General features: G+C 34.5%; 5 protein-coding genes and 1 long non-coding RNA gene across 10 annotated transcripts; 3 read left to right on the top strand and 3 right to left on the bottom strand.

Annotated features, from left to right (window-relative positions):
- Nucleotides 1-852: 852 nt before the first annotated feature.
- Nucleotides 853-2,593, bottom strand: LOC138334231 (uncharacterized). The gene has a single exon (XM_069282842.1). The coding sequence runs from the start codon at nt 2,517-2,519 to the stop codon at nt 1,830-1,832; it is 690 nt and encodes a 229-aa protein (XP_069138943.1). The 5' UTR covers nt 2,520-2,593; the 3' UTR covers nt 853-1,829.
- Nucleotides 2,594-13,494: 10,901 nt separating this feature from the next.
- On the top strand, nt 13,495-22,711 carry LOC138335521 (uncharacterized). The gene is made up of 5 exons (XM_069284653.1): nt 13,495-13,798; nt 18,325-18,519; nt 18,882-18,952; nt 20,793-20,944; nt 21,435-22,711. The coding sequence occupies exons 1-5, from the start codon at nt 13,533-13,535 to the stop codon at nt 22,380-22,382; spliced, it is 1,632 nt and encodes a 543-aa protein (XP_069140754.1). The 5' UTR covers nt 13,495-13,532; the 3' UTR covers nt 22,383-22,711.
- A 4,224-nt stretch (nt 22,712-26,935) lies between these two features.
- Nucleotides 26,936-38,124, top strand: LOC138335520 (PC-esterase domain-containing protein 1A-like). Its single transcript, XM_069284652.1, has 5 exons — nt 26,936-27,034; nt 29,218-29,391; nt 32,170-32,249; nt 32,714-32,946; nt 33,538-38,124. The coding sequence occupies exons 2-5, from the start codon at nt 29,307-29,309 to the stop codon at nt 34,385-34,387; spliced, it is 1,248 nt and encodes a 415-aa protein (XP_069140753.1). The 5' UTR covers nt 26,936-27,034; nt 29,218-29,306; the 3' UTR covers nt 34,388-38,124.
- A 9,076-nt stretch (nt 38,125-47,200) lies between these two features.
- LOC138335519 (hexokinase type 2-like) lies at nt 47,201-73,191 on the top strand. The gene is made up of 11 exons (XM_069284651.1): nt 47,201-47,359; nt 50,988-51,150; nt 51,501-51,640; nt 52,199-52,414; nt 60,762-60,861; nt 63,289-63,368; nt 63,980-64,092; nt 64,649-64,807; nt 65,325-65,464; nt 65,791-65,927; nt 66,285-73,191. The coding sequence occupies exons 1-11, from the start codon at nt 47,321-47,323 to the stop codon at nt 66,402-66,404; spliced, it is 1,407 nt and encodes a 468-aa protein (XP_069140752.1). The 5' UTR covers nt 47,201-47,320; the 3' UTR covers nt 66,405-73,191.
- Nucleotides 73,192-83,236: 10,045 nt separating this feature from the next.
- Nucleotides 83,237-87,569, bottom strand: LOC138335518 (uncharacterized). Its single transcript, XR_011210296.1, has 2 exons — nt 87,332-87,569; nt 83,237-84,925 (listed from the first exon to the last, which is right to left on the bottom strand). It is a non-coding gene; the product is annotated as an uncharacterized lncRNA (long non-coding RNA).
- A 4,519-nt stretch (nt 87,570-92,088) lies between these two features.
- On the bottom strand, nt 92,089-119,248 carry LOC138335517 (condensin complex subunit 3-like). 5 transcript variants are annotated; one of them, XM_069284650.1, is made up of 22 exons: nt 111,827-111,876; nt 109,039-109,181; nt 108,274-108,492; nt 107,227-107,455; nt 105,984-106,214; nt 105,224-105,416; nt 104,247-104,396; nt 103,536-103,652; nt 102,527-102,740; nt 101,867-102,043; nt 101,044-101,151; nt 100,631-100,750; nt 99,721-99,903; nt 99,062-99,243; nt 97,884-98,052; nt 95,985-96,155; nt 94,542-94,656; nt 94,131-94,226; nt 93,600-93,720; nt 92,963-93,190; nt 92,652-92,708; nt 92,089-92,599 (listed from the first exon to the last, which is right to left on the bottom strand). In XM_069284650.1, exons 2-21 carry the CDS (start codon nt 109,156-109,158, stop codon nt 92,660-92,662), a joined length of 3,192 nt encoding a protein of 1,063 aa, XP_069140751.1. In that variant the 5' UTR covers nt 109,159-109,181; nt 111,827-111,876; the 3' UTR covers nt 92,089-92,599; nt 92,652-92,659. The 5 variants fall into 5 exon arrangements, with proteins under 5 accessions (XP_069140751.1, XP_069140750.1, XP_069140747.1 ...); XM_069284649.1 differs by lacking the exon at nt 111,827-111,876 and adding an exon at nt 119,229-119,248 and having other exon boundaries at nt 92,089-92,708; XM_069284646.1 differs by having other exon boundaries at nt 92,089-92,708.
- Nucleotides 119,249-121,896: the final 2,648 nt, after the last annotated feature.

Below are 121,896 nucleotides of genomic sequence, written 5' to 3'. Positions count from 1 at the left end.
AACTGTACCATTTTATTTCATCCTAATTGAAAGGTGTCAAATAGTCCGTCCATCTATCATTTAGAACCAGTCTATCAAACCCGTGTAATAATGTATGCGTCTGTATTACAAAGTCAATAATAGGTGTTTTATATAATCAAAAGCTTGTGCTAGGACTAATTAATCTAAATATTGAATTATTCAAATTCGTTGACAGGGAATCCAGTAGACCCCAGATAGAGTATATTTTGGTTGGATAAATCCTTGGCAATATATACTATACACGTTAAAAATATTTTAGTCACCGCGGTTGCTTTTTCGCTACATGTTATAATACTCTTTTTTTTTTTTTTTTAAATTCAACGAATCTTCTTCCAAGACTTGTTACTTCAATTATATTTCAAATTCTTTTACATTTCATCAGAATATATTTCAAATCTTTCGCATTTCATCAGAACTTGTCCGCATCACCTTTTTTTAAAGTCCGGGGGTAATACTTATTTCTTCTTTAATATATTTAGAATTACTGGAAGTAAAAGCGACGAGTATAGAAGTCGATGGGAACAATATTATTGGTCATAAATACTTCTCAACGGGCTAGTTTGAAGCAGTTCTGGGCTTCGTCGGAGGCATACTTTGGTAACGAATGAAAAATAAACGGTTACGCACCATGGAATCGTTTTTAAGTATTACTGTGAAAGACCCGACCATTTCAAATTGACTATATCATATATTTAACGTTTATTCTTACAACACTTGTCTTGTACGTCAAGGGCAACCGTGATTTGAAAGGTCTTTCCACATTTGTACTAAAAATCAATTCCATGTTCCGTATACCATAGCCAGAAAAATAAATGAAGCACAAAGACAAAATTGAAAGTCTAAATGGTTTTATTTTGTGAACCAATTCCAATATAATGAATTCAGCACTAGATTCCTTATTTGTAATAATACAAAATTTTCTACACACTACTAAAAAATTCTACTCTATGTGCAAAAATTGTGTATGTACAGATTTTTGTTTCTAAACTGCCGAACTAGATAAATTTCATGAAATTTGCAAAAGCAATAAATACCGATGTTAAATTTCAAAACATTTCAATACTGATGTTAATTTCAAAATAATCAAATTGCATTTCATACAAAAATATGTTTCGGTCAACAAAAATTCATTTCGGACACTTAATAATATAAATAGTAGATCTATTCCTAATTGAGATTTCAAAGATCTTAATATAAATAAATTACGATGGTTTAAATTTCCTAATAAAATTGATGCTTTTTTCTCAAACAATCAAGCTGGTGAATCGTTAGTAATTAAACAGTTGAAACAATTAGTCAACTAAATATTTACATTTTATCATCTCTAGTATAGCACATAAAATTTCATATTACTAAAATACAATTAATATAAATACTATCTTTGATAAATTACAAAATCTACATAATTGAAAATCAAAATCTCTTTGTAAAATCAAACATTTTTTTAAAATAAAAATATTATAATACAAAAACAGGTAAACATGCGACAATTAATTTAAATATATAAAACCGTTGTTTGCCGCAAAGTTGTTGTTGCCTAAAACAAAGTCATGGAATTGCACCGGAGTAAGTTGCATGGTGTAGAAAGGTTCACTTTTTCGTTATATCACATAGGAATTCCATGGTTTTAAAGTCACTAGACTAGTCCACAAGATTTCTCCTGAACGTCAATTCACAATGATGATAATGTGGTACATTATATCCAATAGTATTGTTTATATTGTATCCAATAATATTGTTTGTAATCATAATTGCGCAATTAAAGTCACATTTTCACTCTGTGCACATTGTCCGATTGCAAATGATAATTAAGAGCTCATTCCAGACTGCATACGTCGACGTTTATAAGTGGTGGTGCGTGCTGTTGACAGAAGACATGCTGTCGATGTTTCAGAGTCCTCGTTCTTCGGACAATATTTGATGGTGTGTGCCGCATCGCCGTTGACCCCACAAAGCGGACAGGTGTATTTCCGCAAGATGGGGCAGCTAACCTTACCCTCATTGTCCTTCAAAACATGGCTTGTGTACACGGAAGATGTTTCACCATTGTTCTTGCAGAAAACGCACACTTTCTTTGCTCTGGCTCGGCGAGCGGCTTTCTTTTTTTCTTTAAACGCCAGAACTTGTAGCACAATCGGGTTGCTTTCCCTTTGGATGGCCATCTTTTCTTTTGCGGACTGATGACGTAATTGAACTTGATAACTGTCTAAATCGTCCAAATCCAACTCCCGACCGTTGTGACGAAATTCATCCATGGAATCGATCCTGATGTTGTCAAGATGTTCCATTGAACTAGCACCGACATCTCGACTAATGAATGACAGGCCGAAGTTCCAACAGTTCACATTGCTGAGGGTACCGTCACTATCGCTGCTATCATCCTGATAAGTAATTGGAGTCATCAGGTTGTTTAGATTTGTTAACAAGTCCTTGTTCCATGTAATGTCACTTAGGCCTAGGTAGTCCTGGAAAGGTACATATTGGTTGGTATTCTCCATGTTTAGAAGGAAATGTTAAAACCAAGAGCAAGTTGACGTGACGGTGTATGAAATTGAGCGTGCTTATCGTGACGAAAAAAGTTCAATATATTTACAAGTGGGCGGAGTTACGGAGTATTAGTGCTCCAGTCACTCGGCCAATCGGCGCGTGGCCGGAGTGTTAATTGGTACTGATTGACTGTACTCGGTATCTGATTGGCCGCCATTGAGTAGTGGACACGCCTCCAAGCCACCTCGGGCACGTGGGTGAACGACATGCCGAGCCTTATCATGCACGAGAGACAAAACAACAACAACAAAAAGATACATTTTAGTAATGTTACCTACAAAGAATTACATAAAATAAACATAACTATATATGTCCGGTAGGCCAATATTTCCTCCAACTCAAAATGTTAGGCCACATACCAACAATTATCGCAAAAGGAATTTGGTACATATTTTTATCGATTTTCTGTCATCCGTACTTATTTAAAAAAAAAGATTTGACTGACAAAATAAATCAAATGTATTAAAAGCACAAATACTTTGTGCCAGATTCTTACAGATTCAGGTAAAAACAGTTACGGCGTACGCATATTTTTGCTACATATTTAATGCATATTTTGACAATTCTCAATTTGCTACTTTGTTTCTTTTTTAAATCATTTAAAGTGAATAGTCGGGCAAAGAAAACCAGTCTAAATGCGTTCATTAGCCTTCCAAAAGTCCTCACATATTAATACGACGGTCAAGTTCTGCTTAGTTTCCCAGTTCTGACCATTAAAGTAAAGAAAAGTTGAAAGCACTGAAAGCGAGGCTGTGTGGAACTGTAACCACGGCCATAGTGAGCCGGGAGGACGTTTTAGAATTCCCATACTTTAAATTAATTTTTTCGTACGCAGACAGATTTTGACGAGAGATTTTATTTTTCCATTTCATAAGAAATTATACTGGATACATTCACACCATTTTTACCGACTATAGTCATCCTTGCCCGCGGTTGTAAAGAATAATTTGCTCTACTTTGACAAAGGTTTTATATTTCTATACATTTCTAATCTACAAATATGACTACAAAATGTAATTCTTAATCCAGACACAGTTTACTACGATTTAATTTATATTAATTTCTGACCAAACACAAAAAGTGTGTAAATACATAGATTTAGGTAGTAAATGAAATAATACATATGCTCTGCTAATGCATCACTAAAAAGAAAGCCGTTATTTACTGTTAAAATTTCAATATACATGAGAAGAACTTTTAAATAAATTTACATCCTTGGAAAAGAATATATATTGCATGTTATTCAATCCATAAAAATTACTGTTTTTTGAGAAATAAAATAACGTAATTTCATCATCAGTTTACGTATTTCCTGAAGTAATGCGTTTATCTTATTATTTTTTCACACTAAAATATTTCTTAATAGACATGCACGTATACTGCACAGGGATCTGCGAATTAGTTACAGTTTATATAATTATGGACCCACCAGAGTGCCCATAGACCAATTTTAGATATTTTACGAGTCTAGATCAATATCAGTAAAAAATCATGCTCTCTACTTTGTACTATACACATGTGTATACGTAGAGATATACTGTGGTATATGATATTTACCGATTTTTTTTATCTTGACCACTAAAACATCTTTATGTAAACTGTTACTAATTCTCAGATCCCTGTGGTATACTGAGGTTGATTTTAATCAACAGCTTATGTAACCTCTGTCGTCAGCATCGGAAGTTTTTTTTTTTTATTATTATTGTTTTTATTTTTTATCTGTGAGTATGCATCTCAGAAAACAATTTTAATCGCAGAGACATGTTTTATTTCAGACGAGCTGAATTTCAATTTAAATTTACATGTTGCTCTAGAACTTAACATTCTGTAATGCAAAATACAATTGTTTTAAATACTGTTCATAGATCTATACATCCTCGATATTCCAGGGATTCCGATCACTTACGAAGTGTAGAGATCTTAAGTGATCGGAACCCCTGCAATATCGAGGATGAGGTCTATAAAGTTTAGTAGTATATTTTGATCTTTGGACACTGTCCACAATGTACGTAATTTATATTGTAAACGCAAGAAATTACACACACTTTGTCTATCCCTCTCTTGTGTTCTCTCTCTCTTCTCTTTAAAAATCATGTGATGTGTGTATGCTACATTATTTGCATCATTAAGATAAGAACTAGATAAATTGATGTAACTGTATCCAATCCTTTAGTTATTTGACATTAAAATGCTCCACCGCTAACGAATGGTATTTTTCCCTGTCGAATACATAAGCAAACGAATGCGTATTTTTCTTCATTTACAGATGTTACTTACTTTACACCATTACCACCATTGAATCGTTTGAGCTTCTAATTTTACTTAAAGATAAAAAAAATATATCAAAAAATAATTAATTGCGTCCCGAAAAAAAATCTTTGCAAACATATATGTTCAACATTACATTAAGGTTTTGAGAAATCAATTGATGTATCGTATATGTTTACCCTATATTACTTGAATCTTAAATTAAAGCCATGGCAATCAAATGACACACAAACTTGGTCGGATTCAGGAAACATGTTTTCAGATTAAACATGGTTAAAAGATTTTATTTTCACAATCAATGTATAATGATGAAAATTGCTTTATATTCATTTTATTTTTCATTGCAAAGACAATTATGCTTTTTAACGAATTGTTTGTTTGTTGTTTTTTAATATAGCATAGATATAGGTTTGCCCTTTGAATAAAATCTTCATACACTTTTGCAATATAGTGCTTTAAAACCTTAACTTTTACATGATGATCTGATCACAAATAAATATTTCCATCTTTTTCGTACATTTGTGAAAACAATGGGTCCCATTTATAGATGTAAAAATGGGTCAAAGTCCAGGATTCGATTTGTAAAATTTAAATAAATATTTCCATCTTGTAATCAACTATTTAATTACAAAATGCAAATGAAGATTTAAAACTTAATAATAAAACTTTATTTACTCCAAACTGTAAATACAATATAAATAATAATGATTACGAAAACATAATGACAAAATACGCAAAATTGAAATTATGAGAAAAATCACCATTTTACTATGTTGTAATTATTTTTTAATATTAATTTATGTGCAGATGATGTGATTATGAAGAAGATCCCATCTTCTATTTCAAATAACCCCCCCCCCCCCCCGTCCCTAACCCCCCACTCCGTACATATTGGTAAGTACTGATGATATGTAATTACAATTAACAAGTGTTAGTTGGCTTTTGACCTCTCCCCTCTGACCCCTGATGATCAGACCAACACTTAAGAGACTGACCCGACCACAAAGCCGAGCTACAGGTTGGGCCGCTCTTTGATTTCGCTAGGTTGTCAATTGCCGCTGAGATGTTGCGCCATAAATCACAATTTAGTCTCTCTGACTACCCCCTCCCACCTTACGTCGGGGGAACATCTCAAAATTGAAATTGGTATAACCCCTCATTTTCATATAAAAACTTTTTTCAGTGACAATATTTTTAATATTTTTTTTTATAATATTAAATCAGGCACATAAGCTAAATTTAAAAAAATCATTGTCCCTGATAAATCTGACTTATAATCGCTATAAAAATTTGTAAACTTTATTAAAATTTATATTATTTAACCAACAGTCTGTATAAGTTACGTAATATCCCCTACGTGACCTCCGCTCCTAACCCTCCCTCCATCCTCCTCCCCTGTTCTCCGCTCCCAACCCTCCCTCCATCCTCCTCCCCTATTCTCCGCTCCCAACCCTCCCTTCCATCCTCCTCCCCTATTCTCAGCTCCCAACCCTCCCTCCATCCTCCTCCCCTATTCTCTGCTCCCGAACCCTCCCTCCATCCTCCTCCCCTATTCTCTGCTCCCAACCCTCCCTCCATCCTCCTCCCCTATTCTTCCCTCCCACCCTCCCTCCCTCCTCCCCCTATTTTCTCCGCTCCCAACCCTCCTCCATTCCTCCTCCTCCCCTATTCTCCGCTCCCAAACCCTCCATCCTCCTCCCCTATCTCGCTCCAACCCTCCTCCATCCTCCCCCTATTTTCTGCTCCCAACCCTCCCTCCATCCATCCTCCCCTATTCTCTGCTCCCAACCCTCCCTCCATCCTCCTCCCGTATTCTCTGCTCCCAACCCTCCCTCCATCCTCCTCCCCTATTCTCTGCTCCCAACCCTCCCTCCATCCTCCTCCCCTATTCTCTGCTCCCAACCCTCCCTCCATCCTCCTCCCCTATTCTCTGCTCCCAACCCTCCCTCCATCCTCCTCCCCTATTCTCCGCTCCAACCCTCCCTCCATCCCCTCCCCTATTCTCAGCTCCCAACCCTCCCTCCATCCTCCTCCCCTATTCTCCGCTCCCAACCCTCCTTCCATCCTCCTCCCCTATTCTCCGCTCCCAACCCTCCCTCCATCCTCCTCCCCTATTTTCTGCTCCCAACCCTCCCTCCATCCTCCTCCCCAGTTCTCCGCTCCCAACCCTCCCTCCATCCTCCTCCCGTATTCTCCGCTCCCAACCCTCTTTCCATCCTCCTCCCCTATTCTCCGCTCCCAACCCTCCCTCCATCCTCCTCCCCTATTCTCCGCTCCCAACCCTCCCTCCATCCTCCTCCCCTATTCTCCGCTCCCAACCCTCCCTCCATCCTCCTCCCCTATTCTCCGCTCCCAACCCTCCCTCCATCCTCCTCCCCTATACTCACCTCCATCAAATCCCCTTCCCTCAGCCCTTGATTCTAAATCCATCCAATCCCCTCTCCCATCTTTTCCTTCCCCACCCCTTCCCCTCCACTCTCCACTGCCCCATATCACGCCCCGTAACTGAGATCGACAGACCGTGATAAAATATCGTCACACATAAAACCATCGTTTCAACAACAATCAAACGTTTAATGTTGTTTATTTGTATTCGAGTAAGACCTGAACCTTTGGATACGGAAGAGGGGAGAAACCGAGTTGGGGGTGAGGAGGGGAAGGGAGGGGGTTAGTTACAAAATATGTCAATATCTCAGATTTCGCTTCTGATTAGAAGAATAAATACCGGATCAGTCATAAAATACATATACATGTAATTGTGTGTGTATTAATATGATCAAAAATATCTCTTTATAGTACAGTAAGATATTTATCCGTAAACAAAAATAAAACAAACCTTTTCCTCCAAAAATTAAGTTTTTACCGATGTAGTCTTTGTAGATGGACCAAACCAGATTTGAGTTTTGCTCAGAACCAAATTTATCAAGAAACAATATGACGTAGATGAAATCCTTGTGTAACAGGAATTAAAATTATCGAAATATGGATATCGTTCAAAAAATTATTTGAACCCTAATCAGAAATACGTATACTCTTAATATGAATTTGGTCTTAATACAAACTCATGACAGATACAATTGAAATATGTTTGGACAAACGAAAAATTGAGTATAAATACGCTGATTAATTCGTAAAAGTTATCAAAATATGTATATCATTATATTATTTTAATTCCATCTGAAATACAATATAAATATGTAGTTAAAGTTGATAATTAATTACGCATTTCACGGATTTTGTAATTTTAAATACAGAGAAAACAAATGTTTGGGGAGAACGGAAATGGAGTATAAATACGTCAAATAATTTACAGATATTCAAAAAGTATCTATATCTCCATCTAAATCTCTGATATTTCTTTATCATTTCCACTGTTTTTTGAAATTTAAGAAACAGTAATATGCCTACATGTTTTAGGTTAAAGTTGGCTTAATTTAACAACTTATCAAAAATAAAGGATCAAATTACAAGATTACCGTTTCTTAGATGTATTTCACTGTACAATTTTAATTAATGTGTTCCATTAATTTAGGTTTCAATTTGAAAAGTCATCATAAACTGTTTATAAACTTCCCCTTGATAAAAGGGGGAAACCATTTCCAGTGTTTTGAGAACTTTTACTCAAATACTTGCGGGTGTTTGGATAGACGGACAAATTCACTCATACTCCAGGTATAGACCTGTATAAACATCCTCAAATTACATCGCCCGTCGCGTGAGCACGCGCCACAAACCCTTTGTTTTTGGGATGGGACAGGCGTTACGTTTAATTAACTTATGTAAACAATTACTCAATTCCTTCCGTTAACGAAACATCACGTGATCAGCGACCCGCCAAAGTGTCTGATAGTTGAAGCAAAAATTTATAATTCTCTAATATTATTCAAACGTTGCAAATTACTGTAAAAACTTACATCAAACTAAAAATATATAGTTCTTCTTTTTTATTAGAAACATACATGTTTCTGGCTTAATCTATTGAACAAATTTAATATCGATATAATTCAGAAAAAATATGTTATTATTGTTTATAATCATTTCAATGGCATCTAGTACAATGTCTATTCTGAAGAAGAAAATGAAATATTACTGAATATTTTTTTCAGCCTTTCCTGATTGGGAAGCATGATTTATGCATAGACGTAAATCATTCAACTGCATAATAAGGGGAAATGTTTGTTACTTACATTTACACATATAATTTAAAAATTAGCCTTTAACTATTAAGCCAAATCGCTTAAAGCAGAGACATAGATATTTAATTACCTAAAATCTGTGCTGAAAGTTATAAAGGCCGTATATAACTTATACAATTATGTTCAAAGGATACAGTACAGCGTATACATACGAGAGGTCAGATTCAGAAACAAATACAATGTATTTATGTTAATCCGAGAATTGCTTTGCTTAAGAAAAAATAATATAAAATCTGTAGTATAGACGGATGTATAAGAAAAAACCATTTTATTTATAATGTAAATGATAATAGATCAAAGGAAAAAAAAAAAGCAGTTTCCACACCAAGACTATTGAATTAATACTCCGGGAAAACATCCGGGATTTCCAGAGTATTATTACGAGTTGTTAATTAATAGCCTAATTAATAGTCTTAAGTAAGCACCTGTACGAACATAGGTGTAATTATTACACTTGTAAAGATTTACAACAGGTGCACCCTGTCGACTAGACTCATCGGCGGGAATTACATCAATATCATAATTCATGTTGATTTAGGAATTTACACTGCTGGTTATCGGCCTGTGGGAGGGGGTTAATGACTGATTTCCCGAGGGGTGGGGATATATATAGTCATGAAAACATTGCATAACATTTAATAGCCCTACAAGGGCACTGAAACAGATTGGGATCAATATTTTATTATCGGATTATTATTTTTTTATTATTTTGATGAGAAAATATGAACTGTATTTATTTCATGTTACCCTGTTTGAGTACATTTCTAGAGACCAACATATGAAATCAGAAACACATGTACAATGCTCAGTTTCAGAACAGTATTATCCTACAGAAGATCTCATTTGTAGAAGAAAGGAAAAAAACAACACACACAAAAAACCAAGATTATCCAACATTTCTCAAGACATGAATAAACCACATTTAAAAATATTTAAATCTCTCGATTTCTCCGGGATTTTCATCAGAAGTTTTTGTCTGAAAAATAATATATTTATTGGATTATATATTATATGATCAGCATGAAATAATACAAAGTCTATTATATTATGTAATATAGGAGGTGTCTTATTAAATCATATTCAAATTTATTAACTTAATTGTAATATTTTCATTCAAAATAACGGAATAATACTGCAAATATACATTCGGATAACATCAAATAGGCCTAATATTTCGGTGTACAGGAAGCGTAAATGCAGAAATCACGCCAAAAATTGCAGTTTTAAAGACAGGCGTACTTCATTATAAGCCCGACACCTGTGTACCATGGTGAAAATATACATAGGCTTCATTTCAAATCGATAAGGAAAAAGAGCCTGTGAAATGAACATTGTTTCAACATCATACGGTTATATGTGATCAAAGGGAAGTAGTAGCTGTATTTTGTCTGAGAACATTTAAACTAAACTTTAGCAACAATGTACAATGGTGATTTTCAATTCTGAAATACATGTCAAGATTTTATCTTAAAATTTTGTATTTCTTCTAAATATTTATCTGATATTTGACAAGTTTTAAAGGCCCACTACCTTATCATAATTATGTCTTATCAAAGATTGTCTGTTGCAATTAGTTTTTGGGGCCGATATGGCCAAATGTTTTGTAGATTTCCACACCATCCACATCTGGGTTGCTAGTTCTAACTAGTCTAACTGATACTGAACACTGGTCAGTGGGGTTTCTTCAAGTGTTCCGGCTTTGTAGGCGGGACGGCCGCTTTCTAAATTAAACCTAACAGAGTTACTTCCCTTCGTTTCACTTCGTTAGTACTGGCCCACTACCTTTCCGAAACGGCTTTTCATTTTTAAAATGGGAATGTAAAACGAGATCGATAATTTTGTAGAGTCGCAAAAGTTATTGACTTACTGTTAATACTACATATATCATCACCTTCTGAACAGTTTAATCAAAATAAATAAAATGTTAATTTTCATAACGCGGGTCGTCTTATGTTTCCCGCCGTCGTCCTAAATACGGCGCGGTAGTTGAATATCACTATGCCAGACGGTAAAACTCCATTGTTTTCATATATTACGCGGTAAATCTTACATATGTTTGGTGTTGAAACCTCTTCTTAGGCCATCGGTATATATTCTCTGATGTAATTAATGTTTTTAAGAAATCTTTATATTTTGCTCCGGAAAGGTAGTGGGCCTTTAAAGATGCTCCACCGCCGACAGAGCATAAATGATATTCATCATTTGAACAATAATTGGTGTTTAATCGTGTATATATGTCTAATTAACACAAAAAATAATATAAAATAATATATTTCGCCATTGGTACATGCGCAATTAGTACTTCATTCCATATAGAATATAGTGACACGGATTTTTTCGGGATGCAATTAATCAAACTTTTCAATGGTGGTAATGACGCAAAGTAAGTAACTTTTGTAACTGAAGAAAAATACTTAATCGTCTGCTCCTGTTTTTGATAGTAAAAAAATACCATTTGTCACCGGTTGAGCGTCTTTAAGGAGGAACATTGGTATGAATCCTAAGTAAAAAAAAACTTGGTGATTCAGCGCTTGATTAAACAAATAATTATCGTTTTACAGATTATTTTCCTCACGAGCCGCTTTTTTGTAATACACTTGAGCTTTGACGGTTAGTGTCTGGAATTGAACGATAGATTACAACCAAATATGAACAATATATTCACATAAAACCTTCATTCGGGAAACATTCGCCAAGAAAGAACATTCCATATGGACGATGTGACATGGGTCATTTGATATTAAAAAAAGGCGTTTGTATACACCACTTGGCCGGTCAATCGGTCAGATACTATTATGAAATTAAAGAGTACCTATCAATATCATAACAAATCGTGTTGACTCAACGTATTCTGAATCAGGCAAACAAATATGAGGGTCCGACAGGGTGGAATCCTGTCTGCTTCGTTTTTCATCTCGCAATAAATAGCGAAACTTAAAAGTCTCATTAATTCTAGATAAGTGTCCGTATTTGTGGATGATTTTAAATGTCTAATTGATCAAACAAGTATTAGCTTCCCAAAAAGCTAAGAAGGCTACCATACAGCATTATTTATTAGGAAGCAATGATAGGAAAGCTTGACGAATTGTTCTGTTCACAGTTAGCTGCCATAGTTCTTATGACAATTCATTTTTGAAGAATGATAATTTAAATGCTTTCGCATTCAATGTAAAAAAATAATCAACTTCATTATATTGCTAACAGGGCCACTAGGCTACCTTTCTGAAACAAAAAATAAAAGTTTCTTTAAAACAATTATAACATAATATGTCCAAAGATGAGGTTACAACACCAAACAAGTTGAAGTTTTGCCGTCTGGCGCAGAAATAGTCAACTAACGCGTTGTAATTATGACGACGTCGGGAACCATAATATGACCTGCGTTATGAAAATGAACGTTTTGTTTATTTTAATAAAGTTGTTCAGAAGGTGCAGTGGGCCTTTTCCTAATGCTTAGCAACAAGTTTTCCGTTTTATATACACTGTACTGATATACATGTTCTTGGACAAGTTGGTGTAATACATGTACGCATAGAAACAAGCATAGCATTTCGGTTAAAACTGTACTTTATTTAAGCGCATACAGTTGCACAAATTGAAATATTCCCTAAGTAAAGCCTAACGTTGTTTCAACATATCCCATGTACGGACAGTTTTTACAAGTAGGTCATGATCATCTAGCCAACAGCATTAGTTAGGCTATATATAGATGTTCCACGCGCTCCCGACAATGTAAACAAAACTCGGCAAATCACCGAACTGATACAATCGCGAGTAATTTAAGGACATTTTATTTAAATCCGATGTACCGATGTACCAGTTATAGACTGGTAACTATATCCGGTGTACCAATGATAGACCGTGTTTGCTATATCCGGTGTACCTGTATCTAAATGTACCAATAATAGACTGTGTTAGCTATATTTAATGTACCAATGATGCTAGACCGTGTTAGCTATATCCGGTGTAACGTTGATAAATCGTGTGATCTGAACACTTTGTACCAATGACAGATACTTTAGGCTTTATCTGGTGCATCGATGATGGACAGTGTTAGCTATATACTCACTGTACCCTTTGGAAGCTATAATAGCTATATCCGGTGTACCAATAATTGTCCTATGTAGCGATGATAGATTGTGATAGCTATATCCGATATACAGTAGTATTCATAGATCGTAGAACTTTTACCGAAGTTGAATGTTTGAGCATCAATGCATTTCATTCTTGGTAATTATGTAGTATATGTGGATTGATTTCGTCATATTTTTGCTAAATAGTATTGACAAAATGTGAAACTCCTGCATTATATCCGATATACAAATAATAGAAGTAGCTATATCCGTTGTACCAACGATAACGCTATCATGCATGTCATATACATCTTATCAAATATTTAGTATATATTTAAATATAGATAAAAGATATATTTAAATATAGATAAAAGATCACTATTATCTTAGCCAGTTTGATAACTCTGTACCCGATTTTGACCTGAAGATGGCGGACAATATCTTCTATATCTTCGCCGCAGTGCTCTTTTGCGCCGTTTTCCAAACATGCAATGCGCAGGCGGTGAATGCATGTCCGAGCTACGCCTGCAACCCACGTGGGTCTTTCTCCTACACGTTGACGTACCCAAACTCGTCACAGAGTGCGTACATCGCCTGGAAAAGTAACTTTTCGATTGGTCCCCTGCCCAATACTCTTGGCTGTGTTGGAAATCCAAACAACATTGTCTGTCAATCAAACGGACTTAAGGATGTGTACGTATACGTTACGGAAATCATTTAATTTTGTTTTTATCATTTCTATTATTTTATTTTCGTCTAATCTGGTAAAATGTTACCTTCACTGGTGGAAATCCGAATGTATGAGCGGCATGAAGAACGATCCGGTCTTCGCCATCGTTGTTTTATCCTAATTGCTTGAAGTAGCGTTTGATCCCAAGAGTATCCGAACGTTTTCAGACTCGCAAATTTGTCATTTGCAAGAAAAAAGAAAGACTTAAAGACTTTTGACAGTTTTAAGACATTTTGTATTCTGAAGCTGAATTTGGTATTTCGAATGTTTGTCGAGTATCATACTTTTTTCCAAACTAAAAAGAAACTAAAATAGCAACAATGGTATAGTGGTAACGAATTATCAAAAAAAAAAAAAAAAAACAGTATGCAAATTAAGTCAAGTATATTTGAAAATTACAGTATATCATTTATGTCCTGGATTTGGTATGTATATCACAAATATACGTCCTTGATTAGATACGTATTTGTGTATAGTGCGTTCCTGGATACGATAACGACTCGGTAGTTCTCAGGATTAATATTTATATTATCTATATCTGATATTATCAGAGTTACCCCAATTCGTTTTACTCCGTCAGTAGATATCAGAGTTACTTCCCTTCGTTTCATTCTGTCATTAATGACGTAATGAAACGAAGGGAAGTAACTCTTATATCTGCTGACAGAGTGAAACGAAGCTTCCAATCTTTAATTCACCCAACACTTACATAATAAATTGCTGAGAATGACGCTAACAAAGTTTCTGATGTACTGCCTTGGTTAATTGAAATAAAAGGATATCATGGTATCTGCACATGACATGAGATTTTCACTAATCTTTCATCGCTAGATCCTAAAAGGTATAAAACGATCCATCGACATTATGTTTTTACAAATATATATTTTAATTTTTCATATCCCTGTGATTCACAAAATAAACATATAGCTAAATGGGTACATCAAATCAAGGACGTATATGAAACTCACTTATAAATCCATGATCAAATACATCTATATACTCCCATACAACTAGAACGAATAAACAGGTACGTACCCGGCCTACTATACCTTTCATCCGGGTACGAAATGGTGCTTATGTTTCCTAATGGAGCACTGTCTCATCAAATCACTCGGGCATATTTTTCTATACTTATTTGTGGTTTCAAAATTATAAATGCATTTATAAATCATTTTTGTCCAAAACAAATATATCGACCACTCTTAATATTTACGTTCACAAGACGTAATGTACGTAACTTGTATGCCTGCAGTATCGTTTTCCTTCGAAAAGACCTTTCTATTTATATGTGAAAAAATAATGTATCACTTTGAATTTGATTTTGCATACGGTTCAGTTTTATTTGCTAGTATGTAAGCAATACAAAACAAGTAAGATACAATGCATACAAACGTTTTGGTAATGTTTTGCATTACTTTGTTCCATTAGCAGTAATAGCAGATATATATTTAAATCTCTGAGTAATAGGCATCACAAGCTATAACGACGACACAATTATTTGTCAGCAAAAAAATGATAGGTGGTTATACAGGACATTTTATTTATATCCGATGTAGCGATATACCAGTTATAGACTGGTTAACTATATCCGGTGTACCAATGATAGATCGTGTTTGCTATATCCGGTGTAACTGTATCTAAATGTACCAATAATAGACTGTGTATCCAATGTACAAATGATGCTAGACGTTGTTAAACCACTTTTCAACAAGGACAGACTATTTAAGCTATATCTGGTGCATCGATGATGGACAGTGTTAGCTATATACTCAATGTAACCTTTGTAAGCCATTATAGCTATATCTGGTGTACCGATGATTATCCTATGTATCGATGATAGATTGTGATAGCTATATCCGATATACAGTAGTATTCATAGATCGTAGAACTTTTACCGAAGCTGGGGAATGTTTGAGCATCAATGCATTTCATTCTTGGTAATTATGTAGTATATGTGGATTGATTTCGTCATATTTTTGCTACATATTATTGACAAAATGTCAAACTCCTGCGTTATATCCGATATACAAATAATAGAAGTAGCTATATCCGTTGTACCCATGCATGTCATATACATCTTATCAAAGATATAGTATAAATGAACCCGAGAAATATAGAATATTTAAATATAGATAAAAAATCACTATTATCTTAGCCAGTTTGATAACTCTGTACCCGATTTTGACCTGAAGATGGCGACAACATCTTCTATATCATCGCCGCAGTGCTCTTTTGCGCCGTTTTCCAAACATGCAATGCGCAGGCGGTGAATGCATGTCCGAGCTACGCCTGCAACCCACGTGGTTCTTTCTCCTACACGTTGACGTACCCAAACTCGTCACAGAGTGCGTACATCGCCTGGAAAAGTAACTTTTTTATCGGTCCTCTACCAAATACTCTTGGCTGTGTTGGAAATCCGAATAACATTGTCTGTCAATCAAACGGACCCAAAGATGTGTACGTATACTTACAGAAAATCGGTTAGATTACTATTAAGTTATTTTCAGCTAGTGGTAAAAGAATTTTTACCAAAATTGTTACCATCATTGGTGCATATCCGACTGCACAAGTCGGCTTGAAAAGCGGTCCGGTCTTGCCATCTTGGTTATAAAGGACATGTGCTTATCTTTGTTGATCGTAATAGTAGCTTTTGATCTTAAAAGTACATGTGCGTTTTTTTCTAACCAAGTTTTGTTTAATAAGTTGTTTGAAAAAACGATCTTATGTTTTGTAACAGTTAGTCATTTTGTATTCTGAAGCGGACATTGTCTATTATAAAGATGTATATTCTATCATGATTGTGAGGACGGGACAACAAATGCCGTGCGACACTTGAAAAACATTGTCCATAGATCGATGTTTTTTCTCTGGGTTATCTGACTTTGTTTAAATACGAGACAAAGACGTGCACTGTGGTTGTCAAACATCAACCATTAAACATTTTTTTACATGCATTTTTTCTACAATCCAAAACGAGAAAAAATCCAGCAAAAATATACATATTCTCAAAACAAAAGCAGGAAATAAATTGAGTCATGTACACATGTATATTTGATCAACTTAACACAGGTCATCTACGCAGCCTACATAACAAACATACCTCTTTGATTTATATAAATGTATAACAAATATATAATACGTCCTGGATTTGATATATAACAAATATGCATCCTGGATTAGATATGTGCCTGTGTACAGTGCGTCAATGTCCGATAACGACTCGGCGATTGATTCCTTTCGTTTCAATCCGTCAGTAGACATCTCAGAGTTACTTCCCTTCGTTTCATTCCTTCAGTATCGACGAAGGGAAGTAACTCTCATATATCAGACTGTCGGAGTGAAACGAAGGAAGGTACCTCTACTGTGTCAGACTGACAGGAACTCCTATGACATTCTTGAAAGAATTAAAGTATTTTCTCGTTTACCGATTAGTCAGACTGACGGAGTGAAAGAAAGGGAAGTATGATAGATCAGAAAAAGGGTTTACATATACTGGTTTTACAAAACTAAAGTATACTCTCCGGATAATCAACCACGTGTGAATTATAGTTATAAAATGTCAGAGTAAATGTATAAATGTTTTCAAACACATTGGGTACATCTTGTAATCTGTGTAATGTATAAGGAAGTGACATACACAGTGCACGTTAATGATAAATTAAACAATACTTTATATCAATTATGAATATATATCAAAATTAATGTGGCATGCACGAATAATTGCCTCGATCAATTCTTATCAAATTACTAACAAGTTCAGAAAGCTGAATAAGACAATTCGTCGCAACACTTACTATCATATGTAGCTCTGTTCTGCACTATGGGCGAAATGACTACATGAACAAAAATGATTATGCAAGCTTGCAATTTTTCGTCCTTTGAAGTTTACGTTCTTATCTAGACAGATCTCCAATGGGAGGTTGTCAGATAATCTATAAAACTAAGTGAGTAATCTGTTTCAGACTGTGGTTTGTCAATGAAATATTTTTTTGTGACAAAGGAGACGCTCGTTCTCCTGAAACCCCACGCCTTCTTATATTCTAGTCATATTGATTTTGAAATTCGTGTCAAGTGCTGCTTGGTGTCTTCGGCGGCATGCTTCAGTGTTGTAGCACTATAAAGGGCAATAGTTCCACTATACAAGAGGACACAACATGAATATACCGCAGTCTCCCAAAACACGCACCTCGCACAACATACACGCAACACATCGCATACATGGGAGGCCGTCCTTACATGACCATAGCTGTTAATAGGACGTTAATAAATCAAACAAACAAACAAACAAACAAAAGTGTCAAGTGCATGTGGTTCTAGTGGCTATGACTTTAACAGCTCTTTTCTTGATTTTCTCTTAATATTGTATCAACTCATAGAACAGGGACCTTGCACGAATTTCCAACTATCGATACTATAAGTACTGGATATTCGTGTCAGGTCCCTGTGAATCATATTTCATATCTGATTATTTTTTTCTGATATGTTGCAGTGGCTACATTAGTCTGGACGTCGGAACCGGGTCCCTTGTATGGGCCAGTAGTCTCCTTCGCTTCCCGGTCCTTCCGATCATGGACATCTTCGGTGACGTCATCGGTACCGACGGACATTATCTTGTCATGATTGAGGACAGCGGGAAAATGTTGGCGCCAATCAAAATTGCCGACGTTCTCTTTCCTATGTATAGGTAATAGCCAATCAAATCCATTCATTTTTTTAAGTAGAATTTTGAAGCATTTAAGATTGAATATTTTTTTAGAAAATTCGAAATTAGGGGCACATTTGTCTTAAGTAAATCAAAAGCGTTTGGCTCTAAAAAACAATATTACATATATATATATAGAGAGAGAGAAAAATGTCTAGAGCCAAACGCATGTGAGTAAATTAAGCCATCTAAAACTAGAAGTTGGATCGAAGTATTGAAAAGGCTTTTAAATTTAAATGTATTTTGTGAGTTAATGTTTGGTTATATCGAACAAATGTCAACGTCATTAATCAACTTTTTAAGGAATTCGAGTTTAGGAGAACACTCTCTTTTAATTTTGCCAGCCTCCTCATCTCGGCTAACAACTTGGTACTATTAGTGTCGAAGAGTGGTGCTGTTATCGTGTATGAAGCAGGTAAGTTACATCACTTGAGGTGCCAAATCCCTGTGTTACATCATAACCATCCTCGATACTCCAGGGGTTCCGATCACTTACGATCTCTACACCCCTGGACTATCTCATGCAACAGAACAGAACAGGTAATAATAGTCCTTTGATGCACATCAAAAGAACCGTATAACGGTACACTGTGGTAGGCTGTGTGGCTTTGAAAACAGGGGTCTGACAATAAGTTACAGTTTATATAATTATGGTAATTATGGACCCACCAGAGTGTCCTAAGACCATTTCAGACGTTTTAGAGGTCTAGATCAAAAATCGGTCTATGTATGTAGAGGATGATTTTTCCCGCTATATACCTTTCTCAACACGGGCATGGGACCAGCTACGGCAGGGTAAGTTAAAATTAATTACTCCCTCCCATCCCTTCCCTTCAGGCCCAAAGATCGATGATCTCTCCCTCGCCCCGTTTCACGTACATCCATATAACAATACTCTCCCACCTCCGGCGCCCCCCTCCCTTCACTCACCATGTAACACGTACTATAAACATTCCAGTGCTGACCTGTGGCTTGTAACTTAATTTACGGGAAATCCCAATTCAACAGAAGGGAGGGAGGATGATACGCCTTTGCCTCTGACCGGAAGTACCGTTTACCGGGTATAAGATGGCACCCTGGATAACACTGCCGGTAGAGTATCAAGTGTAAACAGAGAGATAGCACTTGCCGCGCAATTTACACCATCCCCTCCGCCGGATATCGACTATCCCAACACCCCCGGGCCATTTAGCGTTCTAAAGAACTGTATCCTAAGAAAATAAGGTCTTAACTAGTATAAACAAATACTTTTGTTTGATCTGTGCGCCATCAGAGAATTCGATACGTTTATAGTCGCGTGGGAAATAAGGAAAAACCCATTCTTATAATTATTGTCATAAATATATATACAGTATATAATAATAATTGTAAAATACGCTGAAGTTAAAGACACACTACCGTTCCGAAAATAAGAAGTTTCTTAAAAATAAAAATAACATAAGAATGAAATCAACGGCACAAGATGTTACAACTCGTAACAATCGATTTGTTTCGCTGTTTTGCCGTCTGGCGCAATGATAGTAAATTTACACGCGGGAAACATAAGACGACCCGCATTATAAAAATCAATACAGATCAAGGATTTATATATCATAGATTACGCATGGAATGGTGCATTTGTTTGGTGTTGCAACTATCGATATACATGATTTTTTCTGATGTTATTATCGTTTTAATTTCTGTTTCGGAAAGGTCCTTAAATAAGAGAATCTTTTCAGACTTTTTTAGTTTATATTCGGCGCGAAATTCATTAGATTTTTTCTGTTTTATAAAATCATTTTTTCAAATAGGTTGTCAATTCAAATCTATCAGGGTTACTTCCCTTACTGAAACAAGGGGAAGTAACTCTGGTAGATAAAACTGACGGAGGGAAATGAAGGAGAGTAACATTGAACACGTCACCAGTGTTATCTTTAGAATGTTAAATTATTTCCGAGGATTGCCGCAAATTTCTCCGAGACGTTGGAATTGGATTATTTTTGTCTTCAGACATATCTAATGATAAGCAAGTTTCAAATTAGGGAAGATGATCAATCTAGTATTAATATAATGTTCACAATAAATAATAGGGTCTGTTGGTCGTTTAACTGCAAGTATTTACGTCCTTGCTTCCCTGTCACCGATCAGTTTTTATCAGAAAGAAAATACACAAGATAGTAAAGAATTTCAATTTCTAAACATATAGTGTATTGTAACCTATGCCAGGCTCATGATGCTTTTTGTTTGTATATGTTTTTCGTTTCATTTTGTTTAAGAGGGTATCCCTGAAGCCTCGATCTGGTTGACAGGAACAGTAGAACAGACGAATGGGACTTTCCTCCCGGTAGCTCCACCAATCTTACATGAAAACAGGTGCTATATCCTGACAGAGTTCAAACCGGACAGCGACAGTCCAGGCGCTAATGACGTAAGCAAATACGTAAAACCCGCCTTAGTAACCACACTATAACCACATGCTAATGAGACCACGGTCTTCTTTTTGAGGTCTGAAATTGTAAACTAATAATAACTTTTGTATACTCTATGGAAATATTTCTCTCTGATCCTCGTGGTCTTTTACACAAAGTATCATATGGAAGAGCAAGGACGTAATCCTTGGGAACTTTCCTTCGTTTCACTCCGTCAGTACTCGTTTCACTCCGTCAGTACTGATGGAGTGAAACAAAGGGAAGTAACTGTGATACATCAGTAGTATATATGAAAAACAGTAGTATATATGAAAAACACATTTATAGTGTATATACATTATGCTTATTTCAGCTTTGTATCATAAACATCAGTGTATTTTATCTCTTCATCTAACCATGTTCTCATGTATTTCTCTTACAAATAAAAAAAAACAAACAAACCAAAGAAAATAAAAATAAAACAGAAATTTATTTGTTTGTTTTTAACAGCCCAAAGTCCTAGGTTTGCAGCGACTGTACGCAATAGACATGTTCCAGCGAATGGTCGACCGTCTTCATATCACGTGGTACTTTAACTTTGAACGTGAAACCGGAAGTCAAAAACTGTTTCGGGATAGAACCGAAAATAGTGATTACGTGGTGGAAATGGACATGGATTCTAGTATGGATTCGGCAGGGGACGACTCGGACGTGCAACCATCTTTGATGTTTAATGTTGAAACAAACACTGTGATGGTCAACCTCCCACCCCCGGAGAATTCAAACGCGGGCCCGACACTCTGGGGAATAAAAGACGGTGGAGATGATCCTACTCAACTCTTTAGAGTCACGGCAGGGTTGAAACAAATGGCCATGTTTGACACAAGCACTTCCGTTAGTACTTTACCGGAAGTAACGAAACATAGACCAGACGGAACTGCTTCCGGTGCGTTTGGTCCTTTTCCCCACAGAAGTCGAACGTCCAATCAAGATGGAACACATGTTTGGGCAGTCCAGACAAATGAAGACACCATTGTCCAGATTTCGGCTTCAACTGGAGAGGTTGTAAATACAATCAATGTTCCCTCAATTCTTAAAGCTCAGAAAGCTCAAATCACATCAAATCTCATGGTAGCGAGATCATCGAATTCAGTTGAAGACGTTTTAATTTTCGGAGTTGAAGTTACTGCTTCTCAAAATATGGAAGAAATGCAAGGGTTTATTCTTCTTTGTAAAGAGCACGGACTTCCGGTTGACGACCTTACCTTTGTGGTCGGGGTTTCTGGTTCTAACGGTCAGTTAAAATGGATGGTACCTTTGCCGGACGGTTTGAAGGCTATGGGACAGATCGCCGGAATCCCATTGACTGGACCAGAAAATGAAGATCTTAAAGACATTCTTGTCGTTTTTGCTGGCGATGACGAATCTTCCAAAATTATTGCAATAAGCAGTCGATAACTCATCTACCCCTGAATTTGTAATGGACTGTTCCACCTTTTGAATCATCCTCGAGGATGCATCCAAATTTTCTTCAGGGGTGCGTGGTGTTATAACGCAATGCAACAAGTAAATCGTAATATATCCGAATGGACTTTATCGCGGTCGCATTTTATGTAGCATATGTTTATAAGATGCATGCCAATATACTTATGATAGCTATAAATACTATTTATACAGCATACATACTTAGCATTTAGACATTACTCTAACAGTGGTGTCACTCGGACAAGATGGTGGACTTAAATATATCTCAAAAAGGAATTGAATAAATGAAACACATCAAATATTTTTATCCTCTTACTATGCGTTGAAATAGAGTCGAGGCGAGTTGGAAAATATTGACAATGTCTGGACTTATTCCAATCAGATTGATACTTGATTGGTACACAATATACATACACAGGGGTTTGACACGATCCATAAAATACCATGAAAAATAATGAAAATATAAGTCATAATGATAATATATCTATTTAGTCGTTTTTAATCTGTTACATTTTAGAGTATACAAATGCCTATTATGGGTAGCTGAATTTTGGATGCAGTAAGGTATTATTTGCGTTACATATATCATAAATATGGTGATCTTTTCAAAGGAAAATGTATTTCTTACTTTGGTTTTATGGAAAATGATACACACTCATCTATATTTGGAAACTTTTAAAACGCACAGAAAATTTTGCCCGGGTGATTCACTTCAGCAGTGTCCTATTAGTACACACGGGGATAATTTCGTACACGAAACGTATAGTATTAAGGTGGTTCATTCTGAGTTACGTCCCTTTGTTTTACTGCCAGTACTGACGAAGAGAAAGAATGGAAGTAACTATGGTAGATCCGAATGAGCATTCCGAAGCATCCGATCAGGAATTCAGAAAATATTTATATCTAAATGTTAAATAATTTCCTTCGAGCGGGAAAGCTGAGTTAAAGTAGTTATCCACTAAAATATCTAATCGAGTGAAACGAAGGGAGTTTAAGTTATATGTGCCGTAACTGAGCGATAATTTTTACATGCTATGTTTTCAACATTAATTCATTAAAAACCATAAGGTTTGATGAATAAAGCTGTAAAAACCATTCAAATGGCTTCAGATGACTTATAAACATTAGTTATAACACAGAAATTTTGTACTGAAAAATTATTGTTTTTATGCCTTAAATATGTTTAAATGAAAACATACCTGCAGAAGTCACTTTATAATTACTAAAAACATAGTAAAAATGTGTACTGAAATTGTAGACCATAATTTGGCTTCATGGTCTCACCGTATGTACTCATTTCACTTCACTATTGATGTAAATAAATGATTTTTGGCAGTACTGCCAAAAACCATTTTCAGCTCTTATTTGTACATGTAAAATTAAAACCTATGCATTGAAAGCACTGTAATTTTCAAAAAGTTGTTAATTTTTGGTGATGAATAACATATTAAAAGCTCATCTTGATTCGTGAGTATGAAAAATACGGCACATATAACTTTAATTCTGATAGATCAGAATGGGGTGAATTTTAACATTTTCGATGTTTTCATATGAAGCTATCCCTTGAGAATAAGCTGCGCATTTCATCATTCTGCATCTAAAACAGAAAACTACACGATCGTACACGTCTGGCGCGGTCGTCTTGGATTTTGACATTTAAATTTTGTTCCCAATATTTCTAAAAGAATACTTCCTTCTGTCCATATATGGTGTGTCTATTTTTAAACAAATCCGATAACAAAACGGACAAATTAAAGCCGGGCGGTAACGTTGCCTTGTATCACACCACTCAGAGAGTTCTAATCTGTAATGATAATATCTCTTTACTTTGTATTACCCGCAATTATAAAACATTGCCTAGTAAAAGTCTAATTTTGTTCACATGAAGGATCTGTATATGATTTGGGCCCTTTTAGCCCCCAAAATCTGTCAAATTTTCAAAAGTGTTATTTAGTATTAAAAATGTTGGATTTGACATATTTCGTACATCCCTAATTTGATTGTAAAGATAGGTCTCTAATTTTATAGCTTCAGATGCCATGCTAACCAATCGAAATATCAATAAATTATGAAAATGCGACAAATTTGACAATTTTGGCCAGTTTTGCAAAGTTTTTGTTTAAGAAACATAGAGCGCATCCTTGAACAAACTTTATATTTCCCCAAAAGACGTAATTGGAAGTGCATACATATTCTTCCAAGGAATATACGTACTCGACCTACTATTCCTTTCTAAAGACGACACCATTTGCTGTATTTTGAGCTACAATATTGCAGCTAACATATTCTCAGTAAATATTAAGTTTGTTAATGATGCGCTCTACACTTTCAAAGACAGAGCCTTAGCAAAAAAATGGTCAAAAATTGTCAAATTTCCACATTTTCATAATTTATGCATATTTTGGATGGTTACCACGGCAACTACAACTGCAAAATTATAAACATTGTCCTTGAATAAGAGATATACTAAATATTTAAAATACAACAAATTAATCACTAAATAACCGTTTTGAAAATTTCTCGGAATTGGGTGCCAAAAAGGACCCAAACCATATACACGTATAGTCCTTCTACATTAATTTCGTATCTCTGTCTCTAGGTTGTGTAAAAACGGACAATTTAAAAGAAACGTTTTTCAAAGACTGCCTTACTCGATATATAGATGTTATTATTTACAACCGAAAATGTTTTAAACTGATTAATGAAAATAAAGGTCAATATTAATTTGCATATTTTAATTACTGATAATAAATGACATAATAATTTGGCATAGTAACATCTAATAATCTAATTTATTCCCGGTGGCATTTTGCCCACCATTTCACATTGAGTGCCATTTTTTGTAGTTTTAAAATATAAGCACAGAATGCAGTCCTTTACAGTAGATGGTACAAGTACCAAATATTTGAGCATCCTCAATACTGTCGTATATCTAGCAAAACTGAAGGGTCTGTGTGCGACAACATATGGGCGTGTATTTTGGTCCTTTGATGCACATCAAAAGAATCGAATAACGATGCATTGTATGGCTTTGAAGTTGACCCTGGCACAATGGAAGGCTCTGCAGCCCCTTGATTAGTCAGGTTTTTTTCCCTGAACTACCTTCAGTTTTACCGTGAGAAAATCCAGAGGTGGATTTATAACGATGTTGAAAATAATCCCTGAAGTATCGAGGATGCTATCAGAGCCATACAAGAAAAGCTAGTCTGATGAAGTTTTGACGGAATAAACATTAAAATTTGGTAGACTTTGATTTTTTTCTTTTACCTGTTCGTTATAGATCTTTATATAAATCTTTTCATAATGGACCTCCTTGCTTCACACCAAGTAACATTAACCACATGTAAAAGTGGTGTATCTACATTAATAAATGATGTATCGTTAGGAAATGATAACCAAAGAATTTTATGGATACAGAGATTCGTTTAAAGGGACAATTCATTCTAAGAGAACATTAAAATTTGTACATATATCGGAAAAAACCCAGTTCTAATGGAATTTAGACCAGTCGGTTTTACTGTGATGTGCCTGAAAAGCCCATGGTGGTGACATGTGTGTGAAATTTTCAAACTCGCTCGCTGTCCGCCATTACACATTGTGGTCGAACTTCTTGTATGCCGAACCCTGTCCCTTGCTCGTAGAGTAATGCAACTTTTGTCTAGAACTGCTCAAATCGCTCTGACTATAGTTTGTTTACCTTATTAGGTGAATTATCTTGCCTCAAAATCATTTTATCACCTTCGCAGTGGTTATGTAGTTCATTAATTTAACGTGCGTGACTTTGGCTCGGGTATAGGTACAGCGCCCATATTCTACCTGCTTAATCGTATTGATCAACGATTTGATATTTCAACGATATTAATTAAAATACTTAACAATGACGTGGAATTTGTCAATGCTTAACGTTATTTGTTTCATAAGAAATATAGAACAATACATTATACCATATTTCACTTCTTGGTTATGTAAAAGAATTAGCCTGAGTGAATTGTCCCTTTAACGTGTTTACTTTTGTTGGAAACGCATAACATTGTAGCATAAAATTATTTAGAAATAGCCGTCAAATGGCTCCACGGCACCCACTGTTAACATTTATGTTCATTTCGTTTATATATGTACTGTATAAGAATATTTATCGATGATCAAAGTCAAATTTGAGCTTAAATTGTCATTTTGTACTTATATCACAATAGCATAACAAAACACAGTAACTAGGATTCTAGAGGGAAAAAATTCTAATTTTGTACCAAAAGGGGTCGTGTACCAAATGGGGTACCGTCACGTTAGACCAGAAACATATATATTTCTGGTTAGGCCTATATGACATAGCATATTGCTAAAAGTTTCTAAATTTTTGTAAATAAAAGGATATTTTTTATCTATCTGGTGTAATCTTTAAAGTTTGTAAAATTTTAATCCTGATTTGATTTTTTATTTCTAAGTTCATTCAGTAAAAAGTGTTCACCCCTTAGAAATAGACTCGCCTAAAGAACACGTCGTCTCGAACTAACCACTAATCTCCCCTTAGAGTCATAAATTGACTCGTCTACAAATCGAACGTCGTCTCGTGCAAAGATTGTCAACAACAGAAGCAGAACGTAGATTTGGCCTACAGAAACGGAAAGGTATAAACATTCTGTTATTTAAAACTGCCATTATTTTTGATTTCTGTATGTTTTGAAAATAGACAATTGTATCGCCTTTGCTACCTTTGTACAGTAGTGAGTTCTTCTTACCATTACCTGTGCAGTACAAAGATTATTTTGGCCTGAGGGGACCAAACCAGGCAAGTGAATTTGAAGATATCGTTGACAGTCGATGATGAAAGTAGATCTCTAGAAATGTCAATACGATTTTGACGTAGACCCTAGTCCAACCTTACAAAACTGCTCATACAGTAAAATCAGCAAAAATTGTGCATTTTCGGTAGACTCATCTGTCCAAATATTTCGTTGGGAAACCGTTGGGACTGTTCAGTCTGTCCACAGGGGCTTGTCTTTACAACACTAAATAAATACTTAATTTTTTTCTATGATCATAATTGTAAACTTAAGTGAATTCCTTTGGTCTGTTCGTACTTGATAACTGAACCTGCCAATCTGACCACAGGGCCATGTATAGAACTTTTCTATATGAAAAAATAGCCAGAAATACATATAAAATAACACAAGGGATTCATTGATCGCTTTTTTTCTCATTTCTTTGTGGTCTTTATAGACAGGTTGTGATTGTATAGCTAACGTTAGATACTGAAACATTATGTAAATAACTAGATCCTCTTGAGTGTCTGTTATTGATGAACAACCTTTATAAGTAAATTAAGAGATCAATTTATAGGCTATAATTTACAACAGTTTATTAGTAGTTAGTTTCCCCTGAAGGAATTACTTTTAAATTTCCCTCTAAAATGCATATTTTTCATCATATATTGGTTGTATATTTCTTCAATCATATTAACCATTGATGTACTACAGCATGTTTTAAGATAACTAAACCTTGTAATTACTAATTAGTAAGCCTAAAATAACTACTTTAAATACATTTCTGGATCAAAATAAAAACATTCAAATCCCCCAAAAATGTCATCCAACTTTTCCCCTATTTATAAGCTAATGCATTTTCCCCCAATACCTTAATTAATCCCTGAAATTAAGTAATGTGGCTGCAGAGCTAAAATTTGGATACCCAAAAGAAACAAATTAATTAGTGTAGGTTGCTGAAGTGGAGCCCTGTTGCCATTGCTACTCTGATTATTTTGTGTTCCAGATCTGTCCAGTCTTTTGACCAGCTGGTCTGCTTACTTTGTATTGTCAGGTACCTACATTAACACATCTATGTCCCGCTTAATGTGTATCTTGAACCACCTGGCTTTTATAATGGAAGCCATTTGATACTACAGGGTAAAATTAAGAGCTAAGCTGGAGTGCTTTAGATAACTGTACCCTGATGTGATGATGATTTAGGGGACATGGAGGTGTGAGAGTCCCCTCCCGGTGTAATTTGTTAACAGTTAAACTGTTGGCCCCTTTGTAGCAGGTTTAGGAGAACACAGGGGACACGGCCCTATCATCACCTAGTGTAATAAATTAGAGATCATAGCATTGTGTTATTACTGACCCAATAAGCCACAGATATCAATTAGTTCATACAGACTAGAATACTTTGATGTTTCAGTTAACTTAATTTCTCATCAAGTTGTATCAAAACTATACATATTTTCATGTAGAGATATAACTTAATTTCTAATCAAGAAACAAAGTTGTATAAAAGCTATATACCTACTTTCACTAGGAGTTATTGGTAACGATTAGAAAATATTGATTATAATCACAGAGAGTAGAAAGAAATTCAAAGTATATTTAGGGCCGCGAAATTTTGTTTTCAAACCTGTCTATTAAGACTACCCAAGGGACTGGAAAAATTGTCTTATATTATAGAGCCAAAGGTATGCAGGTTGAATTGTGTTGAACTTGGGACGCTAGAATGTGTTCTTATTGAGCAACAGGTCTTCATACAGAGGTCTTCACTAAGATAGGTTTTGCATTTGATATGGTTCAACCCTTAAAATTTATGGTGGTCACACTTCATAGCCCCCCCCCCCCCCAACCTTCCCCCCCCCCCCCCCCACAATAATCATCCTTTAACCTATTAATGGTAAATGTAATAGTTTCAGCTAGTCTCCTCCCATAGGTCCAATCCTAGCAGGTCTCAACATTGAATATCCATGTTGGATAAGATGCTTACCAGGTATCCTTGCAACATTTTGCTGATTTAAAGTGACTTAAATGTGGTTATTTCTTTGAGACAGTGAGCTGATCAAAGGTGGCTTTTCTTTGAGACAGTTTGTTCTTCAAATGTGTCTTTTCCTGGTGACATTTTGCTGCCTTGCCTGAGGAGATGGTGATCATGTCGGACATCTTTCTCCAGGAGGACATCAACCATATCCTATCAAACAAATTTGTGGTGATCATAGGAGATTCAAGTAAGTTTATCATCAGGATTAATTGTTAAATCAACCCAAGAGTTTTGCCTAAAATTGATTTTCCCTTACTTATTCTGAAAGTTGTTTGTAAATTATCAAAGATGCTCCACCACTGATGAATGGTATTTTTTCTCTATCAAAGACAGGAGTAGACCAATTAGTATTTTTCTCCGGTTACAAAAATTACTTATTTAACACCATTTTCATCATTGAAAAGTTGTTGCTTTTTATTTTATTTCTACATTTATATTATAAATAATTCATTGTATCTTAAAAAAAATGCATGGCACTATGCTCTATATGGAATGAAGTAGTGATTACGCATGTACCAAAAGCAATATAAATCATGATGTATTTTAATAAGAACTTTCATGAAAAGTCAAAACATGTTCAATACCACTGTAAAAAGTTGATTAGCAGTTACACATATATGGATGGAATTATAAATGTTGTAAATGTCACTGAAAAAGAAATAAATTTTCTGAAATTCATAATATCGTAAAGAAAGTTTTTTCAAAGACGTCACAAATACAAAATATTCATATTTTGGCAGCTGATAACTCCTTGATAAGATGACTGTATATGTAATTGTCCTAAATTTGGTTTTATGAATTGAACTTAATCAATAAATGTAGTATTCACTGTCCCAGCTATAGAATAAGAAGAATTATTTATGTCTTGAAACTAAATACAGTTTGTGGAACAATTTTTATGTAATTTTATAAGACTTCATATGTGGTAAAGTCATATAAAGCATAAGAATAGGATCACCAAGTGGTTGAAAGAAGTTCAAAGAAAACCGCAACTGCATTTGAGTTAATTTTTAACGCAGATATTATTGTTTGCTTCTTTCATAGTAAAACTAGTTTCTGGAAATAATGTTAAAATTTAACCTGGGAAAATAGTACAGGTAATTTTGTTGACGCAGCAGTTTTATTGAAATAAATACAGCCTGGGTATTCATAGGTATGGGAGGGACTTCTACCTACCGCGGCTTCCCCCCTCCAACCCCCATCCATTCCATTTCAGACTAATTACATTTCTACATCTCACTGAAAGACACAGTGTCTCATGGTCACACTAAATGTTTTAGGCAGTTCTGGTCCTGTAGCCTGAGGTAGATTTGCCCTGTCACTAATCTTATTTGACACCAATATCACAGGGTTATCCGATTACAACTGATACTATTAAAGTTCAGTACACAGGCTATTTATCAAACAGTCAGGATTTAATTGTATAGGTGATAAGCTATTGTTTAACTATAATTAAAGTTGAAAAATTGAAATACCCCCAAAAATTGACCCGAGTATCTGGGTAACCAAAAATAAGTGTTGCTCTAATTTCTGAGTAATTATTGAGTTCAAGGTTTAGTGATGGGCATAGGTACTTTTTAAAGATGGATTCCCGCATACTTTTTGCTTACCTAATTCACCCTGAAATTTCATAATGGACTGGTTTGTCTTCAGGGGTGAATGAGGAAATTATTTTCTGTAATTTTAATGGTTGTATATTGTAAGACCTTTTCTTTAATACCAAATTTGTAAAATAGAAGAAGTGATGAAAATTAATCAATTATCAGCTCACCTGGCCTGAGGGGGCTGTTGGTGAGCTTTTTGTCATGGCGCCAGTGTCTGTCAACTTTCAACAAATACCCTACTAGTTTTGTAGTTGTTGTTATGTGTTTTAATAGTTTTCAACAACACATATATTTAAATATCACGCTTATATGTCATGTTACTGATTGACTGATAAGTTATCACAATGCTCTTAAAGATGCTCCACCGCAGACAGAGCATAAATGACATTCATCATTAGAACAATAATTGGTGTTTTATCTTGTATATATAAGTTTAATTAACACAAAAAATAATATAACATAATTTATTTTGCCTTTGGTGCATGCGCAATTAGTACTTCATTCCATATAGGATAAAGTGCCACAGAATTTTCTCGGGATGCAATTAATTATTTTTTATATTTTCAACTTGAAGTAAAATTAGAAGCTCAAACTTTTCAATGGTGGTAATGGTGTAAAGTAAGTAACTTTTGTAACGGAAGAAAAATACTATATCGTCTGCTCCTGTTTTTGATAGTGAAAAAATACCCATTGTCAGCGGTGGAGCATCTTTAACTTTCACAGGCTTAAAGTATGAAATATGACAAAAAAAGTAGTATATTAATTTAAAGGCCCACTACCTTTCCGAAACGGCTTTTAATTTTTAAAATGGGAATGTAAAACAAGATCGATAATTTTGTGGAGTCCTAAAAATTATTAACTTACCGTTAATACTACATTTATCACCACCTTCTGAACGATTTGATTAAAATAAATAAAATGTTTATTTTCATAATGCGGGTCGTATTATGTTTCCCGCCGTCGTCCTAAATACCGCGCGGTAGTTGACTATCACTGCGCCAGACGGCAAAACAGCGAATTGACTCTCCGCTAATTTCATATATTACGCAGGCAATCTTGCATGTGTTTGGTGTCGTAACCTTATTTTAGATCATCGGTATGCATTTTCTGGTGTTATTAATGTTTTAAGAAACCTTTATATTTTGCTCCGGAAAGGTAATGGGCCTTTAAAATTATTAATCCAATATCAAAAGTATGCAGGATCCTATTTGTAAGGTTGGCCTTACCTGTTTGCAAAGAAGGAGCATGTATTGTATAAGAAAATTAACTAGTCATTGGTCTTTGAAAAATGCCTCAAGTTTCTAAGTTATTTTATGTCATTTTGGTAATATAACTATTTTCTTTGTTAATTTTTCACACAGTTCAGAGAGCTATATACAAAGATCTTGTTCTTCTCCTTCAAAGGAACCGCTACCTGAGTGATGCCCAACTACGCTCAAAGGTGAGGATGAATGGTAAATTGTGATTTGAAAACATAAGGTTGTAAAAGGGTAAGGGGAAGTAACTCCCCAAATGAAAACATTATTTTTAACAGTAACTCTAGCAACATTTTCTTATTTTGAATAATTGCTCAATTATGTATCCCATTATGTATCATATTCCATATTGCTATATTCTATACAATTTTCCTTTGGTACGATTTGAAAAAATCTGAATATTTATATTGTTTGTAAGTAAAATATACTTTCATATTAGGTACCATAAACTTGTTGGTAGATAAAACTTAGTTGATTACTTGGACTAAGGGAGATAACTGTTCGGAAATGTACATGAAATACATTGGTGAAAATTTAAGAAAAAAAAGGTGAAAATCTTAGAAGAAAAAGAAGACAATAATAGTAGACTTTGTAGTGATCGTTTATAAATTACATTATTTTGTTTATTAATTTATTTATACATTATCAGGGAGAATTTTCCTTCGTGAACGATGAGTTAATCGAGGGTGGAAAGAAGGCCAAAATGTGCAATGGGAAAGACTATAGAGAGGTGAGGCAGTATCAGTCTGACTTCCACCTGGTGCGCTTCTACTTTGTGACAAGGTGTTACAATACGTACATGGAGTCGGTCCTGTCTGACCTGATCTGTGACCCCAAACCTGACCTTGTCATTATGAACTCCTGCCTCTGGGACATCAGCAGGTGAGTTAATTACGACCTAGAACGAATAAAATGTACCTGCATGCCAGCCTACTGTATCTTTTGTACGACAGCATATCCGTCAAAAAGATTTTAGAGGTACAATATTACAGCTAGTTAAGATCCTGAAAGAATATTTGGGCAATTTAAACCTCAATTAAGTTTGAAGACAAACTGTCATCAATTTTGTCTTTGTAATATATATATATATGCAAGTATGAAATGACAGTATACTGAAAAGACAGATATTTCAGTTAATTTTTTTGGTGCAAGCAGATGGTGTGTATTATATGTCCCTCCATCACTTCACAAGCTTTCCACCTCTGGATTGCCAGTTCAAATCCTATGTAAAGTACTTGCCAGACGCTGGCTGCTGGTTAGTGGTTTTTCTCCAGGTTTTATGGCTTTCCTCCACTAATAAGCCTGGCACATCCTTAAATGACCTTAGCTGTTAATAGGACATTAAACTTTAAAAACCAAATGATTATGTTATAGTCTAATTGATCTTGGGTGAAGTAAAAGCTAGTTCATAAAAAAATGAATTATTTAGCTTTCTTGAGTCCTAAAAATTTTGGTTGGCTTTTATGATTTTAGATACGGAGCATCAGGGGTCGACCAGTATAAAAAGAACCTAGAGCGACTTTTCACCCGGTTTGAGGAAACATTCCCCAAAGACTGTATGGTGATCTGGAACACAACCCTCCCTATCTCAAAAAATGCTAAGGGTGGATTTCTTGTTCCTGAGATAGAATTTATGAACAGTACCCTAAGACTTGACATCCTGGAGGCTAACTTCTATGCCAGACAGATCGCTGTTTCACATAACCTCGATGTTCTTGATCTCCACTACTTCCTGAGGCACCAACTTCACCGACGCGCAGATGACGGCATTCATTGGGACATGACTGCCCACAGACGCATGACGAACCTCATCATGACGCATGTGTGTGAAGCGTGGAGGGAGCAACTGCCAGGACGAGTGGACCGGAACAGGAATGAGACCAAGCGTAGTGTTGACCTGGATCGTACAGACAATGGTCGCCGAGGCATCAGAAATGACAATAACCGGATAAGGGAGGACAACTCGAGGCTGAACAGAAATGATCGGTGGAACAGAAATTTCTCCAATTTCTCCATCACCAGGTCTGTCAACAACACCCAGACCACGTACCAAGAATACCTGGATGAAATCAGTAACAATCAGAACAACAATGCTGAGGTCTCCTGCGAGCCCAGGCCAAACGTGGCTGCCATTCAGAATGTACCCACTCCGTTCAGCCCCGCTAGCGTCCTACAGGCTTTTAAACAAATGTCAGCTGGCACCTACAATTGGCAACCGTACCAGCAAAGCACAATCCAACCCCTTAGTCGGGCATATTCACACTATCGACAGAGGGAAAACCCATACAACCACCGCTCTCTGAAGGTCGGCAACAGTTGGTAGGAGATTCACTGGTGTCTCTACTCGGGTTAGAATGTGTTCAGGTTCAGTTTGTTTGAGTTTACATTTATATTTTCTGACTTTTCAATGTTATTTGTAATACGTGGATGTGTGTGGTGACACGTGGATGTGTGTGGTGATACGTGGATGTGTGCGGGGATACGTGGATGTGTGTGGGGATACGTGGATGTGTGTGGGGATACGTGGATGTGTGTGGGGATACGTGGATGTGTGTGGGGATACGTGGATGTGTGTGGGGATACGTGGATGTGTGTGGGGATACGTGGATGTGTGTGGGGATACGTGGATGTGTGTGGGGATACGTGGATGTGGGGTGACACATGGATGTGTGTTGTGATACATGGATGTGTGTTGTGATACGTGGATGTGTGTGGGGATACGTGGATGTGTGTGGGGATACGTGGATGTGTGTGGGTGGATACGTGGATGTGTGTGGGGATACGTGGATGTGTGTTGTGATACGTGGATGTGTGTTGTGACTTGTGGATGTGTGTTATGATACGTCGATGTGTGTTGTGAATATAGGTATTTGTTGTGACATATGTATGTATGATTTGTCATATGACATATTTATGTTGTGTGTAATATAACGTGATATATGGACAAACCATGTGATATGATGATATATTATAAAAACATAGGCTTTACTTACCGGTATGTGTGACGTGTCGCTATGTTGTGTTTTCCTTTTTGAGTGTAATTTCATGCTCTTTTCTTTACCATAGTTTTAAGTTACTTAGTCTAGTGCTCCTCACATTTTGTTTTTAACAAGACTACATCATACTGTGTTGTATGATAATGTATAATAGTATAGACTAGTGCTCTCAGTTTTATTTATCAAGCCATTATGTTTTGTTTTCAACTTATTCTTAAATTACCAAGTTGAATATTCAAAACATAAAGATCATGAAAATTGTCCTAACTAGACATTGGTTATCTGGATATGTACATATCGGTAATCTTTAAAAGAAATAGACCAATTTGGCCACAAGAAGTCACAAAGGCCAATATTCCACTGATAGAACTACGTTCATTTTCACCCCTGATTCTCATAATGGACTGGTCTAGTCTTTGATTTAGAAGAGTCTAAATGTGTCTTCAGGGGTGAATGAGTTTAAAGGAAAGTGCCTGGTACCATTGTGCTGTCCCAAACAAAATGAATAAAAAAAATTAATATGACTTGCTTCAGTTTACATAACTACTTTCTTTATGATGATGTCTAAGTTTAAACTACTCACAGGCCCTATGGATCCTTCAGTATATGACTATTTCTATGTTTCACTTGGAAGACTTTCATTAAGGCCAAATGAAAAAATTTCTTGTTTCCGGTAACACCCTAAAAAAATGAAGGGTCGGTAGGTAGGGAATTTTTTTTTTATATTTTTTTCTCTTCATCCCAGTTTCTTGCAGTGAAAAACTGAAGTAGGCTTCAGTCAACCTTATATAAACCATGGATTTGATTTCTAGCAGATTATCGGTTTCTTAGATTTACAGAATTTGTGCCAAAATTCCTGATTTTGTGAAAAATTAAACAAAATTTAGGTTGTTATTTGTTTGCTTGAGGACAAAGCTGATAAAAAGTTTTTGAGTAGGCACTGATTTTATAGGGTCTGTCTGGTTACCAGAAACCAGAAACATATATAGATAGAGATTGGAAACTCCTTCTTTATCTGTGTTGACAGGCAGAGGGACCTCCGGTTTATAAGTATTTTCCCCTTGGCTAACTACTTTTGAGTGTATTCTTTTAAACATGACGTTTTTGCATCAGCATAAAATTTAAACATTATATCATGATTTGATGTGACCAGTTTTCCCAATTGATATTATTTTATATGCTTTTTGAAAGAATGAAAATAAGCAATTTTACCTGGTTTTTCGAAAATCAGACATTCAAAATCAAAAGTTCATTTTGTTTTATTAATACATTAGTTTAAATATTATTTTTTCTTTCCAAAATTGTACCATCTGAAAATTACTGAACTTTTAAATCGTATCAAAGTTATTCTGCTGTATTTATTTTCCCTTGGCTAACTACTTTTGAGTGTATTCTTTTAAACATGACGTTTTTGCATCAGCATAAAATTTAAACATTATATCATGATTTGATGTGACCAGTTTTCCCAATTGATATTATTTTATATGCTTTTTGAAAGAATGAAAATAAGCAATTTTACCTGGTTTTTCGAAAATCAGACATTCAAAATCAAAAGTTCATTTTGTTTTATTAATACATTAGTTTAAATATTATTTTTTCTTTCCAAAATTGTACTCAAACCATCTGAAAATTACTGAACTTTTAAATCGTATCAAAGTTATTCTGCTGTATTTAGCTATTCAAGAGTTTATCTAAAAAAAAAAAAACTGAGCTCACACAGAGGTAAATCTGCCGATCGTAAAAATGGCGGAGTTGCCAATCTCTCTAATATATGAAACACAGAAACACAAATATTTTTTTGTATGGCCTACTCTCCAAATTAAAGTTAATAATAATAAAAAAGTGATTCAGTTGTGATAGAAGGTTTATGTTGCAAATTTTATTTCATAGTTTTTTTTGTAAAACATTGGGAATTTTTGTTTTGTTTCAGTAAGATTATTTGATGTGAATAATTAAGTCATTTAATTTTACTTTTAACCTAAATTCTAAAATAACTTAAAAATCAGTGATTATTAGAATTAAAATATTGGCATCGTAATTACACACATGGGTGTTCAAGCAAAATAATATCTTAGTGTTATGTGAATTCATTCCCAGACAATTTTGTATGCAAGTAAAATAATTAACAATAAATCCAAGATGGCTATGAGTTATTTTGTAATATGGTTGTATTGTCAGGTAAGTCAACATCTAAATGTATTTAAAAACTTGACAAAATGATTTGTTAATTTCTTGGTCTTTCCAAAATCCAGGACGGCTGCTTTTTTGAAAAGCACATTTTAAAATTTATCTTGAGTTCCACTGGTGCAAATGAGCTTAGTTAAGGAAGCATATCCAATACTTGAATTGATGCCAATAAGGTTGTGTGATTATACTTGAAAGAAGACAGTTTATGTGTAAGGGTGTTCTGATTTTAGTGATCATGGATACTAGTATGTTGATTCTGATGTGACTGCTAATTCTAAGAATTGCTAAAGTTCACATGCACCAAAAACACGATTCCGTTCAGATCTATCGGAGTTTCTGCCCTTCGTTTCACTGTGTGTCAAAGGAAGGGAAGCAACTCAAGTACATCAGAATAAGACTTGTTTCCCTCACAAAGTGAGTAGATATAGAATCTGAATGATCTGAATAATTGTCTGAGATCATGCAGTATCCACCTAATTAATATCTTTATTATCATCAGGACCACAGGAATTTGGTACAAATCTACAACCATCTATATACCATATAATATATACTGTAATATATGTGTGGACTGTTGGTTGAGAATTGATGCCATGTCCCTGTGATCTGGACCAAACTAAGTTGTTGTGACGTCACCAAAGGATTGACTACCCTATTAGTGAGGCTAAATTGTTTGTGAAGTGAGGGTCATTCAAGCAGAAACATATGTATACTAGAGCTCTATATATACACAGTTTCTGATTCAAGATACTTTCGTAGAAATGGACTATTATGCAAGGACAATATTAAAAGCATAAATAGTATCATGTCCCTATATCTCGAAATGTAGTGTATACTGTACTTTGTAAATGATGTTTTAATAAAGGTACATCTTGGATTACAATTATCTTTTGTTTTTCACATTTTTAGCACAGGGGTCTGAGAATTTTTTTTTAAATGTACAGTGTATATAGAACATATAAAATACAAATTTTACGGAGTATTGATATAGACCCCTAAAACATAAAAAATGGGTCTATGGGCACTGGTGGGCCCAAATTGATACCAGCTGTAACTAATTTTCAGACCCCTGTGATTTTTAGCCCATCATATGATGATTTGCTATCAAATCGTATTTCGTTCCTGGTTCGTAACCAATTCCTCAGAAAGTCTGTCAGATTTTCTGATCTGAAAACCAGATGGCTGACAGACTGGAATCTTTGAATTTGACAATTATCATTATTTCTCTGAAACAAATAAACCATCAGACAACCATATTTGAATTTGACAAATAAAGTTTGTTTATTTAAGTTCAAATGAAATAATTTTCTAATTGATCCTTTCATAATTTAGCATATCCATTTTTGAGCAAATTTAACTGTAATGCCCCTGTGTGAATCAAATTTTCAAAGGAAGAAGGGAATTACCCTCTTTACTTTGATGGACAGATTATTCATTGGTAGGTGTAGAAACTATGGTAGTAACATGATGAAATGAAGGGATATAAAGTTACTTCAAAAAAATTACCTTGACCTTGGTTAAAGGGTTAAATATAAATAGCGAGGCTAAATGTAGAAATGACTTCTCACGATTTAAGAGGTCCAGCTACCTGTGATATGCTGAGATAAGTATTTTCCCAAATGAATTACCCTGTCTTTCATTCAAATAGAGTAAAACAAAGGATCGCCCGTGTTCAGAACATAGTAATGAAGTATCATCCGCAAATAGTTTGAAAGACTTTCAAAATTATCCAATATGTCCTTTATATATATATATATATATATATATATATACAGAATAAAGGGCATGGATCTAAAACTGACCCTTGCGGAACACCAGCATTAGTACTTGTATGGGGGATCTAATTTTTCATACAAAAACAGCTACTAGAAGAATTGACCGATCGCCAACTGCAAAGTCACGTTCGGTAAAAAGCAAGTTACATCATTTTGTAATTATTTTGCAAATTTATGGTTTTATAAGTAAAAGCTACAACTTGCCATATTACTCAAGTCCGTTCTTTTAACAATTGTTCAGCATGTGTGTGGTCAACTGTATCCATCGGTGACGATATAAATATATAATTCAATGTGAAATACTCACAAGAGACTAACTTTATAGCTAATAATTGGTCTATCTACCTGGTAAACATACTCATAATAAAAAAAATCACAGTAACCTTCAGTGTATTTTACAGAAAATAAAATGAAATAAGTGGAATTTCGATGTTGTTCGGTATCAATAATGTACATGTATCTAGTTAGAAAACTTTTTCTATTACATGATTATCATTAAGATTGTGATAGGAATACATAGATACGTGTCAAAAATTTGTTATATTCTGAAGGTTTGGAATGGATTCGTCGTTTCAAATTCAAATACAGGCGCGAAAAGTACCAACGTGTAAACATAGTCCCTAGCCCACAATTGAGCTTGCCATATGTATGTATGTATGTATGTAACAACGTAAATTCCTCCGTTTATTTTTCGGAGCACCCGCCTATATGACGGTACAACGAAGTCAGATACACTCCACAAGGGATTACTGGGTTTAGTGTCTATGGTATCTAACAACCAACTCTACCAACACAAACTAACTACAATTTATATACAAACATGCACATGCAACCATACATATAAAGAAAACAGTTAATTTAACAATTACCATATACACCCTGCCCCCCTACGATTGCACTGACACTTATATCTACGAATGAGCACTGGTTTTCAAATAAGAAACGAAAACATGTGTAATGAGAAAATATGTAAAAGAGTGAGAGGGATAGAGATTGGGACATAGATGAAGAATAGATGAAGTGGAGAGAGAGAGAGAGAGAGAAGGGGGGTATATTTTTCATTTTCGGACGTGAAAATGTCAAGGGTTACGTATCTTGTAACGTGAGTTTTCTCCGGAGACTCCGGTTTCCTCTTAATCTCACACCCCTCGTTATCGAAAGTGAGTTGTATAAATTATGTAACTTGTTTCACAATTTAGTATAATAATATTATATTTTATACATATATCTATACTTCAAATATAGATGTCTGTATTTATGAAATTAAGTGAAAGATATCTGTAATTAAAATTGATATATTTGTAATTAACATAGATATCTGAATTAAATAGATAAAACACCGAACAGCTTGTCATATACTTCACATGCACGAATCTTTGTTGGACACATCAAATAATAAAAAAATATATATAAAAAAAATACAAAAAAATATAATCCCCTTCCCCTAAGAAACTAAAAAAATACAAGATGTCTTGCTGTCTCATCTCAACCCTCTCGAGCTAAGTACGTGGCTTGTAGCGCGTAGAGAGTAGGGAGGGGGCTCATGTACAGAAAGGATGTTCTCAGTGTCACGTAGTCTACCGCGAAATGCTAATAGATCACATACACCATCGATTTCTGTCTACTCGATTGGCGATCTTCCTGTATTTCTGTGATGACACACTATTCTCGGCTATAAATCAGTACTCGGTTGGTTTTGAATGTATAATAATTATTTGTTTAAGCCAAATTTGAATTACCATAACATTTATGAGTTTCCGTGTAATTGTTCTCAACACTTGATCAATGATATTATTTTTTAAATTTCCGATCGGAACCACCTGGATTACCGAGGATGGTGCTACCGAAGATAGTCTGACATTGCCCAGTTAGCTTGCTTAGTCTACTTAATAAATTTCGTTATTTCTAATTTCTACCAGATTACCCACATATTAGACCACCAACATCAGATGGTAGGCTATTCAAATCGCCTTTCGGCCGTGGTCCATCGTCCTTGGTCCATCGTCCGTTAAAAATCGTGAATAATCTCGACCACTAATACGTCAAAAATGGTCTATATGTACTCTTGTGGGTCCCATCCTCGATACTCCAGGGGTTACTATCACTGATACTAAATCAACATGGATATAACGTCAGTGATAGTAACCCTTTGAATATCAAGGATGGGTTATATCGATATAAACTATAACTAATTCTCAAATCCATGTGATGTACACATAGATTTCAGCAGCACATTTATAAAAAAAATCACTCATTTTGAGATAAATAGGGTTAACTTTCTATTCCTTTGATAATATCTTTCCAAATTGAAAGATGAAGAAAACTTCACCGGGTAGAGATTTTCATATGTTGATAACTCTGTTTCATTAGACCCGATTTGCTCTAAATTGCCTCCAAGTTTCCTTGAATGTCCCCTGGTTAAACTATGTCCAACTTTTAAGCAACACAGTCAACTAAAGTATAGCTTTATTCGATTCTTTTGATCGTCATTTTGTTCATCAATTTAGGAAATCTCTGCAGACCTATGATTGGTCATTCTTTTCTCCTGAACTGCCTTCATTTTGATTATGAAATATTCCACTAGATTGTCCAGAGGAGCACATATCACGACAGTGATAGTAACCCCTGGAGTATCGAAAATGGTGTAGTCCCTTTGTTTACAGATGGCACTTGAATGTAAGAACGTCAGAATGTACCATTTTGGAAAAAAAATAATGTATTGGCTAGGTCTTCTGAGGAGAAACAGGTCGGTACCGCAGTTTTTTCCCCTCTAATATATATGCATAATACAAATATTTACACTTTTTCTAACCGTCACAGCCACATGGACTTGGCACGATTCTTTTAACCAGTAGTATAAATTCTATATATTATGGATATCCTGTGGTCACAGCTATTTATCCACTTCCCGAGATATACCTAACCCAAAACAAGAGTTACCTCGCTTGCTCCGTAATCTGGACTTGCAGCTCTGGGCATCGGTTGACAAATATTATCCGACAAAACTTATTTATTACATGCCCCAATGGATACACGGCACCAGAGATGTAATAATATTTATTCCAAACACAGAAGTTTATATACCACATTTTACCATTTACAATACAGATACATTTAGACCTCACCACTACCCATCAGCCCCACTACTTGAAAAATTCGATCGTTCCACAGGTGTCAGCTTGTGGTTTTGGAAAAAATATATAATAGCCTGTCCTTACTATTGTATGTCATCAGAAAGTACATACTGGTATGCAGACTATTATCTTTTTAAAAACCAGAAGCAGACACCTGTGCGTCGTTCTAATTATAACTTTATCAAAGTCCGCATACGTACATGTATATGCGCTTACTCACTATAATATTAACATTGCATTATTTCCCCAGCAATGTCATTCTACGTTAGTTTCATAATACATGTAAAATCAAACTCTACACTCAGTACTTGTATAATGTGAGGTCCTAACATACACCAAGTATAGAGTGTTGTTTTTACCTCTTTTTTTCAATACTTCGCCAGCAATATCATTCTACATTATTAGTTTCATAATACATGTAAAATCAAACTCTACACTCTGTACTTGTATAATGTGAGGTCCTAACATACACCAAGTATAGACTGTGGTTTTTACCTATTTTTTCAATACTTCGCCAGCAATATCATTCTACATTATTAGTTTCATAATACATGTAAAATCAAACTCTACACTCTGTACTTGTATATAATGTGAGGTCCTAACATACACCAAGTATAGAGTGTGGTTTTTACCTATTGTTTTTTTTCATTCAAGACCATCCTTTCCAATCTTTAGAAAATATTTAGAAGTATAAAATCACCACAAATTGGGTATTATGCATACATGTTTGCATAAAATTATTATTATTATGCAAGAGAATTTAAAGATAAGAATATGGCCCAGCCTGAAATTGCTTATCAGACACCGACATAAAATGCACGAAACATATTATTATGAACGCAATACTCCATCCTCGATACTCCAGGGGTTACTATCACTGTCTTAGATGTAACGACAGTGATGGTAACCCCTGGAGTATCGAGATTGGTACTTCTGCTGTAAACCTCAATATATTTTTTTTGTACGTGAATATCTTGTTTAGCTAAAATTAACTGCTATTTTGGGCAGAGATATCCAGTAATTATATAGAATGGCTGATATTATAAAGGTAAAGGCGTTGACTTTACATACATACATACACGTATCATAAAACACTTAGCACATAAATCAGTGCTAGTTACATCACTTCATGTGCTGTGAATTAAGAATAACACATGATCAATTTGAATTGTATAATTTACAAAAAATACATTATACATTCCTCTGCATGTGAATTCATTCATGTACATGGATAGCAGGATATTGTTCTACAAGCTGATTACATAGTCCACTGACAGAAAAATTTATAATTAGATTTTACAAGCACCTGTTTGGAACTGCAATGAAACACAGGGGCGTAGGAAGCGGTGGGGGCAGTTCTAAAAATGCATATTTGAAAGAAAAAGGGGTCCTCCTGCACATTTTTCGTACTTCATTCAAAAAAATTTGCGCTGCGCGGCCCATTTCCTAAAACGTTCAAGCACATAATGTTCAAACTTTTGATAGTAAAAATTCAATACACATGAGCTACACTAAAAATGTCCATTAAGGGATTCTACATACTACATTCGTATTTAAAAAAAATGTCTTTTAAAAGATTACTTTGTTTATATTTCTTAGCAAGACAATTAATTCATTGTTATTTTAAGTTACTAAACATGTTCAGATCGAGAAGGGTTGCACAATGATATGACGACACAATTATCACAACTAAATGCAGGTTACTTTAAATCGAATTACCATTGTAAGAACGCTTTAAAATAATTAAAATACATCGAAAAACTCATCTCAGCTATTCTAAATCGGAATTTTTTTCCCGGGGGGGGGGACCCCGGACTCCCCCCCAAACAACAAAATGCATCGTAAAACTCATCTTGGCCATTCTATATCGTTATATTTTTTCCCGGGGGAGACCCCCGAACCCCCCAAACACCAAAATCTCGCGCTTTCGGGCGCTCGCAAATTCCTCAAAATGCATCGTAAAACTCATCTTAGCCATTCTAAATCGTAATATTTTTTTCCCGGGGGAGACCCCGAACCCCCCAAACACCAATATCTCGCGCTTTCGGGCGCTCGCAAAATCATCAAAATACATTGTGAAACTCATCTCAGCCATTCTAAATCGTAATATTTTTCCCGGGATCGACCCCCAAACCCCAAAAAGCTCGCGCATTCGACGCTCACACGCTAATTTGGCCAATTTGCGTAATCGTTAACCCCAATGTCTATAAATGTGTACAAGGATTATATTTAATGATATATGAAAAAAAGTATATACGGTTGTGTGTTGAATTAAACTTCTCCTGTAGCGGGGGTTGGGGGGGTTTACAAAATATTGAGGACTTTTGCCCCCCCATTACGTTTCATCTTCCTACGCCACTGAAATATATTATATATTTCTTAAATTATCGCATCTGTTTTTTTCAGGGTTTATTTTCACACCAAATAATTACGCGAAGTAAAGAATTTTCAAGAATTTCCTTCAATGGCATTTCGTTACAGCATGCATACATGTATGTATATATGCAGGGAGTTATTTTAATATATTGTTGGGGCTAAGTGGTTATATTACCACAAGGCCCCCATCTCCCATCCCCGATACTCCAGGGGTTACTATCACTCCGGGTCGCAAGTTCGAATCCTATGTCTAGCAGTTGCTGGCTACTTATCGTTTGTCGGTGGTTTTCTTCGGACACTCCGGCTTTCCTCCTCCATCCAAACTTGCCACGTCTAATCCGTCTTTGCAAACTACAGAGTAAAATCTGCTCCTTTGGATAAATATTGATTGTGACGTCATGTTGTTGCGAACGTAACGTCATACTTTTCATTGAAAACGACGTTAGTTTCGCTCACAAAACAATAGATATTATCCGCAAAGGGGGGTAACTCTGTAAATTACAAAGACGGAATAGGACGTTAAACGGATAAAACCAAACCAATGGTCTTTGCCTGAAATGAATGCATACATGAAAAATATTGTAACAGTTCTGCCAAAAACAGCTTCATTCCCTAAAATGTGAACGTAACCTTTACTGCGATGTTGCCATGTCCTCTGTCGCACAAAATGATAACAAAAAAAATGTATTTATGACGTCATTATCATAATCATATGACGTCGCACGATTGTTACGGTAGACGGAAATATCAAATCTGAGCCAGATTTCGCACTCTTATAGAGAAACGAAATTATTTTTTCCCTATATTTTACTAAATACTAGTTACGTGATAATTGCCGAGGGTGTAACTTGAGGTAATTATTATTAAGTCAACCAGAGCGGTATAACACCACCAAAACAAGTATCCATAAGTTTTATATAAAAGTTGCAGTTTCTTTGGTAAATGTAAAAAAAAAAAAAAAATCTCATGTGCATGATCATTACTAGACTGGCCAACAGTCTCTAGAATATTAAAAAAATCACTAAAATTCGGCTTGATTATTTTTGTCTACTACATGCCTGAGTCTAGATCATTACAAGAAAAGCGTTGGCCTTAGAACGCCACCCTGAAGAAGTCGCCGTTTGGGCAATGGAATTCACAAAGGTCCATCGCTAGACTGGTCACCAGACCCCAAGTTACTGATAAGACTTTCTCATCAGAGTTCTCTACTAGATTATCTCACCCTAGTTTAAAACTTAGAATCAGGCATGTAGTATAAACAAAAATAATCAAGCCAAATGTAAGTGATTTTTTTTTATATTCTAGAGACTGGTGTCCTGTCTAGTCCATCGCCAATCGTCATGCACTACCTGTGAGTAACCCGAAAAATGTCATTGAGGTCAAATTTAATATAATCTTACATTTCATTATTACAAGTACACGAGACACAATGTCCCGCATCCTCGATTCTCCAGGGGTTACTCTCACTGTAATGGATATAACTGCAGTGATTGTAACCCCTGGAATATCGAAAATGAATATTTTGATACTAGGTCTGAAGTAAAGCATCCTCGATACTCCAGGGGTTCCGATCACTTACGATCTCTACACCCCTGGACTATCTCATCGTAAAACTGGAGGCAACAGAACAGAACAGGTAATTTAGTCCTTTGATGTACATCAAAAGAGCCGTATAACGGTACACTGTGGTTGACTATGTGGCTTTGAAGTTGGGAGTCGCTCTCTCTGTAGTCTTCAAAGGAAATCTTTGCTGGTTTGTGATTGGTCAAATATTTTCAGCTGAGCTGCCTTCAATTTCACTATGAGATAGTCCAGGGGTGTAGAGATCGTAAGTGATCGGAACCCCTGGAGTATAGAGGATGGAAGTAAAGATAACGTGACCTTGACGTTCATTCAAGGTCAAAGGGTTAGACCTTGTTTTGTTTAACACCTTGTTATTAACAGCTAGGGTCAATAGTGTGAAAAAAGTCAGAGTACTCGGAAGGAAACCACCGTCCTACGACTGTCAGTACTTGCGAAGTCTGTCCCAGGGAGGATTTCAAACTCGAAACTCAGAGGTAGGAGGCCCTTTAATTTTGTCGCAACATTAATACCACGTGGTCACCGCGACAAACATAATAGACAGTTATTCATTTATATTTAGAGACTTGGGCTAAAATCTGTGGAAATCAATTACAATGAGAAATCTTGGCTTTCGTCCAATGTCGCTTATGCTCAACTCTTCAAATTGGGCCTGTATATATATAAATTGTGTATCGTCGTAGCATACTACAGAGAGGGATAGCATTGTTTGTTGAAATGAACGACCTTGACTCTCAAGAGAACTAAAATTGGACTAACAACGCTTAGGTGAAAAGGGGTTTTTTAAATGAAAGATACAGTGTGTATTAACTTAAAATTCAAGGTCACGGTGTTCAAATTCATTGTTTAAATAAAATGAAACCAAATAGTAAAAACAGTGAGTGGGAGCTTTTAAAATATTGATTTTCCTTCCAACTGAATTCCTGTTGAATATAGTACTATCATTTCTTTGACAAATCAACACATCCAAAAAGCTATTATTTGTTATTCTAGAACCTACAAATGTAATGCGTCGATAAGAATACATTTAGTAGCGTCTGCAATGACTACATTGGCAGAGAGCCGCCGATGCTGACGTCACAGTCTCATAAATGTGCCTAAACTAGGTCACTTGCGTATAAGATATCTGCGCTGGTCCGTCAGTGGACGAGTTGAAATAGGAATATACACTGATAATTTATTTGTGACGGATACTTATATTTATAACATGCCTTCAACTCCAGAGAAGTTGACAAAATATGAAAAGGTACGTATTATGTTATGAATATCTTTTGTTTTTAGTGTTGGTGTGTGTTGGGTCCTGAAACAAATCGTGTTGTCCGGGTTGCGTGGAGGGGGAGGGGTCGAAATGGGATCAATGTTTTGGAAGTTAACTTTAAATTTAAAGAGAATGTTATGTTTTTGTAAACAACAGGAACCTTCTTAGACTCAATATGTATATATATGTAACCAAATATTGGAAAATATGTTGTGGAAACCTGTGGTTTGCCCGATAAAAATGTAGGGCACCATGCATTCTTACAAGTTCGCATATTGTTTTCATTGTCATTTTACACAAATAGTGTTGTCAATACGCTTCTTTATTCTAGATGTAGGCCTAGACCTATTCAGTTAATACGTAGACATTGTACTTTTGTCGAATGTACATATTCACCAAGACTGTCTTATGAAACAGATAGCTTGAGTCTATTTATAGGTTCGGATCGGAGTCCATGTTTAACTGCTACCGGGTTTGTTTACGCGAAACTTCTAATGTTTGTGTGTAGAAAAACTAATTGTTAACATTTCAAATGAATCGAATGGACACATGAAAGTAAAAGTTAAGTTTTATTTTCTTATTCAAGCTATTCCTTAGGATAAAACATCGAGAAAATTACCACATTTTTCGTGTAAACAAAAGTGTCGTTCAGGACGGTTTCTGATTGGTCGAAAACGTGGAGTGTGGCCGACACACCTCTAAATAAATTACCCTTGCGAAAGGTCAAGGTCAGGTTATATGGCGGTTATGTGTACCAGAGGATCAATGCTCTTAGCCAAACAAACACATTTGTTTATTGTACTGTTGTTTTTGTCAAACATTAACATTTATCAATAAAAGCAATCCACATATAGAATCTATATTTTTGCAGCAAGAATGAATTATTAATAAAGTCTAGAATAATATTTTTTTTTTACTTTTAGGCCTACTTCTGTTTTTAACATTGGATGTGACATACATGTAGGTCACATAACATTTCAGACAAGTAGAAAAGAATTAAATTGTTTGATAAAATTGATTTAAACTTAAATTTGAATAAGCGCTCCAATACGAGAGTTTTGAGATCATGAAACGACGCGAGTATTTAGTACAATTTACCGTCGATTACTCACACTATCTAATGATTATGATGTCATCATTTGATGCAAGTTTTGTGATGTCATAATCACCGGAAGGTTGGACAAATCGAAGGTAAATTACCTATACTTTACACATGTCTTTTTGGGATCTTGAAACCCCCATATTTCACTTGTCTCTAACATTAAATGTAGACTGAACTTTTGCAAATTGATTTATGAAATTTTTCGTTTTCTAAACTAGTCTATTATTTTCAGCGCTGCCATATAATTTTTCAACTTTTAAGCGCGCACCCTGTGCACTTATTGGGACGAATACGGTAAAATTTCAATGAGCATTATTATGTACAATGTATTTAATTGGATAGAAATAATCAATTTTTACAGATAAAATTATTTATCGATGGTTTTTCAGCAGAATTATTTATCAAGGGTTTTTCTTGCTGACTTGACATTACTTTTAAATGTTGTTCTTTCTTCAAACTCCAAACAAATGAGTATTTTAACTCACTCACCCCTGAAAAAGGCTGGAACAGTTCATTATGAATTTTCAAGGATGAATGAGTTAAGATCAATTAATATTGTCTAGTAACTGTAGACTTATAAAAATTTCAATTACACTAGTGTCTTGGGACTAAGTGGTTAATGTGTCTGTGTCCTGAAACGTAAAAACTACTTATAAGGCCTTCACCTCTGGGTAGCGAGTTCGAAACCAATATTGGGCAATTGCCAGGTTAGTAAATTTGTCTAGCACTGGGTCAGTCATTTTACATCATTTTGGGAAGAAAATTTGCAAATTGGGAAGGAATTTTCCAGGAGTAACCTATTTTTTGGGAACTGGCATTAATTTGAAATAATTTCCATTGGGAAAGAGGCCAATTTTTGATCCCAAAAAGCAATTAGATAACAAGCCCTTGGTACTGATCGCTGGTTGATGGATTTCCTCCAGGTACTCCGACTTTTCCTCTACCCCTTAAACCCGACATGCCCTTACAATGACTTGGCTGTTAGGATATATAAAACAAAAAATAAATATTGGCATGATTTCATTGATTAAATAGTATTATAAAAATTTATTTATTATTGCAATTATCGTTAACTTACAGGTGACTTATAATTTACGATTAGAAAAATAGGTTCCAAATGACGGAAATTTTCTATGGGGAAAGGGATATAAATATAAATATATTCCAGTATATACATATATATTATTCCAACCCCAAACCCATATGTATAAGTAAAAAAACGGGAGAAGATGGATTATAAGTTTACAACTTGTATCTTATCCCTTTGTGTAAATAAAATATGTTTAAATCAAATCAAATCAAATAAAAAATCACTACCCCTTCTTCAAACTCCATAACAATTAAAACCCTGTAGCTAATAACTTGTTTATACCATATGGCACATACAGTTGTGGAAAATATCTCTCTCATAACACGTGCAGCCTATGTCACATGCATGTAATGCAGGTCTACATTTTACTGTATTGATGTCGTCCTCCTATTTATCACTCCAAAGGTTAGGGGTCAACTCCCCGATCACGTGGGTTTTCTCCGGGCACTCCGTTTTCCTCCCACACTAAGATCCCTCCGCGCTTACACCCGGGCCATCGAGAGTGATTTGCATCAGTTGTATAACTTGTTTCATAATCGATGTAAAATAAATAAAGTTAATATTTTTTATATCACTCCATACAGTTTTATTTTTGTTTGCTATCATTCATTGCCTATTGCACCCGATAAATACTATCCGGGTAGTTACAAGATTGATATAAAAAATATAGTGGAAAATATGGAGCTTCAATTCAATTCATTTTATTCTGTGGACCTTGCAGTTCATATGTGAAAATTTCAACAGGTGATATACGAAATTTCTATATAATATTACAAAAGAAATGGAGAATGATTCATACTAATGATGTGTCATACCATAGATTTTCAGACAAAAAGCTCTCAACTTTTTAACTTTTCTGACTTTTTTCTTTTTTAATAAAAGCAAAATGAATAAATTTACCAGTATTTTGTAATTCTTGAATGTTGTTAGCACTTAGAAATTTCATTAATTTAAAAAAAAAAATTGTCTTTTGTAATAATATTTCTTAATATACGTTTGGCTTAAAAGTCCTTTACATTTCTTGAGCAGAAATGGAAAGTTACAATGTACCTGGTAATAATGATGAATTTTGTATCTTTTTACTAATGCATGTTTTAATATGACAAATTACAGCCAAGGTTCAACTGACCACAGGTCAAGGTGTTTCTGATTTTCTTATTTCTTTATTAATATTATGTACATTTACCATACTCGCCGTAATTAGCACCCAGGGCGCTTTAATTTACAAATTATAATGAAGGGGCACACTTATAATAGGGAACGTAAGTTGTGGACGAAAACCTCTAAAAATGTCAGTCATAATTAAAATCTTTCCATACTCCTGGCACATATTATGGGGAGGGGCGCTAATTACCCGGTACATTGAATAAGGTATATATATATATATATATATTATGATTATTTTCCTTTAATTTTTCTTTCAGATTGAGAATTACGTTAGGGGGTTCAAGCTCTCCTCCCTTACCTATAAAAGAGCTATGCATCTTTTACATGATGAAATGAATTATGGCCTTCAAAAATCGTCCAATGGATTCGCGGACATCAAAATGTTTCCGACATTTGTGCGTGCTCTTCCAGATGGATCTGGTAAGAATAAAAATGTTTTTAGCACATGAGAATTTGTTCTTAATGGTAATTAATTGATTATGAAATGCACAGAACCTTTATTTTTTGTAGGTTAAAATTTTCACGATTACGACCAAAACAATGAAAATCAAATTGGGAATGTCATTAAAGATTTCCTTACTATTTCATCCCTGTAGACTCATTTAAACACTTCTTATTCAAAGGCTGGACCAGTTCATTATGAATTTTCAGGGGTGAATAACTTAAAAACATAGAGTAATTTCTTTATGTAAATATCTGTATGTAGTATCATGTTTTTAAGAAAGGCTGAATTTAAAAGTTAAACCTTTTTTTTAAATTTCTTTTAACAGAAAAGGGAAAGTTTCTAGCCCTTGATTTGGGTGGAACGAACTTCCGTGTATTGATGGTGAAGTTAGATGGTAAAGATGTCGACATTCAGAGCAAGACGTACCTGATCCCGCAAAGGATAATGCTCGGTACTGGTACACAGGTACGTACAGGTAACACAGAGGAAAACTCGTTAACTTCAGGATATTACATCATAAAAAATGTGCATACAAATTCAAGCTTAATTTAGTATAAATAAAGTTTAAGTATGACATATTACATCAAATCAACATTTATCAGTTTCTAACATAGAGAGTTTCATTTTCAAATTTGTCTTCATACTGTAAAAAAAAAAACCCACAGATCATATGAATGTGATAAGACTGACAACTGATAATATAAGTGGTTCCTCAAGAAGACAGGAGTGTTAGTGAGAGTTTAGATAAACATCATGATTAACAGTCACGCTTTTGGGAACTTGTTTATTCCATAACTTTAATTCTATATTTATACCATTGTAATCAGTTGATCACCACAAATTGCATCATTTTATCTTTCCGCCATGAAATATAGTACCCTAATAGAGAGTCAATATTAACAAACAACTTCAATATGCAATTTAAAAGAAAATACTCAATAAAAAGTTGTCCCAGTCCAAATTTGAAGCCAACAGGTACTTTGAACAGTCCTATTTATAGATATTTTGCGTTTATTCTTTCAGTTGTTTGATCACATCGCAGACTGTATTGGACGGTTTGTGAATGACCATGACTTACAAGGGGAACAACTCCCCCTGGGATTTACTTTCTCGTTTCCATGTAAACAAGAGGGCCTCGCAACTGCCCGTCTGTCAAAGTGGACGAAAGGTTTCCGTTGTGAAGGGGTCGTTAATGAGGACATCTGTCGGTTATTACATGACGCTCTGAAACGAAGAACAGTGAGTAAAATCTACCAATGTCACAAAAATTCCGTATTCGACCCGATAAGTGCCGAGGGTGTTACAAAATTGAAAAAAAAAAAATGCGAAAAGGTGCTAATTAGATGAAATAATTGTACATTTTTACAATTTTGTGTAGTTTTGGTCTTTTATTTATGCCTGGGCATGAAAATAAGGCCTCAAAAAAGGAGAGGGGTGCTAGGGACATGAGCGCTGATTGGGTCAAATACAGTACTATAAATGTACTTTTTTTAGTGCTGTCAAGTTTAATGCAAATAACAAAATCTGTAAATTGTGATTTATTTGCGTATATAGTAATCCGATATAAATTCAGTGATTCAATATCCGAAAAATCCTTTTACAAAATGTAATGTAGTACAAAAAATGTACATAAATTTGCGCTTCAAAAACACTCCAAAAAAAAAAGAAAAAACATAAAAATAAAAATTAAAATAAGCTTGTTTACTGTAACAAAAAAAATCTCCATTTGGGAAGCGATTTTGACTTCCTGTAGACTACTGATGCTCCCTACATTTATAGTATGTTAATTGACGTGGGGCCGGTAAACCAGTTTGCCTGGCACCTGTCCTCTGGGGGTTCCTTTTACAAACCCAAATTTGGGGATATTAATTGTTTGCCAGGGTTTGAGACGGGACTCTTGGTATAATATTCTGATAAAATAAAAACTAAGAATGAGGTGCTACATTAGGTGCAATCATCTTGTAGTCTGTCATGCATGTTTTGTTCCATTTAGTGAACTCATTCTAAATCTTCACACCTAGAACATTTCGCTAAATGGACTATATATGGGCCTGTAGCATGATTGGATGTAGGGCTATTAACTTTGTTCATATGAATGACCTTGACCTTCAATCAAGGTCAATAAACTGTTAACGTTGCATTCTGCACAAATGAGAAGTTACCATGCAATAATGTACATTTGAACAAAAATCCTGTATTTATACACATGTTTACTCTTTGTTATTATAATTTTGATATTTGTTTTGACATATACAATTTACAGTTGCAAATTTGAATGGAAAACAACATTCAGTGCCTCTGTTCATTATTAATTTATCCGTGGTCAATCATTTAAAAATCTACATGGGGGTGATAAGGTGCTGTAGATCTGGCGCTAATTTTTTTAAACAAACTAAGTGAAATACTGACTTAATTCAAAAATGTTGTGCTTAAGTTACAAAGGATGTGACTTAAGTTTTGAATTACTAAGTCTTTGATGAATTAAGGCAACAAATTAAGTCCTAGTCATATTTTTACTTAAACATGAGGTCTTGCAGTTCAGTATCTCTCAAACGTTAACTCATTCACCCCTGAAGACATATTTAGACTCTTCTATATCAAACACTAGACCAGTCCATTATGAAATTCAGGGGTGAATTTATTATTCAAAAATTCTTAATAGATATGTAGAGGATCTCATACTCAGCTTCAAATCATTCACCCCTGTAGACACATTTAGACTCTTCTTAATCAAACACTAGACCAGTCCAATTTGAAATTTCAGGGGTGAATGAGTTTAATTGAAAGTCCATTTTAGATATAAAGATGAACTACATGTAATACATATGTACTTTCAAACTTTGAACTCTCCTTAAGACACATTTAGACTCTTCTAAATCAAAGACTAGACCAGTCCAATATGAAACTTCAGGGGTGATTGAGTTAATCACAGAATTGTGCATTGCCATTTGCCAAATACCAACGACTATTCTCAACTATTCTCTGTGTACATGTCTTTTCCCTTGTAGTCCAAGACATGTGCAGTGCAGTTGTTAAATAACATAAACTGCATGTATGTTTGTCTGTGTAACCATGGCGATGATTAATTCATAGTGACAAGCATGGCCTCCTATTGTGTAGGCTAGCTAATGGTACAGAAAGGTTTCGGAATGTTGTGTTTTTCTATGGATGTACCTCTCCTAACAACACTGCTAACACTACTACACTGTTGAACTGCAGTTGCTATAATTATGTGAAAAAGATGGTTGCCACTACTTTATTTAATATCACTTAGGTATTATAAGCATTCTCTGACTATTCTATTGTGGTTAGATTGCATTGATGGTTTATTATCGAGACCTCTGAACACTAGCCTGATACTCTTTGGTCTGGGTCAACAATGATCACAAATTCAATGGTCATCAATGATCACTGATTCAATGGTCATCAGTGATCACCGATTCAATGGTCAGCAATGATCAACCAATTCAATGATCACCAGTTTACAATTCAATGGTCACCTATATGATCACCAATTCAATGATCACAAACGATCACAAATTCAATGATCACAAATGATCACCAATTCAATGGTCATCAATGATCACCAATTCAATGGTCACCAATGATCACCAATTCAATGATCACCAATTTACAATTCAACGGTCACCTATATGATCACCAATTCAATGATCATCTATTCTTTGGTCACCAATGATCTCACCAATTCAATGATCACCAATTCTATGGTCACCAATGATCACCAATTCAATGATAACCAATGCAATGGTCACCAATGATCACCAATTCAACAGTCACCTATATGATCACCAATTCAATGATCACCAATTCAATGATCACCAATTCAATGGTCACAAATGATCACCAATTCAAAGATCAATTCACTCCAATTATGCTACATACATCTCCTCTTTCTCCAAGTCTTCACCTTGAAATACATACGAAACCCTATATATGATTACTTTGGTATTTAGATGGACATCAACTTTGTAACAGGAGAATAGAAAATTAATGAAGCAACCAGACCTGGGTTTGAACAATGGTCCTCCGAACACTAGGCGAATCCCCTGAACGATTTAGCTAGCTGGTCCTCCGAACACTAGGCGAATCCCCTGAACGATTTAGCTAGCTGGTCATTGATTCCTTACAATTCTAAATAACTTTTATGTGTTTGTATACAAAAAAATTACTCTTGTCTTTGAATTTTGATCTCAAAAAAAAAAAAAAAAAAAAAATGATTAGTTTTACATTTGTTGACATTTGCCATGAGATATGAATTATTGATTTCTACAAAAGGATTTGATACTTGACCATGCTAGCTATATATAACATACCCCCTTAAATTGTCTGCAGATTTATTGATCCCGCTGATATGTGTTCAGGTTTTTAAACACAATGCTGAACATCTGGTGACAAGTAAGGCTTCATAACAGATTAAACCATCCTCATCCAGGCCAAACAAATCTAATGTGTGGTTTAAGGTACAGTAACACACAGGATTTTTATCAACATTTTATTGACAGATAGAAGGGTTAACTCGTCAAATAGGAGTAATATAGGTCTGAAAGCTGGTTTTTCATAAAATATTTGCAGGGGGAATATTTAGGGTAAGGGAAAAGTCAACTTACATCGCAAGGGAGTAGAGAAGGGAATTGTTGGGATAGGGTACATAGGAATATTTAAGGGTAGGGAAAAGTCCACTAATACATGCCATGGTAAGGAAACTGAGAAACAAATTAAAATTGAACTGTTGGTCTATCCTTGCTGACATATACTGTAGGGAAACTGAAACAAATATTGCCTTTGTGGAACAATATTGTAAATATATTCTGGCTCTTACACCAGAAACAAATATTTCACTGGTGAAGAAGCCTCATTTGCAATATTGTAAATATCTATATTTATCGTGTGATTACAGTTTAGGACACCAGAAACAAATACTTATTTGGTCTAGCCCCTTGATATTTCTTTTGTGTAGAATTGTTAACAACACTGTCAATTGTGACATATTTAATGGCTCTAGTATTACTCAGGACACTAGAAACAAATACTTATTTGGTATAGTCCCTTAAATATTTCTTTGGTGTAGCATAATTAACAATACTGTCAATTGCGATGTATTTAATGGCTTTAGTCTTACTCAGAACACCAGAAACAAATAATCATTTGGTCTAGTCCCTTGATTGGAGATTTCATTGGTGTAGCCTCATAATAACTATGCTAGTTTTCCTTAGGACACCCAAAACAAATACTCCTTTGGTCTAACCAACTCAACTGACATTGAGGTACTTACAGCTTATGCAAGATAGTTATATTTAATGGCTGATGTAGTCATACACAGGACACCAGACACAAATAATTCTTTGGTATATAGTCTCTTGGGATGTCATTAACAATATTGTTAATATACTTAATGACTATATTCTTATTCAGGATACAAGAAACATAAAATCATTTGGTCTTGTCCCTTGAGAGCCTCTTTAACTATGTTAGCGGTTTTTCTTAGGACACCAGAAATAAATATTGCTTTGGTCTAGCCTAGCTGACATTGACCTACTTCTTACCATTTCAGACAACTTATGCAAGAAAGTTTTAAATATAGAGCTAACCTGTCCACATAGCCATGGAGATTGTATATATATATATATATATATACACAAACCATATTTTTTTTGCATTCTGTATTTAAGCCAGGCTATCTTTCATCCCCATGCTGCATGCAACTAAGATATATAGGGAATGTGAAACTCTGGGAATGTCATAAATGACACAAGAGTTTTATCATTTCTGTAGGTGCATGTAACCTTATTATTAATTTAGATATTTTATTGTACCTAGTTATAATAAGATATCAAAGATATTATGTTAAAATACAAAAAAAATTGAATATTATGCTAATACTTGATATAAGAAATCCTTTAAAGATGCTCCACCGCTGACAAATGGTATTTTTTCACTATCAAAAACAGGAGCAGACGATTTCAGTATTTTTCTTCAGTTACAAAAGTTAATTACTTTACACCATTACCGCCATTGAAAAGTTTGAGCTTACAATTTCATTTCAAGATAAAAACATGAAGAATAATTAATTGCATCCCGAAAAAATTCCTGGCACTATGTTCTATATGGAATGAAGTTCTGACTGTGCATGCACCAAAAGCAAAATAAATCATTTAATTTTTTTTGGTTTTGTTAATGAGACATATACATACACGATTTAACACCAATTATTGTTCAAATGATGAATATCATTTATCCTCGCGGCGGTGGAGCATCTTTAACACAAAATAATATGAAATAATTTATCTTGCTTGTGGTGAATCAATGCACAATCAGTACTGCACTCCACATAGGGCATTGTGTCATTACTTTTTTGGGACGCAATTATTTTTAATGTTTTTATCTGGAAGTAAAATTAGAAGCTCAAACTTTTCAATAGTGGTAATGGTAAAAAGTAAATCACTTGCTGAAAATAAATACTTATTCATTGGTCCTGTTTTTGATGGAGAGTAATTTTTGCCATCAATGTAGCACCTTTAAATAATTTAAATGGTATGATACTACAGTACAGTGTTTTAGTTTTGTAAAGATTTGGGTTACACATGTTGGCCTACTGTTGGTAGCTAGACATTTGAGTGACACTAGGTCATTTGGCTGAAGGACGCCTTATAGACACTCTGTATATATGTAATACCAGAACAATGCCATTGAAATGTATACAGCTGTGTTATGTAGGTTATGCTAACCCTACCTTTAGAGCATGTAAAGGTGTATTATATACACAACTGTATGGAAATCGTTCGTGGATTAGTCTTAATTTTTTTTTGAAAACACCCACACAACTCAATTTATAAAAGATGATTAATAACTAATACAGAGTGTTGATGACTCCCGACTTATTTCTCCATTTTGTGGTATAATATTTTATACCTGGCTTATCACTCCATTTTGTGGTATTATGATTTATATCTGGGATTTTGATGTTATTCCATAACTTATACTCGACTTATTTCTCCATTTTGTGGTATTATAATTTATATCTGTGATTTTGATGTTATTTCATAACTTATACTCGACTTATTACTACATTTTGTAATATCATAATTTATATCTGACTTATTTTCCTTTTTTGTGGTAACATAATAAAATTTATATTTGGCTTATTACTCCATTTTATGATATTATAATTTATACTCGACTTATTTCTCCATTTTGTGGTATCAAAATTTATACCTGACTTATTTCCCCATTTTGTGATATCATAATTTATACTCGACTTATTTCTCCATTTTGTGGTATCAAAATTTATACCTGACTTATTTCTCCATTTTGTGGTATCATAATTTATACCCCACTAACAAGTTTTTCAAGAGAGTTTCAATTCACAACGCATGATGTTCTTTGTAATCTATCTATAAGACAGTTCATTTCAAGTTATTTAAAAAAGAAATAAGATCAAAGAAAAATAAATAGATAAACTAGTAATATAAACAATTAAGGACCTTTGATTTTAGTCCCGTTATGTGAGATCTGAAATACTAACTTCAGCCTTCACCTTCTGTTAATACTAAAGTACCTTTTTACTGGAGGTTAATATAATGCCAAATTGACTTGATCTAAGATCGGTCATTGATTATGTAAATCGGACTTTGAAATTGTTCTTTGGCCAGCGTAATTGAATGGTATCGATCGAATGTTTTTTAAAATAGTGTATAATAAACTTTTTGCATTATTTAGTGAGAATACTTTAGTTGAAACCAGGAGCTGAAGGTCATTCATTGTAACCCAGAGGTGAAGGTCATTCATTGTAACCCAGAGGTGAAGGTCATTCATTGTAACCCAGATGTGAAGGTCGTAACCCCCTAAATGATATCTTCATATTTTAATCCAGAGGTCAAAGCCATGACTCCTCAAAAGGGGTCTTATTGAACCTGTAACCTTGAACTGAAAAAGCTAGCTTTATAGGCTTCCAACATTGAATCCAGAGGTGGAGGGTTGGTTAAGTTTCTCAAGCAATTTATTACGTACAATAGGGTTGATAAAACAGCCCTGATATATTGTACAGGTACACGGCACACTGTATTATATAACAATATGTCTGATCCATGCGACACTCCTCGAGGAAAGTCAAAGTCCAATGTAGATATAAAAATCTCAATGACAAGGTAAATATACCACGTAAAAACTATAGTGTGTGTACATAAACTAGTTCAGTGATAGACGCACTGTGCTGGTTAACGGACTCCCAAACACAACATATGTATTTATGCACTGGCAGTGGATATTTGATAAGCAGCTACTTCTGAATGTCGAAAACGGTCATTCCCAGTAATGGAGTACAGACAGATGAGCCTTGTCGCCATGGCAACCGATCATCTCTTTAGTATCAAATGATTAATACATAATATATATCTACTAATCAATTATCATTTAACCTTTTGTCCATGGACGCCCACTGAGAACCAGATATGTCAGCTATTTCTAAACAGCTGACGTTTACACAGATTTTTTTTTCTTGTAAAACAACCACAGGAAATTGTCAACCATAACATTCTCAATTTAAAATCCAATTGTCCTTGTTGATAGGGCTGAAGTGCTAGGACAAAGGGGCTTAATTTGAGTAAAATTATTTAAAAAAAATCTTCTCAAGAATATTTAATATCTTCTTAATTTTAAGCTGAACTTTTTTTTCTGCCTGATAAAATAACTGTATATTATCATAAATCACTTCAGTTTGGTGAGATATAACATCGCGATAGAGCTCACAACCCGAATTTAAATATTACATGAGAAATTCTATACAACGTATTAAGAAAAAATAAATATACTAGTCCATGATCTAGACTGGCCACTAGTCTCTAGAATATTACAATAATCACTAAAATTTGACTTGCTAATATTTGTCTGCAACCTGTGTGGTTCTAATAGTTTCACTCTAGGGTGAAATAGTGTAGTATTAGAACTCTATCTGTTGTGAAAATCTTGTCAACAAATTTGGATCTGGTGGCCAGTCTACCCTTGATCACGATCTTATACATTCGATAATACCTGTTATATTGAAATTAATGATGATGCGAAATATAGCATATACATATATATAAGGTTATTGAGCATTTTATCCAGAAAGAGGCTGTTTACAATATGTCATAAATTTGATTCTTCATTTTGGGCCTTTTTTTTTAATACATATTTAACTTTCAAATTAAACTTTCAAATGTCTTTTGTTTGTTTTGGGTCATTTTGGGCTATATTAAATATATTATTATATATAATTTGATACATTATTATCGTATATTAAGGACTTTCAAACGATGTTCAGTTAAATGCTTATAAATGTATTTTCTGTATACTGTAAATCATCTTATTTTTGTGTGCGATTTAATTTTGCATATTTCATGAGTGATTGGATTATGTGGAAATAATTCGCCATGAACAAGTTTCAACTGTATAAACAATATAACTTTTAAACTGTAATTAAATCACTGTGAAAAGGACATTAGACTTGAAAAGGTGAAATTCATTTGTCATGAAAATAAGTTGTTTTCAGTATTGTTCCGTATTTTATCCCATTATATCTCTTTTTCAGAATACAGTAATTGAGATCGTGGCCGTGGTGAATGACGCCGTCGGTACTTTGATGTCTACAGCACACAGTGACAGACAGTGTGAAATCGGACTTATCCTTGGTAATTATTGTTTTCATTTATGCATTGATGTCACTATTTTTAAATTTCATCAGGTTATGAAAGAAATTTGTTTGCAAAGTGTCTGAATTCGCGTTGCGGATTCTCACAAAAGTTCGCAAAGAAAATTTTTCTCTTGACATCTTCATAATCATTTGTAGTTTATTGTAAAACAGTACATGACTGTTCCCCAAGAGGTAGGTAAACATTGTGGTCAAAGCTGAGCTCATCCACCCCCAGAGACAAATTTAAACTCTTCTAATACAAAGACTGGAATAGTTCATTATGAAGCTTCAGGGATGAATGAGTTTATGTTGTAATTGGTGTATTTTGTTTGTGTTAAGTCAAAATAAGATTAAAATGTAAATATGCAGAATCTTAGTGCGAAAATGTAAATTAGATTTTGTATCATACGACAAAAACTCAATAGATAGTGTCGTGTTTAAACAGACAACATGAATTAAATTGAAGAAGCCACGTAAGTAATTTATGACTCCCATACCTCTTAACATACTGACTCTTGATCCGACGGTAATATTATATACTGTTAACACAAAAAAAAAACAATCTTTAGATCTCTGTATAAATTTCTTCAGTTTGTGATTAAAGTACTTCTCTGAAAGACAGTTGGGTACTAATACACCAAGATACTACCCCGGTATTGATTTACGACATCTTGTTTATCAAGAAATCTGAAGTTGTTCATTCATGTGTAAAATCTGCTTTTGTAAAAGTGTCCTAAATTTTATCCCTGACTACCAAGGTGAAGGTCATTTTGGATATGTAGATAGATTTAACTGTAGGGATTTGGCATGTTCAAGGTCTCAACGTCATCGGAGACAATCCAGTCGTTTTGTGATGTTTCAATAGCTTTCATGTCGAACAATATGGCTGCCTGTAAGTTTATTGTACAGTATGTACAGTACTGTATTCAATCTATTAAATGCCCCTTGTTTCTAAGTGTCCTAGGGTTTAAAGTAAAACACAGCAAAGTTTATAATTAAATCAATATTCAATTTTGAAGTAGGATAAATAAATAATACCTATCACAATTCATAAACTGTATAGCTGGTTATTTTCGTGGGTTAAGATTTTCACGGTTTGAACAAAAATTGAGAAAATTCAATTATAAAAGTTTTAAATTTTAGGAATCTTGCTAAACATGTAAAAATAAGTCACAAAGCTTGCTAATTCTTGCTCTCTTAGTTCTTTCCTTGTCTAAAATGCATACAAGGTGTGAAACATTCATTTGCATGGATTCTCATTAATTTATCAGAAATAGAGAGAAGAATGCTTAGGAGCACAAATAGGACCTGAGAAATGAGTGTTTATTGGAGCAATTAAGGCTCATAGGTCAACTCATTCATCCCTGTAGACACATATAAACTCTTCTGATTCTAGGACTGGAACAGTTCATTATGAAATTTAAGGGGTGAGCTTTGGGACTTTCAGTAGAAACTGCTGAATTCTGTACAATTTTATATTGCTTTACACTTTTTGTACTGGAAACAGTGAAATACTGTGTAAAAAATATAAGGTTTTGAATTTCGAGTATGAATCATTGTTCAAGTCAGTGCTCCATTGTCCCCTCCTCCTTTTCATTCAAATTGTTCGTGTTCTGAGCATGTTATAGAATTTTATACATGAACACAATATGATACCTGAAAGTTATAGGGATAAGAGAAGATAATTCCGGTTATCAGCTTTGTGAGGGGGTGACTTGGGCGGAAGCTAGATAATCAATGATAAAAGGTAGTTATACAGGAAATTACTAGACACTAGACCCATATAATGAAATAACAGATAACGTATTTGACCTAATAAGCGCTCATGTCCCTATAAGCGCTCCTCTCCCTTTTTGAGGCCTTGATTTCAATTGCCCAGGCATAAATTAAGACCAAAACTACACAAAAATGTATAGATTTGGAATACAATTTTGTTCTATTAGCACCTTTTCATTCTTTTCAATTTGTATACGCCCTGGGCTCTTGTTGGGTCGAATACGGTATACATATTGAGTCAGTAATATACAGTACATTTACCGTATTTGCCATAATTAGCACCAAGGATGGTGAATTAGTCAATATTTTAGTTATCTGTTTCATAATTAAGTTACGTAGATCTATACATTTATGCCCTCATTTACTTCACGGTTAATGTAACAGAATTAGCCTCACTGAATTTCCCTTCAAAATATTGTAGGAAAGGTGTCAGTTATTAGGGAAAAAATTGTAAGTTGTGCATGAAAAAAATAATTATGTACGATTCCATTGGCTTTATTTTTCCAAATCAATACATTGATGTCAGGATAATGTCAGGTTTTCATGCCAATATCTTTTTTTTTTTCGTTATGGTATGAAAATATAGAATTGACCAATCAGAAGGCAGATTAAAAATTAATTATTCAATTATGAACTATTGTTTTTATAGGGACAGGATGTAATGCTTGCTACATGGAGCAGCTGGAGAATGTGGAATTATGGGAAGGCGATAACTGTCACCCACAACAGGTAAATATTGACCACCTGCTTAACAAAGACCACTTTCTCAGCATTCCAAAATAATCTATTTCAAAACAATTTTGGCCTGAGTATCCAGGGTTGGATATAGCTTTAGTGATAGTAACCCCTTGAGTATTGAGGATTACTGGTAAGCCCATTTGTATTTAGACTAGAAAGGTTTATGTCTTTGACCAAAGAACGTAACGCTTGCATGTGATGGTCAATATTTTGAAGTATTGATCCCTTGTTCTGTAGGTCTAGAAATCTTAATTTAAAAACATGAACAGTCAATGTAAAAACCTGCAATAAAGGACATCTGTCTATGATGGACAGATTATTCTACCTCATTTGGTGCAATTTACAACATAATTGACCCCTGTATAAAGGACACCTGTCTATAAAAGCCTTTTTGCTATGTAGTTTGGAGACTTTATAGACAGGTTTGACTGTACTCATTTTTGCTGTAATTCCCATTCAACGTGTGTAACCTTACCGATTATCTTTTAACTCATTCACCCCTGAAGATACATTTGAACACTTCTGATTCAATGACTGGAACAGTTCATTATAAATTTCAGGGGTGAATTATTTAATTTGATGCTTAACAAAATCTTTAACAGGTGATTATCAACACTGAGTGGGGAGCGTTCGGTGACAATGGCTGCCTGGATTTTATACGTACAGAGTATGATAGAGAGCTCGACAACTTCTCGATCAACCCGGGCAAACAGATGTGAGTCACTTATATTAAACACATACCATACACTGTAATCAAATGTCTTGGGGATAAAGAACTGAACTTATTTATTATATGTGCTTACAGCAGAAATGCGAACTCCTGTATTACCTGCCAGTTATGATATACTTTATATCAGGTTAATTTTGCGGGTTGATATTTTGGAGTTTAATTGCAAAAAATTAGAATTGGATGAATGATATGTAAACATTATACCCCTTTGTTTCAATAAGATTAAGATTTTTCGAAACAGCTTAAATTCAGTTATCTTGTTTTTAGTCCAACTCACGAAAATTTTGACCTGCAAAAAATTATCCGGTACATTTGTTACTAAAAATAGATTAACCCGTTTCAAACTTAAATTTTGTTTTAAATTACTCAAATTTGCATTAGTATATGGCAAGATAAATAATGCTTACCAGGCAAAACTTGATGCTATATTTAATAAACAAATTAAGAAACAAAATGGCATGACTATTACGCCGAAATACACCCTGTTTCTAATTCAGAGTAGTGATGTACATTAAATTATAACCTTTTCCTTCGTTTTCAGTATGGAGAAAATGATCTCGGGGATGTACATGGGAGAGATTGTCCGTCTTACGTTGGAGAGACTCACAATGGAGGGTCTCATCTTTACAAGTATCGATCGGGAGTGTGAGCTGTTTGTTCGAGGTCGTTTCTACACGAAATATGTATCAGAAATTGAGAGGTATGTTGTTCCCCATATCTGTTACACTGCCGTGGTCAATTAGGACATTTGGTCAAATACTGAACTCATTCACCCCTGAAATTTCATAATGGACTGGTCTATTCTTTGATTTAGAAGAGTTTAAATGTGTCTTCAGGGGTGATTATGTTAAGTGATTTATGTAATTTATAAGTGTACATTAACTAAATAATAATATAATCCACTCCTGAAATTTCATAATGGACTGGTCTTGTCTTTCATTTAGAAGAGTCTAAATGTGTCGTCAGGGGTGATTGAAATAATGATAAAGACACTTGGGAAAATTGGTGAAGTAACATAAATTATACAGTTAAACTAAAATATCTAAACACATGACTCCAATAAGACACTATTTAATTCAAAGAATTTTATTGGACCCAAGTAAACTTTTGATTTAAGATTCAAGTACACTAAACTCCAATATTGGAATAAACAATTCAATAACTTATTCTGGGTTTTAATGTAGAAACTATGTAATGTATGATGTTTATTTTTACAGTGATCATGATGAGTTTTTCGGTAATACAAAACAAGTCCTTGATGAATTAGGGATTGAGAATTACACAACAGAGGACTGTAAGATTGCCAAGTATATCTGTACATTGGTGTCGGCTCGGGCAGCTTTCCTCGCCTCAGCAGGTAAGAGATCTGCATATATTAGATTTTAATTTCTATAAACATACATATTTTAGCACTTTTCACAGCGTCTTTGAAGTGCTTAGTAATTGATTGCGCTAGATTTTGTGAAAAAAATATTTCCGATATAGTACTACTGAATTGTGTTTATTTGCGATAAAATTTAACTACGCCAAAAATTGTACATTTACAGTACACCAAAGCAACACAGTCTTTTTCTAGCTTCATGCTAGAGGGAATTTAACTCCGTCAGTATAATGATGGACCAGTTAGAAAAAAAGTCATTGATTAGATTAAATTTGACTTGTGATCAATTTCTTTTTACGCAGGGCTGGCCACATTGATTAACAAGCTCAATAAACCCGAGATGACGATCGCAGTCGACGGGTCACTCTACAGATTTCACCCTCGATTTCACAACCTGATGTGTTTGAAAATCCAGGAACTAGTTAAACCTGGATTAAAGGTACATATGTATACTTTTCAGTGTTTTGTTCTCTGTCAAAATGTTAGCCCTAATACCCTTAAAGATACACTTGGACTGTAATTCTTCAATTAATTCATAGGTTTACATTCAGGCATGGATCTATCTCTTTCAGTGATTGTTTAGGTACATTAGGACCAATTAAAGTCCCATTCTCTTAGAGAAAAGTATGATGAAAATAATTTCCTAAATGAAGGAAAATATGTTTAAATATGTGCTCCTGAAATTATTGAATAAGAAAATCACCGCGTTTAATGCTTAAGATGCGGCAGAGCACTACATGTACAAATAAGTTTTGTTTAGTTTTGTTACAATCTTTATATTTCCTGTTCTTTTCAGTTCAAACTGATGCTGTCCCATGATGGTAGTGGTAAAGGTGCTGCCTTGGTGGCAGCGGTGGCGATGCGACTTCGCGATCAGGAAATTCAGGAAGAGAAGGAGGGCGTGGCCTGTGTATGACAGACATCCAATGAACTTCCTCTATAACAGCATTTATCGTGTGAGTGACATGTGAATGTGAAAGTTCTAGAATCCGCTCTGTGGTTCAAAGTTCATAGTTTAGAGGTCACTCAAGGCTACTGCTGCCCGTCATTCAGCCACACAGAAACCCGCTATCTTGGTATGATGAAAGACTGTCTAATTTTCAGACAGAAAAATCATCGACCCATGTTGGTATCATCTGTTCGACTCCTCATCTAATACAGAGGAGTTAACTTACATACTATATATGTAAAAATACTTGTGAGCACAAAAATTAGCGGCATCGCCAAATATCGTGCTACAATGTTGAAGAAAAGAGTGCAATTGTAATCCATCGAGAGGCTTTTCCTATAAACAAAGACTAAAATAAGATTACTAGTTATTAGATAAATGTATGCAGTTCTGTTTCTGGCATGTAACTTGACATTTGACTATTGAACTTCCTTTGTTCAAAATGTACATTTGTCTGAAAACAAGAAATTGAGGAAAATTTAGCATGCTTTTTCAACATCATTGATGGTGTAAGCCTTAATATTACAAACTCAGAAAACGAATACATGAACAAGAATAATTATAAATCATGCAAACTAAGATGACAAATGTGGAATTAACCTAAGTCAGTTTGAATAAAATGCTGCACAAAGTAATTGTAATTGCAGAGAAACTCGTAGGACATTATATCAATTTTAAATCACCAAAACGACATGAGTAAAGTACAATAAATGTCAATAATCAAAAAGGCCATTCAACCTTCAGGTGATTGTGGAGTCACAAAAATCAGGTAAAAATATGATATCACAATCATAGGAAGGTCGGACTTATCGACGCTAAATCATATTTTACCCATGTCATTTTATTAATTTGAATATTGAACATTGAATTAATTTTCGATGTTGGAGGGTATATAAGTTTCTTTAATGCCAGTTTCATTGTGTGAATCATAGAAGTTGATTTACTTTAATTTATTGGTATAAACACTGTAATTAGTATGGAATGAAATGAATTTGTATAACTGGAGAGAAACATTATGACTGAAAATGTAAAACATACAATCAAACCTGTCTATAAAGACCACACAAAGAAAAAAGGTGTCTTTATACTCGGGTCAAATTGTGTAAAAATTGATCATTGAAACCCTGAGAATAGTGATTTATTAAACAGGTGGTCTTTATAAGAGGTGATTGTTAATGTAGGTTTGACTGTAAGAAATTTAATTATTGTTTTTGAAACATATTTAAACTAGAAACTGACATTCAAGATGTTAAAGATGATTTAAAGGCAGATTAACTGTTTAAGTAACTTAACTCATTCACCCCTGAAATTTCATGATGGACTGGTCCAATCTTTGATTTAGAAGAGTCTAAATGTGTCTTCAGGGGTGAATGAGTTAACATCAGTCAAAGCAAATGGATCTTTTCCTCAATTATAGTATTTCTTTAAAAATGGAGTACATGTGTTCTTTAAGTGAGGTAGAACAGGTGTTTAAAATTTGATAATTTGAGAAAATTTAGTAATTTTATGATATACGATGGATAATTGTCATTAAAGAAATGGCAAAACAATTAAAACGTTCTCAAAATAAACTACATGTATGGTATTTTCCGGAGTATAAGTCGCGACTTTTCCCCTGGAAATCGGGAGTGCGACCTATACACCAGTGCGACTTAAACGTGGACGAAAACCAAAATCAGACAATGTTTTGACATTTTTATGTTGTGATTCACATGTGAAAATCCAGAATCGAATTATGTATATTATTTTTACTAGAGGAAAAGTTTTGATTGTTATGCCATTTGTTTATACCTGAATATCATAAAATCTATAGGCATTAAAATTTCATCATTTTCCTGTGAAATTTAATGAAACAGCAATTACAATTACTTTTATAAAGCAACTTATATTTGCTGCGAATTAAGTTTGGATTTTCATGCCTTTTTGAAAAACTGAAACTTTACGAGAGAAATGATTAGAATGAGAGTGAGTGTGATGTTTAGATGTTCTGATATCCTTCCAAAACACGGGCTGAATGTAAAGTAAGATTTGTCAGGAAATATTTTACCATAAGGGAGGACCATTCTTTTATCAACAGAAAAGATGGCTATACCCATAAAACATGTTATGTCTGTTCCAATTTGTTTTTGATTTGATAATAATTTTGATTCACCATGTGGAGCAACCAATCACATAAGTAGGATTTGGGTGATGAATTATTCATATGCAAATTAGGCCTATGTTCCTAGGGATAAGTAAATATGCAATTTTCACCTTGGACTGAAGATAGGATGTTCCTTGAGGTAAAATATTTCATTTCAAATCTGAGGAATATGCCAAATTCCTGTGCTAGAATGTAGAGGAATATATGGAATTCCTGTGTTACAATGCAAGACTTAAGTGGAATGATGTTATATTGATTAAAATTAACGGAGATTATTTTCAAGGTGCCCATGTGATAAAAGTGCTGTTTTAAGCCGTTTCATGGCTAGATTATTTTGTTGCAAGCTTTTTGTGGTCGAAACAAAAGCTGTTTTGTTACTGTTGATGATGAAATGTACATAGTTGTAAAGATGTGTGAAGCCTTTGCTTTGCTATGTAAATATCAGCATTGTTACATTATTATGTATATATAAAGACTGTTACTGTACATAGACTTCTAGTATATATATATATCTACTCAGTATTACATTTGTACTGGTGTTGCCCTCCTTATTTAAACTAAATTTGAATTTATTACGATTATTTTAAAACATGACTCTTAAGGTTGTTGCTGTGGTATGTAACTTATTCACCCCTGAAGACACAGGTGAACTCACCTGATTCAGAGGCTGGAAGAGTTCATTATGAATATTCAGGGATGCATAAGTTAAAGCATCCTTCTATTCTTCCACTGGTGTTCTACCTGTGGGTTGTGAATTCGAAACCAGACTCAAAATGTAGTTGAGCAAGATTTTTTTCTCAAGTACTCGGATGTTCTTCCATTTCCAAAAACCTGGCACATCGTAAACGACCTTGACTAAATAAAATAGGATATAAAACAAAAATGATTTAAATCAGAGTATTCCACAGCACTTATTCAATGCAATAAAAAAACCATTTTCAATGATCAGTGTTGATCAATACTAAGCTGCCTGGTCATTTGTCTGATGAGAGTAATAGTATACGCAATTCGTCATCGAATATAACACAAGAAATGTTCATAAGGTGTATACCATGTTACAAATATCCTTACATCATCCATTCTTTCCAACATAAAGAACATGTTTAGAAGTTGTTCCTAATATGTTTGAGTTTAGTTTTAATGGGATTTGTTTACAAGCAATTTTATGTCCTTCAATTTGGTTTTTATAACCTTCCATTTACCTTTCCATATAAAAAAGGCTATCAGGAAACAGGTAATATCATGTCTTCTTGTTTACGCATCTTCGGGAGAACCACGGTTGACTGCACTATGCTACACTTGTGATAAATATAGCGTTGTGTAATCAAGCGTGACTTTCAAACGATGATGTTGACAGAAACTTCTGGATATCTATGGGCAATATAACATATTCTTATTAATTCATGGTTCTCTCTTTTGAAAGATATATTGGACTCACTCACCCCCGAACTTAAGTAATGGACTGGCCTAGTCTTTGATTTCGAAGAGCTTTAATACGTCATGAGGGGTGGATGAGTTAAATTTTACAATTTACGGGTAAAATTTCTAAATCTAATTTAATTTTAGTAATAGACTGAGAACTGAATCCAAAGGAAGCAATGAAAAATTATTTTGGAACAGGTTTTTTTTGCCAGGTTTTCTTGGATTTTTGCAGCGGCATAAATTAGTGATTAATTATGTAACTTTATAAAGATTACTAGTTGATGATATATATAGGGCATTCTTTGTTATTCATTATGTCTTAGAACATAACATTTTACTTTCAAAAATAATTCCCAATTTTTAAGCTTTTTTGACCTCTACTAATAGGATGATTATGAGGCAAAATACAGTTTTGGCCAGATTGATTGTATTCTATCAAATTGCTTCAGAGTTATCTTCAACCCATGCTTGTCATAAATTTGTGAGAATAGTTTATTTCTCATACATTCACATATTTCTCGCATATTCATGACATTACTCATCTTCCTATAGAAGCTTGTTTTCCTCATTTTGTCATGAATTTGCTAGAGAAAATTGTGTTTCCCACAAATTTACGGCATGTTTTTCACACCTTCATGACACATGTACTACTGTCATACTGAGATAAAAATAACAGCAAGTGCGTACACTTAGAATAGGATAACTTTTGACATTGAAGGTAATTTCCCTGAAGGCGAGAGGAGAGATTTTACTATAGTTCCTGTGGCTCTTTTCTATAAAGATTTTATGACAATCCTTTGTAAATAGTAAACAAAATATCCATGCTTACCCACAGGGACCTGGCACGAAGTTTTAACCAACAGTATATATATTTGTATATTATACTGTAATACACACAATTGGTGCCAAGTCCGTTTGTGCTAACCAATATCCTATTAGAAAGGCTTTGACAAACCTCTACCTTCATCAGTTATTTACCTAGATTCTTTTTGATGATCCAAATTATGATGGTTTCACATAGCATCTTATTTTTCTGGTGGGGGACGGTTGGTAGTTGTGAAACGAACCATGATTGACCTTTTCAATATTGAAGATTAGAAATTAGCGATATGTTATTTTGGTTCAGAATGAAGGCTTCGGATATCTGAACGTACAAATACTATACTCTGTGATGATACTCAAAAACAATTGTGTTTGAATCCTTTTCAAGGAAAGGTATAATAGTATTGTTTCTTCTTCTTTAATTAGAAATCTACATTTGACTTGGAATGTGAAATCTATTTTGTTTTACATGATATTTATACAGGTCATCTTGTTTAATCCATAAAGTTTATTTACTGGTAAGATATATTTGTGTAAATATTACTAGTTAAAATACATATTATTGAATAAAAACAATATTATTGAATAAAAACGATAGTAAAACATATTAATAATTTGATGAATTCAGGATACATGTAAAAATGTAAAGGAAAGCTAACTAGCGAAAACGCGCGAGAATACATGCGTATTGTAAAACAAGTAGTTTTCGCGTTTTAATGTTTCTCGTCTTCGTGAATTTCATTATAAGATCTCTCCCGCGAATTTACGCGAAAATTTGTATTCCGCGAAAAGATTGTGGTTTACAGTATTTGAGCAAATGTAAAAAGGAGTTGAATATTTATTAGCGTTACGATTTCAGAAAGAAAATGCTCAATTGATATATACTGGTAGATTTCACAGTTTATTCTAATTTAGTCTTTCTGATACGGAGTTGAATCTCGTAAATCTAGTGTAGTTTAACTTGCAGCCATGAATGGTTTACATGCGTGAAAGGTATTACATCGGCGGCTGTATTCCATATCGCATCCTTAAAGAATATATCAGTAGGATACAAATCGCATGAAGCAGTAAATGTCGGGCAAAGATGTTAACAATCTGGACAAAATATTATCATATTTTCCTACCGATCTGCCCCTTTGTCTAGACACAAAATAAATAAAACTACATTTTAAAGAATATATAGCAAATTTTAAAGTTCTTTCTTTCAAAAATGTTGAAGAGAATATTTTCAGATAGCTTGACAGCAATTATGCACTGAAAATCTGTATTATGGATTTTCCTCTTTGTCACTTCGTTGACAGATGTATGATTTGTTAATTGAGAAAAAATGCAGACGACAGTAAAACAGTAGAACAGTATGGTAAATTTAACAGTAATACAAATAGTAGCAGACGACAATCGTTTGACCTTGACCTGAGATAAGTAAACCTCCAGGCCTGTGAAGTATCAATGAATAGTTTTATTTGGTTCTCGTTGAAGTTATGTTAACCACTTGTGACTTGATGTGATGTTTACATTGTACTGTATGTCACTCAGACTATACTTATGTGAAGGTCGCCGAAGATAAAGGCATGGTTCGACTCTCAAAGGTCAAGCTTTTGTATAAGTGCAGTTGTATGGGGTGATATAACCTGATATTACTTTATATCGGGACACTACTAAAATATTGCTCAAATATTAGAATATCTACTCCAACAAGATATGTATATATGTGTATACACTATATATAGTAGCAATGGATTAAAGCTTTTGTTACTTAAGATAGACATGTATTACATATTGAGTGTAAATAACAATTTAATGTACATCATAGGATTAAATCAAACATTATTTAACATACCAAGTTCAAAGTTCGTGTGTCAGGGTTCATTAACGTTCTTCTGTGAATACAGTCTTTGCTTTAAATTATCCATCGGAAATCATTATCATGATCCAGGATAACCCCTCAAAATTATTAGCCTGAAGTCACATTTGAACTCTTTTAATTAAAAAAAAACTGGAACAATTCATTAAGAATTTTCATTGGTGAATGAGTCAATGTAATGCTTTTTGCTGGAGAGTTTCAAAGTCAAGGAAATGTGACATTGATTTGAACTTAGACAATTTATTATAAAGAAGTATATTTTGTTAGTATGGTTTGAGTAAAACAAAATGGAATTCTAACCGCAGGATCATCTCTGATATATTATATCGTGGTTGGATATACTGATAACAGAAATCAATGGTTTGAGCGATATAATTCATAATCAGGTGTAATTTTAAAATATCTGATTTTTCAGGTCTTCTGTTCTACCCGGTCCTAATGTCATCTTCCTGTGTCAACTCTTGTTTGAATTAACATGAAATAAAATGTCAGAAATACTGTAATTGCCATCTTTTTCTTCTTTTTATCGTGTTCATGACATCTAATGACTCATAGTGCTCCATTGGTCATCATTCTTAGTGCGCCGAGTGTCGACTGTAAACTTGTCAAACGACTCCTTCTCAATACCTGGAAGGTCCAGGGTACTGGTATTGGGCATGTGGCTAGTTGGGATCAAGAGTTATCAGTTTTGTTCAAATAAGCTCTTCAAAAGACTTCTATTCAATACCTGGAAGATCCAGGGTACTGAAATTGGGAATGTAGCTTTCTGGGATCAAGAGTTATCAGTTTTGTTCAAATAAGCTTTTCAAAAGACTTCTTCTCAATACCTGGATGACCAAGAGCACTGATATTAGGCATGTGGCTTGCTGGGATAAAGAGTTATCAGTTTTGTTCAAATAAGCTCTTCAAAAGACTTTTATTCAATACCTAGAAGGCCCAGAGCACTGATATTGGGCATGTAGCTTGTTGGGATAAAGAGTTATCAGTTTTGTTCAACTAAGCTTTTCAAAAGACTTCTTCTCAATATCTGGATGTGCCAGAGCACTGATATTGGGCATGTGGCTTGCTGGGATAAAGAGTTATCCGTTTTGTTCCAATTAATTGCATTGACCTTCGTTTAAAGTAACAGGTGTCAAACAAGCTGAATATAAAAGACTTATTATCAATAACTACTACAATTATTGAGCTCGTTGTAGCATACATGGGACATGGGAGAAGAACTTTAGATTGACATTCAATCAAGGATTAGTCAAACCGTAGGACAAATATGAAATAAAGATTGGGTAGACAGGAGATAAAGATTGCTCCGACAGTAGGGTAGACAGGAGATAAAGATTGCTCCGACAGTAGGGTAGACAGGAGATAAAGATTGCTCCAACAGAAGATAAAGATTGCTCTGACAGTAAGACAGAAAGAAGTTAAATATTGGTCAGAGAGGAGATAAAGAATGGTACTATATATGCTTTCGATGTACTCTACAAATCGACTTTCAATTCTCCCTATCATAAAGCACACTTCCAAAGACATGCAAGCAATCACGAAACATATTCCATTGTAGGATGGTCTTTCTTTGAATACCATAGGCGTTACTAGAAGAAATGTAGATCTATATTAGACCTATGTGGTCCTAACCCGCCGTGTTCCCATATAGGTACTGTTTACGTTATACGTGCTAAAACACGGTGAAACGTGGGGGTACGAACGTAGCACGTAGTGGCCCAGTACGCATCTGGAAGCACGCAGACAAGGATTTTCAGGTGATGTCAGAAAGTGATGAACTTATTAGCACCCAAGGACGCTAGATCAATAAGGATCAATACAGAAAGGTGCGGGGAAATAGTTCGGTTTCTCGTGAGTTGTTAACCGTTAGTGATATTTCAGTCTGATTATATGGATTGTGAAGACTTTAAATGTTTCTAGTAATTTTACGTCTATCAATGTAGCATTGCAAAAATAAATATTTTTATTTTTACATAGACATTCTTAAAGTTTGGGTTATTTATCACTTGATACGTCTATAAACACTATAACGTTTCCATTGTAAAATCGATTGCGAAATACCTTAAGCAACATATGTATGTTCGATGCCCCGGATGTAAGCGCAAGAGGGCGCTTTGAGTGGGAGAAAACAAATCTTTATCTATTGTCTGACCTACTGTCTGAACATCTTCAACATCTATTCATGGCTATCTGAACTACATACATTACAAAACTTTCTCTTAAAGGCCTACTACCGTTTGGCCGAAACAAAAATTAAACGTTTCTTAAAATCAAATTACACGTATAGCATAGAAAATCTAAGACATGGCCTAAGCTGAGGTTACAACACAAAACAAGTTTCCCTGTGTATTATATGTAATATATGTTAACAGTTAAGATGAATTTACTTTAGCTGCAAACAAATCACATTTTAGTAAGTCTTCATAAAACAGGTTACTTTTGTCTGAAAGAGCGATAATTTCCTTTCAAAGTCATCATTCACAACTATACAAAGTGCCGTCACTAAGACCTCAGAAGCCCTGTTTAAACAAAAATGACGCAAACATGTCAGAATTTTTTTTTCTTCTTTTTATCGCTGTGATTTTAGTGACGGTACTTTGTATAGTTGTGTAGGATGACTATGAAAGGAAAATTATCACTCTTTCCAACCACATATAAACTGATTATCAGGTCTCTGTATGAGAACAAAACCCTAAACCTGACACAAGCTGGGGACACAAGAGTGGTAATGCTATAATCACACGCTTACATCACTCATACATACAATGGATAAGTACAATTATACAACGGAAAAGTGAAATCGTGCAATGGAAAAGTACAATCGTGCAATGGAAAAGTACAATCGTACAATGGAAAAGATCGTGCAATGGAAAAGTACAATCGTACAATGGAAAAGTGAAATCGTGCAATGGAAAAGTACAATCGTACAATGGAAAAGAAAAATCGTGCCATGAAAAAGTACAATCGTACAATGGAAAAGATCGTGCAATGGAAAAGTACAATCGTACAATGGAAAAGTGATCGTGCAATGGAAAAGTACAATCGTACAATGGAAAAGTGAAATCGTGCCATGAAAAAGTACAATCGTACAATGGAAAAGATCGTGCAATGGAAAAGTACAATCGTACAATGGAAAAGTGAAATCATGCAATGGAAAAGTACAATCGTACAATGGAAAAGAAAAATCGTGCCATGAAAAAGTACAATCGTACAATGGAAAAGATCGTGCAATGGAAAAGTACAATCGTACAATGGAAAAGTGAAATCGCGCAATGGAAAAGTGCATTCATACAATGGAAAATTACAATTATACAATGGAAAAGTGCATTCATACAATAGAAATAAGTACAATCATACAATGTTATAAAAATGAATAATAAAAAAAAATTCAATTAAAGTTTTAGACCCTGTTTAACAGTGATATTGGGTATGCTCATATAACAAAATGAGGTAAAAAGGTATAAAGCTTGTATATTAATTATCCGAAACAAAAGGCCAAAATAAATTCAAAGTAAAATCAAAATAATTTCTATGGAATATATATTCAGTCACTATAAAGCCTTCTTCAGTCCAAAATCATATATCAATTATTACATTTTTGTAGGTGAACTTTAACATAGGCATTAGTAACTAATTATAAAAAAAGTGTATGCAAGGGTTAAAATTGTGTATTCCTATTGAGTTATAGATTGATGTGTTGCTTGAACTTTTTTTTTATATAAAATAAGAAAAAACATTTACTTATTATTGTACATTGCCACCAAATAAACATGCCAATATTTACTAGTGTTTATAGCATGTACAAGAAGTGTTTGTTTACGCGAATACGATTTTCAAACAAACAAATAGGCAAAATCTATAAAATATACTATTTCCAAACAAACAATTAAGCAAAATCTATTAAATATTTCGTTCTCTTCATAAATCTATTGAATACCACAATTTAAGTGCAATAAGCTGTAAAAATCATTTAAAGATGATCCACCGCTGACAAATGGTATTTTTTGACGAATTAGTATTTTCTTCAGTTACAAAAGTTACTTACTTTATACCATTACCACCATTGACTAGTTTGAGCTCGTATTTTTGAGAAAAAAAAACAACACATGAATGTCATACATACTCATCAGTCCATCCACCAAATACAAAAAATGTATAATATGACATACGCTACTTTGACACCGATATAACGCTTGTTTTGATTGGTCCTTTTTCGTGATCCTTATCCAATCAAGTGGCTGTTACCTTGACTGTTTAATTCCTGTCTTGATTTGCTCCTTTTCACAATAACTAACCGAGATTTCCAAGGGCACCAACAGCATCTAAATAGAAAAGTCGCTTCATATAATGATATAATAAGGACGATAGACTCTACTATTACCGAATTTTGGTACAATAAGGCCAAAAAATATGTCTGTTTTGGGTTACATTGGCCAAAAAAAATAGGGTTGGTCGGTCGGGAGGAATTTTTGTTAATTTTCGCTAGTGTCTTTCATTCTATAATGATGGCCGGAACCGGAGTCTGAGGTCGAAATACCGACTTTTTATATTTTGTTTCGTAGTAAAGTGGAAAAAATAAATTAGGGTTGGGGGTAAAAAATAAGGGTCGGGCGGGTAACCCTAAACAGAGATTTTTTTTACCTAAATACAATATAAGAACATCACAGACGCTATATCATTACCAATTTTTTGTACAAGAACATGACAACCCTTGATACTGTAAACCAACTAAATATTGAACATTATTTATTCGAAATCCTTGGTTTTATATAAATAATTGATGATGATTTCCTCACGGGTAAGCTAGATAAAAGATTTTTGAATAAATTTTATCGATATCTGGGTCAAGTTGACATGTGCAATTTTTGTCAAAATAATAGACATTTATTTTTTGTAAAAATTGTATACAGATATTGTAGGAAATGATTTATTGGCGGCCATTTCGAAAACATGTCTTTCTTCGCTTTGAGTAGAGTAGATGTCTTTAACTTTTTTGTTTTATTCATGTTTACTTTAATCATCACTGCGACAGCGTTTTAGATGTATCCAGCTACTTTTGTTGTAAATCTTTACTGGATTGGTTGTAATTGAAACATTAAATTGATACACATTGTCATTTCATTTTCGCATTTTAGGATAAATTAAATACTTTTATTATTTTCTCTAAAATATTGAAAAACAGTAAATATTTGAATGGGTCAAAAAGAAACAACACTTTTTAATTTTTTTTAAAGATGCTCCAAAAATAATATAAAAATAATTTGTTTTGCTTTTGGTGCATGCGCAATCAGTACGTCATTCAATATAGGATATAGTGCCTCGGAATTTTTCGAGATGCAATTAATTGTTTTTGATATTTTTAACTCAAAGTAAAATTAGAAGCTCAAACATTTTTCAATAATGATAATGGTGTAAAGTAAATAACTTTTGTAACAGAAGAAAAACACTAAATCGTCTGCTCCTGTTTTTGATAGTGAAAATTACCATTTTACAGCGGTGTAGCATATCTAAAATGTTATATAGTAACGTTTTCTAAATAAAAATCTGAAGCCATAGTGAAACAGTCTCGCACAACACTAAACCAAATTGCCTTCGAATCGTTAATTTAGCGGAGCATTGCTTTGATCATAAACTGAGTTGCCTTCGCAAAATAATGAGAATTAGTTGAATCATTAAAATCGCTAAAATTGTTGATTTTTTATTTTCAGATAAAATCACGAAAATTTTGGCTCATGAAAATAATCAGCTATACGATTATAATAGGTATTAATATATTTACATGTTCTGTACACAAATTAATTGGTGTTCATTGTTTAAGACCGAAAGAAACCTGACTGCATATTGCGTTGTAACTGGCGGAATTAATGTGATTAAAGGAAATCTTTTAATACCTGCTTTTCTTTATATTATGCATCGTCAACAGTAGATTATCAAGCTTCTCGTGGCCTGGTTGACTGGGATTTCAAAAACGAGAGCGATATTTCCTGTTTGATATTGCTCCTACATGAGAAATAATATCGGTTCCTTCTCATCATGACCATTTTTGAATACTGATAAAGTATAGCCTAATGTGCATATTTTCACATTGATAATCAAGTGTCATACTGAAAGTTTGTACCTTTTTTCAAATTTTCTTATTGCCAATTTCTATGAAACGTATCCATACATTTTTTTTTGTCTCACAGAAAATTATCGCTTCGTTGTAAATAAAGCAAGCAATATTGACATGTGTGTTTTCTTCTTCAGTAATCTATTGAAAACCATCAGGTTTGATAAATTAATCGGTCAAAATCATTCAAATGGACAGATAAACATCTATGATGCTTATAAACGTAAGTTACAACACAGACTTTAAGCATTGTAAAATTCTTTTTTTTTTCATGACTTATGTAAGTTTAGATGGAAACTTTCCTTTAGAAATCACTTTACAATTACTAATAACACTAAAAATTTTAGAAGAAATTATAGACCACAACTTGGCTTCATAGTTCGTATGTACTCATTTCACTGCATTGAACATGAAAATACATGTATAATCATTTTTGGCAGTACTACCAAAAATCACTTTCAGCTCTAATTTGCAAATTTAAAACCTATGCACTGTAAGTCTTGTACTTATCAAAGTTTTTTTGTAAATTTTGGTGGTGAATGAAATATTAAAAGCTCTTCATGATATACTAGTATGAAAATTATGGCACATACACCTTTGAAAATACTTAGAAAAGACATGAACTTTAACATATAGATAGAGATGTTTCGATAACATGAATCTATGCGAACCAGCCATAATGATAATGTAGAATTGACAAAAAAAATGAAAAAAAGGTAAAAGAAAATGTGTCTGGTAAAGTGGAAAAAAGATATTCGAAGATTTAGGTATAAATTTGAAAGAAGAATTGCCTCGTGATTAAATTTCACTAACCACTTATCGGCCCTCAACTGGATATTTAAGCGATTACAATTGATGTTTTGTTATATATCTTGTGGTAATTCATTAGTGCAAGGAAGAGAAGTGTCATCTGCTAAAACGTTTCGATAACACATTAATGTTGTGTTGTCATTTAAGGCGTTTCTCTAACTATTGGACTTGTTGTAATGAGAAGAGGATGTCACTATCGAGGTTATACAGATGTAGCGTGAACCTTGGTACAATTCGGCCATATTCAGCGTTGTTTTTGTCTTTCTATGTACGATTTAATGCGAATCTAACTATTATTTTCCAGGCTTACTTTTGAGGTAGTCTCCTCATACAAAAGAGTTTGTGGACGGCACTTTTCAACCAGTTGTTACTTTTCGATGTTGACGCCGCGCGTCCTGTTGAAATATTTATTAAAATGTCGTTCATACATCAGTGAACAAAATAAGTATACTCATTATTTCCTAACTGTTTCCACTTCTATATCATCAACATCTTCAATCACTTGTTCATTGTGTTCATCGATCGTCATAAAGATTGCGAGTTTATCCTCCCATCCTAGTAGCATTGGTAAGTAAGTCGGTGAGAGCAACGTTACCTTGCATCATTCATATTTGTATTGGCCTAGTGGATATTGCAAGTACATAATCGACATTTTGGACGTTATGAAACGTTTTCTTTATCAACCACACAATGAAATAATACGGAATGTTTTCATATTGTCCTCATTTCGATATGAACGTATATACGATAAAATAAAAAAAAAAAAAAAAAAAAAATTGCGAAATAACACTAAATTATTAGGATTGGTATTTGTGTACTCACTTTAAACATATTTTATTTACCAAATGGAAAAAAGGATCTGGCACAAGTTATGACAACTTATGAAGCCATCTCCATACAAGGTTACATAGACAACAGATGCCAGCATAGACTGGTAATATACATTAACATAAAAATGATGACTTACATTAACATACAGATATATATTTAAATTATTTGTGTATTGACAGTTTAGACTATATTATGGTTTCGCTGATTTTCGTGTATTGTGGAATTATTTTTAATAAATCATCTTGCTTATTCAATGTATTGTATAAATATGGTGTTTTATCTATTTGATTTTAAAGACATAATGTGTCTTAGGTATTTTGCATCCATCCTTATGCAACTGAGATCGGGCCCAAGAAACATACAATGTAAATGAAATGTCAACTCGATTTATCCAATATTGCGTACAAAATGCTGACTTAATTAACCAAATTATATTAATGACAATTATAGATGTATACTACATCGCGTGGTTTCCGAACTAAATGTCATACCTATTGGACATAATATCACGTGTTTAACACGTTACATACGCGCCGTAGTCATCAGCCTTAAAACTGTATCTGCACATGGGCTACTTGTGTGATCTTTGTCGGAAAAGTAGCGTATGTCATATGTAATGTTCTTTCCTTTGATTCTGTTGAATCGTTTAATAAAGTCTGCCGATCGTGAACCAACTCATTTACGGAAAGTGCCGACGGTTGCCGAAGGATCTGGGCAAAATAGTCGGAATTACTTCTATCGTCCTTTTACAAAGGCCTTGAACTAAATAACACGATAGAACTGTGGAATAAGTGTCTACAATTGTATGGAAGTGCAATTTCATCATAAACTCCAGTTACAAAACATTGTACTAAATATATCAGCCGATCCGAATTCTTGTCCGAAAAGCACGTGCACATGCACTTGCATTAGATGTGATAATCTATATCTAGTTCACGGACATCATTACACATAGAGCAGCATAAAATTGTCATGGTTAACTATAAATATCTCGTCAAGGTTTGTATATGTGGCCACAAAATTAGTGCCGAACTTCCCTGTTCTCTTTCTTGGCTCGTCACACCATCCGTCTTATATCGGTTACGAAACTAAGGCTAGAAATTACACCACACTGACAGACCGCAATGAACTCTGGGAGGGAATGAGACTGACTGAGAAAGAAAACGTCTAGCCTGAAAACCTTGGCTTTTCTGTACTTCATTTACGGAATGAAACAAGGGGAAGTAACTCTGATAACTCACAATGCCTTTCTGTCACTCATCTGGTATGTTTGGAATAATTATGTAAGCCACATAATCGAATTAGTAATTAGCGTTTCATATCAATGTGCTTTATATTGAGATACAAAGTCGTCACGAAGATATACTATAAGTCCATCCTTCGAGTGGGATAGAACGTTGATATTTCATGACTCTATAATATATACAAAAGCTTTTACATCACGAGATAAATTATAACTGTTATTCATCAAGAAAGATCACATCTTTACGTCTCTGTCTTTGGTCTAGACTAGGCCTTCTGATACTATAACGTACATTTAAATCTGCCAAGATACCTGTTTAATCTAGCTTTAATTTTTTCCCCACTTTCTAATTCAGTTCCACAAAGGAGCACAATTTCCGAAGTAAATTAACACCAAAACGATATTTTCACTGCGCAAAAATCTCTACCTAAATGTCATTGATCAAATATACAATTTACAATAATAAACATTTAAATTATCTCGGGTACGATGAAGTAATAATTACCGATATACAATGTAAAGTTACTGCAACGAAAACTTTATAATAGATTTCAAAAGGTGTGCGCCAGGGTGATGCAATCAGTTCACCGATTTTAAACCGTTCAACTTTCTAGTTTCATAACCGTTGGCATTGAACTTGAGTTATTTGTGTGAATACAACTTAAGTACGGCAGGGTCCATAAATAATGACTATAAATGAATGAACTTGATATCAGTTATCAGGTCAAGAGGTCGGCCCATTGTAAACTTTAAATGTAAATTTATCCGATATATGACGATTGACCTTCACCGCACTATGAACCAGTCTCAGGTATAGAAAGTAAACAAGATGGCCATGAATCTGAAGTACCAAGGACGTATAAATCCTTGGAAGTACTAAAGGACAAAATATCGCAGCAAACTTGGTTAAAACTGGCCACCACACCAAAGGTTATTGATAAAATGTTCTCAGCAGAGTTCAAATACTAGGTTATCTCCCTTTGACTGGGCACCAGACCATATTCTCATCAGAATTATAATACGTGTACTTCCTAGATTATCTCCCTTAGTTTGAAAGTTAGTATCAGACATATCGCGGAGACAAAAATTATCAAACCAAATTTGTGTGATGTTTTTATTTTTAATATTCAAGAGACTGGTAGTCAGTCTAGTCTTGTATGTGCTAGATGCATTTTCAACATTTGAATTGCGTTTGCATTATATTTTATTTTTTCTGATATACACATATATATTTTACAATAATTATGATAGTAGTATTGTATTTTCTCAATATTTGAACAAGATTTGCCAAAAGGTAATAAGTACTATGTCCTATATGGAATGAAGTACTCAATGCGTATGCATGGAAAGCAAAATAAATTATTATATTATATTATTTTTGTGTTAATTAGACATATATACACACATGATTAAACACCATTTATTGTTCAAATGATGAGTATCGTTTATACTCTGTATGAAGTGAAGCAGCTTTCAATGATAGTACACGAATGGAGATGTGTGTGTGTTTTGCTTTGGAAATAAATATTATGGTAAAAACAATTGAAACATGGGCTAAAATTGATGTAAATATATTATTTTCTCTATGATTAAATACACTGTAAATCGATCACATATAAAAATAACGACATCCAATATCAAAATGCACATCACGCATATAAACAATTCAAATTATTAAAGGCCCACTACCTTTCCGAAACTTCTTTTCATTTTTAAGATGCGAATGTTAAAAGAGATTGAGAATTTTGTAGAGGTCGCAGAAGTTAATCATAACCTTCAACAAATAAAGTTAATCATAACCTTCAATTCAATAAAAATAAAGCAATTGTTAATTTTCATAACGAGGGTCGTCTTATGTTTCCCGCCGTCGTCCTAATTACCACGCTTTAGTTGATTACCACTGCGCCAGACGGCAAACCAGCAAAATGAATCTTCCCTCTAAATATAATTTACTTCGGAAATCTTGCATTTGTTTGTTGTTGTAACTCATCTAAGGCCATCGATATATATTTTCTGATGTTATTACTGTTTTTAAGAAACTTTTATTTTTTGTTTCGAAAAGTTAATGGGCCTTCAAAGTTTGTCGCAACGGAACACAATAGCTTGATTTTGACATCCACAAACAGCACTAGGCCTACACTGCCGGCGTAAACAAATACAAAGGGATTTTTATAGCCAAGTTCCCAGATCATTGCGGTCCGTTTTGTGAATATGGGGACCGCAATGAACCCTGGGAGAGATTGTCGACCGGAAGTTTTAATGAAGCAGCTTAGCGGAGATAATTTGTACTAAGGAAGGTAATCCGGTCTACAAACGTAGAATTGACTGCGACAACTTAAAATAAATTTAGTTAGAGAAGTTTCCTTTACTAGAATATAATAATCAAAACTTTAGTTTAGGGTAAAAAGGAATTTTTCATCGTGCAAAGACATAGGCCTATATCGTGAGTACTGAGAAGGCGTCATTGCTGCATCAATATCACACTACAAGAAGACATATCCGCAATACGAAAAAGATGAGATTGTCTGAAGTTAGGGTATGATTCTATCTATGAGATCATTTTGTTTCAGTTTGTTTCGTGAATATATGTACAATGTTGCCTCCGATTGATTCAACGTCGTCGTACAAAACAATTAAAAGATTCAACTCTGGGATTTGAAGTAAGAAAATGTAACTGTATGGTACATCCTGTTAAATATCGTATGCGCACAAGCAGTCATGTTTTTACGACTAGCCATGTTCCAGAACTGTTCTTTCATCTGCGTTGTTGAAATGGAATTCACTTTACCCAGCATGCCAAATAGTTGCGTCATATCCGGTAAGTTGATATCCGACAACTGTATATTACTTTCGCGGAGGATGACATTCGCAGCGAACAACAGCACGGAGATGATTGTCCCAGTCGACATACACATGATCAATATTAAAGCCATACTAATAAGCAAGAAAATAAACATTGACAGGGCAACCATCGTGGAAACCAAGATAAGGATCAATAACGGTATCATTTTGGAAATATACAACTCGATTCGGCTCAATATCAGGGAAATTGGTCTGAAGACGTCTTCTGCGAGATAATCCTACTGAAGTTGTAATTTCTTTTTCGCAGCAGTTTTGAGTTTGTTTGGCTTCCTCAAAGCAATCCTGTTTCGAATCTCTTTCAAATCAATAAATCGGGTGTCTTCTTCATAAACGTGATCTGAATGCTCTCTTGCTGTTTGCAATATTGAGGTCGTCTTCAGAGCTGTAAAAGAGAAGAAAAGGGTAATTAAAAGATAAATACAGTACCACCTGCTTTAAAACCACGTGCACCTATCTCCGAAAGAATACATCCATGAATATTCATCTTAGCAGGTTGTGCCAATCTCGCTCTTCAAAGAGTTAGTTTTAATCAGATTGCAGGATGCACATAAATAATGTATGCATACAATAATGCGGATGCGCTTATTTAAACAAGCATAATCTAGAAATACGATTTTACAAAAAGTAAAGATTCATGTGTTTCTGATCAAATCTATAGACATACATATAAATACTACAAATATACCACAATGAACCAAGGACGTGTGACCAAAGTCCATTCATGAATTCATGGATATTGACCACTTCAACTACTATAATCCCCCACCGTTGAGTTCAGGATTAACAATTACTCTGCATATGTATACAGGCTTAGGGTATAGGTTTATTTCTTTTAACAACACCTGTGCTTCCACTCTACGGTGTTAAATGTACAATGCTATCATGGGATTACCTACATCATTTCGGTATATATATACCTTATGCAATATTTTCGACGTTTTGACCTGTGGGTCATTGTCAAAAAGGTTCCTGTTAAATGATTCGCGTATTATATATCTTTAAAATATCAATCACTGTTTGAAGCGCAACACTAGGACTACAGGTTAACGTAATACTGACAATGACGTAACAGTATGACGTCACCGTCATTTCGTCCCCATTAAAGGCTCGCGACCCGGAAAAAATATAGGAAAACTAAACTTAAAATAATGTTTCTAGTCTCGTACAATAGACACATATAAATGACATTGCGATATGATCATCCATGGTTACTGTATGGACGATATGCGTATTTTCTTCTATTGTGACCCGGATGTATAATAAAGGAATGTTTATGTAAATACGTGTTCACGTCACTCGGGACCCGTAAACATACACAGGTCATTATTTGTTTATTTTGACGTTCAAGATGAATTCCATTTTATCGCGGAAGTGAAGGTACGTCACAAACGCTTCTGAACTTACCCTGGGGTGAGACTCATGACAGCTATTGTTATGCTATCTTAGTAATATTTGTAACGTACTTTCCCTGCCATGTTTATGATGGTTTGTAAATATCTGTAAGTTTTCAGACTATGTATCTTTAACAAAGTTTAAAGAAATAAGTTAAAAATTCTCAAATTTGGATATCAATAGTATTATTGTCCTTCATAATAAAACTGACCAGAATTGGGGTCAAATTTAGCTAGACAATTCTATTTTATGTATAGAAAGAGAAGTTCATTAATTCATTCTCTCATTGATTGTGTAGTTCTGCAGGGTTGCGTTCTAAGGCTATCGTTATTCTTTAATGTAAAGACTGATTTTGACTGATGGAAGCTAAAATAAAGCCCCAGGTCATTACATAATTCTACCAGGATGGTATAACACCATATTGACCATAAATAATTGAATTCGTGTCATGTCAAAAACCTCTGGATATTGATATTGACTCATACTTCAGAGATGGCTATGTCAAAACATTCGATCTATCCCGTGTGCGTGGGTCATATCATGTGTTTGAGATCAGCGATAAGATAAACAAATGCTGACCACATAGGAGGTGTACGCCACAGTAGCTTTAATTCTCAGTGTACATGTACCAGGTTCAAGGTCACGTGTACTTTGAATGGATAACATAAACACGATACACAGTGACTGGGGGAGGGCAAAGGTCGGCTTGCATGTACATATGTACATATGCCCATTTAATGAACATGTGCCCATTTAATGAACATGTGAATACGATACAGAAACATGTCTGTATATGTGTATGGCATCCACATTTATTATTCACATAGAATCTTGTCAAAATTTATTACATTATTTTAAATTAAATGAATGAATCCATACATGCAATTTATATTATTACGGATCGATGTTCAATACAGAGACATCGGCTCCCATACAAAAATATTTGTGTTTTGATAATAAATAATTTTGTTCGTTAAAGATGGCCGCATTAGAAAATATAAATATCACCTTTTCATTCGCATAGATTCTCGTCAAAATGTTTTATATTTCAACTTAATTATTGAATTTGTACATCTAAGATTTTTTATCTTCAAGATACATATATGTGTAAGTTCTGTTGCCGTAAAGATTTGTATAAATACCCTCTCCGCATCACATGCTACTACATCAACTCCAAGAAAAATATCATTAATTTACATTTAATAAAATTTACATAATAACAACAAATAATCTCTTTAGCAATAGTATTGAAATAAATAATGCAACTTATATTTGCAATAAAAGATTTATATATACACATACATGAAGCTATTAACAAAATGCAAAATTACTCATAACAAAATACAGATTTTTTACGAAGATTCACGGAAAAGTTAAATTATCTTAAATAACTTACCTTTATGGTAATTTTGTTAAGAAATTCAAAGCTTCCTCCTTCAATAAATCTAGTTTTCGTTCATCTTCATCGCGTACATTAAATATGTCAGAACATGATACGAACTGTTGTGACGAAGCCGGCTGACCGCATGTGTGTGTAATGGACGCTCTGACGTAACGGCTGGACGTAACCGAATCGATAGCCCTTAGAGTAACGGTATACTGTCGGCTGTACATGTGTGTATAACGTGTTATATAACATGGCCTATTCATGGGGTCAGTGTATAGTGGACATTACCATTATCACGACAACGCCACGTGTGTACATATGTGTATCAACATTTATCTACACGTGCAATATCTGGGGTGTGTTGATGCACAGGATTTGACGTTCTGTCAATATATATAGTTGTACATATAAAAAAAACACCTATATACTATATAAAAACACCAGGTGTTTTTATGTAGTATATAGGAATATATATAGTATACTGTATTAGACAGTCGTCAAACTCCTTTGGTTGATGAAATGTTAAACTCACAAATGGGATTGCTGTAAGGTCTAGAATTGCACATTAGTTACGTCAAAACACAATGTACTATTATAAAAAAAAAATCAAACCCTAGGAATGGCCATAAAAAAGAAATGTATACAAATACCAAAGAATTTCAGTCCGATATTATTTTGGGCAAGAATGAATTATAACTTTGAACGTCCAAGGAACGTTCTGTTCCTGATCAATGTTTTGTAAATCATATTATCTTTAGCCCGAAATTTTCTTAGATTCATGAACACGTACACGTTGCCTAGATTTCTTTTTTGTCTGTTTCGATGTTTAAGCTGGTAAATTCAGGGACCTGCATTTGATGTAATTTTAGATCTTATCTTTCGTATTGCTTGTTTGCAATGGGGGAAGGTTGTATGGACATGCAGTATCGTAAGAAGCATCCCTTGTCCATGGCTCAGGATCATGACACAAACTTAAGTCTAAGGTTATTTCATGATCCCGCGGCCAGGAAGAAAGGTGTCCTTATGACTTGAGGGGTCAAGTGTCTTATGTAAGCTGTCGTTAGATCTGTCAGCGGTATTACCTAAGTACATAGTAGGCGATTGGACGATCGAGAAGAGTACAAAGTACGAAAATCATTAGGAATGCAGACTGAAAGCTTCTTTATCCAAATCTAAAAAACGGTATATAAAAGAATAATTACACGATCCGTTAAAATGTTGTCAGTGCAATTACTTCAATTTTGTAATAAAACAAACCCAGAAGCTGGAGTTCAATGCGACCCATCGATACTCCAGGGGTTCCGATCACTTGCGATTCCTACACCCTAGACTATCTCGAACATAGAAGTAAAATACAAAGCTTCATTTTAAATATTATAGCCGTGTCTTTATAGTGATCTATGGCTTTAACCTGTGTTTCTTTTAGCTAAACCTTCTTAGCACTTATCAATACTAGCAACTCTGGCTTCAGTTAATTAGCGACTATTGTATCGAGTTTAGACTAAGTGCTGTTTACATGTTTGTCCTGAATGTTTTGTATATCATTATTTTGTGTTACTTGAATATTAACTTTTACGCATAGATTTGGAAGTGTAGAGTTTGATATTTCTATATACATATAGAAAATTTCATCTTTGGATTATCCTTTTTGTCACAGACTACATTTGAGCTATTTCCCCAATACACTAGCTGTAGCGCTGTGAAATATCTAGGATGGAAGTAACTATGCTACAGCGTTAGGACAATTAAAGGCCCGTGATGTTTTAGAATTTTGGATAACATTTGTTACTATTTGTTTTACCAAGTCACCTCTAATATTTCTAATTAAACTGTTCCAATCACAGGGACTGGTAGTGTGTATACAGCATGAGGACCCTCCTTGAAAATCATGTTACCATTCCCTGTGGTTTTCCAACCTTAGAGTAAATGCTTGAAACCTCACCCACAAGTTGTCCCCATGACAAGAAGTTTAAGTAACGACCGGAACAAGGTGAACTAGTGGAGTGATCTGCCGCGACCTTCACAAGTCTACAGAATAAATATTCCGTTATATCTTTGTGTCTGTCTGTAAATCAATGGTTTGTTTGTACATTATTGGCCTTGACTTTAGACTGAGAAGGTTGTCTCTGGTGTATTGTAGGTGTATAGTAGGTGTTGAAAATTGACCCTATTAATATGAACCCTAGAGATGTTTACATATTTCATAGTTGTCTTTTGATAAGATTGAACACCATTTCAGATATCATATTTTTCTGCTCTGCAGACTGGACATTAAAATTGTACTACCTACTGCCCATTAAATGATCGTAAAAGGCGACTAAATTTAGAATATTATCGTTTTCTCTTCTTCATAACTGATTTCTTCTTCCTACGTGTAACATCTCCCTTGACACCACCTCATTTTTGTCTTCGGTTGAGCACTCGACCCTGTGAGAAAAGCTCCATATTCTGTCCATTTGTAGAAACACGCCAGTCAATAAAAGTGGTAGTTTCTGCTCTTTTTCCTTGTCTTTGACGGCATGACTCAGCGTGAGAGCATTATAAAAAGACCAAGATGTTCCATTATTTTAAATGACCCTGGCTGTTGATAGTATCTAATCAACAAGAGATCCCAGAGGGATCTTGGCGCCCACCAAAGAATGATCTATGTCTGACAAACGAAAGAGGGATCTTTTCTCTGCTTGAAATTTCAAACTTTTACTACATATTAATACATATGGAGAAAGATCCTTTGAGTACTCTCTGAGATACATAACAGTAACAAACTCCAATTATCAAAATCCATGATGGCTACCTGTCGGCCATCTTTTTGACAATCAGCCCGAAAATGCAATATGCACAACTAAGGTCCTAGTGGAACTTACATATAAAATTTGAGACATACCACTTCAGTACTTTCTGAGAAAAAGTGGTAACAAGCTTCAACTATCCAAATTCAAGATGGCAGCCTGTCGGCCATCTTGTTCATCGATCGGTACCAAAATGCAATATGCATGATCAGGGACCTACGGGAACTTGCACATAAAATTCAAGACAACTCCCTTCAGTACTTTTTGAGAAATAGCGGTAACAAACTTCAATTGTCAAAATCCAAGATGGCGGCATTTCGGCCATATTGTAACAATGTTGAGCAATCAGTCCCAAAATGCAATATGCACAACTAGGGCCTTAGGGGAACCTACATGTGAAATTTGAGAAGAATCCCTTCAAGACCTTCTGAGAAATAGCGGTAATAATTTTTAACTATTTAAATCCAAGATGGTGACCTGCCGGCCATCTTGTTGACCGATCGGTCTGAAAATACGATATGCACAACAAGACCCCTAGGGGAACCTGCACATGCAATTTGACACAGATCCCTTCAGTACTTTCTGAGAAATAGCGGTAACAAACTTTAATTGTCAAAATCCAAGATGGCGGCCTGTCGGCCATCTTGTTCACCGATCGGTCCCAAAATTCAATATGCATAACTAGAGCCCTAGGGGAACCTACATGTGAAATTTGAGAAGAATCCCTTCAGTACTTTCTGAGAAATAGCGGTAACAAACTTTAACTATCAAAATCCAAGATGGCGGCCTGTCGGCCATCTTGTGGACCGATTGGTCCCAAAATGCAATATGCACAACTAGACCCCTAGGGGAACCTGCACATGCAATTTGACACAGATCCCTTTAGTACATTTTGAGAAATAGCGGTAACAAACTTCAATTGTCACAATCCAAGATGGCGGCCTGTCGGCCATCTTGTTGACCGATCGGTCTGAAAATACGATATGCACAACAAGACCCCTAGGCGAACCTGCACATGCAATTTGAGAAAGATCCCTTCAGTACTTTCTGAGAAATAGCGGTAACAAACTTTAACTATCAAAATCCAAGATGGCGGCCTGTCGGCCATCTTGTTCACCGATTTGTCCCAAAATTCAATATGCATAACTAGAGCCCTAGGGGAACCTACATGTGAAATTTGAGAAAGATCCCTTCAGTACTTTCTGAGAAACAGCGGTAACAAACTTTAACTATCAAAATCCAAGATGGCGGCCTGTCGGCCAATTTGTTGACTGATTGGTCCCAAAATATAATATGCACAGGTAGACCCCTAGGGCAAACTACATGTGAAATTTAAAAAAGATCCCTTCAGTACTTTCTGAGAAATAGCGGTAACAAGAATTGTTAACGGACAGAAGGACGGACGGACGACGGACCACGGACAAAATGCGATTTGAATAGCCCACCATCTGATGATGGTGGGCTAAAAACCAAACTTAAGTCGCAATCTTTTCAGAAGTTATTATACATGTACATATGTTTGGTGTTGTATTAACTTTCATAGATATAGATACAATAAATTTTTGACATTTTGTTTTGGAAAGGCATGCAATATGCCCGATGTGCCAAAATCATAGAAAGATACCTATGATGATGACTTTTTGTTCTCATTACAGATTTCTATCCTAGTTATTCTTCAGAGTCAATCAGTGGGTTTTTTTCTTTTACAAAGTCATACGAAGGGGAGTAACTCTTGTAAGATCAGAATCGGTAGACAAAAATTTCAAATTAAAATACAATATATAAGCAAAAGGAAACTACCTTATTCGACCCAATAATTGCCCTAGGCAATGGAAATTGAGGTCTCAAAGGGGGAGGGGCGCTTATTGGATCATACCTTGAATAGATTTCTGACATACAAAATCAGAACAGGACACATTCACAGGATATGTAAATACAGCTATTCATAACAACAATTGCTATATGTAGAAAAGTAGTAGTCCGAAAATAGATGTTCGTTCTCCAAATATTTTATTATTTCAATGTTAAATCAAATGTGATTTTTAAGTTAAAAATTTCATTTTACTTGTAATAAGTAGAAATATAAATTGACTTAAATAGTTTTAAGATAATATTATTATATATTATATCATTTTTTAATTAATTTATCTTATTTCTTGGTCCTCAAAGATGCTGCCTTTTAGTTCTATCTTTTAAACAAATGAACATATTCTGAAACAGGAAAATGTCCGTTCAACAACAAATAATTTCAAATCAAAGTATGTACAATGTCTTGGGTGTCAACCAATGATAGTTTCCCTTGACAATCAATAATATCCAATGTTTCCAGTGTTTTTATGGGTAATGCCCTTTCGACCACTGATATTTTTTTTATCTGTTTTCCTTTGATCGTATTCTTGGTTAGACGTGGTTACGTCCCTTTGATCAATGAACACTTGATTATCTCCCTTTGATCAATGGACACTTTATTATCTCCCTTTGACCACTGAACGCTTGTCTCTTTAATCAATGAACACTTGATTATCTCCCTTTGACAACTGGACACATTCTATTTTCCCTCTTGATCCCCTGATTGCACACTGCGAAGTGTTCTTTGGCTGAAAATAGAAATTAACTGGTTTTGATTACTTCTTTCAAAAGACTTTCATTAGCACATATATAAAGTTAAGTGGCTATATTTAGTTCAAGAATCCCCAAAATAAATTTAACAGAATAAATTATTAATATTTCATCATACAGATAAAAATATTTGATTGGCTATTACTTTCAGACCAGAAATAAGATATTTTCTTTATGTTAAGAGAGCTCAGCGCAATAGTAAATAATGGGTTAACATTGGGTGGCGACATACCTTTTACGACGAGTACGAGTACCAGGACCTTCGTTCTCGGAGCTGGCACTAGCTGTAATCACTTCAGTGAGTTTCTTACAGGACGGATCTTTGCCGTTGGTCTTGGACTTGGTGTTTCGAGTACTTGTACGGACAGGCGTGTTCTCCATGTCCTTAACCCCTTTAGTGGCTGTCCGAGTGCTGGCACGGGTCGGCTTAGGGGAGACAAACACTTGATTTTCCAAGTCACTGGAATAAGACGAGGGTAAATTGAAACATATTTTATAACGATTCTTGTGCTTTGATTAACACTGCCTACTTGTTTAGAGATTGTTTTAATTTTCGAGCTCAATCAAAAGTCTAAATCGCATAAAGTTGAAAATGAAAACTATGCAAGTGAATACAAATATTCTGGCTTCAATTTTTAACTGCTTTAACAGTTTCTATTCTGTATTTGCATATTACAGAGTTATCTGCCCTTGCAGGAAGGTATTGATTGCGACGTCATGTGTTTGCGAGTGTAACGTCATAATTTTTGGAGACTACTATGTTAAATGCGCCCACAAAATAATAACTGGATACCTACTCGCAAGGGAGCTTACTCTGTAATGTGCAAAAACGTAATGATTCTTTGATGTGTATGAGAAACCTAATATACCTGTCGTCTGCTGCTGCTATGACAGCCTGCTGAGCTTTTGTTGTTTTAGCTGTAGACTTGGCCGCCTTCTTTTTAGGAGGAGGAGCAGTTGGTGTCTTTGAGAGTGAGGCATCTGACCGGGCTGTTAGAACCAAAATAAACCAAGTGTCACTTTTTACAAGTAACATTTCACATAGAAGCTTGAAACGTTTTATAGGAAACCAGTTGAAACTAGAAAGAAAGGCCTCTGCCCCCACAAACCCCAATTGCACATCTACATAGTATCATGTAATGTATTGTATCTCACGCATTATATTTTGATATCATGCCCTACAAACAACATATCAAAAGTAGCGTTTATTATACAATGAGTGACATTAGGGGTAATAACTCTATTTAATACAACAACTTTTAGCTATAGTTGGTAAAATGTATTGTTGCAGCCCTAATACCAGTCACTGAACATGCTGTCTTATAATTTTCCTGAATTTCCTTGAATTCCAATAAAAATTGACAATACTAAAGACAAGATGTATCAGTGAATATCAGTACCTGTGGTTCTTGTGATTTTATGGGGTTCCTGGAAGAATGAGCTGGTGTCGCCCAATGCACTAGTTATATCCCCTACGGTAGTGTCCGCTGCTTCCTCTACAACGAGTTGGTAACATGATAATGTATTTTTTCATCATTTGCTTTTCCTTCAAAACATTAAAACCGTTGCTTCATATGTATTTGCTCCTAGCACTTTAAAAGTGTATAATCCATTGCTAATATTTCTATTATTCATAGTACACTTTTCAAATATTTTTAGTACATTTGCTTTTTATTCAAGTACTATTGGCAAGCTGTCGAAAATCTAAAATCTGGTTACAGTAAGTATAGAATTATTTTGACCAAGTACCATTAATAAAGTACTATTTCCGTCACAACCATCTGACTTTCTATTTTTGGAACATCAGTTACCTGTTTCTGACGTTTTCCGGGCTGGGTTTTCATTAATGAATCCCTCTGGTAAAAACTTGCCAAGATATTCCTGGAATTTTTCTATAGATTTAAGGTGCTTTCTGTCTTCCATCACCTGCGTAAAATCAAACAACATCTCAAAATGCATCAGAATAAATACCCGTCAGAAAACTTGTGTTAAGGGTTAGTGGTAGGAATAAATTGAGATTTCAACATCATAGTTGGAACAAGCAAATTTGTGGAATATATATACCACGCTTTCGTTAATCAAAGGCTAATAATGCCGCCAAATAGGGACAATCACAATCAAAGTCCCACTCCAACTTGGGCAAGGCCCCAAGACATTTGACCACGTTACTAATTTTGGAGAAAATCCGGTAATATTTATGAGAGTTATTAAACGGAAACAGCCAAAGATGCTGTTTTTTGTTAACCAAAGGGCCATAACTCCACCAAGTAGGGTCTGATGAAAGTGCCATATGAACACATTTGACCATGTTACCAAGTTCAAAGTTCATACAGACTTGGCCATGCAGAATTCAAGGAGTTTTCCTGGAGTTTTCAATTTTTTTTTTTTATATATACCTGTCTTAGTAAAAATGATAAGATTCATGCTGTATATTTATGTTTGCTTTTCACATTTTAAATTGACTGGGTTTTTTTTTTTTATGTATGAAACACAATCTTAATTTTAAATTCAAGGAGTATTTGTGTAAATTCAAGGATGTATACTCTAACAAAAACCCAGGACTTTTCAAGGACATTATTTGATTTTGTTGATTTTCAAGGAGTTTCAAGGACTTGCGCGAACCTTGAAGTTACAGAAAAAAATCGCTTAAGATTTGTGGCAGTTATTGCACAGAAACCAAATGTTACAGACAGACCCAATTTAATATCCCCTGTTTTGGTGAAAGCAGGAGATAACATTGGTCAATCATTGGAAATCATTGACTGCAAATCGATCAAATATATTTATAAAAAATATTATGATATAAAAATATATTTATATCAACATCAATAAACATCTCCTGAAGAACAGCGGCTGCTGGGAAAACATTCGATCGATCGCAGATTTGTTTTAGTTTTGTTTTTTCTATTTATAAACCATATTTATGTCTTGTATGAGTTTATAGCAAATTTATTTTTCTAAAAAGAAAAAAAAATTATAATGCATAAATTCTGTGTTGTTGCAATTGCTTGTGAAACATTTAAATTTTTCTGTGCATTTCAATGATTTTCACAGCTTTATTAATCAAACCTTATAGTTTTCTATAGATTAATGAAGAAAAAACTAATGATGTTTGCTCCTACATTGAATAGAAACATATGTGTTTGCGAGTACGAGGCGTGGCTATATTATACCTGGTTATCGGTCAATCGCGAGGAGGTGCAACAGAGAACGAAATGAATGTGAAAAGACAGTAAAATGGCTACCAAACTGACCTCAGTAATCCTCTGGGTAAGAATGAAAGTCTCCTTGATGGTGATGATGTCGTCCTTGCCTAGTTCTAACTTATTTAGGATCTTCACCCAAAGCTTAACGCTGAAAGAGTCCGGGTTGTTCAGGATCTCATTACAGACAGCTAGGGCAACATTGGCATGGCTTGGGTTTTCCTAGAAAATCATAATAAAAAGATTTTTGAATTTTAGACAATTATTTCTGGTGTTTATTATCCCTTTGAAGTATGTAGTAACTCATTCACAAGACCATCTACACATTTAACTCATTCATCCCTGAAGACACATGTAGACTCTTCTAAATCAAAGACTAGACCAGTCCATTATGAAATTCAGGGGTGAATTTATTACAAGTTCTCTCAACTTCAAATCATTTACCCCTAAAGACTCATTTAGACTCTTCTAAATCAAAGACTAGACCAGTCCATTATGAAATTTTAGTTGCAGTCATTGACACATATCACTGTTTCTGTGATAATGGTACCACAAAACAAGAGATCCCAGAGGGATCTTGGCGCCCACCAAAGAATGATCTATGTCTGACAATGGAAAGAGGGATCCTTTCCCTGCTTTTCAAACTTTTTCACACATACTACATATGAAATTTAAGACAGATCGCTTCATTACTTTCTGAGAAACAGCGTTGAAATCCAAGATGGCGGCCAGTCGGCTATCTTGTTGACTGATCATTCCAAAAGGTACTATGCACAACTAAGGGCAAAGGGACCTATGTATTGACTTGACAGAGATCTTTCTGAGAAATAGTGGTAACAAGTTTCAACTACCAAAATCCAAGATAGCGGCCGGTGGGACATCTTTTGATCAATCAGATGGCTGCCTGGAGGCCATCTTGTTCACCAATAGGTCTCAAAATGAAATATGCACAACTAGAGTCCTAGGAGAACAAACATTGAATTTGAGAAAGATTCCTTCATTACTTTCTGAGAAATAGAAGTAACAAACTTTAACTATCAAAATCCAAGATGGCCTCCTGGCGGCCATCTTGTTCACCGATTGGTCCCAAAATGAAAAGTTCTTGACCGATCTGTTACCAAATGCAATATGCAAAACTACGGCCCTAGGAAAACCTATGTATGGATTTTGAAAAAGATCCCTTCAGTACTTTCTGAGAAATAGCGGTCACAAACAAATCCGGATTTTGTACAGACGGACAACGGACCAAGGACGAAAGGCGATTTGAATAACCCACCATCTGATGCTGGCTAAAAAGCTGGAAAGCAAATGAAATTTCACCAATTTTCTACTAAATATGGGAGAAAAAAATCAAACATGGATCTGTCATGTAGACAGGGATATCTCAATCCTTGTGAAAGATTTTGGTCCGCAAGCCTTGAGTTGACCAGACAAAATCTTTCACTCGGTTTGAGACATCCCTATCCACTTGCTTAATTGACAGACCTATGTAAGATTCTCTTAATCTGAAGTTAGAGGTAGAATATCAGTTCATTTCCCCATAGACCTGATTTATGAGAAATTTTTTTAACAGTATAAAGTTCAGCAATTTTCGTTGCTTTTTCTACTGCGTATCTATAAATTTGAAAACCCAATTAATCAAAATTCAATTGAAGAATTTGCTATATTTTATTATCCTACAGACATTTTACCTATACATACAGTACAGTACCCATCACGACGTATTAGTCTGTTACAAGTAAAGACATTTCTTACATCGTGATTCATGTGATATTTGTAAGTATTACTCACTGGTTAAGCATTGTTATACATCGCAATTGTATCAGAAAAGTGTTTAGCTCCATTAAAAAGAGCAATTATTTCCTTAGTTTGAAAACTGTTTATAATTGATAAATGAAACCAATTCACATCATTATTAGTGATTTCCCAGTAGATAACACAATATCTCACCTCTACAATTTCGTCCTGGTTACGGAGAAGCAGCCTCAAACTAGTGAGTTGTATGAGAAGCTCGGCCACATTTTCTATCGACACCTCAGCTAATGGACTGGACAATGGAGCATTTAACAGGATCTTCAGCGTCGGCATAAATGCTTCCTCGACTTTCTCTTGGTTAGATCTACATCAGTGAAGAAATTATGGTATTCTCTTAACATTTTTGTCTTTCCATATTACGGAGTTACCTGCCCTTGCGAGTAGATATTGATTGTGACATCGTGTGTTTTGTGTATTAGAGAAAACGACGTGAATTTTGCTCACAAAATAATTACCACACAATTGATACTTATCCGGAAGGGAGCCAACTCTGTAATATGTATAAATGGAAAAGGGAATCAGTGCAATCAATCTTTGTTAATTTCACCAGCCATATCTTTATCGTTTACTTGACTTTTTGAAATTTTTAAAAGTCTTTATGAAATCGATATTATATTGAATATTAATATAAATGAAATAAGTCCACATCATGTTAATATATAGTATAAAAAACTATTAATGGCTCTATATTTAGGCACTTGACTTAATGGTAGAAAGATCTGTATATGTATGACACAAAATGTGATGGTTAGCTTCCTTTAAAGATGCTCCACCGCCGACAGAGCATAAATGATACTCATCATTTGAACAATAATTGGTGTTTAATCGAGTAAATATATGTCTAATTAACACAAAAAATAATATAAATAATCTTTTTTGCCTTTGGTGCATGTGCAATCAGTACTTCATTCCATATAGAATATAGTGCCACAGATTTTTTTCGGGATGCAATTAATTATTTTTCATATTTTCAACTTAAAGTAAAATTAGAAGTTCAAACTTTTCAATGGTGGTAATGGTGTGAAGTAAGTAACTTTTTTAGTTGAAGAAAAATACTAAATCGTCTTCTCCTGTTTTTAATAAAGAAAAAATACCATTTGTCAGCAGTGGAGCATCTTTAAAGTAGACAGGAAACCATGGTATAAAATAGGGTAAAAGTTATGAGATAAAACAGGTTCCCCAAAGCATGACTGTTGTTTATTACATTTATCTAAACCGTTGTTACTGAAGTTTTTTTAACAACCTCTATATCAGTATAACCACTGATGCATCCCCCCCTACCCCAAATTAGTCCATTTAAACATTCTACAAACCTGCAGGCGAAGGAGTAGACAGGTAAGAACGTCCCTAGGCAGTGACGCAGATGTGTGTCGTCTTCCGTCAGTGGGTTGTACCATAGCAGTATCAGATGGGACAGGATCTTAGAGGACACGACTCGGCCGGACAGTAACAGTTTAGCCATACCCTCAGCTGCTATAGTACGCAGCTTAGCACTCTGTTTAAATAAAGATACGGATGGGTTAATTTTGGTTTGCTTTTATTGGTTTAATGTCCTATAAACAGCCAAGGTCATTTAAGGATGGGCCAGTTTTGTTGGTGGAGGAAAGCCGGAGTACCTGGAGAAAAAACCCCAAGAAGTCTGGACATCTTTACATTTTACTCACTCGGCCCAGCCAGGGATAGGTTCAAGTTCAAAGTATCACCAAGAACCCTAGAGAAAGACTGTTTGGTTTGGACCAATTCGGTCATTACCTGAAATGTCCTTTTTCAAAACTTAGCACTTTACATGAATTAGCGTTTCAAAGACAGCATGAAAAGCACTAAAATAAATTACTGCTTCAAATAAGTAGGTTGACAGTATTTCGTTGGTAGCAGGTTATTAAATACAAAACCAATGAACGTGTTACAATTTTGACTACTAACTCCTAAAAGCAACTGATGCTGTCATTGAAGTGAGAGAAGTTAGACTAACCTCGCTGTCGAGAAATCCACCAAGAAAGGCGACAAAGTTAGAGGCGTGGTCTTGAGCATCCTGTTCCTCGCTGTCGGAGTCGGAGTTCGGCTTCTGGATCGCGTCCATACCATGCAAGTGTAGGATGTCGAACATAACATACAGTGCTGTAGCCCGCACATTCTCTTCATCAATCTTTGAAGCCTAAAATAAAATCGAAAAATTCAAAAGGAAAATTCTGTAAAGCAAATTTTTATACACAACCACAAAGTGAATTATTAACATAAAACTCTTGTTCTACATTCCTTGTGAAAATGAAAGACAAAAATTTTAAAACATCCATGTTATTGTTGCTATTTACAATTTTGATTGATAACGTTAAAATTCCAAATTGTATAGCTATACAATTAAGATCTGATGTGCACGCTATACAGTGCCTATACCCATACTAGCCAGCCATGATTCCTGTAAGGTTCGCAAATGCAATATATGAGTTGCTAATTGCCTCTTTTACTATAACTACATATATAACTATGAATACATAGTGTGTTCATAACATTATAAACATGTTTGACTGTATACTATAAAAAAAATCACAACTGCCAGAATGTTTCTTACCTCCTTAGTAAGAAACGGAAATTTGACAATACTTTCACAAAAAAGTTATATTATCTGAATTTAGATCCAATCTTACTGTAAACTAGTTTTCAATTGTGTGCGACTTATTTTTGCAAATTTCGCTTTCCAAGTAAATTCACGAAAGTTTATCTTTGAATTAACATCTATATCATTGATAATAATAGAAATTTCCAATCAATTTTTAAATCTGTGAATGTTAATCTTCGCGAATTTGTTTGAAATAGTAATCGTGAAATTCAATTTACAGTCATTTCCTCCATTATTGGGATAAACTAATGAATATAATACAAACCTGCATGAACAGTGGTAGATGTTGTAGAACAAGGTCTTTGTCGATGAGACAACAAAGTCCAAGAGTACGCTGGCCGATGTTACGTAGGAGACCATCCTCACTCTGTATTCCTGGTAACACCTATATACATCAAGCAAATACATGTAAATACTGTACAAGTACTCTGCTGCTTGGCCGATTGTGTTCCCAATCATGAGGTGCAAATTTATGCTAATTTCGCAGAAAACTTTAAACAGTGGAAAATTGCCCCACATATAATATTTCGGATACGTATACAGAATGAAACTATGAAATTAGAAGCGTATAGGCATGTACATCACTAAATGTCACCAATTTTTTACACATGGAAATCACGAAATTAAATACTCACAAACTTATCAACATTTAGTTTTACGATTAGTGATTAAACATACCAATGACTCTATCAACATCTGTAGGGTCGGGTTGATGGACTTGAGAGTCATTTCCTCCAACATCTCCGCTACAATCGTCTGACACTTGAGGATAGTGGCCACATCAGTCTGCAGAAATAACAGTGGTAAGTCAATTATTACAACATTAAACAAAAGGAAACAAACTGTCGTACATACGTAGACAAGGGGCCGCAAAGCGTGGCATTATCCCCCAAGCCTCGCAGTTGTTATAACAACCCAAATATTTCAAGGTCAAAGTAACAAGTATTCAAGTATAACTTTAAATGTATGCGAGTATTGTAAAACTGAAAAAAAATAACTGCAGGTAAGAAATGGAGTGTTAATGCAATAGCGCTTCACAAAGATACAATTTTTATATAAAAGTTATAGAATTAGTTAAATTATTTTTGTATGATACATAAACTTTTTATTTCGATAACTAAAAATTGAAATGTTGAAAATTGAGGTGGGGGGGAAGGAATTAACATTGAATAAGCAAAGACCCCTTCAAAGCAAAAATTTCCCCCGCATACTATTTTGTATGTTTATGATCTTTGATGCTAAAATTCTAAAAGTGTATTTATCGTGAAAATAACAGCATAATTTGCGAAATTAAGCACATGCGAAAAATATCATTGTATATATATATTATATTGATCTTGACCATGTGTAAGACGAGCTGCACAACTCAACATGTAATAAAGTTTAAGTCTATTATTATTATTATTTATTATATCCACGTTTGCAGTATTGAAATGTGAAAGCTGTAATTGTATTGAGTATGTATGTAACCATTTAGAAAACGGCCCCGTGACATCCTCACCTTTTCGGTCCTGACAGTCTCCTGCTGAGATTCTTCAGCAGTAAGTAGAAGTGATTTTTCTGCGTCCAGCTCGGAGATAAGTGCCTTGAGTTCCGCCGCTTTACTGAACTCTTGGTTTCGGACATGCTCTTCTAATTCCTCTTTAGCTTGGTTAATCTTCACCCTGAGACTAGCGATCTGTTCCAACAGTAAAACTTTATTAGAATGTTAAGTATACTCTACTGTATCATAGAAACAAATTTAATTAAAAAAGGTTCATTATAGTGTGTGTCTATTAGAATATAAGCAACTCAAGCCACTTTCTGGAATGTATACAATATTGGTGTTTCAAGATACCAAATTGACGTGGGTAAAGTATGTTTTACCGTTAATAAGTACAACCTTTCAGTGTCATAGGAAGGTGGGACTGACGTCATAATCACTGGCTCAGCGATTGTGACGTCATCTTCCGACACAAATTTCATGACGTCGTAATCACTGACGTCGTAATCACTGGAAGGCGACATTAATTGACAATAAATTGTTAAATGTTTTACAAGTTCTTATTGTCTACATGATGATTGACTGATAATAAGTTTTAGGGAAGGCATTAATTTGATAAGGTCAGACAGGTTACCTGAAACACAAATATTTTTTTTACATGGCCTCTGCAAATTTTACCTTGATGTCATTCTGGCGCCTCGAATCATCATCCATTCCCTTTTCAACTACTGTGATAGGTTCACGGATCTCGGAAATAGTCTCCGCAAAGTAGGTACTGATGTCGTCTGAGTTGCTTCGTAGTTGACACAGACGTGGGACCACATACTTCATCAGATGGTGACCGATGTGGTCGGCCATTAACAAGTCGTGGAACAGATTCTCAACAGCTTTTCTGTCAAATTATATCAGAGGCAAACCATTACGGGAGATTGTTACCTATAATTCTAACTATCTATATGAAAACTAGGAAAACATGATTTACCTGGAAGCGCGAGCGGACAGCTCTAGAACTTCTACCAGTAATATGAAGATGTACCTTGAAGCTTTATCCGACAGCTCTAGAACTTCTACCAGTAATATGAAGATTTACCGTGATGCTTTATCTGACAGCTATTGAACTTCTACCAGTTATATGAAGATTTACCTTGAAGCTTTATCTGACAGCTTTAGAACTTCTACCAGCAATATGAAGATTTACCTTAAAGTTTTATCTGACAGCTCTAGAACTTCTACCAGTAATATGAAGATTTACCTTGAAGCTTTGTCCGACAGCTCTAGAACTTCTACCAGTACTGTGAAGATTTACCTTGAAGCTTTATCTGACAGCTCTAGAACTTCTACCAGTAATATGAAGATTTACCTTGAAGCTTTATCCGACAGCTCTAGAACTTCTACCAGTAATATGAAGATTTACCTTGAAGCTTTATCTGACAGCTCTAGAACTTCTACCAGTAATATGAAGATTTACCTTGAAGCTTTATCCGACAGCTCTAGAACTTCTACCGGTAATATGAAGATTTACATTGAAGCTTTATCTGACAGCTCTAGAACTTCTACCAGTAATATGAAGATTTACCTTGAAGCTTTATCCGACAGCTCTATAACTTCTACCAGTTATATGAAGATTTACCTGGAAGCCTTATAATCCGACAGTGCTATAACTTCTACCAGTACTATGAAGATTTACCTTGAAGCGTTATCCGAGAGTTCGAGAACTTCCACCAGTAAGAACAGCTGTTTGAGGATGAATTCCTTCATCACTTGCTCCTCCAAATCCTCTACAGTTTTCAGATTCTCCACATAGCTACAACACATCACTGGCAAATGTTAACAAATGTACACAAAATGATAGTTAGTAAGGATACATTTACAACTCCAGAATTGACTAAACTCCAGGCAGTACGTAGCCACGCTTCATGTTCACACATGCACATGTTTCCATTCAATGTCATTGCATATATCTAAAATTTAATAAATTTCTGAAAATTACAGCATATATGCTAACAATGGTTTCTCCTCACTTCTGATCATGATTTTAAAATCAAAACTTTAATGAAACAGTGGTATCTCTGACCAAGCCTCGATTTCTCTAAACAAACTTAAGTCCAAAACTGACTTATGTCTTAAAGATGCTCCACCGCCGACAGAGCATAAATGATATTCATCATTTGAACAATAATTGGTGTTTAATCGTGTATATAATAGTCTAATTAACACAAAAAATGATAAAAAATAATTTATTTCGCCTTTGGTGCATGCGCAATCAGTACTTCATTCCATATAGAATATAGTGCCACAGAATTTTTTCGGGCTTTCTTCAAACTTACCAGGGTAAGACAGATGTCTTATCTTGACTGATTTGTGGTATCTCTGACCAGGGTAAGATAGAGAGCCTTACCTTTTGATGTATTCACACAACTTGATACTATTTGGCAGAACTTTTTCCAATTGGACCTCTCCGTCCGTCCCCTTACTGTCGATGTATTTACACATGGTCTGCCAGTACATAGCGCTCTCGCAGGTCAGCTTATCCATAGGAATTAGGATACTGAAAGAAATGGAAATTCAGTCATCAGACGGACAATGGTATTATTCCGTCTTTGCATATTACAGAGTTAGCTCCCTTGCGGATAGGTAATGATTGTCCTTTCATTCAAAGGCTTACGATAGCAAGGCCTCTCTGTTTTCTTCACAAATCATGCTCATCAGAACATTTGCATTACTATGTAGTGCCTATGCACTCTTCAAATAAAATCAATTCGTCTAGACGCTTGAAATTTGAAATGATATGAGTGACAACCACACACAAGGGAATGATTTTGACAAGTAGACTATGAATATTTTGCATGTTTTACTGACCAGCTAACTTTATACTTAGGTTTATCATAATGTCAGAAAATTCCGATGAAACTCGATTACAGATTTCTTACTTGATTAATTGATCAAACACCTCAAACCAACGATACCCAACGAACTTGATTAATCGGAACACCACTATAAACTAGGTCGATGATTACAAACATAATAGCAAGGTACTAGTGTGATATCATTATCTTGACTTCAACAAAAGTTGTTGAAATTTCATTTTCCTCTTTAAAAATGTTTAAGCCAATATGACTTCCACAAAAGTAATTGAAGCATTTTAAAAATAGCATTGCCATTAAATATTGCATTAAAATTGCAAAACCAGTGGAGAATCCAAACACTATACACTGTATCTCATATCATATTTGGTCAAAATAATTTTTACTCATACACCCTGAAAATCCAAAATGGACTATTCCAGACTTTGAACGGGAAGAGTCTAAATATGTCTTCAGGTGTGCCTGGGGTAATAATTTAACAACAATTCTATAGGTCCATATGTCAACATACTCCTCATTCAGCAGGTCAAACTTGTCAGCAAGCTCATGTAGTGGACTGGCTTTGAACAGCTCGTTCAGGGCGAGCTCACAAGTCTCTGATGACGACTCCACATCTAAACTGCTGAGTAAATCCAAGGCACAACCTTCCAGCATCCCAAGCCAGGCTTGTAGCAGCCTGGAAGCACAGGCGTTCTTCACAGAGTCTAAAAAATAAGACAGCATATCAAAACAGGAAGCTCTAGCTTTCTACCACAATCAATCAAAATGAAAAATAAAATCTATCAACAGGCTCCACCTATAATTTCTTAAGCTTTGTTCAACTGGCTCAGTTTGAGCTTAGTTTCACTCACAATCCTTAACTGAAAGACATTTCTTTTATCACATAACTGGCCTGTCCAACCATGTCATAAATATCGTAAGACACATGTATAACAACACAACTGTGACGTTGAAGGTAGTTTTGACATCATAATCTATGGTGTCGCATGATTGTCTGAGCAGACCAAAAAGTCACATCCTAGCCGGATTTCTACTGTTTTATATGGAGACAACATTAAAAACTTTCCCCTGTTTTTGCATTAACATTTCATAAAAATACTATACTTTTTGTACACCATGTAAGCTGTGCCCTGATGACGGCCCGCCTTTAAGGCCGAAACATGTCGGCAACCAGCAGCACCAGATGAACCAAGAATATACCATTTAGTACCTGGCTCAGGAGTTGCATCTCTTATTTTTTCGATGATTTCATAAAAAGTAAACCAAGTTACCTGCTTTGTCAGTCAAACCATCCTGAAGGAGTTGGATGCGACGAGCGATGGACAATGCTTTGATATGAACTTTTTCTCCCAGTACCATGTACGCCATCTTGCGAACTGTATCATTGACATCTCTGGTACGCTCCAGGATAGCAGCCAATGTCTTTGTGGACGGGGCGATAACGGATAGTACCGCACGTCGGACGTCTGGGCTAGTGTCAGCACTGATCAAGAAAAGATATGCTGCAAAGGGATAAAGAACATATATATAGGATATTAAATGAGAGTTGATTAAGATTTTATGAAACGGGTCTAAGAAGTTTTTATTCTTGCGAACCTAAGTGAGCAAAAATCAAAACTTGGAGACAAATGTCATAAAATCTCATTTAATATGAACACAAATTTAAGATATTTTTTATCACATAACTACCACAACCTACATTTTTAAGAATTTCAACATCAAATTATGTTGTAAAAATCCCCTGGAGCCTGTCATTTTGTCGTCTTTGAGTTTTGGCATCATGTACATTTTTACCAGGTAATGTATTGATTACTGATGTCAAGTTATGAAGCTGCAATGAATTGTCAGTCAATGAAAAGCACCTAAGATTATATTACACTAGTGACTTGGATATCAGGCAGATTATGTGAAAATTACCCATACCATTTATTACATACTGTAATTTCTTTAATAATGGCCTTAGAACATCACTTTTTTTTTTTATTTGAAGAATTCAACGCTTCGACGATGTGAGTTTGCAAATCGCATATTGACCAGGTTGTAGAGTCACAAACATTGATTATTAGATAAATATGTATCTAAATATGGAAACACTCGAGTTGATATGCTGTTATATCAACCTTCATCAGACAATGTATTACAGACATCGGGAATGTTGAAAAAAATGGCCGGACATTCGGACCAGTAAGGACTGTGAGTAAGCCGAAACGAACAAGATTTTGTCGGACCAATCATTAATGTGAATTTTTGAAGTAAGCATAAACTCCTGCTATTAGTATCCAGGCAGCTGTTTTCATGAGTATCTTATGCAGTTAATGCTTTTGCCAGATTCGGCACATGCGTAATACTTCAGACACCATTTCTACCGACTTCCTGTACTCAATAATTGCAGGAAGGTCGGTACGGTCCGGACTTTAAAATAGGCGGTCCAAGTCAAATTTTGTCGGACATGTCTGTTGGACCGGCAAATTTTGCGATGTCTATTTTTCAATGAGACTAAAAAAAATCGGACACCTTTAATAACTGGGCAGTTGTCGTCATGTGGGTCCTGAAGTCTTGCCAAGGCCATAACAGCATGGAAACGGACGACCGGCACCTTGTCGCGAAGTCTTTCCAACATGCTCTCAAAGATCTTGTCGTACATGTCATCTTCGATCTGGGCGTTTTCCCCGAGGTTACTCAGAAGTTTGTTAATAAGTTGACAGCATCTGAATCTTATGGCTTTCCCTTTGGCTGAGTGAACCTGCCAAAATTTGGATCAAAGTTTTAATTAGGCAACAAGAATCACATACAAAATGTCTTTTGAAACTCATCAAGGAAACCAGTGATTTTTCAGGGTGTTTTGGGAAAAATTTATTGTAACAAATTGGGAATTTTTAATCGCAAAAAGAGCAATTTTGGGAAAAAGTAATCCATTACTGAACATGGTATTATTGGTGATTAAATATTGTAAAACAGTAAACTGTGTCAATTTATCAAAAGGTGACGACCATCACAACAGTTTCAGAGTAGTTTGTTTTTAGATTAAACAACGAAGGGATAGATTTCCAAGTTTTATTTGTTTTTCAACAATTTGAGTTGGGAGTTTGTCTTTGTAATTGGGAAAAAATAAGGGGGGTTGTCATTCGGAATGGGTTCGTTTACTGACCCCAATTATATAAGGAGAAAAATCACTGGAAACTGGAGGCTAATCAAAATCTATAAATCCAAGAGAGTAAGCTTAAATATATAGGATCTGGTCCAGTTTTAAAAACATTCCTTGACTTCCATTAGGAAAGCATTACAGAACTTAAAGAAACAATCTGAAGTTAAAGAGCCCTCCATAAAATTTGTAATGCTTCCTATTGAGAGCTTTAAGTTAACAAATTCTTTAAAGTTATAAGGAATGTTCATGAAACTGGACCCCAATCATATATTTGTTAATTGGTAGGTTGTCTAGCACTATTACTTGTTTAACTTATTCACCAAAAATTTTTTGTAACGGGCTGCTCTTACCATTTTTTTTTTTACTTCAAAGAGACTAAATGACTAATTATATGTGCTACCGTAGTCAATATATACCTGAAGGAGAAATGTAACAACTTCCAACAGAAGTTTGTTTTCACATATATTATCCAAGGTGGTATCGGCACTTTCTTGCTGAGCTTCTTCAGGTGTAAGAGATATGATGAATTGGGTGATGAAGTCGATTGTCCGCTCAACTGCTGGCTCTCTAGTGAATACTACCATTGGGTGTTTCATCATTTTGTTAAATTCAGGCCAGAAATCAGAAAAGTCAGTCTGTGTAAAAACAAAAACAGTGTTGATTTAGTGTTCGTTTTGAATAACTATTAAAATATTATTATTAAATATTAAAATATTGTGTGTTTCCTTTTTCCGACTTACCCATCCAAAACACCTGGTTCCATACCCAAAATATTATATATATTATTGGCATTTTCCACACAGAAAATATTTTATCATTTCTGATATAAATTTTTTTGTTCACTTTCAAAATACTTATAATTGTCTAACATTTCATATAATTTATTAGTATTTTCTGTTTTGTTTCTGTTTTTATAATGCAATTTATACTTTCCTAACTCCAGTTTTGGAAAAGAAGACTTACAATTTTGGGTACATGTTCTCTAACACATTTTTTTTACCTACCTACCTACATACCCAACACAATCTGGTATGGGTTGGTAAAGGGGGAAACAAACAATTTATTAGGACTGGCCCTAAACCAGACTTTTTGATTTTCTATGCAGATTCACACAGTTTGCAAACAAAGTTTTAAAATAGTGACATTATCTAAATTTAATGCTTAACCTTGAATTTGCTTACCTCTTTATATAATTTCTTGAGTGACTTGATCAGCTGCCCATGTCCCTGCATGCTGTTCTGGCAGTCATTAAATATATCTGCCATGGTACTTATGTCGGTCTTTTGCTTTGCCTTCGGCATTGTTAATGGTTATCTTATAATAACTGTAAAATAAATGCATGGATTAAAGTTAGTGTGTTGTTGATGGAAGAATGCATGCATGCCTTAATTCAGACAACAAATTTAAAAGTAAATCATACCAGTAAATACACCAATAACATGAGAGTATATTGGTCAGTCGTCTCTTATCAAACTTTCTTTTTCTTTTTTTGGCTAACCGTGTTTGGGACACGATTTCATGTTTCAATCTCAAAAGCATCTTGTCGTGCTAATTAATATATACAGTATAGTAATTGTATAATAGCTCTGACATTGTAGGAGTAACATTACAGTAAACCCTTGCTATACATGCTCAAGTTTAATAATCCTTTTTTCCACAAACTACATATGGAAATATTGTCATTATCTCTAAATAATCAAAGTGCCAAGGCCACTCATAGATGCTGTGAATGAAGGACTCAAAGAAAGAAATAAAGAATTTATTTTTTCATTTAGATATAAAATTTAGTAAACTCTACATAATTAAGTGTGCAGTGTTGAATTTCAGAGTTTAATAAAAAATATTTACGACATACTGTATTTATTTTATGATATTAAAGTTTTTCAAGAACAATAAGTTGAATAACTTATTGTCCTGAAAAAACTATAATAAATTTTATTTCTAAATTATTTTTGAAATAACGATTTCAACACCAATGAAACCGTTCAGAATCTGAGTATCATTTTTTTATAATTCTTTATTCATTGCTGAATTATCAATTTCATCAATGTCTCTTCAAAGACAAAAAAATTATAAGTAAACATTTTCGTATCTTAATATCCTCTTAACATTGAAGAATATTTTCGGAAAAATATAACATTAGAAATATTACCATTTCCGGATATGTTTTGGTTTCCTTTTTAGAAAACTAACATGGGTTGCTTTGACGACTTTTGACTAATAAATCATGGCCAGATACTTTTGCCAAATAAAAGGTACATTATTTCATTATGTATATCACTCGGATTTCTTTTAAATTCACAAGAACGCTAGCCGTTAACATCAAGAAAACTTCATGTAATGTATCGGGCTTTAGCAAGTCTACATAAGCCAGTAACTGAATGGCGAGATATCATCGTGCAGAACATTTCTAAAGGCCTATCACGAGTTTTGCTTTGCCGACTTTTGACTTATAATAAAACATGGCCATATACGTTTGTCAAGTAAAGGGTACATTATTTGGTTACTTATAACAGTCAAATTTCTTTTGAATTCATAAGAACGCTATCATCAAGAAAACTTCCTGCAATACATCGGACTTTAGCAAGTCTTCATAAGGCTACCGTACATTACACAGCAATATAAGTTCATTTGTCACTTTAAGTTAAGCTCGTACATAAATAGATCTACCGGTATATTATAATTATCATTATATTTTGTAAGTTTATGTTGATAGATTTGGTACTTTTTCCCTTTCAATACACCACAGTTGTCGATAAACAAGAGACAGAGCTCCCAGTGACAGATCAGTTAACTTTTACTGCGCAATAATATCTCAGATATAGTTCGTCAATACAACCAACACAAAAAACTTTATAAGCGTTATAAGAACTTTTTTTGCAGTTACCTTCCTAACATTTGATTACAATAATCGACCATTAGCATGAATTACGTATAATTTAAATAAACATACACAATCCAAAAACCACGGAAAATCTGTCGCGGAGGAAGACAGCGAAGAAGGCGTTGTTCCTGATTTTCGGGAGACCAGTGTTCTCGGAGTAATACAAATATTAAAGAGTCCAAACTGAACACTTAAAACACTCCATCCATGGTGTATAAGTATGTACAAATTCTATGTCTGTGGTTTTGAATATTGGAGTTTTATTTTTTCATACCATCAAGTATTATGTGAAATGAACAAAATAACTTTTAATTTTCATCGCGGAGTGGTTTCATTGTTTTGATGTGCACATGCTCTCTGAGCGTGCCTAAGAATGCTGTTTCACAGCATCAAAAATGCCCTGTTTTTGTCCAGCGCCCTGCCCTTTTCAAATCCTAGCTGGAACACTGTCATGGCATGGGGCCTACTGTATCTGTCAATCGCAATATAATGATTATAGTCTATATGTCTTTATAGTTTATAAAGGGTATTTCAGTACTGAATATATCACTGACAGAACGTCAAAATGCACCCTCCTGTGTTGGAACGTTAACTGACCCCCTCAAACCACAGGGGCTCGTAATAACTGTTTATATTACAATATATATTTTTAGTCACTGGGTACGTTATATCCCACCCCAGTGACTGAAAATAGTTACGGGCCCTTGTGCTCAAACATTGGGGCTCGATTGTAGGAAATTCTTATCAAATAATATCAAAATGGGTACGTACTGGTACTAATTATTAAAATAATAAAATCATACAGTAGTATTATTTTCTCCAATCTATCGAACCACTCAACTCAAACAGTCGAAAAGTCATTTCATCCGAGATTACACTGTCTACTGCTGTCACGTTACGGACTCACTCAACACTTCAAAAGCTATTCAAAATAAAATATGACCCATGGATGTTTCAAATCATTAAATGAGCTACCTGGAGGCAAAATGATTTCCATTGGACGAAGACATACTTTTGCATATATTTTCACCAATGAAACATACTTAACGGACTCGCAAATAAGTTAAAATATGGTCTTTACCCACCCGATCCACTTCGCTGTTTGAACTTTTGCGCCTTTCTCGGCAGTTCCGGTAGGGGAGATAATTACACTCTATAATGCAACGTTTTCAAATTGAATAATGCATTACCTCCCCTTCACTGTCACAATAGCATTTTATTTTCGTGATAACTAGTCTAAGTAGTCTATCATAGTTTTAATTTCTAATAAAATCAATTGAAATATTTCTGATATTGATAATTCTAAACAACTTATTATCAAAACACTTTTCGAGAAACTACATTAATGGTAATAATTTGGAATTAAATAAATATAATAGAGTCTAATTTGGTTATTTATACAATTGTATATTAAAATACAAGTATAAAATGACAATTTAATGCTCATTAAAAAAAATATAAATAGAGGATATCATTTCCATAACGATACCTGCTTTTATTAGCGCAGATACGACACTTTTCTGAGTATAACACCGCAATTCAAACATCCCGCTTCGCCATTTTTTGTTTTTACTACCAATGCGCATGCCTCAACGTTGCTGACTAAAACGATCTACCAGGCCAGGTGCTCGGTTGGGGGTTTAATGATCCGGATTTATAGCAAAGATATATATTATGTGTTGGTGTCAATTATTACTTTTTTGTTTATTAATAACTAGGATTGTAAGATAACCTACATGTACACCATATGAATGTACTTTTGTCTTAAATCAATTGAGATAATCAAACAACAGACCAGTGACATTTCCCCCAAGACCATGACATACAAATGTACTCAGTACAGATAAATATAACTTATATGTTAGCAGTAGCTCAGTAGATTTTTTTAAACGGTTCCTCAAAATTATAAAATGACTTAATCCAGATTTGCAGGCAAATACTGTTTCATCGTTAATAGTACACAAAAACAGCAATAAACTGAATCAGTGTTGAGAATCACCATGGGGATTTAATGTCACATGCAGTCATGGAAAAAATATAACATTGAACTTACATGTACATCCTAGATCTTTTATTATATAGAAGACATTGCTCACAAATATTTCATTTATTCTCTCTCTCCATCTTTTCTGTTTACATTAAAAGGGTTGTTGTATTCTTGATTTAAAGTTGCAATGTTATAAAATAAAAATATATATAATTCTTAAACAGGTATGACAAATTCTGCATTTCTGAAAACTTGTGTTTAGGAATCAATATTGATATACCAACCAAAATATGGTCAGTGCATAGCATCAAAACTAATATCAATTTGTCAATGTGAGGCCATGTATACACATATACATGTATAGATAATTCACATTCCAAGTTATCCTGAATTGAACAAATGTGAATACATTTATTTTCATCTGTAAGAAGAAATTGTAAGAATCTTTAAAATTGTGTGTTTGAAGTATTGTTGTGTTTAAATGAACCTGTACTACCTCCTTAGGCCCTATTGCATCCATTTTTTATCCACTGATCAAATTAATATGCAATTATACAGTGTACCTGCATGTATTACCTAGTACCTACAAGTATAAATGTACATGTACCAGGTATATATTGACTGTACCTATATTATTACCATGCATACACTATCTGGTGATTCCCAGTATTATGATTTTAAAGAAAGAACAAATTGATATATTTATGAGTGCTGAAATGTATTTACTGAAAATTAACAAGTATAAGGGCAATTCCAGTTATAAACCAGATCTTTCTTCTTTAAAATTATACTTAATTTTACAATAAAACCATTTTCTGAGACATTCACATCTTCATATAGGTTTGTATATGACAATATGTTCCAAAATTATTGTGCTAAATGCTGAATGCTGCAATTTTCAAAGAAATTTTAAAAGAAATTTTGTAACAGATGATGAACTCAGGAAATAAAACAAAGAGATATTATGGTTTCCATGCATTTAATACTGTCTGGTTTTTACATATAGAAAAGGTATGTGTAGCCTCAAGAAATTCCTCCTATATTCTGGGGTTTTCCATGCCTGCAACATAAACAAAATTGAAAATTAGACATGAAAAATTATACCAGGTACAGAGCTATTGATCTTAACAATATCCATTCATGGCTGGATTATAGGTATCTTTGTTCTATAGGGAACAAAATGCAGTATGTACAGGTAAAAATGCAATATTATTGCATTGACATGACCATTATGAGGACTTTTCTTATCCTTTTATTTGTGGTCTTCCAGTAAAAATGGACACGATATATCATTCCCAATTTTACCATTTTACAGATAAACTCCCAGGTAAAAATGATTTACATGTAGCTGAATAATTACATGTAATAAGTTAACAGAAGGAAGGATATCTAGTCATTGGTAATTCATATACCCAGTAATTGAATAAAATGGTATTTGTTTTACCATAAAAATATCTATATATACTATAAAATAATTATACATGAATCACATGTATTTGAATCCTCTTATTAAATTGATATGGGGAAATTTATATATGTAATGTTTTGTAATGCAAACCTTTTAAAATCAAGAAGGGAAGATTATAACAAAATTGACAGAGTTGTAAAAAATTAAAACAGAAGAGTATTTAAATTCATTTTGTAATGTAATTTATAAAATTATCTTTAAATATCATACATACATAATACATTAAAAACATTTTTAATTACCCAATATACCTACATGTATCTATCTATGATTTTGTTTAATTTTTTCATATAAATAACAATTATAAACAAGACCTCAACCTCAAAATACAGTTGCATAACAAGATTTTCAGCAAATATGTACTATTATGCATTAGCTGTGTATTGAGGGCTAAATGAAGTCTTATCAAAATTAAATACATGCACATTATAAGGTTATATACATTTTACATACAAACAGTTTTAAACAAGCTCTTTTTCACAATATGTAATGTACACTACATGGTACAATGAATAAAATGATCTTATAAAACAAGATACCATATCTTATAATTATGTTCTATTTGCGTTATTTCCAATGCTTCATTCGGAGAATGGATAGATCTATATTATAGGCCTAGTTATAATATGGACTGTTTAGGCATGTTATATTAAATTTTATATGCAAATGAGCAGGTGCTTGTTTCGTTTTGATAACATATTTTAAAAAGTTTGGAAAATTGGTATTTACCGGGAATATAGATTGCAGAATACTCTAAAAGAGTTATGTTCTATTTCAAATCAATTTATATGAAGAAGTGTAGTAGATATTCCCATATTTTAATTGTAACACCAAACCGTCTTTCAATTTCACTGAAAAATACGGGAAATGACTCGCCAGATTAGGTAGTGTTTTGAACGGCGGTACTTTTTAGATAATCGTCGGTAAATATCAAAGACAGTCATACAGCTTGATAAATGAATACCATACCTTTCGATCAAAGTGCATAAATTAAAATTTCAGCACACCAATCGAGAATCTCTCTAAGCAAAATGTCCCGTGTACCAAAAGGGGTCCGCTCGCTGTATCAAAACCGGAAGTGACGTAGTGAGGAATAAAACCGGTCTATTTTTAGCTTGCAGTTACGACGATATTTTTTTTTATTGTGGACGTACACCCCAAAGGCAGTCCTTGTCAGAAACTGACTAACATTGAATCACATTGAATGCATATTGAAATTATCACAAAAAATATGTCAAATTTGTACCAAATGGGGTACAGTGACGTTAATAATAATTTGGATAATAAATATGCTTTTCTTTTAACTGAAAGAATCAATTTTCTAAAGGTAAGTTAACTTGCAGTGTAGTTATTAAAATAATTAATTTCTATCATTGTCTGGCGCTATCTAAGGTTTATATTAATTTTGCCTTATACATATATAACATGAATCGTGCACGTGGAAGAAGCTAGCGAAGCTTACTTATTTTTTTTTATAATTAGCATTTTATTCAGTTTTTCCCCATCAATTATCACCAAAGCGTAGCGTAGTGTAGTTCAATCAACCTTGGGTCACCGACGATGCAATATCGTAGTATACATAATGTGCTACACTACACATACCTTTCAATCAATAATCATGCTCACTATAAAAATTTTCTCACTTGTAATGTTATTCATCCACATCCTTTCATTCGGACATAAGTCTACATTTCCTATACACACAGAGCACTTTCTACCCTCGTATGTAATTTTATCCACCCATGCTTTACTACACCAATATCATATAGGTATGAAAGAAAAAGGGGTTATGATGTAAATACTAGCTTTATGATGGTCAAGAAATTCTTACCTTTGTGAGCTGATGATATCGCAAAACGTGTTTAAGAACATTGAAGATATCGCAAAAATGTGGATCTTTGGAACTCTTTAATTGTCTTTCAAAAAAAGAAAAAACTTTTCCAAAAACAAAAAATATTGGTGCAAGTTACCCTTAAGTTTTACCCAAATTTTATGCTACGCAACAGGAAAAGAAAACAGTGAGCTACCACCACAAAACGTGTCCCCATTGACGTGGACGAAAAGTTAGCCTATCAGTTTCTGTTGCCCATTTTTCTGAAATGGCTGCATAGTGGAATCCCTAACGGAATTCCATGGGACGTTTTTAAGGAAGCTGAAGGTCGTAGATCTACATGCAGGGGCGGATTTAGGTTTTGAGGTTAGAGGGGGCGTGGGACAAAGCAAATCAGGCGAGGGGTCTGGGGGCCGCCTAGGCCCCCAGAAGCTCTCGAATAAATGGTGCAAAATCCTGCATTTTGAGGATTTCATGAACACATTTTCCAGAAAATAATTGAAGCCATTTAAGGATGTTTATTTATGGTTTTCGTGTCATATTTTTTATTTGAAGTTTTGATTGAATTTTTTTTACTTACAGAATTGCAATATCAAAATCTGAATATTTATATGGACATTTAAAGCGAAGAAGGGCGGGGGTCTGGGGGCCGCCTAGGCCCGCAGAAGCCCTCGAATAAATGGTGCAAAATCCTGCATTCTGAGGATTTCATGAACACATTTTCCAGAAAATAATTGAAGCCATTTAAGGATGTTTATTTATGGTTTTCGTGTCATATTTTTTATTTGAAGTTTTGATTGAATTTTTTTTACTTACAGAATTGCAATATCAAAATCTGAATATTTATATGGACATTTAAAGCGAAGAAGGGCGGGGGTCTGGGGGCCGCCTAGGCCCGCAGAAGCCCTCGAATAAATGGTGCAAAATCCTGCATTCTGAGGATTTCATGAACACATTTTCCAGAAAATAATTGAAGCCATTTAAGGATGTTTATTTATGGTTTTCGTGTCATATTTTTTATTTGAAGTTTTGATTGAATTTTTTTTTACTTACAGAATTGCAATATCAAAATCTGAATATTTATATGGACATTTAAAGCGAAGAAGGGCGGGGGTCTGGGGGCCGCCTAGGCCCGCAGAAGCCCTCGAATAAATGGTGCAAAATCCTGCATTCTGAGGATTTCATGAACACATTTTCCAGAAAATAATTGAAGCCATTTAAGGATGTTTATTTATGGTTTTCGTGTCATATTTTTTATTTGAAGTTTTGATTGAATTTTTTTTACTTACAGAATTGCAATATCAAAATCTTAATATTTATATGGACATTTAAAGCGAAGAAGGGCGGGGGTCTGGGGGCCGCCTAGGCCCCCAGAAGCCCTCGAATAAATGGTGCAAAATCCTGCATTCTGAGGATTTCATGAACACATTTTCCAGAAAATAATTGAAGCCATTTAAGGATGCTTATTTGTGGTTTTTGTGTCATACTTTTTATTTGAAGTTTTGATTGAATTTTTTTTACTTACAGAATTGCAATATCAAAATCTTAATATTTATATGGACATTTAAAGCGAAGAAGGGCGGGGGTCTGGGGGCCGCCTCCCCCCCCCCCCCCCCCCCCCCCCCCAAGCCCTCTAATAAATGTACACTTTTTCCAAAAAATAATTGAAGCCATGTAAAAATGTTCGTTTATTATTTTTGACGTCTAATGTCATATTTTGAATATAAAGTTATAGAATTGCACTGCCTAAAATCTGAATATCTATTCATAGAGGCACGAAGCAAAGAAAAGGATGGGGGTCTTGGGGCCGCCTAGAACGAATATACTTACCCGGCCTACTATGCCTTTAGGCCGGGTACGAATTGGTCCCTATGTATCGTAGTGGAGCACTGCCTCCGAAAATCACTCGGGCACAGTTTTTCATACTTTTTTGAAGGTTTTGAAGTAATAGGGAACAATTGTAGCTCTAAAGAAGACACCATTTTCAGTCTAAAAGTCTTTTGAGCTACAATATTGCAGCTAGGGTCCGCCTATTGAAGGTTTTTATAGGACTAATGAAAGTGTATGTGAACTTTTTTAACGATATAAGCTTTTACTTTTATACATTATCTGTCAGATTAGATAATTTATTTTCCCTAACTTACACAATCTTCATAATTCGTGTATTGGACAATGAAAGAAAAGAAGGTTAGTGGTCTTGTCTATGGCCATAAGGTGCCAGGAGCCATTGCTATCATCCTGTTTTCTAATAGGGAGCCTTTTGTCATGTGCATTCATTTTTTAACATCGTTTGCCTATCTTATAACATTATCGTTAAGATATGTTTTTATTGAAACAAAAAAGGAAGGCATCTGGCCATGGGGTGCACCCAGACCCTAGAAGCTCTCATTTTCTGTCGCATTCCACTTTTTTCTTTACACACATTTTCTTAGGACAAATAAAGGCTTCTAGAAGCATTTGGCGTCAGTAGTGATCTTGTAACTGGCGTTTTGAAAGTACGCACACATTTGTGAATTGATAGTCGGATTTAATACAAGACTTTAATGCTGATTCAAAAATGTGTAATATATCATTTACAATTGGGATTTTATCGGGTTTTTTTTTGGAAAAAGTAAATACTTAAAGGGATTTACATTGTACCTTTTAAGCGATGGAGATAAAACCTTAACTTACACGAAAAAAAATTATAAATATTACATTGCGCCTGGATACAAGTATGGTCATGCATGAACCACAAAGTCGAATACATTTAGATTTTAAAATGATAACATCAAACGGTAAAGGTAGGAAATGGAGCTTTCTGTCTAATTCTCACTCTTTATCTAATTCCTTAATTTTTTCCCTTTTTCCCTCTTTTTTTTCTTTCTTCCTTCTTTTCCTTCCTTCCCCTCTTTCTTTTTCCCTTCTTTTTCTTTTTTCTTTTTTTTTCTCTCTCCTATTTTAGGGGGGGGCGTACGCCGGGTCCGCCCCCCCTTGGATCCGCGCCTGACATGCGCTATATTTCGAAGGACTGTTGAAATAACATTGCCTTCTTTCAAGTTATAAATAAATTAAATTTTCATCTTTATATAAACATTATTGACATCATCGTTTCATGACATGCTGACATATCTCTATCAGAGTATATGAACATGACCAAATAATAAGTCATATTTTCACACCTCAGTTACTATTGACAAAATCACGTCAAATTACACTTACTTCTTTGTCTGTGTTACTGTGGTTGTGATTTATACCATATTGTAGTGTAATCATATGGATATACAATGTATTTGAAGAAGGCAAATGTATATTTCAAAACTGAAAAATAGAAAAGTCAGATAAAATAATAATAAGAAAAACATTGATATATACAATTTTCCAAAACTTAGTATTTACGAAGTAAACTGTTTAAACCAACAAGTTTTCATGAAATAAGATACAAAAATCCTTACAACCCAGGTTTTACAATGCAGACTTTTACACAACGTCACATTGTGTAAAGGTCTGTATTGTAATCAAAGTATGCATTGTTTTGAGTCAATGGGTATAAAAAAAATTATCGACTGGGTTTTCGGGCAACAATTGATTTGGCCTTTGGCCTCAGGCAACAGTTTGTCTTCGGGTCTAACAAATCATCTGTTGCCCTCAACCCTAACCAACAACTGTAGATTTTGTGGCATAATTTTGCAAACATTTTGACATATTGTTCCTTTCTCCAAAATTAAAAAAAACCCAAAAAAACATAAAGTTTCACGAATGAAGCTGTGAAAATCATTTAGATAAACAGACAATCATGTATGATGCCTTATAAGCATTAGTAAGATTAGCCTGCAACAATCACTAAATACAATTACTATAATCAGAAACATATATACATAGAGATTTGAAACTCCTTCTTTGTCTTTGTTGACAGGCAGAGGGACCTCCGGTTTATAGGCATTTTGCCTTGGCTAACTACTTTTAAGCGTATTCTTTTAAACATGATATTTTTGCATCAACACAAAGTTTAAACATTATACCATGGTTTATTTGATGTGACCCGTTTTCCCTTTTGATTTTATTTAATATGATTTTTGAAAGCATGAAAATAAGCAATTTTACCTGGTTTTTCGAAAATCAGGCATTCAAAACCGGAAGTGCATTTTCTTTTATCAATAAATAAGTTAAAATATTATTTTTTCTTTCCAAAATCGTACTCAAACCATCTGAAAATTACTTAACTTTTATAACATATCAAAGTTATTCTGCTGTATTTAACTATTTAAGAGTTTATCTAAAAGCCCCTAGGGACATATAGAAGTACATCTGCCTATCGTAAAAATGGCGAAGTTGCCAATCTCTATGTATATATGTTTCTGCTATAATACCACTTAAAAAAAAAAAAAAATTATAAACCACAACTTGGCCTCATGGTCTGACTGTATGTACTCATTCCACTGCTCAGTAGACGTAAATATAATTATTCGCTCAGATGACATCATTGGTAAACTAAGGTTAGCTTATAAGTGAAGATGTATTATAGTTTCTTCAAACAATTACATAGAGTACCCCTAGCGCGTACTATGAACTTCCGGTTGCTTAAAAATATATACAGTCATTTCATTATTGTTGAAATCCTTTTCATTTGGAAATGGAGCAGGATAATAAACATTGTTACTCTTCCTCATACTGTGGGAAATACTGGCACACACACATATATAAGTGCCAGACATAGATAAAAAAAAAGTATTCACAGATTTGTACCAATATTAGTCAGAATGATGGTTGAAATTTTGCGGAGTGTTTTTTCCAGTACTTGTTGAGTCTTCACTTGAAGGTGTTTAGAGATGTTGAACACACCACTTTCTCGGGTAGAAACTTCCGTATGTTGATAACACCGTTGCTGAAGAAATGACCCGATTTTCTCAATCAAAATGGCTTCTTATAAAGTTTTCTGGAGTGCCCTTAGTTGAAGTTCGCCAGATTTCATCAAATAGTGAGTCAACATTCAATACGTCCAAATTATATAGAATTTTATAAGTTTTGATGATATCTGCCCGTTCTCTACGGTATTGAAGTGTTGGTAGATTCAGACTCTTTAATCGATCTTGGTAAGGTAGATGTTTTAAACACGGTATCCTTTTTGTTTCTCGTCTTTGTACGTTTTCAATGACGGTCATGTCTCTGACTAAGTGTGGTGAGGACACTGGTGTTGCGTATTCCACGATCGGACGAATAAGAGTTTTGATGTTCGGCAGTACTTGCCAAAATTCATTTTGAGCTCTTAATTGTACTTGTAAAATTAAAATCCATGTATTGTTAGTACAAATGTATTGCAATTTTCAAAATGTTGGTAACTTTTGATGGTGAATACCATGTAAAAATCTTTTCTTGATTCGTCTGTGAGACAATTATGGCATATATATAACGCTAAGATGGAGATTGTCTAAGTGGCCACTTCACCAATATCACTGTAAAAGTGTGAAACAATGTTGTATACCAGTGTTTGGCCTTTGGGTTTGACATTGTATTAAATCCTTTTTACTGTACCGTAGACGTAAATATCATGATTTTTGGCAAAACTGCCGAAATTGATTAAAGAGTTCAAAGTCTTTATAAACATATGGTACGAAAGTAATGTATTATCTCAAACTGGATGTAAGTAAATTTTGATACTGTGTTACAACCCACTTTGAAAACTTTGACTCACATGACAAAAAAAAATCAAAGTGCATTGAAGTTAATTGTTCCGTAATATTCATAATCACGAATCAAGAAGATGTTATAATATACCATTCACCACCAAAAGTGGTTAACATTTGAGAATTACAATACTTACAGTGCACAGGATTTAATTCTACCAAAGTCAGATGAAAGCTCAAAATCACGATATTTACGTTTACAGTGC

This window comes from Argopecten irradians, chromosome 11, assembly GCF_041381155.1.
Source record: "Argopecten irradians isolate NY chromosome 11, Ai_NY, whole genome shotgun sequence".
In the NCBI taxonomy this organism is placed as follows: Eukaryota; Metazoa; Mollusca; class Bivalvia; order Pectinida; family Pectinidae; genus Argopecten; species Argopecten irradians.
This window is presented reverse-complemented; position numbering and strand designations above follow the sequence as displayed.

What these genes read in the sequence shown, in the direction of transcription:
- LOC138335520 (XM_069284652.1), top strand. Translation starts at nt 29,307, where the DNA reads ATGGTGATCATGTCGGACATCTTTCTCCAGGAGGACATCAACCATATC. An exon ending in GGTGATCATAGGAGATTCAA is followed by an intron (nt 29,392 to 32,169) that starts GTAAGTTTATCA and finishes TTTTTCACACAG; the next exon opens with TTCAGAGAGCTATATACAAA. An exon ending in TGCCTCTGGGACATCAGCAG is followed by an intron (nt 32,947 to 33,537) that starts GTGAGTTAATTA and finishes TTATGATTTTAG; the next exon opens with ATACGGAGCATCAGGGGTCG.
- LOC138335517 (XM_069284649.1), bottom strand. Translation starts at nt 109,158, where the DNA reads ATGCCGAAGGCAAAGCAAAAGACCGACATAAGTACCATGGCAGATATA. An exon ending in TTACCCAGAGGATTACTGAG is followed by an intron (nt 94,657 to 95,984) that starts GTCAGTTTGGTA and finishes GATTTTACGCAG; the next exon opens with GTGATGGAAGACAGAAAGCA. An exon ending in ATAGCAGCAGCAGACGACAG is followed by an intron (nt 93,191 to 93,599) that starts GTATATTAGGTT and finishes GTCTTATTCCAG; the next exon opens with TGACTTGGAAAATCAAGTGT.
- LOC138334231 (XM_069282842.1), bottom strand. Translation starts at nt 2,519, where the DNA reads ATGGAGAATACCAACCAATATGTACCTTTCCAGGACTACCTAGGCCTA.
- LOC138335521 (XM_069284653.1), top strand. Translation starts at nt 13,533, where the DNA reads ATGGCGGACAATATCTTCTATATCTTCGCCGCAGTGCTCTTTTGCGCC. An exon ending in TCAAACGGACTTAAGGATGT is followed by an intron (nt 13,799 to 18,324) that starts GTACGTATACGT and finishes GATATGTTGCAG; the next exon opens with TGGCTACATTAGTCTGGACG. An exon ending in TGTTATCGTGTATGAAGCAG is followed by an intron (nt 18,953 to 20,792) that starts GTAAGTTACATC and finishes ATTTTGTTTAAG; the next exon opens with AGGGTATCCCTGAAGCCTCG.
- LOC138335519 (XM_069284651.1), top strand. Translation starts at nt 47,321, where the DNA reads ATGCCTTCAACTCCAGAGAAGTTGACAAAATATGAAAAG. An exon ending in AGTTGACAAAATATGAAAAG is followed by an intron (nt 47,360 to 50,987) that starts GTACGTATTATG and finishes TTTTTCTTTCAG; the next exon opens with ATTGAGAATTACGTTAGGGG. An exon ending in TGAAATCGGACTTATCCTTG is followed by an intron (nt 60,862 to 63,288) that starts GTAATTATTGTT and finishes TTGTTTTTATAG; the next exon opens with GGACAGGATGTAATGCTTGC.